We start from the raw sequence: 144,179 nt of genomic DNA, 5'->3' as shown, positions 1-144,179 counted from the left end.
TTCAAAGATTAATCAAAGTTGACACACAAAACTTTCAGACGCAAAAATTACCTTTTGAAAAACATCTTTATCGTCGATATATTTGAAGACAGTGATAAAGCTCGTGAGCTTGTCCTCTACTTCATTCTCTGTCATCCCCTTTGCTGATTTCTTCAGCAAGTTGTCACAGTACTTAGCGAGCTCAAATAGAAATTGACAGTAACTCTTACAAAGGGTCTTTCTCAAAGGAGGCACCATGGCAACAACGCAAAATAAGATCATGGGTTTTTGTCATCCTCGAGCTTATGTTTTGAAATTATGCACTAAAACTTAAAATACATGTCACTGGGTAAATTTTTTTAAAAAACTATAAACAAGTAAAATCTAATCAACACTGAATGATCCAATGGAGCACTGATATAAGTAACTAGGTTTTGATGCAACACCTAGGTGAGTTTTGAGCAGTACTATCATTTCTGACACTAAAAAAATACCTAATAAAAATCTTACAACAACCTTATAAGCAAGTTTCCTTTAAAGGTTTTCATTTGTCATCAAATTCCTCCTTTAGAGTTCAGATAAAATTAAACCTCTATGAAATGCAATGCAAATTATTTTATTTATTTATTTTTTTAATGCAAATTATTTTAAAGCAGTCATACTTTCCAACCCAAACTTTTTAAGATGGAATATTTTCTCCTTCAAATATTTTTTAAGAAAAAGCTACAAAGATGACCTACTGCATCCGTTATACAAATGTCAACATTATATACAATGTTGATCAGTTTTTAATAATTAATTTCATTGATTTTTTTTTTTAAAAATGCTACAAAAACAAATCTGACATTCATCTCAGCGTGCATCCTCTAATGCCAATTTTTCATAAGATTACATTTATGCAACCATCAAACTTACCAATTCAGGTGCTTTGCAAACAGACTTGGGTTCTCTGTAATTTACAACTGATGTAAGGGCCTAAATAGAAGACAGAACAGGAATTAGTCGCCAGCAATAGGGTAAAAGACCTTTTAGAACTAACACCCAAAAAAGATGTCCTTTTCATTATAAGGGACTAGAATGCAAAACTAGGAAGCCAAGAAACACCTGAAGTAACAGGCAAATTTGGCCTTGGGAGTACAGAATGAAGCAGGGCAAAGGCTAATAAGAGTTTTGCTAAGAGAAGGCACTGGTCATAGCAAACACCCTCTTCCAACAACACAAGAGAAGACTCTACACATGGACATCATCAGATGGCCAACACCAAAATCAGACTGATTATATTCTTTGCAGCCAAAGATGGAGAAGCTCTATACAGTCAGCAAAAACAAGACTGGGAGCTCACTGTAGCTAAGATCATGAACTTCTTATTGCCAAATTCAGACTTAAATTGAAGAAAGTGGGGAAAACCGATAGACCATTCAGGTATGACCTAAATCAAATCCCTTATGATTATACAGTGGGGAGTGTGAAAAAGATTTAAGAGACTAGATCTGATAGAGTGCCTGATGAACTATGGACGGAGGTTCGTGACACTGTACTGGAGACAGGGATAAAGATGATCCCCAAGAAAAAGAAATGCAAAAGAGCAAAATGGCTGTCTGAGGAGGCCTTACAAATAGCTGCAAAAAGAAGAGAAGCGAAAAGCAAAGGAGAAAATTAAAGATACACCCATTTGATGCAGAGTTCCAAAGAATAGCAAGGAGATAAGAAAGACTTCCTCAGCAATCAATGCAAAGAAATAGAAGAAAACAATAGAATTCGAAAGACTAGAGATCTCTTCAAGAAAATTAGAGATACCAAGGGAATATTTCATGCAAAGATGGGCTCAATAAAGGACAGAGATGGTATGGACCTAACAGAAGCAGAAGATATTAAGAAGAGGTAGAAAGGACACACAGAAGAACTATACAAAAAAGATCTTCATGACCAGACATGTCAGAGCCAGACATCCGGGAGTATCAACTTAAGTGGGCCTTAGGAAGCATCACTAGAAACAAAGCTAGTGGAGGTGATGGAATTTCAGTTGAGCTATTTCAAATCCTAAAGATGATGCTATGGAAGTGCTGCACTCAATATGCCAGCAAATTTGGAAAACTCAGCAGTGGCCACAGGACTGGAAAAGGTCAGTTTTAATTCCAATCATAAAGAAAGGCAATGCCAAAGAATGCTCAAACTACCGCACAATTACACTCATCTCACACGCTAGTAAAGTAATGCTCAAAATTCTCCAAGCCAGGCTTCAGCAATACATGAACAGCAAACTTCCAGATGTTCAAGCTGGTTTTAGAAAAGGCAGAGGAACCAGAGATCAAATGGCCAACATCCAATGGATCATTGAAAGAGCAAGGGAGTTTCAGAAAATCATCTATTTCTGCTTTATTGACTACGCCAAAGCCTTTGACTGTGTGGATCACAATAAACTGTGGAAAATTCTGAAAGAGATGCGAATACCAGACCACCAGACCTGCCTTTTGAGAAACCTGTATGCAGGTCAGGAAGCAACAGTTAGAACTGGACATGGAACAGACTGGTTCCAAATAGGAAAAGGAGTACGTCGAGGCTATATATTGTCACCCTGCTTATTTGACTTACATGCAGAGTACATCATGAGAAGCACTGGGCTGGATGAAGAACAAGCTGGAATCAAGATTACCGGGAGAAGTATCAATAACCTCAGATATGCAGATGACACCACCCTTATGGCGGAAAGTGATGAAGAATGAAAGAGCCTCCTGATGAAAGTGAAAGAGGAGAGTGAAAAAGTTAGCTTAAAGCTCATATTCAGAAAGCTAAGATCATGGCATCCAGCCCCATCACTTCATGGCAAATAGATGGGGAAACGGTGGAAACAGTGGCTGACTTTACTTTCCTGGGCTCCAAAATCACTGCAGATGGTGATTGCAGCCATGAAATTAAAAGATACTTGCTTCTTGGAAGAAAAGTTATGATCAACCTAGACAGCTTAATAAAAAGCAGAGACATTACGTTGCCAACAAAGGTCTGTCTAGTCAAAGCTATGGTTTTTCCAGTGGTCATGTATGGATGTGAGAGTTGGACTAAAAAGAAAGCTGAGCACCAAAGAATTGATGCTTTTGAACTGTGATGTTGGAGAAGACTCCTCAGAGTCCTTTGGACTACAAGGACATCCAACCAGTCCATCTTAAAGGAGATGAGTCCTTAATGTTTATCGGAAGGACTGATGTTGAAGCTGAAACTCCAATACTTTGGCCACCTGACTCATTTGAAAGGACCCTGATGCTGGGAAATATTGAGGGCAGGAGGAGAGGGGGATGACAGAGGATGAGATGGTTGGATGGCATCACCAACTCAATGGACATGGAATTTGGGTAAACTCTAGGAGTTGGTGATGCTCAGGGAGGCCTGGTGTGCTGCAGTTCATGGGGTCGCAAAAAGTCAGACACGACTAAGTGACTGAACTGAACTGAACTTAACAGGGTAAAAATACAGTTGACTTAATATATGCTATAATCGGTACCTCCAGAAATTACTACCTCAAACAAAACATGGCATTTTGGTGGTACTTTATTAATATTCTTTTCATATATAATACAGAGTAAACTCTTATCCTTGTATCCGTCATGACAATTATATAAAGATTATATATATCCTGTTCCTACTGAAAGATGCTCTTTATAACTCATTTCTAATATCTGAACACAGAATAAAACTATATTGTAAAAAATCTTACAACAAACATGTAAGCAAATTTAAATTCAAGTTTGTAAAATATATTTATTTTTCTTTCAAGTATTATTCAATATAGCCTAAGTATTATATTCAAAGGAAAAAAGAGCACTAAATAATACTAAAATTATACATGTAATTCTCAGAATGTACTAGTGTATTAACAAGTCTCCCTTCACAGCAAAATCAAGGGAAAAAAATTCAATTCCCATATAATCCAAGCATTCAATTTAATAATTCAGTTATTTACTTAAAAGTTATACGTTACATACTTCTGACTTTCACTATGAAGTTGGTTGGTTAAGGTTAATCTTCATGTACAGATTAGAAATCTCATAATTAGTCGCCCTATTTCTGAAACTACTTAAAGAATGATGATTAAATTAGGAGAATTATATATAAAGATACATGTATTGAAAAGTTACCTTATCCAACGCACTCATAAAGTGCTGATCACCATTCAAAACAGTGTTGATAAGTTGAACAAATTTACCATGTACTTCTAAAACTGACTCCACAAATAGTGTTGGCATCTAAAAATAAGAAATATAAAATCATATTTTAAGAAGTTCAGGGATATAACAATTAGGCTTAGTAACGACTACTTAAGAGTAAAGTTTTCCCCCAGCAAGCAATGTTACACACAACACACATCCTCAAAAAATGTTTTTAGCTAAAACAGTCAAAATCTAAAACTTCAATGTTGAAATTAGTTGTCATTCAATACCAGAAATGGAGGACTGTGGTTCCTCTTCCAAAAGAACCCATGGAAAACACACTTCTCTCTGGTGCTGGGATTCTGTATCATAAAGGTAACAAGATACAACCTCAGAACTACCAGGCCTATCAATTTCTTGGGGGATTATGTAAACAAAAATGGTCTTCAAAGCCACTAAAGGCTGAGAGAGGGGAGAGGTTAAAAACATATTATCTGTGAAAACTGAGACTCTCAAGAGTACAGAAGTACAGTTCCCCACATCTCACAGGAAAGAAATACCTACCTAGTAGTGCAAAAGTGAGTTTTCACTATTAATGGAGATAACTATGAAGTTAGACCTAAGACTTCTAAGTCAGCTAAATTTTCTGAGTGTCCTATGAACACATTCTCTTGGACTTACATCTCCCAGGCCGTGACATTAAACTCTATGCCTCTGTGACCAATGTCATTCCACACCCTGAATCTGTAAAACTAACATAAACTAAGAAAACTAGTAAATAATACAGGCTATTATATCTAAACAATATAAACCAACAGTTTAACAAAAATAGAAAAGTTTATACATTTCTGTGACAGGACATGACACCTAAGAATTATCTGCCAAAGACAATTCTATGGCTAAAGAAAACAGCATTTCATAAATGTTCCCAATCAATAAGGTCTATAGGGCTTCCCTAATAGCTGAGTTGGTAAAGAATCCCTCTGCAATGCAAGAGACCCAGGTTCAGTTCCTGGGTCGGGAAGATCTGCTGGAGAAGGGACAGGCTACCCACTCCAGTATTCTTGGACTTCCCTTGTGGCTCAGCTGGCAAAAAAATCCACCTGCAATGCGGGAGTCCTGGGTCTGACCCCTGGGTTGGGAAGACTCCCTGGAGAAGGGAAAGCTACCCCCTTCAGTATTCTGGCCTGGAGAATTCCATGGACTATAGTCTATGGGGTTGCGAAAGAGTCAGACACGACTGAGTGGCATCTCTTTTCTTTTTTTTAAATAAGGTCTATACACAGATCACTCCTCACAAAGGCGCAAACAGCTCTACTTAGGGAAGACAAGTGACATATGATGTCATGTCTACCTTAGTTGTCATCCATTACTAGTAAAACCAAGGAAGGTGGTCCAACAAAATTTGACAACAGGAGCATACTTTGATAAGAAAGAAACCTTGTTGTAAACTGCCATTTAAATGGCAGGAAACTCTTAAGAAAGACAAGAATTGGAGACATGAGGGTCACTGTTGAGTATTTTGGGTAGTAAGCATATATTTAGGGAAGATAGTTTTAATCCAAATTTGCTTCCTTGGCTATCATACCCAGGACATGTAAAAGGAAACCAAATTATAAGTTGTCTATATGATCAGTGATTAACATCATTACCACTACAATTAACTAAACATAGATGCTAGTTAAGTAGAAACAACTATTTTGAAATCGTAAACATACTTTTCTGTGAGAAATTAAGAATTGCTAAATGAACACAGTAGTGTGTAAGAAGTCTTACTCACTGACTTCCTAATTAGTGATAGTTCTAAAACATGTCCAACAAAATCTAGGTTTGAACATTTTAATAAAGACGTCTCATTTATTGGCATGGTAGGACTTTTCCTTCATGCTTTTAAACAGTAAAGTCAAAAGAAAAACTCCATGATGGTCTGATTAAGAGAAGAATCTTCCCGTTCCTTATGTCACTCACATTTTCCTGAGTAAGATTACTGGTTGCTCTAAGGCCCTCATCGTGGATATGATTTTGCAGCTCCTGAATCATATGAGGTAAACCAGTGGACACAGCACGGAGTAAGACATACATATTTGCCATGTCTGAGGGGAGAAAGAAATTTACTATGAAATTTACAAACAGTTTAAAAAATATTTTTAATACAACAGGTAATACACGGTTCAAAATGCAGAATTACAGAAGCATACGCGAACAAGTCCCCCACACCTTTCTCCTAATCCCCCGTACTCCTCTCCTGGGAAAGCAACGCGGTGGCTGTGTAGTATCTTCTCAGAGCTGGTTTCCTACCCATTCAAGCGCTATTCTTCCCTCTGCCACCTTTTTTAATAAACAGTGAAGCGTGTTTCATATACTATTTGCGACTGCAGAACACAACATTTTAACTTGAAGATCTTTTCATGTCAGTACATAAAGCATTTTCTCGTATTTTACAACTGCTTAACACTCCATTTGATAGCTATATGACAATTATTTAACAACTCATGGGAATTTGGCATTTCTAATCTTTTGATATTTACATTGTTAGGATTAATAATCCTGCATATGGGCAAGAGTATCCATAGTATGAATCCCCAGAAGTGGGACTACTATGCAAAAGTTGTCTTACAGAAGGACCTTGCAGACAGAGGCCCAGCAGCTGGGCGCTCTGCCAACAAATGCTTTGATCTTCACACAGAGAGGTGCAAAATGACATCCCAGTGTAGTGGTTTTTATTTTAAACTTTTTATTGAAGTATAACACACATATGGAAGAGTATACAATCCATAAGTGTATAGCTCAATGAATTACCACAAGTGACCCCCCTCCCCAGCCAGGTTCTCACCACCCACAGTAGAAATGGACACCACCTCCTCCCGGAAGCCCCCTGCCTTCACTACTCCTCCTGCTCTTCCACAACGGTAATTACAGTCATGACGACACTATTCAACTGAACCACAGATTAGATCTACCTGATCTAACTATCTATAAGAACAAAATCATCCGATTCTTTCAGGTTTGGTTTCTTTGGTTCAATATAAAAGGTTCATCTGAGTTGTACACAGCTATCAGGTGTTCCTTTCCACTCTTCTTTAATCTTCCATCGTATCACTGTTGGTACTTTATTCATTCTACAGTTACAGGACATCTGTACTGTTTACAGTTTGGGGCTATTAAAAACAACGCTGTTGTGAGCATGTTTGCACACACATTCTTCTGTGCATGTGTGCATGCATTCTGGGTGGGGGAGTTAACACCTAGGAGAGCAACGGCTGATCGTAAGAGATATGGTTATTCAGTGTTAGTGGCTACTCACTGTCAAGCATTTCAAGGTGGGTGCATCAATTTATACTCTATGTCCAATGTATAACAAGTTCCTGCTACTCTATACACTTTCAAACACTTATTATTGTCAGTCTTTTTCGTTTTATATCAAAATGTGATTAATTACTGATACCTTAGTGTGATTTTAATTTGTATTTCCCTGTTTTAGTGAGATTGAGAGACTTTTTTATGTTTATTAGCCATCTAGATATCTTCTATTCTGCAGTGCCTGTTCAAATGTCCTAATTATTTTATATTTTGGACATAAACCTTTTTCAACAATTGCAAATATGTAACCCTATGACTGTCTTTTTTTCAAGTATAACTGACATATATTAGTTTAAAGATTATAGTAATACTGTATTATTAACTAGCCACCAAGCTACATATTATTACATCCCCATGACCTTTTTTTTTTTTTAGTAACTGGAAGTTATTAAGCCTCGTGATTTCCTTCACCCAACCACCTTGACTTCAGCAACCACTCCATCTGTTCTCTGTATTAATGAGCTCACTTGTTTTGCTTTTTATATTCCATATATAAGTGAGATCTTGCAGTATTTGTCTTTGTCTGACATTTCACTTAGCACAATGCCCTGGAGATCCTTCCATGTTGTTTCAAAATAGCAGTACTTCATTTTGTTTACATAGCTGATACTTCTTTGTGTTTGTGTGTTTTTTTTCATCCACTCATCTACTGACAGACACAAGTTGTTTCCTTATTTTGGCTCTTGTAAATAATGCTGCAGTGAACACTGGGATGCCTATATCTTTTTTAGCATTTTTTCTTCTTTATCTTTTTAGATAACTACCCAGAGGTAGAATTGCTAGGTCACATGAAAGTTTTACTTTATAATTTCTGAGAAGCCTCCATACTATTATTCACAGTGGCTGCACCAACTTTCATCCTCACCGACAGTACACGAGCGCCCCCTTTTCTTCATATCCTGGTTATTCCTAGACTTTGGATAACGGCCACGCTGACAGGCGCTAGGGGAGACCTCACTGTGCTTTGGATGTTTCTTTCCCTGATGATTAATGACGGTGAGCACCTTTTCAGGTACCTGTTGGCCATTTGGAGGTCTTCTTTAGAAAAATGCCTATTCAGGTCTTCTGCTCATTTTTCAATTTTTTTTGGCTATTGAGTTGTATGAGTCCTTTATCAGATATGTGATTTTTGTCCATTCAGTAGGTCGCTTTTTCATTTTGTTAATGGTTCCCTTTGCTGGGCAGACGCTTTTTAGTTTAATGAAGAACCACGTGTTTATTTTCACTTCTCTTGTGGCTCAGTTGGTAAAGAATCTGCCTGCAACGTGGGACACCTGGGTCCAATCCCTGGGTTGGGAAGATCCCCTGGAGAAGGTAAACGCTACCCACTCCAGTGTTCTGGCCTGGATAATCCATGGACAGTCCACGGGGTCGCAGAGTAGGACACAACTGAGTGGCTTTCACTTTCACTTTAGTGGCAGATTCAAAACACCATCACCACGACAAGTATCACGAAGTCTATCACCTTTGCTTTCTTCTAGGACTTTTATGGCTTCAGGTCTCAAGTTAAAGTGTTTAATTCATTTTGAGTTAATTTTTGTATATGGTATTAAGTCGGGTCATCCAGTTTCTTCAAAAACATTTATTAAAGAGACTGTCCTTTCCACATTGTATATTTTTGGCTCCTTTGTCCTATGACTGTCATTGTGATGCTCTTTTGATGATCCAAGGGTCTTATGGTTTTTTATTTATTTTAAGCTTTTAATGATAAATTAATAAACTTGATCATCTTTCCCTGTGGTTAGTGCTTTCTGTGTCTCATTTAAAATATCTTTCTCTACCCCCAAGTTCTGAAGTTATTCGCCTATGTTATCTTCTGGAAGTGTTACTGCTTCACACTGATATCAAAGGCCCAAAGTGTTGACTGACTCTGTATACAGTGTTTGAAGTAGTGATCAAATTTCACTTTTTCCCCAACTGATTATCCAATGGACTTGGCACTGTGTGTTCAAAAGGCTGTCTTTCACCCACTGTTCTGCTGGCCGCCATGGTCTTAAATGAAGTATCTTCGTATGCATGAGTTATTTCCTGGCTTTTTATTTTATTCCACTGGTCACTTTGACTACCCTCGTGCCACTTCTTTTCTTAATTACTATAATTTTTAGAAGTCATGCTATCCTGCAAAGATTTCTCACTGTGCTCTTCAAAACTGTCTTGACCGTTCAGGCTAACAGTGTAACTTTCAGAGTTTAAAAAATAATCTTGGCTTTTGCGAAGCTTGCCCTGGATCTATCAGTGCTGCTTTCAATGATGTATAGTTTTCTGCGCGCGTCTGGCACCTATCTTGTTACATTTACTCCCTATTCTTGAAAAATTCTCATTGCTTTTTTCTAAAAAAATTCCATTTTTTCACTGCTTTTTGTTAACATCTCTTATCTTCACTTTGTACTTCTACTTTGACTAAGGCTGAGCATCTTCAGATATATAAAATCTACTTTTATTTCCCTTTCATGTTCCTTGCTTTTTCTCCTTCTAGAAACTCTTAATGTATTAAAGAAATTAGTCCCTGTGATTTTTTAAAATGTGCAAACACACTTTCCCAGTTTTTCTTTTGACTTTAGAAAACAGTTTAAAAATATACTTTTCCAAACAGTCTTTTAAAATAGATACTTAATAATCTGCTAAAAGGCATATTAAAAAATGTATCGACCATCACTTAAATTATGTTTGAAGTCTAAGGTAGTTTGGAAGATGATATATTGATGTTTGGTATCACTTACCATTTTTTTTTTCTTGTCGGATGATATTATGACATTCTGCGTGTAAAAACTGTAAGTGGTCTGCTACCATTCGTTGTTGACATTCGTGAATCACTTTAGTATATGAACTTGGATGTAAGTATTTTCGACACCGAATTTCTTCGTCTTTTAATCTACCTAGAACCTTTAGAAATATATCCTTATAGTCATGAACTACTATGAGAAAACACCTGAAATATCAGTAACTTACATGGCAAATTAACAAATAGAATTATCTATATAATTCTATTCACAATTCAAAGTCACATTCCACAAATCATTTCAAAATCTTATTTAAGCTACACTTGAACAATGCCTTATGAAAAAGAACAAAAGTTAACTGGTCTGCATTTTTTCCCTTATTTATTGACTCCAATTGTCCTATATATACAATTCAATGATTTTTGGTATATTATTGGTGTTTCTGAATTGTGGTCAACTACGTGTAACATAAAATTTGTCATTTTAACCATTTTTAAGTATATAATCTAGTACCATTAACTGCATTTACAATGTTGCACAACTGTCTATTCCCAAAACTTTTTCATTACACCCAACAGAAGCTCAGAAACCATTAAGCTATAACTCCCTGTTCTCCTCTCCCCAAAAATTTTAATCTACTTTCTGCCTCTCTGACTGTCTATTCTAGACATTTTACATAAGTTAAACCATAAGATATTTGTTCTTTTGTGTCTGGCTTCTTTAATTCAGCATAATGTCTTCAAAGTTAATCCCAGCTGCAGCAGGTGTCAGAACTTTATTGTTTTCTAAATCTGAATAATAGTTCATTGTATGTACATACATTTTGCCTGTTTTTTCAATTCTTGAAAGACATTTGGGTTGTTTTCAGTGTTTGCCAACAGCCTGTTTTGAGAGTCAGATATAATGATGCGAGTTTATATATCACTGATACTCTGTGTGTACTTTTCAAGACTGGATCTAGAACCTTTAGCAAGAGTCTAAGATGTAAAAAGGGCTAAAAGCTAAGAACCACTGACTTAGTGTAACCTGGACTTAATGGAGAAAAATGTCCTAGATAACTTACTCAAGGTCCCAGAGCTAATCACTGGCAAAGCAAAAGAGAATTAAGCAACTCCTGGACCTGGGTTTGTGGGACAGACACCAGTGTATCACATCAGTTAGTACTGATATTTCCTGATCTATGTCCTATGGAGGACATAGATGTCCTATGGAGGCTTCACTACAGCTTTTCCACTTCAAATACTTCTTAAAGGTGAACTAACAAAAATCATCTGATAATAAAATGCCTGGGATCCAACACTGTGGAAGAAAAAAACTAGTTAAAATGTCTAACATATCTGATGACTCAATTTATAATCTGATTATTCTTTGACTAAGAAAACATACATAGCCATTTTAAATATGGTTATCAACGGGTTGGTTTAATGATTAAAATTTCTCATGCAAGTTTTTCTCAGTCTCCACAAACTTAACAGACCAAAAGACCAAGTATCTAGAATTATTACATTTTTACTATTTTTTTTCCTTCTATTTTAGAGGAAGAAAGATAAAAACTCCCAATACCTAGCTTTTGTACTTAGCCTATTCTCTTATCTACTAACCATAAAATATAGCTTATTATTTTGTTAAGAATATGAAATATATTAGTTTTAGATTAATCAGGATTATCAGAAGGCACTGATCACAATGAAACTGGGACAGCATTTTTTCTCATGGAAAATGTCAAGCAAGAGCAATGACTGATCAAGAAAAACGGAACCTTTTCTACCAAAAAAAAATATTCACTAAGATAACTAATATTAAGTAAGCCACACCTGATCTCTAACAGATGACAACAGTAACCATCATGCTTTCCTACCTTCTCCATATACTGTGAGCAGTTTGATTCTTGTAGTAAATTTGAAGCTTCTTGTTTGTAATACTCTCCTGTTTCAGTCAGAAAGGGAGACTCAAAGATTTCCTGATAAAACTAAATAAATCAATGAAATCATATTTTAAAAATCAGAATAAGCAACCGAAGAAATTAATAATAATTTGTTTTAAAGGAATAATTTAAGTTTTAAAGGAAGCTTTGTTACCTTTAAAGGGAATTTTTTCTTATACTGTTCAACATGAACAAAGGAGTTAATAACCCCGTGGATTACTTTCTGGTTTGGGTCTTCTCCGCCACGATCACTAAAACAAGGTAAAACAAAAAACATTCTTGAGAATACAAGTTTCCATGGAAATATACCAAAGTATGCCAAAATATGGCTGCTTATTCTATTGGTCTAATCACTTTACTTATGAAGTATTTTAAAGGTCAATGCACGCATGATACTTAAAATGCAATTTTTAATATTGCAGCTGAATTAATATTTATGACAGTTAATGGAATGTGAAGTCAAGTGGGCCTTAGGAAGCATCACTACGAACAAAGCTAGTGGAGATGATGGAATTCCAGTTGAAGTATTTCAAATCTTAAAAGATGACACTGTGAAAGTGCTGCACTCAATATGCCAGCAAATTTGGAAAACTCAGCAGTGGCCATAGGACTGGAAAAGATCAGTTTTCATTCCAATCCCAAAGAAAGGCAATGCCAAAGAAGGCTCAGACTACCGCACAATTGCACTCATCTCACATGCTAGTAAAGTAATGCTCAAAATTCTCCAAGCCAGGCTTCAGCAATATGTGAACTGTGAACTTCCAGATGTTCAAGCTGGTTTTAGAAAAGGCAGAGGAACCAGAGATCAAATGGCCAACATCCGATGGATCATAGAAAAAGCAAGAGAGTTCCAGAAAAACATCTATTTCTGCTTTATTGACTACACCAAAGCCTTTGACTGTGTGGATCACAATAAACTGTGGAAAATTCTGATAGAGATGGGAATACCAAACCACCTGACCTGGCTCCTGAGAAACCTGTATGCAGGTCAGGAAGCAACAGTTAGAACTGGACATCGAACAAAAGACTGGTTCCAAACAGGAAAAGGAGTATGTCAAGGCTATATATTGTCACCCTGCCTATTTAACTTATATGCAGAGTACATCATAAGAAACGCTGGGCTGAAGGAAGCACAAGCTGGAATTAAGACTGCTGGGAGAAATATCAATAACCTCAGATATGCAGATGACACCACCCTTAGGGCAGAAAGTGAAGAAGAGCTAAATAGACTCTTGATGGAAGTGAAAGAGGAGAGTGAAAAAGTTGGCTTAAAGCTCAACATTCAGAAAATGAAGATCATGGCATCCAGCCCCATCACTTCATGGCAAATAGATGGGGAAACAGTGGAAACAATGGCAGACTTTATTTTTCTGGGCTCCAAAATCACTGCAGATGGTGATTGCAGCCATGAAATTAAAAGACGCTTACTCCTTGGAAGGAAAGTTATGATCAACCTAGACAGCTTATTAAAAAGCAAAGACATTACTTTGCCAACAAAGGTCTGTCTAGTCAAAGCTATGGTTTTTCCAGTGGTCATGTATAGTTGTGAGAGTTGGACTATAAAGAAAGCTGAGTGCCGAAGAATTGATGCTTTTGAACTGTGGTGTTGGAGAAGACTCTTGAGAGTCCCTTGGACTGCAAGGAGATCCAACCAGTCCATCCTAAAGGAGATCAGTCCTGGGTGTTCATTGGAAGGACTGATGTTGAAGCTGAAACTCCAATACTTCAGCCACCTGATGCAAAGAGCTGACTCATTTGAAAAGACCCTGATGCTGGGAAAGACTGAGGGCAGGAGGAGAAGGAGATGACAGAGGATGAGATGGTTGGATGGCATCACCGACTTGACGGACGCGGGTTTGGGTAGACTCTGGGAATTGGTGATGGACAGGGAGGCCTTGTGTTCATGGGGTGGCAAAGAGTCGGACACGACTGAGCACCTGAACTCAACTGACTAAATGTACCCATTAGATGTCATTTCAATAAACAACAGAAAAGCGTAACTGTAAAATTAAAGATACTATGTTGATACTAAGATACTTCTTCAATTTTAACAGAGTAGCTATGAGCCCATCAATCAAGACTGCAATACCAGTGGTTAAGAATATTTGAATTTCACTCACCACAAACTCTGTTACTAGAGGATTTGGTCTGAGAATCCAGTTTTTAAACCATCACAACTATGCCTGCAGTAATCTGATGGGACTTATTCCTCAAAAGTACACTCTATACAGTATTTTGCTCATTGAAACAACTAATAACTATTGTTCTCTAAGATATCTGCTAGAGCCACTGAGTTTCTTTCATCTAAGCACAAAGGTAATTCTCTACTTAGAATTTACTGAGATATGCTTTAATATTTCTATATTCTTTTACAGTTACAAAGGGATCTAAAATCATCTCAATTATTCATGTGATTTTTGATAAGCTCCTACTCAGTCAAATGCACTACGGGGATGCAAGTCTTAATCACAGTAAGAATTGTAGGTGAATTTTTTATTTTTCTAATTATAGAAATAGGAAAAAAAAAAAAAAGGTTTGCCTAAAGCCACAGTAAAACAGCCTGGCTCTATGTTGGAAGCCTCTGAATCCAGTAATAATACGTAAATCAAACCATGATACAGTCTAAGGTTTACTTTTCTATTGGTAATCTTCCACCTCACTTTAAAATATTTTCTTTCTTTGAATGAATAACTATTTTACAAAAAAAGCAACAGAAAACTGTAAGTTAGTGTCCTTCCTCGTCTCCACCTCCCTTTAAGCCTCTTTCTTTCTTCCTTTAATTATCTGAATATTCTGGGAAAAGTTTTTTGTGATTGAATTAATACGGCCACAGTCCTTCTGACAGTCATAAAATCTTGGTTACAAAGTCTACATTTTGTTATCACTAATAAGAACAATAAATACATACAAGGTGATACTAGGTGAGCTCATGTCTTCTGCTCATCTTCCCCTTTTTTTTTTCCACCTTCCCTCTTAAGCCCAAATTAAATCTGGTGAAAAAATGATATGACTTAATTTATCAATTTGAAGTGCATAGCTCTTTGCCTTTTAACTCTGTCTGGAACAAAGGGAGAAATATCTGAATCAGGTTACCTAAAGTTATTTTCATGACCAAATCCTATTGTCCCTGCTCAGCATCCAGAAAACACCCACTCCTACTCCTGCCCTTTGTTTCTGACCACAAAAGGCCCAGAGAATCAGGAATCTGGTAAGGTGTTCCCTAGAAAGAATATCAATATTCCTAGTGCTTAATGACTAAGTTGTCTTCTACTGTAAGAATAACATCTGAACTCAGAAATCTTTAAGTATAATTATTCAATCTTTAAGATCACTGCATATTTTTATAACTGCACAAAATGTACAACAAAATCACTGTCATTTATTTCTATTAAGTTGACAGATAATGAAAATAAACTGAAGTGATGCTAAGGTAGTACTATATAAAAGCAATGACTAAGCTGGTTATGTGAATAAGCTCTGGATTTATCTAAGAACAGTGATCCCAAGAGATGAGCCCTGAGAAAAGAATATAAAGAATTTTTATTATGTGGTTCATTACTGGATCTTGACAGAACTAAGTGGAAAATGCCTACAACAACCATAATGAAATCACTCGGCTGGAAGCTTATAGAATTGTTTATTGTAGTTCTTAAGACCCGGATTTTGGAGTCAGACTGCCTAGGCTCAAGTTCTGGTTGCATTAATATGTCACCATGTGCAGGTGCTTAACCTTTAGTACTCAGAGATTTCTCCTTCTGTAAAGTGGGGATAAGAAATGCACCTACTCTCAAGAGGATATGGTAAAGATTAAGCATAATCCAAGAAAGCATGCAGCACAGTGCCTAGTAAAAGAGTGAAGCATCACTAAGCTAGCATTTTAAGTACAGACTGAGCAAAATGGAAGCAGAAGAAAGCTAAGAGACCAAAAAAAAAAAAGCATTGAGTGTGACTTTAAAACCAAGGCATTTAACAGGGCAGACTAGCTTTGTGATGGTCATTAAAAGTTAGGCTGAGGGCCTTCCCTGGTGTAACAGCGGTTAGTAAGAGTCTGCCTGCCAGTGCAGGGGCCATGGGTTAATTCCTGGTTCGGGAAGATCCCATTTGCCCAAGGAGGCAACTAAGCCTGTGCATCGCAACTACTGAGCCTGTGCTCCGCAACAAGAGAAGCCACCTCGATGAGAAGCCCACGCATCACAACTAGAGAGTAGCCCCTGCCAGCCACAACTGCAGAAAGACCTCATGCAGCAATGAAGACCCAGTGCAGCAAAAATTAACAAAAAACAAAGGCTGAAACTCTCATAAATCCTGATTCTGCTACGTGACAATGGGCAAATTAATCTCTTGGTGAAACCTTCATTTGCCCCCTGTGGTTAAGATGAGAAGATTAAATTAAATGCAGTCTCCTGCCTCAAGCCAAACCTGTGAAATGATAGGAAGGATACTTTTTAATATTCCATTGTTGGCAATAGCCCTTGAACCTGTAGAAATTGAAAATAAGATGGAACAAAGACTGGATAGCACAGAAAAACAAAAATGCACAAGAGAAAGGACGGCTATAAGAAGGGGGTGGAAGACGTGAAGGAGGATGGGCAAGGAGTGACACTGCTGAAAGAGGGCCGGCGCTAAACCAGTGAGCTCACAGGCAGACTGGCTGCTCTGCGTCCCTGCAGGAGCAGTGAGCGCAGTCCCAGGAGGAAGGAAACTGCCTGCACCCAGACTCTGCAGTATCCACTCGAGGGCACCTCCAGTGGTACCAGGAAATCAAGGACTAGCAAGACTTGGTAGCATCAAGGCTTGATGAGTGGTAGAGAAATGGGTTCCCATACTCTGCCTTTGGAAGAACAGGTGCTTTATAGAGGGCAAAATTCTAAATGCAAATACTCTGTGGCTCTAAAAAGCTGCACATGTGCATAACAGAACTCGGAGCTGTACTAATTGAAAGACTGGGAACAACCTCATACACATCACTAGGAGAAGAGTTCACTAAAATGAGGTAGAGGCATACCAGATACAGAGTTTAGGAAGAAGGAGGAGGGTGAGATCTCTGTGTACAAACACAGAAAAATTATCACGATAGACAAATCAGTATGCCATAAATGATTTTTAAAAGTTAGGAAAAAATGAAAAAATTATACACTTGGAAAAAGAAAACAAAAAAATATTCTGTATTGTATTTATTTCTGTACATAGATATAAAAATTCATAGGAAAAAGTTTGAAAAGACAGTTAACCAAATAATAAACAGGGATTACCTCCATGGAGAGGAAAAGATCTGGAGCATTAAATGTTTTTCAAGAATGCATTTACATATCATTTGTGTGTTTGGAACTAAGTTTTTCACTGAGCAGCTGGTGCCAGGTCTGAGGAAGAAAATGTACAAGATGAGCCTGGAACATCCTGACATATGAGATAGCAAGAAAGTTATCAAGGATGACAACAGTACTAGCAAAAAGACCCTGGCACCAACTAACCAAACAGAGGCTATCCAAACTTAAATAAAATCGAGACAATAGAAACAAACCAAATATATTTAAGTCTTTAAGTTTCATCACGGTATATTGGGTGGAAAAAGCTAACTGGCCACTTTCTGAAGATGACAGCAAACCAATTCATTATCCTGACAAATGGGTAAAGAAAAGGAAAAAAAGCAGTTATTTCGTCTTTCATATATGATAACCAAATAATAGACAAGAGTAAGTATATTTTTATAAAATTTTTCAAGTTAAAAAATGAAAACCAAGCAACAGGATTAAAGTGGCACCATTTTACAAACCTCAATAAACTAAAAGATGCCAGCATTTAGCCTCAGTGGCTGCTTAAATTTAAAAAAAGAGTAAAAAATCATACATTATGAAAGAACAAAATATCTTGGCTTGCCAGCGAGAACCGACCTGAGTCTGAGTAGGCCACTTAACTGCCAATTTACAGGAAACACACAGGACAAAGGAACACATACAAATGGGCCTCTTGCACTCAACTGGCAAAATTTAGACAGTGGGAAAACGTGAGGATCAAATGGCCAGGATTCATGAACAAATGTATTACAAGTGGAAAAAAAATAAAGGATGGAGGAGAAATCTGTTGATTAAAATGCTTTTTAGAGGATAAACAGGACTAAACTATAACATCTAGGAATGCACACATGGATGAAAAAACCATAAAGAAACAGAGGAAAGTGACTGCACCAAAGTCAGGACAGCTGTTTCTCTGGGAGAAAGGCAGGGGCTGGGGCACACAGGGTTTCAGGGGAGGCTGGCACGGCTCCAGGTCTTAACCTGGGTGGCAGTCAGCAGCACATCTGCCTTTCAACAATTTATTCAGCTATACATTTGTGTTGTATAGTCTCCTCTATCTATAATTTTACACTAAGAAGGTTAAATGATACACACACACACAATAAAATCCCCAAAAATCCAAAGAAACTGTTACAACAATATTAACATGTCACAGAACATGGAAAAGAGCACAAGATAAAGTTAGTACGTAACAGTAAAACCCATGAAGAGAATAATCCTCATATTTATTCAACTAACAGAGGTCCAAAATTCAAAGCAAAAATAGCCACTGCAAGGATGAAAATCAATAAATCTAAAATGAGTTGGGAAATTTAAACCTCTCTTAGAAACTTAGATATGAAAGAATTAAGCCTACTACATTAAATTTTAAGAGACCCTGATGGCTTAGACGGTAAAGAATCTGCCTGCAACGCAGGAGACCTGGGTTTGATCCCTGGGTCAGGAAGATCCCCTGGAGAAAGGAATGGCAACCCACTCCAGAATTCTTGCCTAGAGAATTCCATAGACAGAGGAGTCTGACTGGCTATAATCCATGGAGTTGCAAAGAGTCAGACACAACTGACTAATACACATGCATTAAATTTTATTTTTATCCAAGATTACATTTTTCTTCAATGAAATCTACATTTTTCCTCAATGAAATCTTAACAGTTTAGAAACAGAATAAAGAGCCTATGAACATGTCAGAGAAAACATAAATCAGTCACAGCAACCTATGTTACAAATTGTTCCTAATTCACAGGTGAACAAAGAATTTTATTTAAAGTTTTTATTTTCTCTCAAAGACTATCTGACACTAGAAAGTTAACTGCAGAGCCACTGGGAAAAAGGAAAGCAATTTTGAATCCATTTAACATTAAAAGAGTTTGTGTTTTCAGTAGTATCCTTAAGTATCTAAACAATTCCTTTTATTCCAGTTAAAGGAGTAATTAAATTAATTAAAAGTTAATTCTAGTTAAAAAACTGATCTGCTTTCTTCTCTCCAATTTCACATTCTTACACTGTAACATTTAGATCCATGAAATTACAGCATTTATTAAAATTATCAATATTAGGTTGTTACTACACTGAAAGTCCCAGTTGGCATTCTACTATTTTACTACAAAAGACAAGTTATTATATGAATAGAATTACTTCTATCTTTCCTTAGTAAAGCAGACACTATGAAAATATGCTGACGCATAATCTATGACTCCATCACTTGTTTCTTTCTTCCTTATATAGAAGGAGCAACTTTACTTTTGGATTATCAATTAAATTTTGTGTGTACAGATTTAATGATACCACAAAAAACAAAAATTAAACTAAGAGCTGTTTCATTGACACTCTTAAGCAAACAAAAAAATTCTGTAATCTACATTCTGCTTTTGAAAAAAATCCTCCATTAGCCTGACAGATAACTTTACCTCAAGGCTGAGATTGCCCTCAACATTCTGAAATCTTCAAAGAAGATTAACACATTATAAATGGAAAATCATACCAGTCTCCTAGGGTGGCTAGGATTAAATGGGATTAGCATGCAAAACTTCAATAGCTGCTTGGCACACAGTTTCCATATTTTATTGTTATTATTAAGCCTTAGTACTCCTCACTAGAAAATGTAAAGTAATACTGACTTAATAAAGCAGACATTAAAAAATAAATGAGATATTAGTAAAGCATGTCAAATAATACTGTGAAGGAAACTGATTATAACAACAAAACTAAAATGAGTTGGCCTAATGTCTCTGACCACAGTGTCTACGTCTTCTCCAGAATTAGTATCCTACAGTTGTTACTGTTTTTCTTACACAGTCATGCTTTCCTTAATTTTTCATTAAATTCACTTTTAACAAGCTAATAATCACACTTAAAAATTTACTAACTTAGACCAAAATTGTTATAAAAGAGACACTCATTAAAAGTGCATTAGAAAATTTATAACAGTATTTCCATTATACTTGTAAAATAGCTGAATTTCAAGAATAAAATTGATATTTTTAGCAAAGGAGATTACATTAGCACCTAAAACCCTTGTTGGGAGGGCCCTTTTGGTCATTCACAGTTCAGCAGAGAAAAGAGCTATTTCTTCCTTAAGAAATAGCTCCACTCTGCCACTCCACAGCCTCCTCTCTCTCATCCCCTCTGGAGACAACGGAATTATTAAAGTGTGAGTGACCGTTTTTAAAAACCAAGTTATTAATTCCTACCACATACTTCCTATTTGGTATTAACATTAACTATTAAAATAGTGTCTTATCCTCTTTTGTGAACTTTTTTTCATAACCTCTCATTTCCTATTAGGAGCCCCAGAGTAAGAACAATGCTTTCCTTTTTTCCCTCATATAAAAAAACTCCCTATTTGGAGGTCTTCTTAAAGAAAGCAGTTTCAGAGGGAGTGGCCACTCACACGTGGCAATTCACTCGTCTAGGGAATTCCCTTCACAGCAGTTCCAGTCACCTAAGGTCTAATAAGAATCTTCTAGGCCACACCTGAGCCAAGGACGCCCCGCTCTGGACTCCACAGGAAAACTTACACTGTGCCACAATCCATTCACACAGCAGCTTAGACAAGCCATCCTCTCTGGCCACAAGCAGAATCAACCATTCTAGAGCCTTTTTCTCATAAATTTGCCTCATGGGTTAACTGGTTATAGAGGTAACCAGCTAACTAGAAGAATCTCTTTTCCTGAGCAGGTTATCGTCATCAGGGTTTCAACTGAGAATATGTTCAAACAACTCAGCAGCACTGCCCACGGGATCCAAGAGGTTTCAGGACCACAGAAGTCACTTCCTTCGGGGACTTACTTATTTACTAAGCATATGACGTCACAGTAAAATCTTGCTGGTTTTGCCCCCCAAAACCAAAAGATTATAAAACCACTTTAAAATATTGACTTTATTAAAATGGAAAAAGAGGGTCATTACAGTAAAATGGGGCCTATGTGCAGTGGACAGCCAGGCCAGTGTTCACTATTTTAAACCATTTCAATCAGCAAATCAGAACCAACTCAAGAAGATCAAGGTCAACACTCACTTTTTGATTTCTCGGAGCAACATTCGGATAAGGATGGTCTGAAGTGGTTCAACCATCAATTTCCTCCACATGTCCAATGCTAGCTGCCAGGAAAAATGAAAATCATCAAGGCTGAATTACTCAGTGTTTTCTTAACATGTGTAATAGTAAATACCCATCAGAAGAAGTATTTATAACTTTATTTCAAAACTCAAATAAAAACCGAATATACATAAGGAAAATAAATGTCTTAATTTAAAATGACACTGACTCTCATGTCGGACATTCTGAATAAGGAACAGAATTAAGGTTTTATCATTAACTGAAAATCTTACAGAAATAAATGACTTTTATAAAACCTTAGTTAAAAGAATTTTGCTGCATCCACAGATTTCTATTTCATCTCTTCTGGGTTCTCTTTTAAGTCCATGTCCTTCACATTTTGTTTTTTTAAACTACAAGAGTCTCAACATTTTCTAAATACATTTTATGAGCTTCTTCATACGGCAAACTATTAACCTTCTGGCATTATCCACCATTAACTTAATTATTAAAATAATACTCATCCCATATCTTTTCTGTTCTTCTCATCTATGTGAAAGTCTTAGTAAATCATAACAGTATTTCATTTATTTAACATTTAGGATGTTTCAAATCTTGACAATTTTAAGACAGTCAACTCAGTGTTCTTAAGAAGACAGTGAATCGCATTACCTCAGTATATAAAAACATATTTATATTTTCCAGTCTTTTAAAGAATTTCCTACCTCTCCTATTTCCATAAGTGGTTCATTCATATCTACACCACCATAACCATACTGAAGATCAGCTTCTGTCAGTTTATTCTTTTTAATAAACTGTGTGTTGAGATACCTGAAAAACAAATTAGTATCAAGATGCTATGTCAAAATAAGTAGGAAAGAAATAACTTGGAATTTTAGAACAATAACTTTAGGGTTATAATCAACTACAGAATAGTTCAGTAATACACCCCAAAGAAATTAGAAATACAATTTTTAAAAAAGATAAAAATTATCAGATAAAAATTATCAGCCAAACTCTCTTTGCAAGGCCCTAAGAGACAAAAAGTAAGACCTCTAGGGTAGAAAAAAAAAATCCTATTACCACAGTCCCACTTAAAAAACTCAAGGGTTTTAGGGGGACTTCCCTCGTGGCCCAGTGGCTAAGACTCTGAGCTCCCGATGCAGGGGCTCTGGGTTTGATCCCTGCTCAGGGAACCAGATCCCATGTGCCACAACTAAGACTTCACACTGAAGATCCCGAATGCTGCAGCTAAGACCTGGTACAGCCAAATAAATAAATATTAAAAAAAAAAAAAAAACAAAACTCAAGGGTTTTGCTCCCCAAATTTCCAATACTCTTAGAGCTCAACAGCTGCTATCCAAGAGTCAGACCCTCTACAAGTTAATTTGCTCATTTTCAGATTCTCCTTAAATTAGCCGAGTTCACTCTACAAAGAATTAAACAGAAAATGCTTAAAAAGATCAAATTCAAGTAAGTTCTCTAATTTATATTTTATCACCAGTAAATGTGTAACTTTTCATTTTTGAACTAAAAACAAAATCACAATCACTAGGTAAGAAAATGGAACAGACTGTTACAGACAGGTGGAAGGTCACTGTGTCAACCAGAGGGAAACAGCTTTATAAAGAAAGACCAACTGTGACGAACTCTTAGAATCACTGAGATGAACAGAGTTCTAAGGTTAAAGGAAATGTGTGCAAAGAGTGTGCAATATTCAAGTACCACTTGCCACCATCCCAGATTTCACAAGGCCCTTCATGCTCACCTCCTATAACTATTCGCTGGACAGGTTCTGCCAAGGTGAAAACGGCTATTAACGATACAAGTATTTAGGCAACAACCACGAAATCTCTGTATTAAAACACACATGTTTGCTGCATCGAAATCAAAGGTCTACTCAGTGTTCACAGACAACTGAAACTGAAAGCAAAGACAACAAAAATCTCAACGGCGTAACTCTTCTGCTAATTCTAGGAAACGATGGGAAATAATAAAGCACAAGGCCACAATCGTTTACACACCCTCCCTCCCACCTTCACTCAATTCAAGCTCTGGCCTCCAGGGCTTACACCGTGGAGCTTCATTCAACATTTTAGTCTCCTCTGTCCACTGCTTACAAAGTCATTTCCTTCCAAGGACCAATGAACCTTCCCTTCCATTCTCACTATATTTCCTGCTGGGTTTCCAACCATGCTTCCCGCTGAGGAAAGGGGAACAGGAGAGAGAGAGGAAGCCTCAGCTCGAGAGAAAACGCCTGCTTCACCTGAAACCAGACTCTCGGGTAGGGAGGCACCTCTGGCCTAGGTCACCCTGGCCTTGGCTCACACACCTCTCAGGCCTGACCTGACCCCCAAGCCAAACCAGCCTTCACTCCCCACCCCCAGTGAAGTTAGTATCTGATACAAAACTGTTTCCCTTTCCTCACAGCACGCGCCACTGTGTGAAACAATCCTGTTCTCTCTTTGTCTGCACATACTCTCTAGAACGTGAGGGCTGCCAGACGGTGTCCAGAACTGTGGCAGGCAGACAGGCAGTCCTTGAAAAATACTTCTTCGAATTAATGAAATGAATAAACGGGTAACTTTCCAGCAAGCATGGATGGTAAAAACTACCAGTAGAACACAAGTCTGGAAAAGCAGCCTGGAGCCAGATCATAAAAGTCATGAATGCCAGGAAATAAAAAGTCACTAATATTTATGGAGTGCCTATTATGTATCAGAGGCAGCCCTAAGCATTGCAGCTGGCTGAATAAAAGGAGGTAGGTATTTGTGGTACCATTAGGATCCTCATTTTATGTGTAAGAAAACTGCAGTTTAGAGAGTTTAAAGAATTCGGCAGAGGTCCATCCACTACTAAGTGGCAGAGCTGACTCAGAAAATTCTTGAGGGCCCCCTCTCTCATTCAGCAAGTGCTGACCAAATGCATACTACACGCCAGGTACAACAAGGCAATGGGGACAGAAAAAAAAGAAAAACAAAAATGTAATTTCTGCCTAGTGAGCTTACCCATCTGGCAGGACATAACAGGAAGAAATGTAACATTTCTGAGTAGGGGGAACCTAACTGTCAGATCTGCACCATTACATGTGCCTTTCTGTAAGTGCCTCTGCTCTAAACCACTGATTTTCTGTGCAGTGTACCACGGCCATCAGGAATCCTACGAGAACATTAGCACCACTTACCTCACGCTCCATTTTATCTCCTTTTCATCAGCTGGTCCTCCTGTTCTAAACTATTCATCACCTCCTCCCATTATTTTCTTTTTTCACTTCCAATGCATTTGTTGACTCTTCGTTTGGATCAAGTGCAACATTTTCATGACTGGTCTCTGTTTCCCACTTCTGGCATCTCTCATTCATCTGAAAACTCTATTTTCAGGATACCAACTTCCTATCCAGAAGCCTAGAGCAGCCCCCTTATTCCTATATTAAATGTAAACTTCTTAGCACTGCTGACTTGGAAGAGAAGCTGCGAGATCTCCAGCAGTCTGGATTCACTGATCCCTTCCCAAGGTCTGTGTGTATACTTCAGAGCCAATGCCCTGTGTCAGGGAGCTTCATACACTGTGTTATTTCGGAGGACCAGCCACTATTCTCTTTCCCTCATGGGATAAATTTTAAACTAACTTTTATTATCTAGATCCTTCTCATTCCAGATATTCTACTCTTGACAGCTTAAGCTTGAAAGAGAAGCTTTTAAAATAATTTATAGATATAACTGAAAGAAGTAGGGTAGTTTTTCATTTTGATTCAGACATGATTCTTAATTTCTAAGTCACTGTAGCACTTTACAATAGAATTTATGAACCACACATTTGTTTTTAAACGAACATATATATACTATGAGATCGTAAAACAGCTTCCAATAAATCCTTTAAACAGTCTTCGCTCTTTTGCACAGGTAACACCTCACTGCTCAGGTGCAACTTGTGCAGTAGTACACATTTTTATAATTCATCCTGGCTCAAAATGGTGAATAATTATCCTTTGCTTTTCTGGAGTACTAGAAGTAACCCAATAGCATTAACTAACAAGAACTAAGAGCCTAAAGGTAAATTTGAAGCCTCTAAGAAATCAGGCATTTCAATCTATCTTAGGAGAATTGCATTATGAGAACTGTTCTCATGCTAATACCTACTGGATTTCAGGAGTTGTTAGTTCTCAAGCTACTTGCTCCAGTGCATGAGGTCGCAAAGAGTCGGACACAACTTAGGATTAAACAAATAACCTTATGTCCCAGCAGTTCCATCAAGGGCCAGCAGGGCCTAAACAGGTATGGAGTAGCAGGAAAAGTTGAACATTATTATTTTCCTTTAAGATCAGAATCCTTAAGTCACCTATGCTAAGGCACATCCATCTTATAAATCAACCAGAGTAAAGAAGAGGCTAGAAATTACTTCGAAATAATATTGAAAAATACTTTTGAAACAAAACTGATTTTTTTTCCTTTATGTTTGTTTACACAGATTTCCTTATAGACTGAGATCACTAACAAGATAGCCTGGATAACCTACTATCCAACAGGTATCAAACACTTTTCATCTAATCACTGCCAAATGTACCTCCATGAGATCTCATGATTCAGTCTACCAGTATAATTAACCAATGATGATCATCACATGAAGCCAACCACATGGAGGTCAAACAAAACACTCTAAGTGAATCCCGTGAGCCACTGACTCTAAGCCTTTGCTACAGACAGTGAAAGCTACTAAATGATCAAATCTGCACTTAAGAAATTTACTAAACAGAATAAATTATAAAACAAAAGCTGGGAAACTGGTTACATTATCATTAATATAAAGCTGAGAAATGAGAAAAAGGCTGAACTACCATACTATAATAGCAATGCAAAGGAAATAATAAATTTAAGAGACATTTGGCGGATTTGACCAAGAGGCGTCAGGCAGAAGAGAACCCCAGGTGAAGGACAACCGACTTCTGGCACACACGTCTGGGTGTCAGTACTACCATTAACTGAGATGCGCATTACCGGGGGCAGTATGTGCAAAAAAAGATAACAAACTGTGAACACCTGCAGCAGTAGGAGGTACCCACAGAACACCGTGGAGGTACAGGCTGTCAGGTAAGAATACTCTGAAACTGAGGCTGCCTGCAATAAACGTCTATTTTGGTAGTAATCAACATACAGGTTGTAGTTAAAACCAGGAGTAACTGAGATCATCCTAGAAAGAATAAGGAGTGTGGCTGAGGAATGAGAATAGAACCTACATGACTGCAGTCTCTATCTAGAATGAGACTAGGCAGAATGAAGGCATTGAATGGACTTACTCAGGATGATCTGGGTTTAAATTCTCCCCTTGTCATTTTTCCAGCTCAGGGACCTTGAGCAAAGACATTTAACCTCTCTGACCCATAGTTTTCCTCCACTGTAAAAAAATCACCTCATATGGCTTTATTTGTATGTACATATATATATGTGTGCATCATATATATTATTAAACTTTAATAAGTTTTATAAGTTCTTTAATAGTACTAATTTGAATAACACCAAATTGATTTTGGTCAAGAGAGACGCAGAAGAACCAAGAGAATGCTGTCTCAGAAAACTACGAAAGAACAGAAAAATAACTTGGATCTTTGCTGAAGCATCTCAGCTAATGAGGGGTCCCACTGCCCACACACAGGTGAAGCACTTTTTTTTGTCATCTGTACACCAGCGGCCCCAGCTTCTCAGCAGGTGCAAAGGCACACAGGTGCCCTCACTCTGATCCTTAAACCTCCCTGTGCTCTCCCTCATAGTTTAGCTAAGGAATTCTCACAGTTCTATTTATGACTGGGTCACTTTGGTGGATGAGGTAGGGAAAAAAATCAAATGGTGAGGACGTTTAATGGATGGCAGACACCATTTCATAAAAGGCAAAGCCACAGTAAGCCATGCCTTTGCTAGCCATTGCTGGTTTCTGGTTTGGTTTTATTACATTTTGCTCTTCTAAGAAACAGAGCTACTGGCCACTTAGAATTAAGCTCCAGTTTCTAACATAAGCAACCTACATCTAGTAAAGTCCAACCGATATAAAAGCAAACAAAAAACCCACAAAGCAGGACAAACACAAGGAGGTGACTATACCTTGGCCCCAGTGTGGCTTCCTGCAAAGCACTGTGTAAATGTGCAAGTCAATGCAGAGAGGGCACAGTTCTCACTGCAGCCATCACAGGCCACTGGGGCCAGCATCATTCCTTTATTTATCCACGACCCTTCAATCAACGGGATTCTGCCTGTGTACCCCAGTACCTATTTCCAGCGTTGGCATGAATGAGTCAGAGAGGACCAGGCCAGAGTGCCGCGGAAACACGTAGGAGGGGGCAGTTAAGACAGGAGATCTAAGCAGGAGACCGAGGCAAGAAGTTCAGGGCAGGGAATGGGGATTAGTCACTCAGGGAAAGGAAGAAAAGCAATCCAGACAGATGGACAGAATGGCGTGAGGAAAGGCAGGATGAGATGAGGCTGGGTACCTCCATGAGACATAAGATACTGAATCCTGGAGTCAAACAGGAACATGCTGGAGGAGGGTGCTGGCTTAGATCCACTAGAAGTTTCATCCAAGCGGAAGTTTCCCTTTAGAGCTGTCAAGATTTAATGCGTGCTACCCAGCCCCAGACAACTGAAGAAACAGGGCTATGCCTTCAAATACAGCTGCAGTTTTCACAGACTAAGTTTCCACACATGGCCTGGCTCCCAAGTATCCACATGACCCGCACTACAGAACTTTCCCCTTAGCAGAGAAAAGTCCATACATCAAGAAACGCTTCAGTTCTGTGTATTTTAATAGGTCATAAAAGCAAAAACTCCTTCAACTACCGAATACCGGCGTCTGTCAGGGGAGTGAAAGTGCACTTACCTGTACAAGCAGTCCATGTAGTCTGCACCCTTGCTATATTCCTCCCAATACCTATGATACATAACAAGCACTTGCTCTTCAGACTCCAGAACCCTCTAGATAAAGAAGAAAAACACTTTTTACTCACAAAGCAGTGATCATTTTCATTTGTAAGCAATGAAATTTATCAAAAATTAATGTTCTTACGTAAGTGACATAATTTGAGAATAATATATTATATTTACAGATTACATTCTAACTTAACTACCTTCAGTAACAATGAAAGAGCTAGGAAAAAAAAACGTGAATCTTAGAGATGAAAATGAAACATCCACATTACGGAGTAAATGCTTCATTTCCTAAGATAAAAAAATAAAATGTAATGGTTTGATGCTGTTCCTTGTCAGATTAAAACAGAATGTAATTCTATTGCCATGTATCTCTTTTTCCTCATGTCCATCAATTTTGATCAGACTGCTAGTTGTACATCATCACCTCACATTATTCACTTCTGTGAATAAGACTATGAAAATTGACAATTTTTCCACATTCTCCAAATAAGTTATTGTATATTTACTTAATAAAATAAAAATAAAAGCCTACTATCTTTTGAAAAATGAAAATCAAGCTGAAATCTGAGGCCTGGTATTTAAAAAGCTAATTTTAATGGAAATTCAGTATAACAACAAAAATTCACTCACTAGGACAGACATTCCCAAAGTCACCGCTTCTTGTACCTCAACTGTCCTTCCATCAACTGTCTGTGTGACCTTGGGCAAGTCCTGAGCTCAATGCTCATCTAATAACTCTGATGAAATGCTATGCTTTTAAACTTGGGATTTTAACAATTAAAGCTCACAATGATAGGAACAGCTGATAAATAGTACTTTTTTTGCCTACCATGTGGTAAATAAAAACACCAACCACTATTAATAATGCAACACTTCCCAGGTGGCATAGTGTGGTACAGAACCCACCTGCCAACGCAGGAGACACAGGTTCAATCTCTGGGTCGGGAAGACCCCCTAGAGTAGGAAAGGGCAACCCAACTCCAGAATTCTTGTCTGGGAAATTCCACGGACAGAGGAGCCTGGCAGGCTATGGTCCATGGCACCGCAGAGACGGACACGGCTGAGAGACTGACATGGCATGGCATTAACAATGCCAGGGAACAGGGCCCCCTTAGGGACTTCTGCGGCTGGGGGGTAAAATGTAAATCCAGAAACAATTTCTTACTGCAGTCATTCCTGAGTATCAGCAGGGACTGTTTGTAGGATGCCCCATGGATACCAAATCCCCCAGAGTCTCAACTTCCCTACAGTCAGGCCTCCACATCCACCAATATGGAAGACATAGACATGGAAGACCAACTGCATTAAGTCAAAAAAATTAAAAATGTTCATGACTTAAGACCTAGTAATTCTAAGTCTAGGGACTTACCCTATTTAGAAATAATAATAAACAAATAGATAAAACATGCTCTGAAAAATGAGCTTTTCTTCAAAGGTTATAAGGGAAATATCACAGGATCAATTGTGCTCTACTTATAGGTTATTACCCTTTGAAAAAGGCCTCATCCTAGCCATGTGCAGGGTTAGACACACTACACAGTTTATGTTACTTTATCTCTATTTTATAGATAAAAGAACTTAAAGTTCAATCCACGAGGTAGGTTAAGTGAGTTGCCCAGGGTCACAGGGCTAATAAAAGATGGTCAAGTTTCTAGTTCAAATAATAAATGATCTCATCCAGTTCCTGATAAGATCACTAATCTTAGCCAAATACTGCAAATTTGTTCACTGTGTATACGCAGATCATCAAGTCTGTGATGTTTCCCTCATGTGCACGGCACACTGACCGAAATAACTGGTCACGGGAAGTTCCTGTAGTACTTCTTCATTTACCATTCTCCTTTTTAATCCTAGGATTTTCAAGATAGGATATTAAGAGGCAGCTAAAAGGCTGACTACAAAGACAGAGATTCACCAAGAGGTGGGGAAGGGACAGTAAAAACAAAAAAACAAACACCATCCGAAGAACATGTGAGGACTTGATTTCAAGTTGAACAAATCTTGATTTGAAACTCTCCTCACTTACTAGTAGCATGACCTTGAGCAACTAAACTGATTTCCCTTGGAGAACCTAACCACACAGTGCTTGACTCATAGCTCTTAAATGCATTTTAGAAAAATGCTATTTAGGAAACAAATAACCTTAACTTGATACAAGTTCTGCACTGGAAAACAGCGAACTAGTCAAATAACTATGTAGCCATAAACACACTTATATCATGCATACAGCTGACCTTACCTTGTGCAAATGCCGTACATGATTTTCCAAAAAAATCTTAGTTTCTGTATAAAGTCTTTCTCCAAGGGGTTCAGGATAGGCCACACATAAAGCATAGATATCTCTAGTTAAATTGTTAAGGTTTTCATATTCACTGGAGACATTACTTTAAAACAAATGAGATTTAACTTAAGTTTGAACTCAAGTTAAAAAATGAAAAACCTTTATTTCACTCTTAAAGTTTAGGATTATATAGATACATACAGAATGAAGACACCGACCCAACACATGAGAGGACAGGATCACATAAGGTAAGTCACACACCCCAAAAAATGCTTTGCAAAAAATTAAGTGCTAACATATGATGGTGTACAATTTTCAGAGGAGGGGGGCGGGCTGTTTTTTTTTTTTCAGTTTCAAAATATGCAAGATTTACCACCACTAAAATTTCTACCTAAAATATCTGAGTATCAGAAGTCAACCTTATGTTCTTGGGCAAAATAACAGGAAAAGGAGAGAAACTGGCTGTAGAACAATTAGGAACACAGTTCTTTATTTTTTTTTTCAAAATAAAATTTTAAAACTGAGATTCCAAGTTTGCTGTTTGCGCAGACATTTTTTTATTTCAGGGGAGGGGCAGAAAACTCATGATCAAGTGAAGAGTAATTGGACCATCTTAGATGGATCAGACAATAAACATCGTAGAAATACCAATAACTAAAGGCACTTCTCAAGGAAGCTAGCTATCTCGAATCCATTTACAAACCAACAAGTAACTATATATTCTATAGAATAAGAACACATTTAATTATTCCATTTTCTTTAACTTTTGCTCATTTTCTTGTCATCTTCTATGACCAACTCCTTCTCTTCTCTTTTTACTCATTATTTTAGTTAAAATAGCCTTAAAAGTACCTAAGTACTTGCCTAGCCCAACCTCATTCATACACAAGTAACTTTTAACACTTTTTAAAGTTTTTACTAAGATTCCGATCAGAAACAGTTCATGATGTTCCACACACATACCACACACACCAAAAAAACTTAAGAGACTAGTTCAATAATAAGCTCTTCAAAGGCAAAATCCATTATCAATTATCATCTAAATACAATGGAAAGTACAAGAAATCAGGTGTTAGATTTGCAAGATCTTGCAAAGTCTGTGCTCCATCAACGACTGCCAGCAGAGCCCGGGTGAGTCCCTTCACCCCGAGTACCAGTTTCCACATCTATTATATCTGCCCCACTGATCTGATAGGTGTGTTTGGGACACCAAATAACACTAAAAATGTAAAAGATCTCGGCAAACTGTGAAGCCTTCTAGAAAAGTTACCATCACTTTCTGTATCTGCAGTGACTAGAACACAGACAGCCTATCAAATGTTTCTTACTGACAACTGCAACAGAATTCAAAGAACTTCACTGTTCCTGCACCAATATTAGGTTTAATATTAACAACTGGGTTAGGCATCGACAAGTTGAATGACTCTTATGAAATCCCAGCCTTTCTAGAGAACACACTCCTTGTTCAGTGAGGCAGCCATCCTTCAGCACCAGGGCACCGCTGGAGAGGGCAGCAAGCAGGAGACGACAGGAACCTACACCCACAGCCTGGGGATAACACCTTCACGTCTCATCTTCCCTTCAGATGGAAAGAGTCTCTGGTTCCTGCAGGGACTACTCAGTCCGTAAAGCCTCCTACAGGGCCCTTCAAACCAGAGACCAGGCCTCAGCCCTACTCCCTTCCTTCATGCGGAATGTCCCTGTGGTAGAAGGTGAAGGCAGGTCAGCAGCCTGCCAGGGCTGCCCCCAGGCCCTACCAGCCACGGCGCCTGGCAGACACTGGGCAGAGCTGGCGAGACAACCACCCACCCCTCTCCCCAGCTACCTGCGGCTGAGGGTTCCTAGAGACTGCTTTAACCTCCTCAAGTACGGGAATGCTGTGGGGTTTTCCCAGAGTATATATCCTGGGTGCTGGAGGTCACACTATGTTTTTACCTATAAAATGATATTATTAATGTTATAATATACATATAATATACATGTCTGCCCTCTTAGCACAGGAGGCAGCATGTCAGTCTCATAATCTGAAGGTCCTGAGTTTGAACCTCAGAAAAGGCAGATCACTCTTTTAGGGCTTCCATGACAGCTCAATTGGTAAAGAATCCACCTGCAATGCAGGAGACCCCAGCTCAATTCCTGGGTTGGAAAGATCTGCTGGAGAAGCTACCCACTTCAGTATTCCTGGGCTTCCCTTGTGGGTAAAGACTCCATCTGCAATGTGGGAGACCTGGGTTCAATCCCTGGGTTGGGAAGATCCCCTGGAGAAGGGAAAGGCTAGCCACTCCAGTATTCTGGCCTGGAGAATTCCATGGACTGCACAGGCCAAGGGGTCGCAAGGAGTCGCACATGACTGAGCGACTTTCACTTTCATAAACACACATTATATTCAGTTCAGTTCAGCTGCTCAGTTGTGTCCGACTCTTTGCAACTCCATGGACTGCAACACGCCAGGCCTCCACGTCCATCACCAACTCCCGAAGCTTACTCAAACTCGTGTCCATCACATTGGTGATGCCATCCAACCATCTCATCCTCTGTCGTCCCCTTCTCCTCCCACCTTCAATCTTTCCCAGCATCAGGGTCTTTTCCAATGAGTCAGTTCTTCAAATCAGATGGCCAGAGTACTGGAGTTTCAGCTTCAGCAGCAGTCCTTCCAATGAACACCCAGGACTGATCTCCTTTAGGATGGACTGGTTGGATATCCTTGCAGTCCAAGGGACTCTCAAGAGTCTTCTCCAACACCACAGTTCAAAAGTGTCAATTCTTCAGCCCCCAGCATTCTTTATAGTCCAACTCTCACATTTATATATGACTACTGGAAAAACCATAGCTCTGACTAGACGGACTTTGTTGGCAAAGTAATGTCTCCGCTATTTAATATGCTATCTAGGTTGGTCATAGCTTTTCCTCTAAGGAGCAAGCATATTTTAATCTCATGGCTGCAGTCACTAACTGCAGTTATTTTAGAGCCCCCAAAAATAAAGTCTGTCACTGTTCCCATTGTTTGCCCATCTATTTACCATGAAGTGACGGGACTAGATGTCATGATCTTAGTTTTCTGAATGTTGAGTTTTAAGTCAACTTTTTCACTCTCCTCTTTCACTTGCATCAAGAGGCTCTTTAGTTCTTTCTCACTTTCTGCCATAAGCGTGGTGTCATCTGCATGTCTGAGGTTATTGATATTTCTCCCAGCAGTCTTGATTCCAACTTGTGCTTCATCTAGCCCAGCGTTTCTCATGAAGTACTCTGCATATAAGTTAAATAAGCAGGGTGACAATATACAGCCTTGACGTACTCCTTTCCCAATTTGGAACCAGTCTGTTGTTCCATGTCCAGTTCTAACTGTTGCTTCCTGACCTGCATATAGATTTCTCAGGAGGCAGGTCAGGTGGTCTGGTATTCCCATTTTTAGGAATTTTCCACAGTTTATTTTGATCCACACAGTCAAAGGCTTTGGCATAGTCAATAAAGCAGAAATAGATGTTTTTTTGGAACTCTCTTGCTTTTTCAATGATCTAACGAATGTTGGCAATTTGATCTCTGGTTCCTCTGCCTTTTCTAAATCCAGCTTGAACGTCTGGAAGGTCACAGTTCACGTACTGTTGAAGCCTGGCTTGGAGAATTTTGAGCATTACTTTACTAGCATGTGAGATGAGCGCAATTGTGTGGTAGTTTGAGCATTCTTTGGCACTGCCTTTCTCTGGGATTGGAATGAAAATTGACCTTTTCCAGTCCTGTGGCCACTGCTGAGTTTTCCAAATTTGCTGGCATATTGAGTGCAGCACTTTAACAGCATCGTCTTTCAGGATTTGAAATAGCTCAACTGGAATTCCATCACCTCCACTACTTTGTTTGTAGTGACGCTTCCTAAGGCCCACTTGACTTCGCATTCCAGGATGCCTGGTTCTAGGTGAGTGATCACACCATCATGGTTATCTGGGCCTTGAAGATCTTTTTTGTATAGTTCTTCTGTGTATTCTTGCCAACTCTTCTTAATATCTTCTGCTTCTGTGAGGTCCATACCATTTCTGTCCTTTATTGAGCCCATCTTTGCATGAAATGTTTCCTTGGTATCTCTAAATTTCTTGAAGAGATCTCTAGTCTTTCGCCTTCTATTGTTTTCCTCTATTTCTCTGCAATGATCACTGAGGAAGGCTTTTTTATCTCTCCTTGCTATTCTGCTATTCTTCGGAACTCTGCATTCAAATGGGTATATCTTTTCTTTTCCCCTTTGCCTTTCGCGTCTCTTCTTTTCATAGCTATTTGCAAGGCCTCCTCAGACAACCACTTTGCCTTTTTGCATTTTTTTCTTGGGGATGGTCTTGATCACTGCCTCCTGTACAATGTCACGAACCTCCGTCCATAGTTCATCAGGCACTCTATCAGATCTCATCCCTTGAACCCAATCCCTTGAATCTATCTGTCACTACCACTGTATAATCACAAGGGATATGATTTAGGTCATACATGAATGGTCTAGTTGTTTTCTCTGCCTTCTTCAATTTAAATCTGAGTTTGGCAATAAGGAGTTCATGATCTGAGCCAGTCAGTTCCTGGTCTTGTTTTTGCTGACTGTATAGAGCTTCTCCGTATTAGGTATAGTATATATTATGTATGTTATACAAATTTTTTAAAATAAGATTGCTGTCATGTAGGAATGCAGAGCAGCAGGTTTTAGACCACAGGGAAACCACCAATCTGTTTTCATATACAACCCCTAACTCACAAATGTAGACAACCCAGTTAAAACTGCTTCAGCCTCACAGCCGCTGAATGTGCTATGCGCCCTCTGCCTGGCACGCTGCCCCTAGGTCTGTGTGTGACCTGCTCCCTCCCTTTGTCCTAGTCTTTGCTCAAGTTTTATCACCATTCGCAGAGAGACCTTCCCTGACCACTATCTGCAGAGTCACACACACACTCCAGCCACACTCAGACCCTTGACCTTCTTCAGACCTCCCCAGCCCACCGCCCCAATATTTAACCTGTTATGATGAATAGAAGCACCGGCATTAGGTTTGCTTTACATCTACTTAATGCCTATCCCTTCAGTAGAATGAAGGGAAAGTGGCTTGTTTTGTTCACAGCTGTACTCCCAAAGCCTGAAGCGGTGTCTGACATACGCTAAATCTCAGTAAAGTATTTGTTGAACAAAAGGTTATGGAAGATTGTTGACTGCCACATACGGGCAATAAACTTGGAACTGTGAACAATAATACATTTGAAAACAGTCATACTGGAAAGTTCTTCCACTTAGGAAAGCTTAAACCTGTTTTCAACAAGCTTATGAACCCAGCACGCTGACAGGCGCAGGCGTAGGTGCCATCAAAGGATACGAGAAGCGGTCGTTCCACGTTGCTCTCTCCACATACTCCAACATCACCACAGCTTTGATTGTCGTGAGGAGTTTGTTCCAGGTTTCATCAAAATCCACTACTCTTGGTTTCAAAGACATTGTGCAAGTTTAGTGTTGAAATCTGTTAATTAAAGACAGTGCTAACATTAGCATGAATTCCACGGGGTCAGTCACTTGTCTCTATAACAATCGCATCATTAGACAGCAGGATGCAGGAAGGGGTGAGAACAGAGCCTGGCACTTGGTGAGAACAATCAACACTGGCTGCCATCTTTTCATGAGTGTCCCGACAAGGAATTCCTCAGAATGTTTGTATTCACTACAAACTCTAAGAAATAGAGAGCTTTTAACACAGATTATTTATAATTCAGGGTGGTCCAAAGAATAAGAAGCTTCACATGCTGAGAGAAAGAAGCTGGGGCTCAATGAGCCAAAAAAGTTATGAGAAATGCATAGCAGATACTCGGTCAAGACAAAAAGGCTTCAGCCCCCAATCCTCGTGGTTTGCACTCCTTAAACTGGAGACCAAGCCCATATATGAGGAAACGCAAAACCATTAAAGGGTTTCTTTTCTTAAAGCATCAGTTTAGCTGGATTCCAAATCCTTCTCCATAACACACCAGAAGAACAGAATCAAAAGAAAAACCTCTTAAAGCCACATTTAATTGCACAAGGGAGCATTTTTCCAGCACAAGCCTTCACATCCTCCCTGAAGTTTTCCCTCATTACCGGGACTGTGAAGCACCAAGTTAGTCAGCAGCCAGGGTCAAACAAGGAGGAAACGTTCTTCCTCTTTGTGTCCCACTGTGGGGAAAAGGAGGTAAAGAGACAGCAGGGGAAGGCAGGATGCACAGAGAGAAAGGAAATGAGACAAGAGACCAGCTGCATGGTCCACGAACTGGAGGCGGCCCTGGGCCCTTCCTATGTGGTGAAGAAAAGAATTCCAGAGGAGTCCAGGGAACAGACTTCAATGAAGGGAAGAAAAGGAATCAGAGAGGTCAAACAAAAGCCCAAAGAGGCTGTGCCACACCAAATCAACTCTCTCTCTGATCAACAGACCAGAGACTACCTCCAGGCCTTAAACTTCCTCTAACTAGCGGTAATCCATGTGTGTGTATGTGTGTATTAGGGGAAGAGGGTAACCTAAAGCTCCAGTTTTAAATCAGAAAATTAACCTTAAATCAACCTTAACTCCTCACGCTTTTCACACATTCTATCTGTGTGGGATTTTCTTAAATCCTCCCATTCTCGTGCAACCCTATGAAAGCTCTGGGGTCAGGCCCTCAATAGTTCCAGTTTGCATTAATCTTTTATTTATCAAAGAAGTACTAATAACTGTTAATATTTATACAGTACTTACTATGAAACTGAAAGTCGCTCAGTCATGTCTGACTCTTTGCGACCCCATGGACTATACGGTCCGTGGAATTTATTCTCCATGGCCAGAATACTGGAGTGGGTAGCCTTTCCCTTCTCCAGGGGATCTTCCCAACCCAGGGATTAAACCCAGGTATCCCACATTGCATATGGATTCTTTACCAGCTGAGCCACAAGGGAAGCCCAAGAATACTGGAGTGGGTAGCCTATCTCTTTTCCAGCAGATCTTCTTGACCCAGGGATCGAACCAGGGTCTCCTGCATTGCAGGCAGATTCTTTACCAACCGAGCTATCGGGGAAGCCCATACTTATTATGAGCCAAACACAAATCTAAGTGCTTTATATAAAGTCACTTAATCCTCCCAACAATCTGATGAAGTAGGGCCCACTGTTCCCTCCATTTTCTGGATAAGAAAACTAATTACATGGTGATTAACAAACTTGCTTAAGGTCACAGAGCTATTTATTGATGGCATCAGGAGGATTCAGACCTGCACTGGAACCCCTGCCCTCAATTGCCATATACAACTATATGCTGTGTGCTCAGTGATGGCCGACTCCTTGAGACCCCATGAACTGTAGCCCACCAGGTTTCTCTGTCCATGGGATTGCCCAGGCAAGAATAGTGGGAGTGGGTCACCATGTCCTACTCCAGCAGACTTAGTAACATCCTTAGTGAGTACTTAGATACATGCCAGGCATAGTATTGGTGAGGGTCACAGTGGTCAACAAACAGAGTTCTTGACTTGTAAGAAAGTTAGACTCTGGATCTGGCATTCAACAACAAAAATAACATACCTAAACCACAGAGCTGACCGTGTCACTCTGGTACTTAAAGCAGCTTGAGATTTTCCACTATGGATAGCATCTGGTTTAAGCTCACTGGCAACATGGCTCATCAAGCGTCCATGATGTGACCTTGGACTGAAGCCCCTCCTCACCTTGCTCTTCTCATGGAACTCCCTTCCTTGGCATCATAATCTGAAAACTTCTTTGCTTAGAGGTCACTGAACACAACAGGCTGATTCACACACACTGAGTGTTACCCTGATTGATTTCTGTACCTAAAATTCTTCTCTTCTCCATGCCTCTTCCTTTCAATCCATTCACCTAACTCCTACTGATATTTTAGCCTTGGCCCAGAATATTAGCTTTTAAGAAATGTTCTGGGCCCATTTAAGCTAGGTAAGGTGTCCTCTTCTGTATGACTTCAGAACTCTCTTTAACCACTATTAGAGGATTAAACTACCCTCAGCCAATTCGATGGACATGAATTCCAAAGAAGGCCAATGCCAAGCAATGCTCAAATTACCATACAATTGTACTCATTCCACTTGCCAACAAGGCAATTCTCAAAATCCTTCAAGCTAGGCTTCAACAGTATATGAACTGAAAATGTCCAGATGTACAAGCTGGATTTAGAAAAGGCAGAGGAACCAGAGATCAAGTTGCCAATCTATTGGATCATTGAAAAACAAGAGAATTCCAGAAAAACATCCACTTCTGCTTCATTGACTAATTCCTTTGACTAATTCCTTCATTGACTAAAGCCTTTGACTGTGCGGATCACAACAAACTGTGGAAAATTTTTAGAGATGAGAATACCAGACCACCTTACCTGCCTCCTGAGAAAGAGCAAGCTCCAGGAGTTGGTGATAGACAGGGAAGCCTGGCATATTGTAGTCCACGGAGTCACAAAGAGTCAGACATGAGCAACTGAACTGAACTGAGCCATGATTATCTGAGTGTTTCCTCAGGGTAGGGAGACTACTGTGTAACTGTGTACCAAAAAGCTATCACTGTTTGCTTCACATTCCATTCCTCCCCCTGTAAGAATGGGATTATACCACACGCCCTGCTGATACATTATTTTAATGGTTGCATTACCTTTTAGCTTTATTCAAGTTTTAGCAGAATCAGACTGGCATTGATTTCTCTGTTGAGATCAACAGAGAGAATGGGTTTATATACAGTGATAATCCACTCCTGGATGGAAAATGTGAACACCACGGTGGGAGAAGCATCAGCCCAGGGAAATACACGAAAAACTAACAAACCAGTAACAGGAAGTATGCTAAAACAGTCGGTTGGCTTCTATGCCTGCCCAGTAGAAAGCTCCTTCATTTAAACTCCTTAAATAAAATGTATGCTCCTTCATCTTATTTAAATTGTTTAAAGGATCGTTTACTCATGGAGAATTTATATAAGGACGTAAAAGAGAGAGGGCAAAGAAAGAAATGTTATGACAATAACATTTATGAAATTTCCATTACATTTGAAAATGATTCATAGATTAGATTTTCTCACTGAGAGCACCATTTCTAAGTACCGTATGGCTGTTAATAATAATTACAAAAGTGATTTATATAAACATAGAGCTACCACATGACTCAGTAGTTCACTCCTATGCAAGAGAAAACATGTCCACACAAAAACTTGGACATGCGGCTTTCCTGGTGGCTCAAGGGTAAAGAACCCACCTGGCAAAGCAAGAGACTCTGGTTCGATCCCTGATCCAGGAAGACCCCACATGCCATGGAGCAACTAAAGCCCAGGAGCCACAACTACTGACCCCACTTGCCACAACTACTGAAGCTCAAGTGCCTGAGAGCCTCGCTCTGCAACACAAAGAAGCCACTGCAGTGAGAAGCCCAAGCACCACAACTAGAGAAAAGCCCACACGGCAACAAGGACCTGGCCCAGCCAAAAATAAATAAAATAAAATAAAAATTGGAAAAACTTGGACACAAATGTTCACAGCAGCATTTATTCATAAAAGCCAAAAAAGAGGCAATCATTCAAATGTCTATCAAGGAAAAAATGGATAAATAAAATGTAGTACATCCATACAATGATTATTCTGTAACACAAAGGAATGGAGTACTGACAGATGCTATAAAATAGATAAACCTCAAAAATATACTCTGTGAATAAAGTTGGTCATAAAAGACCGCCTATTACAGGGTTCCATTTACATGAAGTATCCAGAAAAGACAGATCAGTAGACACAGGAAGTGTTTCAGTATTTGCACAGGGTTAGAGGACCTGGAGAAAAATGGAAAGTGACTGCTAATTAGGTGACGAAAATGTTTTAAAACTGATTGCCATGATGTTTGCACAACCCTCAAATGTGCTAAAAACCACTGAACTGTATAGTTCAAATGAGTACACTGAATGGTATGTGAAGGAGAACTCAATAAAGCTGTTAAGACACTTAAGGTGAAATAACTGTACCAAAAATTTTGGAGCAATTTAATGTGAAGGGAAATGTAGGGGAGAACAGGTACATTTATATGATTGCAAATTCTGAAATCTCAGTCTCCCTCTCACTCCCATGCTAGAGTCACCAGGTCCCATCACTAGAGGAATCTATTATATGTGTCTGGGAGTATTTTATGCATAAATGTCATTATTCCCCCTTTTTATATAATTGAATATAGAGATGGTTTTTCTTCATCTGTTTTATATAAATGGCATCACACCACTTACTTAACAATATATTCACTTAACAGTACATTTGGAAAAGCATTCTATATTAATACAGAAGGATTTCTTTAATCCTAATAGCATTTCTTGGAGAAGGAAATGGCAACCCACTCCAGCATTCTTGCCTGGAGAATCCCATGGACTGAGCTACAGTCTATGACACGGGCTACAGTCCATGGGGTTGCAAAGAGTTGGACACGACCGAGTGACTAGGCAAATAGCATTTCACTGCTTGGCTGTACTTGGATTCATTCTATTATGTTTGATATGATATGTGATGAGTCCTCCAAAATTAAAGTACCTAGTTTAATATCAGTATTTTTGAGTTAAAATAGTTTTTTAAATGGATTAGTAAGTTCTTTTCACATTGACAGCAACAAAGTTTTCTTCTAAAGATACTGTTAACACAAGTTACAATTGCTACAAAGTTATTAATAAGAAAATTACAATTTATCATTATCCTTACTGTTCATTAAATACCTTCTGAATTCCTCTTGTGTGATACATATTATACATACAAACATTACTAACCATCAACCTGCAAGTCAGCAAAATCCAGACTACAGGAAACTACTGGATAATCAGATTTCTCCAATAAATTATGCACTCACATAAGATAGATAAAAGAAAACGAGAGTGAGAGACATTTATGGATGAGAAATTAAACTAAAATAGACTGAAAAGGCATATTACTCTACCATAGTATGATTGTTCCTATTTGGATCTAGATTTACACTCTTTTTTTAAAATTTATATTTATGATAACCCTGGAAATCTGAAAACACTGAGACCTTATGACCTCATGACCTTAAAAATATTTTTTATAATAATGAGAGCTTTAAAAATGAGAGTTCTTATCTGTCAAAGACACATCCCAAAATATTTATGAATGTAATAAATGCTGTCTGAGACCTACCTCAAAATTAAATGGCTTCTTTATGAACTGATTGATAATTGTTGAGAATGAGTGATAAGTAGTGTAGGCATTATTAAACTATTCATTCTCTGTATATGTTTGCAATTTGTCAAAGTAAAAGGGTTTAAAAAAATCTTTACCATCATCATCATTAACAGTTCCATAAATAAGAGGAAGAGTGGGGAACACATAAAAGAAATCAGAATCAGAAAGTTTTTTTTTTAAAGTATTATAAATCCAAAATATCTAACAATCAATTAATATGCATTCTAGAAAATCAGAATGAGAGGTAATTATCAAAGAAAAAATACTGCAGAACTAATGAACATTAGTTTTCCAACTTAGAAGGGCATATTGAGTACCCAGAATATTTGATTTTAAAAACAAGGCACCACTTCCTGGAAGACTAAACCACTGAGGATAAAGAAAGGAGTTCATAGTTTTTCAGAAAAGAAAAAAGTCACAATAGACTATAAATTGTATCTAGATTTACAATGGCAACACTGGATGCTGGAAGGTAATATAAAGCAACGCCTTCAAAATGCTCAGGGGAAAATGACTAATCACCTAGAATTCTCTATCCAGAGTGGTATCAAATAATTTACATGAAATCATTTTACTCAGGAATCTATTGCAAGATATCCTCTATCAGGAGGAAATTAATGAACCAAGAAAGACTTGGGATCCCAGAAACAGAGGAATCTAACACAGGAGAGGAACAGAAATTTTTCAGGACAGAAGCTTGACAGATTTTAAAAACAACCCGTCTATACAGACACAGAACAAAGGGCTCCAGGAGGGTTCTTTCCAAGAAAAAAAAGAAGGAAGGATACTTCCAAACTCATGTTACAAGGCCAGCATTACCATGATTACCAAAGGACACCACAAAAAAAGAAAATCTAGATACATATGAAGGACTGAGTCCCTTCGATGTTCATCTGAAACTTTTATATTTGTTATCAGCTATACCACATTACAAAATAAAAAGTTTTAAATAAATAAATAAACAAAATGGGCATCAACATAAAAAAAATACACACACACCAAAAAGAAAAGAAAGCTACAGACCAATATTCCTGATGAATATATATGCAAAAATCTGCAAAAAAAATTTAGCAAGCCAAATTCAACAACACATTAAAAGGATTGATACATCATGATCAACTGTGATATATTCCAGGGATACAAGGTTCAACATCCACAGATCAATCAACGACATTAATAAAATGAAGAATGAAAATCACATGATGATCTCCACAGATGCAGGAAAAGCATCTGACAAAATTCAACATTCATTTATGACAAAAACTCTCAACAAAGTGGGCATAGAGGGGATGTACCTCAACATAATAAAGGTCATATAAGACAAGACCACAGCTAACATACTAAAGAGTGACAAGCTGCCTAATAACCACTTAGGCAGTTTCTAGTAAAGTTAAGCATATACTTTCCATGGGATGCAGCAATTCCATTTCTGGGTATTTACACAGGAGAAATGAAGACATACATTTACAGGAAAACCTAAACAAATTTTTAGAGCACCTTTATTAATTTAACTACCAAAAGGCACAAACCCAAATACCCCATCAACTAGTGGATGGAAAACAAAATATGGTGAATTCACACAACAGTATACTATTCAGTATTAAAGTGGGACAAATCACTGATATGTGGACAACAACAGATGATTCTCAAAAGCATTATGCCACGTGAAAGCAGACATACTCATTAGGCTACGTATTATATGGTTGCTGAAAAAGTCAAACATACAAAAACATACATCAAATCACTGACTGTCCGCGACTCAGGACAGATTGACTAGCATTCTGACAACAAACATTTTATAATCAATTACTAGTACTAGAATAGCTAGATAACCTAAGGTAAAGACAAAAATCAAATTGATAAGTTATCTAGATTTCTGATAGCAATGTTCTAAAATCTCTTTTCCTTTTAAGTTTTTCTCTTCACTCACCTACCTCACTCCCCAGACCACTAGAGATCCCCTGGAGGAGGAAATAGCAACCCACTCCAGTAATCTTGCCTGGAGAATTCCATGGACAGAGAAGCCTGGTCGGTCCACGGACTCAAAGAAGAGTTGGACATAACTGAGCAACTGATTATGCACAAACGCACTAAACTTTCCTTTCTCCCAAGAATCTTAACTTTGAAGTACAGATGTTGAAAGAGCTCCGAAACAACATGGTACTGTCCCAAAGTGTTAACACAGCCTGACAATGTGTTACGATGTGTTAACACAGCCTGACAAAATTCCCACCCCAAAAATGTTTTAAAGAAAACAAAGTTGCCAGCAATAGCAGAAATAGGAAAGATATAATTTTGCCAATATCAGGTGGATTTTAATTTGGAGTGATACTGTTTTACACTTAGACATTTTTCATACAAAGAAGTGACCTGGATAATTACACTTCAGCAGGTAAAGCAGTAACAGCATCTCAAAACATTTCATTTTAAGTCCACAACTGATGCTGATACATAATTAAATATTTTATTTGAAGCACAAACTATTTTAGCAAAATGTATAACCATGTTCAACATACTAATCAGTATGACTACAGCTTAATTACTGATAAACATTTCAGCTGCCTTCCAAAAGTATAATTATCAACAATGTAAATGGCTAAACACTTAATGTCCTCTTTTTTTAGTAAAAAAAAAATTAAAAATAAATAAAACAAAAAACCTATCAAATTTAACTTTTTATTTCAGTACTGATCATTCCCAGCAATAAAACTCTGGCATTCCAAAAATTACCAAAAGAATACTGGGGCCTAAATAAAGTTCAGGTAAGTCAATATACCCTATTAAGTTTTTAAAATGATATCCAGGGGGCTTATAGTCTAAATACACAAAATAAGGAAAATATTTAATACCTAATCAAAGAGCGTTATTAATTCTGCAGTATTTTCCATTTCTAAGACTGTCTCTGGTATACACTGACCAAAAGTTATCATGATTTCACATGAAAATAAGCTCCAAGTATGCACTAAACACTTTCATCTTACTGCACTGAATGTGTGACCCATGAGCTATAGCCAAGAGGCATCTTTGTTAGCTGCATGCTCAGGGTATAATGCTTACTGTTGCAATAAGGCTTGACACACACAGCTCCACACAACAAATGTCATTTCCAACATGTGACTTGCTTACTTAAGAATTTCTAGGGGACCTCCCTGGTAGTCCAGTGGCTAAGAGTCCACGCTCCCAATGCAGGGGGTCCAGGCTCAATTCCTGGCCAGGGAACTAGATCCCATATGCTGCAACTAACAGTTCACAGGCAACAACTAGAGATTACACATGCCGCAACTAAGATCTGGTGCAGCCAAATAAATAAATAAAAATGCTATTTAATTAAAAATAAGTAAAAAGAATTTCTAGTAATGTGTTTTTTTAAAAAGGAGGACACGGGTGAAAAAAACCGTCAAGAGAAACACAGTGGTCTGTAACTCCAATTGGCAAAATGTACAGTGCAGGAAGAAAACCTTAGCAACGGGGGACAGTAGGAAGTACGGAATATATTTATAATACAACAAAGAAATTATGGAAGAATCTGCTTCCAAACTAAAGTCAACTTAACCAGAATTAAAGACCCTTCTCCTCAATGACTTGAAACTCTCCCACATGTCTACAGACAGTATTTCTTTCCATGGCTCCTATCTGAATGAAGTGTTATGTCTTTTTCACTTACTTTCTTTTTTCCAATTTTAATAAACCAGGCAGGAATTTAAGACTCCAACTAGCCTCAAAAAAATTCTTACCTAAGTTTCAAGGATGAGTTAGAGAACTTGAATTAATCTGAGTTTCTCATGAGTAGGCAAGCCCACCCACTTTGGTGCACAGGTTAGACAAAGCTGTGACCAATAAGCCTTTTCACAAATAAACATTAAGACTGAATTTTCTTTCTAGTCCTGATCTTCTATCCAAATATTAAAAAGGATTACTCAAATTTACTCTAGTTATCCTTTTTAACAACCCAATGACTTGCAATATGTGTTATCCTATTCTGAGAGCTAAATTAAGTCACATATATCTAAAAACCTTGGACTCATTTTGGTAACTTCAAACCATTATTATGACTATTGGAAAAGTATGCTCTATTTCTATGAGAAAACAGCAGTTATAAATAAAAGGGGACAGCTAGTGTAAACACTATAGTGTTTGAATGGAATGAGAGTTATCAGTATGGTTTTTAACACATACACAGAGGTGAAAAGATATAGAAATAAACAGATGTTGTGTATGCATGGATTACTATTCATACATATATTTCTAGCTCCAATCACTGAGAGGGCCTAGGAGCAAAGACACCCAGTGGCAATCAGCACACACAGCATCTATATCTTGGTTTCTAAAAACTATTCTCCAAGAGAAAGAAGCAGAGCTCACTGGAGAAGTGATTGGTTCCAGGGCTGCAGCAGGGACAATATGAGTCTGGACATGTTAAGATATCAGAAAACAAAGTGCTTTCCTAAAGAGGTTGGAGGATGTTAAAAAGACAAAGAGTCAACTTGAAAGACATAGCAGAACAATCTGAGTGATTAAATAAAGATAAAATTAAATTATAAACCACAGAGTAAAACAAATATCTCTGACTCAACATGGATACAAATATGGAGCAGGGACAGTTCTCCCTTATAGAAGAATTCCAATTAATAAGTGTAGAAGGAAATGAGAAAAACATAAAATTGCCATCAGGTGAACACTGCTGTAATTACCGTTACAAGCAAGCCCTACCAAAGAACGCTGCAATGGAAGGACAAAAATTTGAGAACTGGATTTCTACATAGTTTCAAAGAATCTCCCCCAAGATACCCAGTAATTACAAAGAAAAAAATAGTAACTTTTACAAGCAGAGAAATTTAACAGACATGACCTCTAATACAACATGCTGACATCCTGTATCCTGCAATGTGACATGCTGTAGACTCAGCATCACTTCTTTAGTATGCCTGCCAAAAATGTACCACCTCAATCTAACTAAGAGAAACCCAAATTGAGTCATTCTACAAAATAAACTGACCATTCACTGCAAGCACGAAGATGAGAAAAGATAATCACAGATTAGAAGAGACTAGGGAGCAGATGCTAAATGCTGTGTCTGACACTGAACTGAATCTCGGAAAGGTAAAGGACATTATAGGAGAAACTGGTGGGATTCACACAAAGGCCTGTAGTTTAACTAACAGCATGGTACCGATGTTAATTTTCCTCGTTTTGATCATTGTGCCCCAGTTATGCAAGCTGTTAGCATCAGGGAAATCTGGGGGAAAGGTGTACCCGAGCTTTCTGTACCATTTGTGCAACTTCTCTGTGGAGTCTAAAATTATTTCAACAATTAAATTTAGGGGACTTCCCTGGCAGTCCAATGCTTGCCTGAGACTCAGCGCTTCCACTGCAGGGGCCATGCGTTTGATCCCTGGTTGGAGAATTAAAATCCCACTTGCTACGTGGTACAGCCAAATCAACAAAAAAGAAACAAAAATAAAAATTTTTTTAAATGTAAGTATCCTGTACTTTCTGTCAACTGAAGTAAAGCAAAACTGAGAAATTCAAGAAATATTTACACACAGTAAATCTGACATTTCATTATTTGAAAAGCAACCAACATTAGAACAAGACTTAAGTCATTGAGTTAATAGATATTTATTAAGTATTCACAATACTCAAACCTCTACCAGGTATTAAAGATGTTGCTTTCAAGAAGCTTACAGCTGATAAGAGAAACAAAGATGGTAAACTACTAACCTGACTGTATATGTGTCAGAATTTTTCATCAGTCAGGCTATAATTCAATGATTAAATAACAACAGTAACATTTACACTGTTAAAGTATACAAGTGAAAATTCTCTGGATAACTAAAATCTTCAAATAGAACATTAATATCTACATTTACAGAGTTTAAGTAAGCTTAATACACTAAACACATATATTTCATAGTATTAATAATTACTAATGCTTTAAAAAAGAAAAACTAAGTATTTTTAAGATATTTCTCCAACCTAGAAACTAAATGCTTACTTATCTCAGATGAAAAAGAAAAAAGGGAGGTAACAATAGCATAAATAAAATCAAACTGAACAAAACAGTTGATAAATCCAGAACAATCTCAAAAAAGAAAAAAAAAAGAGGTAGATCAATTTACATAGAAAGTGTCTAGCTAAAAACAGCTGAGTGAAAATCAAAATGTCAACCAATATAAAAAATAGTATTAAATTCATCAGGGAACACAATGAGTCTGAGTTTTTTAATTCTTCAAAAATACAAAGCTTAAAGCGACTTACAGAAAATATTCCATCCCCCCTCCTATGGGTCAATCAACAGGGGGAACTAACATTAACTGCACCCCAAAAGTTGTAGCAGATGCTAATATCATGACCTTAACTCTAGTCATTGTCTCAAAACTTTTAAGACTTAAAGGAACTTCACTGTTCCAGTATCTCCAACAGGCCTTCCCAAATACAAAGTGGGAACATAACCTGAATCTTATATAGATCTTCTTCAACTTAAGATCAGGTTGCTGCTGCTGCTAAGTCACTTCAGTCGTGTCCGACTCTGTGCGAGCCTGTGGACGGCAGCCCACCAGACTCCGCCGCGCCTGGGATTCTCCAGGCAAGAACACTGGAGTGGGCTGCCATTTCCTTCCCCAATGCATGAAAGTGAAGTCGCTCAGTCGTGTCCCGACTCTTTGCGACCCCATGGACTGCAGCCTACCAGGCTCCACTGCTCATGGGATTTTCCAGGCAAGAGTACTGGAGTTGGTTGCCATTGCCTTCTCCGTAAGATCAGGTTATGTCTCCCCAAATCCATCGAAAGTTACAAATATCGTCAAGTTGAGATGCATTTAATACACCTCACCTACCGAACATCATAGCTTAGCCTAGCCTACCTTAAAAGTACTCAGGACGCTTACAAGAGCCCACTGTTGGGCAAATTATCTAACAGAAAGCCTACTTAGATAGAAATAACATGTTGACTATCTCATGTACTTTTGTGACTACTACATTGATAAGAAACAAAATGGTTGTTCATGCGCAGGATGATTGTTAAGTATACTGGTTGCTCCCTCTCATGACCGCTTGGCTCTCTGGGAGCTGAGGCTTGCTGCCACTGCCCAGCATCACAAGACTGTCATACTCCATACTGCTAGACCAAGAAAAGATCAAAATTCAAAATAGGGTTCTACTGAATGCATATTGCTTTTGTACCACCACAAAGCTGAAAAATTGTTAAGGCAAATCATCGTAAATTGGGGACGTTCTGAATTCCTAAAGATGGTAACATAAGAATTATGCTAACATCTGCAACACAACAGAAACTTGACTGTTAAGATTCAAGCCCAGGCAAAGGGCCAGACGACTCTGAACAGATAGTCGGATTATTAACTGATTACTGAGAGAGAATTCAGTCTTACATCTCAAGTAGCAATAACTTTTGTCTCATGAAAACATTCCAAACTTATGCTTGTTTTTCCAAGATTTAACATTAGCTAAACTCCCTCAAAACATTAAGATTCAACGCTGGTCTTTTTATCAACTTACTTAAATTTAACTGACAGTACATTCACAGAAATGCTGCTTTTGATCATAATCAAATATTTTTCTAGCACATAAACAGGCAGATAAGAAAGGTAAAACACAAGAAACAGTACAAACTTGTGTTAAAAAAAAAAAAAAAGCCTCACCAAAACAGCTCTTTCAACTCAATTCCATATGTGCAGGTCCTAAACTCACAGAAGATAGGGACCAAATCAGAAAATGCTGCGGTGCCCCAGGACTGTCTCCTCTTCTTTCGTACATTCTTACTTCAGACGGTCTCATACTGTTTCATAACCTTATAAATACTATTTACTACTCTAAAAAATACAAGGTGTCAAATCAAAGCAAGTATGCTACCATTTTTGCCAAGTGGGGAGAAGAAACCTACACACATTTGTCTACATGTGCACAAAGTATATCTTTGGAAAGATGTGTTGAGAGACCGCCAAAATATTTGGCCTCAAATATGTTGGGACAAGAAATAGAGACTCTCATTCTATACTCCATCAAACATTCCAAATTCTAAATCATGTGAATATAGTTTGTATCTAAAGATAGTTATAACAAGAAGCAAAACAGAGGAGTTTTTTAAATTCTTTAAAAAATTAACAAATTATAATAACCAACAGATAAAATCAGATGACTCCCCATATCCTTCTCTGACTAGAAGTTAAATCCTTTGAAGGCAGAGATTTTTGTCTGTTTTTTCACTATGATGTATCCCCACTGCCTAGTCCATAGCTGGTGCTTAAAAAATACTTGTTGAATGAATGAATGCTTCCCTAATCTCTCCACTGAATTCCAGGCTTGCATATCCAACTGCCTGCTTCTCATTTCTACATGAATACTGAATAGGTCCTACTTCAAATGTCCCATCCAACCCTACACGCATACAACAACCTGCTTCCCTCACTTCCCCATCTAATTCACAGCATCACCATGTTCCAGGTGAAGCCTCAAACCTGGGAGTCACCCCCATCCCAGCCAACTGCGTTCCCATCCGAACCAAGCCAGATCACTACTTTCAACTCCACAACATATCTCAGCATCTTTTTTCCTGGACTCTGGTCACTACTCAGATCTGCCCCAGCCTTCTCACCAGTAGCCCTGCTTCTACCCTCTTATCCAATCTCCTTCACAGTCAGATTGTAAACCAGACCATATCACTCCCAGCTTCACAAAAAGGGAACAGCTTTCCAATGTTCCTTAAGAATAAAAGCCAAACAAACTCCTCTGGATAAGAGACCTCACGTGACCTGACTTGTGGCTACCACCTAACCTCTTCTTTCTCACGAGGGTCTCAGCACAACTTCAGTGAGTTGCTTTCAGTTTGCTGAATCTAAGCTTGAAACTACCTTTGGGCATATTCATTTTCTGTTCCCTCAGCCTTCCAGAGGCCATATCCTGCCCACTTTTCAGGTATCAGGTCAAAAGTCTCCTCAGACAGGTCTTTCCTGACCACAGCGTCTGAAGCAGGCTCTCCTAGTCACTACCACGGCTCCCTGTTTTACCTCTTTTATAGCACTTACGATTGGCTGAAACTTTCTCTATTTCTCACTTTCTGACTTTCCCTTACCTCCCAGAACTGAAGCTCCAGAAAAGCAGAAATTTCACATGTCCTGTTTATGGCTGTATCCCTTAGGCCTCAGGTAATGCTTGTCATACAAACCAGGTGCTTAATGAATAGTGAACTGATAGACAAGGCAAAACGGACTTTGAAGAAGGCCTACAACATTCCATTTAGTGACACACTGGTGAAAATGAAAAAACATGAATAAACCATCTTCCCACAGAAAACACTTAAAAATCACCAGAGGGTGGACAGTGAAGTAAAAGTATTTCAGATGCATGTGAGCATTCAGACACAGAAAGGGTATTTTTCACATACTATGTACAGATGTCCTTCCAACTTGTAAACAGTATCTGGGGTAGGGAAGAGTAGCTGAGAACACCGTGTACATCTGCTATTTCATCTCTGACTCTTTCGGAAGGGTCTTCCAATACCGTATTTGGGCAAAAGAGGCAAAATATAAACAATCTGTTCGATTGTCTGTCTCGGAAAGAACCGTGAGGTAGTAAAGAGGAGGGAGCAGTCTTTTGAGTGTTCTTAAATGCCTATTATGTAGTCGGTGGTAAGTCAGAACTAAGTGATTATTTCCCCTGTCTTACTATGTACAGATCTGGGACTGGTCTAGTTCAAAGATGCTTACACTGTGAAGCCAAAGTCTGACGTGAATGTTAATTGTCTTTAATCTTATTATCAAAATGTAAACTTCCAAGGTTCTCCCTTACAACTAGGTATTAGTACTCCCTGGGGAAAGGAGAGGATTTAACGACAAAACAGTCTGCAACTCACAAATGTTTTCTGTACATGCACGTATTTGAAGGGTGGTAGGGAATGGTCCAGACTCCCTGGTGTGTAACTAAGTGCTCTTAAGAGTCTAAGGATCTTATTTCACCAGACCCCAAGGGTTGAGACAGGTCTAGCATGCACGCAGGGCACTCCTCCCCAGAGCTATCAATCTTCGCTGTCTGCGGAAACAAAAGTGAAGACACTCGTGGTAAGGATGTAAGAGATTGATGCCCCCCGCCCCGCCGCCCTCACACTGCAAACACAGAGAGCTGTGTAACCGCGTGAGCGCGTAAATAAAAGAACACGCACTCGCACCTTCCCTCCCTGAGAGCAAAATGGGGCCGAGGGAGGGGCGACCAAGGCCGGCTGGAGGCCCGGGATACAGTCCGGGGGCGGCCAGGCTCCGGGGTCGGCGCTCCTGGAGCCGGGGTCACCCTCAGGACACCCGGTCCCCGGCATCCCCCCATGCCTCCCCTCCCCCTCCGCGCCCCCAACTCCTCTCCCCGCCCCAGCCCCGCCACCCACTAACCGGGAGAGGAAGTTTCCCGGAGCCCGCAGCTGGCTCCGGGCCTTCAGTGGGTTACCTGATGCAAAGGCGGGACGCGGGGCAGGGAGCAGGGGAGGGAGACAGTCCGAGGGCGCGCAGGACGGTGCCCGGCGAGGAGGGTGGGCGGCGGCGGCTGTCAGCTCCGTCCCTGCTCACCGCGCTGCCATTACTGCGCGCAGGCGCCTCCCCGCCGGCCGCCACCACCGCCGATGAACGGGGGGGGCCGGCCCGGGGCCGGGGGCCGGGGCGCTCACCTGTCGTCGCGGGAACACGGGAGAGCTCCCGGATGGAACGGCGCGGTGGGGAGCGTGCAGGGGAGAAGGGCGGGCGAGCCACGCGAGCCGCGAGACAGCCGTCCTCCGAAGCCCTGCTTTCCCGGCACACCCTCGGGGTTCCTCTTCCGCGACCACCAACACCCCCCCTGCGCCGGCGTTGGTAGAGTCCGACTACGGCGAGGGCCGAGGGCCACTCTTGTGCGGTCGCGGAAGGCCGAGGGAACCTTGCTCCAAGCCACTGCGAGCGGCCCCAGCTGCCCACGAGCGCTCGCGGTTCGCTGAGCTGGCAACTGAGGACCCCTAAGTCTGGGGGCCGCTCCTAACAACGTGTTAGAAAAGTTGTTTCAACACAGGATTTTCCCCTAAAGTTCTTTTAGAACTACGTGAATATTCTGATACACCACCATCTCCTTGCCACCTACTTCTATGGGCTTTTCAAAGGATTGATAGGTATTAGCAAAATTAGTTTCCTCGGACGTACTCCTTTTCTAGTGGGTTTTTATCTGTAGACATTCTGAGACATAAATATGTATTTTCAGTAGAGGCCGTCCCTTCACAGCCTGTGACCCCAACTCCCCGCCTCCCTGCACCTGTCAATCCAAGGGTGTCCTTCGCCTACAATTGCTCAGGGTGATGTTGACAAAAGTTCAGACAATACCCATCTCCTCCCTAGTACGCAGCAGAAGTCAGTCTTGTCTTCTCTGTGCGTTTTGAGTCTTTCCCATCCAACAACCTTTCTTAAAACTCTGTACCATTCGGCTTAAGTCGTATCCGACTCTTTGGGACTCCATGGACTGTAGCCCGCCAGGCTCTACTGTCCATGGGATTTTTCCAGGCAAGAATACTGGAGTGGGTTCCATTCCTTCAAGGTCCATGTAAAATCTCCCGACCTGGTAAATCCCACCGATCTTTCTCCTCACTAGAAGTCTGCAGAACTTCTTTTAAGAAAGCTATCATATGTTAAAATCAATCCCACTATATGACCTGTTTTCTCACATGGTCTCTTTCTTTTTTTTTTTTTTTAATATTTATTCATTTATTTGGCTGCACCAGGTCTTGGTTGCAGCATGTGGGATCTAGTTCCCTGACCAGGGATCAAACCTGGGCCCCCTGCATTGGGAGCTCAGAGTCTTAACCACTGGGCCAGCAGGGAAGTCCCGGTCTCTTCCTTTTAATCCAGCAATTCTCAAAGTATGGCCCTCAGACCTTTGGAAATCTGAGATCTTTTCAGGGGTCCCAATGTTAAAAATAATCTTCTTTGTAAATGACACGTTCTTTGTTATTTTTTTTCTGGGTTCACAAAACCTGGCTGACATCTCAGGCAGATTCAAGAGGGTGGCAAGAGACATTCCCTAGCCAACCAGTGGTTAGGCCTATACACTTTTACTGCCAGGGCCTAGGTTCTATTCCTGGTGGTGAAACTAAGATGCCACAAGCTGCCTGGCAAGGCTGAAAAAAAAGAGGGTGGCACAAATCTGCCCTATTGGTCATTGCACTGATGCCACACACTCCCAGTTTGGCACTTTGTTCTTGTTTTGTATTGGGAATATCCTGATGAAGTAGTAAAAAGTACTAATTTTATAAATTTCAACCCTGAGTACAGATCTTCTAACATTATTCGGGAAGAAACGGGAAGCACATGCCTACTCTTGCTGAATACCACAAGTAGGACTGTGGTCTTAAAGAAAAACACTTGAGTGGCTGAGTTGCCAGCTGAACTATTTCTCCATGGAGTGCCATTTTCCCTTGAAAGAACAGTTGATAGAAATGTTAACATTACTCTGTCTTGGACATTTCTACAAAATGAGTAACATGAGCCTAACACTTCAAGCAAAACAACTGACAGTATTTGTTGCCAATGATAAAATTTCGCTTGCAAGTGAAATTTGAAAATGTGGGAAATTTGTATCAATACTGTCAACTGAGATAATCAATAAACAATCTATAATAGGAATAGAAAAGAGTTTTATTCCAGCCTAACTGAGAATGATAGCCCAAGAGACACAGATTCAGGCTCAAAAATGAGGGAGGCTTATACAGGCAAAAACCACAAAGTTAACCTAAGTTGTCAGGACTTAGGATTAGAAATAGCAAAAAGTAAGGATGCTTGTTAGGTAAGGATTGGTTGGCCATCATGATAAAATCAAATCCCATACCTACTGGGTGGGCGACCCACAAGCTGGAGAACAGTAACACCAGAGAAGTTCTCCCACTGTTGGGAAGATTCTAAGCCCCACATCAGGCTTCCCAGCCTGGGGATCCGGCAGAGGGACAGGGAATCCCCGGGGAATCTGACTTTGAAGGCCAGTGGGATTTGATTGCAGGACTTCCACAGGTCTGGGGGAAACCAAGACTCCACTCTTGGAGAGCACGGACAAATACCAAGACCCAGGGCAAAGGAGCAGTGACTCCGCAGAAGACTGAACCAGACCTACCTGCTAGTGTTGGAGGGTCTCTTGCAGAGGCGAGGGTCGACAGTAGCTCTCTGTGCGGACACGGACTCTGGCAGTAGCAGTGCCCTACACCAAGAGCCCTCTTATAGGTCATCATTAACCCTATCATAGGGTTTTTAGACTCCTGGGCTGGATCACCTCAGGCCAAACAACTAACTGGGAGGGATTGAAGCCACACCCATCAGCAGACAATCTGATTAAAGTTTTATGGAGATTTTCTGCCGACCAGAGAAAATACATGACTTTTCATAGCGACATTTTGACATTTCGTTAAAATGTGTTTGTTTCTTAAAATAACTGTTTTAAAAATCTTCTCTTAAAAAAAAACTTCTTTTTAATTCTAATATGGTAACTAGTGCTAGATATAACCCACATAAACACAGTTCTTTGAGTTACACAATAATATTTGAGACTATAAAGTGGTCCAGGGACTAAAAAGTTTGATAACAGTTGCCCTGAACTCAGGAAACACCTCTGCTCGCGCCACTTTCCTTGCAAACTCCAGCTGAAGGTGTGGATTAGCACAGAGAGTGTCAATCCTGAATCACTGTAACACTCATGTTTCTTTTCTATTTTTAAGATTTCTTTATTTCTTTCTTTATTTTTTTTTGGCTGTGTTGGGTCTTGCAGTGCATAGGCTTTCTCTAGTGGGTGAGCTGGACCTACTCTTGTTCCCTGCACGGGCTTCTCATTGGGGTTGCTTCTCTTGTTGCAGAGCACAGGCTCCAGAGAATCTGAACCCAGTAGTTGTGGTACTCGAGGTTAGTTGCTCCGTGGCATAAGGGATCTTCCTAGACTGAGGATCAAACTTGTGTCCCCCTGCAATGGCAGACAAATTCTTAACCACTGGACCACCAGGGAAGCCCATCACTCTTCTATTTCCAAATTCTAGAGACCTTTCTGGAATGGATACCTTCCCCAAACTGTATAATAGGGAAATTACATTTCGAAAAGTTATCACCTTCATATTAAATTGAGATTACTTCTTCCTTCCAGAAAAACAAAGTTATCCTTTCTAACCAACCCTTCAAGCCACTGCTTTAAGCAATATTTGGTCTTTACCTTCAAACCAAACCTTAAACTCTAGTTCATCTCTGAGTCCTCTTCTTGTTTTACTTCTTAGCAAAAGCTACAAATATTACTTTAAAATGTGTTTTGGCTTTGTGTGATGTTTTTTGAATTCCTTTGTTTTTTTCCAATTTCAAAAGTAATAAATTTTTTTTGTTAAAAAAAAGCAAATTTTTTTAAAAAGACCAATATTACAGAAATAGATAACCATGTTTAGGTTGATAAATATTCCTCAAGATTTTTCTATGAATATGATTAAATATGTTTACCCAACTCTGAACATATTATAGATTTGCCATTTTGTAGCCAGCTCTTTTTACTTCTGAATCTTTCTGATTTTGGTCTTTATGAGAACATTTAAGTAATTCTCAGACAGGCATAGTAATTTATGAATTCATATTTAAAGTAAATTAATGAAAACATTTTAAATAGGATATCTTAAAATGTCGTTACATAACTCAGTAAATATTCATTTTCCACTTGTGAGTATACGTAGTTTTCTCTTTTCATTTCATAATCTACAAATAATACCCACCATTCAAGGATCCCAACCAGAATCGTTTTCTGTGCTTCTAAGCATCCTTTATAGACATGAAACCCAAGGAGCCCTGATTTTTCTGGGACTTACGATTTCAAATAATTTTATCTCCTTTTTATAATCTATATGCTAAAATTGAATCACATTTTCTTAAACTTTTACTGGAAATTTGCATTTCATAGTTACATCATTTATTAAAACACTTTTCCATCTTTTGTTTCTGGTAAACTAAAAAAGAAAAACAGAGATTGAAGAACTGTTTTCATATTTGGAGTAGCTGATTAAGGAGCTGTTTCATGCTTATAAAAGTGCAAGGCTCCTCTTTGGAGAAACATCTAACTGCAGGGCCAGGGCAGGAAATATACAAGATGAGTCTGGAACATCTTGTAGTGTGAGAAAGTAAGGAAGTGCTCAAAAATAAAAACATCCACGTTGATAGGAGTAGGTGAAAGGACACAGAAGCCAACTGGAAAAGCTCCCGAGTCAGAACTAGAACAATGTAAGCAAGAAAATAACAAGTCAAAGACGATAACCCAAAGTAGAAAGTAAATATCCATGAAAGTGAAAGTGAAAGTCGTTTAGTCATGTCTGACTCTTTGCGATCCCACGGACTATATAGTCCATGGAATTCTCAAGGCCAGAATACTGGAGTGGGTAGCCTTTCCCTTCTCCAGGGGATCTGCCCAACTCAGGGATAAAACCCATGTCTCCCGCATTGCAGGCAGATACTTTACCAGCTGAGTCACAAGGGAAGCGTGAAGTATCCATGGGTCCATACTAATATAAAGGAATGACTGAATAAGCCTTATTTGAGGGAAAAAAAAATAATCTCAGGCAGGAGAATGCCATATAAATTATGTAGGTATTCCACCTAAAGGAAAAGGACCATAAGTCCCTGCTTCTTAAGTATAGGCCAGGAAAAGTAATTTCCTTCCAAAGAATACAGTACAAAAAGGGAATTTAAAACAGAAACTCTATAGTGGAGAAACATGACAAATGTCACGTTACCCAGATGATGGTCAACATTGATAATGACAACTCATTGCTGATCCTATATCCCCTTGGTGTGATGGGATGGGACTGGACCTTTTACTGTGATCATCCTACCCCAAACTCCAAATTTCAGTCTAACCACGAGAAAAATTCTAATACAGGGAGGAGCATTCTACAAAATACTTGCCCAGTACACCTCAAAACTGTCAAGGTCATCAAAAACAAGATAAGTTGTATCTCAATAAATCTGCACAGAAACCAAAAACAGAAACAAGATAAGTGTGAGAAACTGTCACAGGCAAGTGACATTACTGCTGAATGTAACACGGGGTTTCTGGAGAGGATCCTGGGTCAGGAAAAAGACATTAAGTAAAAACTAAGGAAAATTTCAAATATATACTACTAATTATATATCAAAATACATTCACTAACTGTAACAAATGTGCCATCTCGATATAAGGTGTTAAAGGGGAAAACCGGGGATGGGGGAAGAGAGGAGGTGGGAACTATTATCTGCTCAGCTTCTGTGTAAATCTAAAGCTATTCTAAAAAATAAAGTCTATTAATTAAAAATAAAAATAAAAACCTCATCTAAATGTACACTTAAATTAAGAAAAAGTCTAGGGTCTCTCATCAGAAAAGCTAAGAGCACTTAAGATTTTTCCATATGGGGAAGTGGAACCAGATGCCAAGTTTACATGTAGATAATTCTGGTTGAAAGTTATTTAAAAAGAAAAGGAAAAGTATCCTCTTTTAAATTAGAAAAAAAATTGCTTTAATTAAAAAAAAAATTACCTCTGAATCCTTTATATTTCTTTGCAGTCACATTCAGACAGGTAATTTAACAAAATCAAAGCTGTGTCAAACGAGAGTTTATTTCAAAGAAATATACTCACAGCATTGTAAATCAACTATTCAATAAAAAATTTTGTAAACAAGAAAGAGAAATGAAATATCTATAAAGTTCACTGTCTGAGATAATGCACTTAGAAGGTGATTTCCCAGAATTGGGAACCAAGAGTGACTCTGAGTAATGGATGACAATAAATAATATGTGATATATGAAAGAAAGAGAGATGACATTTTTCTCAACTGTTATATCATATTAAAGATATGTGTGTCACTAGAGTGGAAATGAATCATGATCCACCCAGAGAAGTGTGATGAGAGAAGATGGGAAAACTTGTAACTTAATGAAAATAAGAAATGTGGTCCATCCCATTGTAGGAGAAAGGGATCAAAGAAGCAGAGCAAATCAAATGTGGCAGTCTGGAAGGAAGGAAGCAAGCTAAATTTTGTGAAAGAGTAAATGGCAAAGCATCACCAACTCAATGGGCATGCGTTTGAGCAAACTCCAGGAGATAGTGGGGGACAGAGAAGCATGGCACGCTGCAGTTCATGGGGTCGCAAAGAGTTGGACACGACTTAGTGACTGAACAACAGCCACAACAGATGGCAAAGACACAACCTCTGAGCAAAAGAAGGAGGTCAATTCATAAAGTCAAATTGTGCAGAGTGGGTCCTAAGTGCTTCATCTGCTCAACACCAACGTTGAAGATAAGAACTGTGCACCATTATGCAACTGGATTTCTAAAGCAGCATATTTATTAATAGGTAGGGCAAGGTCATGTCCACTCTTTGTGACTCCATGGACTGTAGCCCACCAGATCTCCTGTCTATGGAATTCTCCAGGCAATACCCAGGCTGGAGTGGGTAGCCATTCCCTTCTCTAGGGGATCCTCCCAATCCTCCCAGGATCGAACTCTGGTCTCCCACATTGCAGGCAGATTCTTTACAGTCTGAGTCACCAGGGAACCCCATGGCAAGGATAAGAGCCAGTAAATAGAGTGCAAGTCAAATAAGAAAACAAAAAAAAGAATTTGACCCTTTTAACCTTAAAGTTTGCTTGTCTAGATCTCTATGGATGAACAAATAAGACCAATATACTAAGAACTACATGATGGTTTAATGTTTAATAAAAATATTCATGTATCACAACAACTTATATAAAAAAAGTCAGCAACCGCTTGCTTCCCAAAAGATGTATTATGCTAGTAAAAAAAAAAAAAGAGAGAGAGAGAGAGAAAGTGGCATTCACATAGTCATACAATGTGTAAGTAGTCTTAGAAATTAGCATGTGTAGCCTCTACTATTCTTAACAAATAGCCACTTTGTAACCTGGATCCTCATCACATTTCCCTTATGACTGTCTAGGAAGATAGGAAAGATGAGAAGCCTGACTCTTTGCACTGTTTTACACTTTGTTTTCATTTAATTTTAAATTATCATGCAGTAACATTGATTAGGGGAGAGATATACATTTTTTTTTTTTACCAATTTGAACACTGTTTAAAGACTTTTTGATGTGGAGCATTTTTAAAGTCTTTATTGAATTTGTTACTATATTGCATCTGTTGTCTATGTTTTGTTTTTTGTTATGTTTTGATTTTCCCAAGGCATGTGAAATTTAGCTCCCCAACCAGGAATTGAGCCCGCACTCGCCTTCACTGGAAGCCAGTCTTAACCACTGAACCGCCAGGGAAGTCCCTAACAACACTGTTTAGATCTGTGGCGCCGCCACCACCACGGGATTCAAATGAGCTCCATCACCCTGACAAGCTCTCTCTCACTACTCGTTTATATCACTCTACTTTCCATGTCATCCTGGGTTCTCATCCAAGTTCTTTCTCATGTACGTTTTCCTCCAATTTACCTAGTCTTTTCTGACCAATTGATCCCATAAAAGAACAGGGGAGCAGGACAATGCCCATATGCGTAAATGGGTACCTGGAGGACCCAGGAGAAGGAGGAGGAGGAGAAAATGAGAGGGAGAGGTCTCCTGGGTGGAAGGGAAGCAGAGAGTGTATTTACAACACAGTGTTCAGTCTTCCATCTGAGCTCTCATAACCTCTCATAACCTTCAAGGAAGTCTCAGGTTTCTCATCCACGAAAACCAGGAGTTGGAGAAGTTAAACTTGTTTGAGAGATACAATACCTGGAACTCAAGATAAGTAACCTTATGTGACATATAACCTTATGTGAGTTTAAAGTGTACAACCTGTCAGTTTGATACACTTACATGTTGTGAAATGGTTATCACCATAGCTTGGCTAACACCTCCATCAACTCATAAAGTTACCATTTCCTTTTTGTAGTGAGAATATTTAAGATCTACTGTCTTAGCAACTTTTGATATATAGGACAGTAGTGTTAACTATAATCACCATGCTGTGCATTAGATCCCCAGAACATATTCATCTTATAACTGGAAGTATGATCCTTTGATCAATAGCTCTCCATTTCCCCACCCCATAGCCCCTGGGAACTACCACTTGACTATCAGATTTTTTAAATTCCAAATGTTAAGTGAGAATACACAATATTTCTTTCTCTGTTATTTTATTTGTTTCATCCAAGTTGTCATGAATGGCAGGATTTCCTTCTTTCTCATGGGAATGTTACCAAAAGCTCAGCATCTCTGTATAACGGTGCTGAATCAAATCCCAGGGACAGAATTTTGGGTGAAGAAGAAAAGGACAACTTCATAGCTTTGCCAGGCAAAGGAAGACACACTGGTCTTCGGCCTCAAAAAACTGCATATCCACCCTAAAGAATTTGATGAGGGTTTTTAAAACAGTGGGCCAAAGGTGGGGTCTGACAAGATCAGGATGTGACCAGACCTCTGTTATTGTTGGTTGTTCAGTCATGTCAGTTTTTGCAACCCCATGGACTGCAGCATGCCAGGCTTCCCTGTCCTTTACCATCTCCCAGAGTTTGCTCAAACTCATGTCCATTGAATCACTGATGCCATCCAACCATTTCATCCTCTGTCATCCCCTTCTCTTCCTGCCTTCAATCTTTCCCAGCATCAGGGTCTTTTCCAACGAGTCGGCTCTTCACATCAGGTAGTCAAAGTATTGGAGTTTCAGCTTCAGCATCTGTCCTCCCAGTGAATATTCAGGGTTTATTTCTTTTAGGATTGACTAGTGTGATCTCCTTGCAGTCCAAGGGACTCTCAAGAGTCTTCAGCACCACAGTTCCAAAGTGTCTCCTTGCACTCCCTTAATCTCGTCTCAGGTGGTCCCTCTCCTAATCCTAAGCTTCTCTGGTCCCTTTAAGCATGCCTCAGGTGATTTCATGGCTGCTCTTCCTTGATTAACAACTGTTCCAATCCATCCTTTGGAAGTCAGGGGAGGAGTCTTGCCTACAAGAAACGGGAGACAGAAAGGCCCCAATCCTTGGGAACTCCACAGGGTCCTGCTTGGTTTCAGAGACTTGGCAATATTCTCATCTACTCCAGGAAGTCTCCCCTTATAGGTCTATTGAAGCTCCTCACCTTTGAGCTTTCATAGCTTTAATAATTGTGATGTGCAACACAACACAAACGTTTGTATTGGTCAGTCTTCTGAATCTGAATGATGAGCACGCTCGGGAGAATGATGGTGAATAGTCACAGACTCGCCATAGTGCCAGGACAATTCTGAGGTCATTATGAAAGTGAAAGTCGCTCAGTTGTGTCCAACTCTTTGTGACTCTGTGGACTGTATAGTCCATGGAATTCTCCAGGCCAGAATACTGAAGTGGGTAGCCTTTTCCTTCTCCAGGGGATCTTCCCGACCCAGGAATTGAACTCAGGTCTCCCCCATTGCAGGTGGATTCTTTACCAACTGAGCTATCAGGGAAGCCCCATTATGGAAGTTTATAAATACTTATGGGTTAACTGCTAAGTATAATCACTTTTTTATTGACTGAACTGTGGGGCTTGAGAGATCTTAGTTCCCCAACCAGGATAGAAGCTACACCCCCTGCAGTGGAAGCACCTCGGGCTGATGGAAAGTCACCTCCAGGCAGCATCTTTTTTATTTACAAATATGTTGTTTATTCATTAATTTAACTAAACAAGTATCAAGAGAGTCTATTTTTTCTTAGATCTTATTCTAGATTCTGAGATACCAGAGAAAATCATACAGTTACTGCACCTAGGAACGTACTATTGACTTTGTTGTTTAGTCTCAAAGTCTTGTCTCTTTTGTGACCCAATGGACTGTAGCCCGCCAGGCTCCTTCATCCATGGGATTCCCCAGGCAAGAATACTGGAGGTATCTTCCCAACTCAGGGATTGAAACCGTATCTCCTGCATTGGCAGGAGAGTTCTTCACCACTGAGCCACCAGGGAAGCAAAGCAATTGACTTAAGAAATACAAATATTTCTCACTATCCAACCTCATGATAGATGGGAGAAGGATGAGAGAGACATCCAAGAAGGGGATATAGGTACACATATAGCTGATTCACTTCATGTATAGCAGAAACCAACACAAAAGCAACCTGGACTTCCCTGTTAGCACAGTGGATAGGAATCCACCTACCAATGCATATTTGTTCCCCGGTCCAGGAAGATTCCACATGCTGTGGAGCAAAGACCCATGCTAAGTCGCTTCAGTCATGTCCAACGCTTTGCCACCCTATAGACTGTAGCCCGCCAGGCTGCTCTGTCCATGGGATTCTCCAGGCAAGGATATTGGAGTGAGTAAATAAATAAATATAGCTATGTGCACATGTAAAAAAAAAATTTTTTGAGAAATATATTCAGTCCTGTGGGACCGCAGTGTAAACCCTGCTGGCCTCCAGACAAGCTGATCTTGAGGTGTCCCCATGGTAAATTTGCAAAATTTGGGGCTCCAGAGGAATGTATGTACTTTTTTCTGGGAGATATTGGTGAGCTGCAGGGAGGCCAAGGGAGCACACACAGATGACCTCTGTCCCCTGAGAGCACCGCTGGAGTCTCTAGACGTGTAGTAAACCTGAAGCCTGCCCCTCAGGCTGAAGCAAATAATAAAAGATAGGACCAGTAAATAGGCCTTTTTCATGAGAAGACTGTGGGCACTTTTCAGCCTGCTGCCTGCACCATACCCTGGGAGTGGCAGCATGACCGCCATGAGAGTCCCCCCAACAGGCCTTTGCCCCACTGGTAGATGATTTATGATAAGCAAATGAATCTCCTTCTCATGGGGTCTAGGTACTTTTCACATTGCTGCTTTTGCACTGGGTCCTGAGGAGAATAAGTTTGCACTTGAGCCATTTAAGAGCGGGGCTCTCAGTTCCCTCCAGCCTTTTGGGTCTCCTGGAGGTAAGCCCCATTGGTTTGCAAAGCCAGATGTTCTGGGGGCTCATCTCTTTGGTACTGGTCCCAATGGCTGTGGTGACTGCTGTGGGGTGTGAATCCCTTGCTTCTTAGGGAAATGCTCCTTATTTGTGATTGTGGGTCACCACGCTGTGGCTGGAGTATTTGTCGAGAACTTTTCTCTTCCCCATCTCAGTGTGGCCCTTTTATCCTTTGTTGTGCAGAAACTGCTCAGCTAGTTTCCAGGCCTTTTTCAGAGGGAATGGTTCCACAAGCAGCTGGGGGTTTGGTGTGTCTGTGGGAGGAGGCGAGTTCAGGATCTTCCTACACCACCATGTTGAACTGCCTCTTCAATTCTATTTTTAAAAATTGAAAGCACAAATTGTTTAAAAATTTGTGGGAAGAGAAAGAGAAAATTGAAATACTAGGTCTCCAAGCCTAATGCCTTTTACTAATTAAGATAATTATTTTTCACCTTTAGTGGTGTGTGTGTGGTGTCAGTCACTAAGTCACTTCCAGCTCTTTGTGACCCCAGAGACTATAGCCCACCAGGTTTCTCTGTCCTTGGGGTTCCCAGGCAAGAATACTGGAGTGAGTTACTATTTCATTCTCCAGGGGATCTTCCCAACTCAGGTATTGAAACTGCATCTCCTGCATTGCAGGTGGATTTTTAACCACTGAGCTAGTGGTGAAGTGAAAGTCGCTCAGTCGTGTCCAACTCTTTGTGATCCCATGGACTATACAGTCCATGGAATTCTCCAGGCCAGAATACTGGAGTGGGTAGCCTTTCCCTTCTCCAGGGGATCTTCCCAACCCAGGGATTGAACCCAGGTCTCCCACATTGCAGGCAGATTCTTAAATCCAGCATACAAAGACTAGACTAGAATACACTAGACTAGAAGAATCCTAAGTCTACTTCCATGTTCCACATTTTACAATTCTATGTATAGGCTTTACCTATCAGTGCTAGGAAAGAATATAGAAATTATAAAGGTGATGATTGATAGCTGGAAAGAAAGACAACTTAAACTATAGCACTTGTTCTTAAAATAGACATTTTTCAAGCAGTTTTAAATGTGTTTGAAATATATATATATACATATACATTAAAAGATGGGAATACCAGATCACCTTACCTGCCTCCTGAGAAACCTGTATGCAGGTCAAGAAACAACAGTTAGAACAGGACATGGAGCAATGGACTGGTTCAAAACTGGGAAGGGAGTAGGACAAGGCTATATGTTGTCATCCTGCTTATTTAACTTATGCGCAGAGTACATCATGTGGAATGCCAGGCTGGATAAATCACATGCTGGAATCAAGATTGCGAGGAGAAATACCAACAGCCTCAGATATGCAGATGACACCACTCTGACAGCAGAAAGTGAAGAGGAATTACAGAGCCTCTTGATGAAGGTGGAAGAGGAGAGTGAAAAAGCTGGCTTAAAACTCAACATTCAAAAAACTAAGATTATGGAAAAAAAAAAAAAAAAACTAAGATTATGGCATCCAGTTCTACCACTTCATGGCAAATAGAAAAGGAAAAAGTGGAAAGTGCCAGATTTTATTTTCTTGGACTCCAAAATCACTGTGGATGGTGACTGCAGCCATGAAGCTAAAAGACACTTGCTGTGCTGAATAAAAGTGGCCAGAGTGGGCATCCTTATCTTGTTCTTGATCTTACAGGAAAGGCTTTCAGCTTTTCAACATTAAGTATAATGTTAGCTGTGGGTTTGTCATATATGGCCTTTACTATGTTGACATATGTTCCCTCTGTGCCCACTCTCTGCAGAATTTCTATCATAAATGGATGTTGAGCAGCTGCTTTTGACACTGGTAGTAGCAGAGCTAGTGTTCAGTTTATTGCTCTAATTCTAGCACACCAAACAGAATGGTCTCTAACTAGAGGGAGTAGACATAATAGAGCGCACGAAACAGGACATCTGTTTTGTAGCTGTAACATCGCATTTAAAGTCATTAAGTGTCTGTACCTCAGGACTTCCCTGGTAGTCCAGTGGTTGAGCATCCGCTTGCCAATGCAGGGGACACAGGTTCAATCCCTGGTTGGGGAACGATGATCCCACATGCTGTGGGGCAGCTAAGCCCATGTGCCACAACTACCGAACCTTGTGCCCCCTAGAGCCTGTGCTCCACAAGAGAAGCCACGGCAACGGTAAGCCAGTGCACCACAAGGAAGAGAAGCCCCTGCTCGCTGCACCCAGAGAAAAGCCTGCACAGCAGTGAAGACCCAGCACAGCCAAAAGTAAATAAATAAAAGAATAAAATTTAAAAAAATAAATATCTGTGCCTCCGTGATAAAATAAGAAACTTGAACTAGGTGACCGTCAACGTTATTTCCATTTCAAATTGTTGAAATTCCATAAATGCTACCTTTTAAGGGAAAGAGCTAGTTATAAAATCAGTAGGGAAAGCTCTATAACTTGATATTTTCTTCATTTGAAGCCTAATCAGTTGGATTTTTGCAAATCCTCTAAGCCAAAGACCAATGAGCCTTCCAGGTAGTCCCATCCAAAATCTACTTAACTCAAAATGTGTTCATTTAGCTTCTTGGATCTAATATTGACCTCATATTCTATCCTCCATTCATCCTTCCCTCTCTATACTTAATCTAAATTTTCACAATAAAATGTAACCTCACCAGATCCAGGATTTGAGAGGTTGTCCTTAAGAAAAAGAATATAAAATTACAAATAAATATATTAGGACTCCACAGAGTGCCTTGGAAAGGAAATTAAAGCTGCATTAACTTTATGGTGAATCATTTCTGTCTCTGACATCTGGAAGAGTTCAAATACAGCTTATTAGTTGTACAAAAACAATGTTACTATGAGACACATACACACTTAACAACACACACACACACACACATATACAGAAGATGGTGCAAGACATTATTTTTTACACTGAGCTTAGCATCTTGACTTTTGGTCTCTCTTTTCTCTTTTCTCTCCTGCCCTCTGCCTTCTCAGTTTTTTTGACTTCTCATTTTTCTTGATTGCTTAGAAACTTGGTGTGGTGGGGAAAAGGGACTGCTGGCCCTCTTTTCTAGTTCTTAGTTGTGTTAAAGATAGATGAAATTTTAGGAAAGCATAGTAATGTGCAAATACTAGGTGCTCAATTAATGTCAAGTTAATTCAATTTATGGGCTTTCCCAGCTAGCTCAGTGGTAAATAATCTGCCTGCTGATGCAAGGGACATGGGTTTGATCCCTGGGTCAGGAAGATCCCCTGCAGAAGGAAATAGCAACCCATTCCAATACCCTTGCCTGGGAAATCCCATGGACAGAGGAGCCTTGTGGACTACAGTCCACGGGATCCCAGAAGAGCTGGACGTGATTTAGCGGTTAAATAACAACACTTCAATTTATAGGTCAAGGCAAAAACTGCTACAATATTGTAAAGTAAAAAATTAGCCTCCATTCAAAATAAATAAATTTAAAAAAAAAAAAAAAAAGGACCTCACAACGGACAGAAGAAAGACATCAGAATTGTATCACCTGAGAGCCTAGATTCTTGCTAACAACCCTGTCTACTTTGTTGATCATGCAGTGGTTCAATTTTAGCTAGAATCACTTAGGGAACCTTTTAAAAGATTCCTCCCAGATTGCAACTCAGATTAAATAAATAAAAATCTCTGAAAAAAAAGTTAGAGGTCAATGCAGAATAAAGATACTTAAAGACATATTCAAGGTCCAGAAATGAAACAAATAGCATGACATTCAACAAGGGTTAAATATGATGGCCTGGATTTGGGTTCCCCCCCAAATTAAATAATTATATACAATAAAGGAGTACAGTTAATGTTAGTTACACGTTAATGAAAAGCAATGAATGTGGCTCCTGAAAGAAGCAGCCTTCTTAACTTAAAAAAAAAAAAAATCAATAAACACTATAAGAAAAAAAAAATTTCACACACAAAATATGTGACAATGTATATGTAAAATACAAAGACAGAGTTATGAAATATAAAGTTATAAAAATTAAAAATAACATTTTAGCTTATAAAATATAAAGAGTTATGAAAGATGAGAAAAAATATATATCCTCAACAATTACTGAAACAAAGAATTAATGAGAAGACTGGAGGCTAAATCAAAAAATGTGTGGGTAGGACCCTGTATACTATGATGAGAAGTCTAGAGTTCATTCTAACCATGTGGGAAATCTTTGGAGGTTTTTAAGCATGGGTTTTTAACCACGGGTTTTTTAACCACGAGGTTTTTAACCACGGGCTTCCCAGGTGGCGCTAGTGGAAGAGAATCTGCCTGCCAGTGCAGGATACTTAAGAGATGTAGGTTTGATCCCTGAGTCAGGAAGATTCCCTGGAGGGCATGGTAACCAACTCCAGTATTCTTGCCTGGAAAATCCCATGAACAGAGGAGCTGGGAGTCTGTGGTACATAGAGTCTCAAAGAGAGGGACACAATGAAGTGACTTAGCACACACGCATAGGTAACAATAAGCAAATGAAAATTCGCTGGGCTATAGGAGGATGTATTGGTTTTCTAGCGCCTCCACAACAAAAACACAATGCGCTGGGTTCCATTAAACAACAGAAGTTTATTTCCTCACAGTTTCAGAGGCCAGAAGTCCAAGATCAAGGAGCCAGGGGGTTGGTTTCCTTGGAGGGCCATAAGAGGAGGAACGGTCCCAGGCCCCTCTCCTTGACTTGCGCATGGCTTCCTTTCTCCACATGTCCACCGCTCTGTGCACACTGCTGGGATCTCTTTCTCTTCTTACGAGAAAACCGGTCATATGGGAATAGGTCCCCACGCTAATGGCCTCATTTTAACTTAATCACCTCTTTGAAGACCTTAGCTCCAAATAGGATTACATCCAGATGTTATGGGGACGTACAAATTTGAGTAGGGTGACCCAATTCAGTCTGTGTAACTTGGTGAAGAATGGAAATAGAGAGACCAGTTAGGATATTACTGCAGCGTTTCAGCAAAAGATACTAGTGTTTTGGATTAGGGTTTTGAGCATAGAAGATAGAAGTGGATGGATTAGGTAATTATTTTAGAGGTAGCATGAATGGATTTGCCACTTTTTTGGGGGGACCACATTCATGCTGCTTGCAGGGTCTTAGTTCCCAAACTAAGATTAAACCCAGGCACCCTCCCCCACCCATAGTAGAAGTGCAGAGTCTTATCCACTGTTGCTGCTAAGTCGCTTCAGTCGTGTCCGACTCTGTGCGACCCCATAGACAGCAGCCCACCAGGTTCCGCCATCCCTGGGATTCTCCAGGCAAGAACACTGGAGTGGGTTGCCATTTCCTTCTCCAATGCATGAAAGTGAAAAGTAAAAGTGAAGTTGCTCAGTCGTGTCCGACTCTTAGGGACCCTGTGGACTGCAGCCCACCAGGCTCCTCTGTCCATGGGATTTTCCAGGCAAGAGTACTGGAGTGGGGTGCCATTGCCTTCTCCTCTTGTCCACTGGATACCAGGAAATTCCCAAGTTCGCCATTTCTAAGTGAAAGAAAAGTCTCAGGGATTATTATCAGATTTTTGGTCTAAGCAATGAGGCTGTGTGTGCTGAGATAAAGAAGTTTCTTTCCCTTAGACTATATTGCTCTCCTGAGCCAGGTTGAGGTGATTCTGTTTACATTAAAAAGGGTGGATTGTAACCCACCAGGCTCCTCTGTCCATGGAATTTTCCAGGCAAGAATACCTAGAATATGGCAAAAAAAGACTTTGGAACTTGATTTCTTTTTCACAGTCTCCTAACCATAAATAAAGGAAATTTTAACAGCCTGGTCGGTAAATTCTGAAATTATTATTCTTCTGGAAGAAAACCCACAAGAAAAATCTTTGTTCTCCAGGCAAAGATTTCCTAGGTATGACACTGAAGGCTTGATTCACAAAATAGCAAATTAATTGATTGGATTTCTTCATTAAAGTTTAAAACTTCTCTTCAAAGTCCATTATTAGGAAAATAAAGAGACAAGCTGAGACAGGGAGGAAATACTTGCACAAGCACGTACATAATAAGGACTTCTATTGGAAAGTGTAAATAATTCTCAGAGACCAATGTTATAAAAAAAAATTAAAATAAACAAAGGCCCTTTACTATATGATACAGAGAAGCAAAATGAGCACATGAAAAGTTACTCAACTTAACATCCTTAGTCATTAGAGAAGTTGCAAATTAAAATGATGAGATACCTCTGCACAACTGCAGAATGGCTGATTGTGACATAATAAGAAATGTGTATTTAGGGGCTTCCTTGGCAATCCAGTGGTTAAGACTCCATGCTTCCATTGGAGGGGGCATGGGTTCCATCCCTAATTGGGAAACTTAAGATACTTCATGCTGCATGGCACAGTCAAAAAAGAAAAAAATAAACGTTTGGTCACTGCCCCTGATTCCTGACACAAAGTTCCATGGGTCCCTTGGAATTTCCTGAGTGACAGATGCATCTTCGGTGGCCTCTGGATAGCTTCAGGATGGAGGCTGGTCTCCAGGAAGACAAAGCCAGGATTTGAAGCTTGGAACTTCAAGTTTACAGTGAGGGAAGGGAGCTGACGTTCACCTGCACAATGCAGTCTCCATAAAAATCTTTAAACTGTGAGATTCTGAGAGTTTCCAGGTTGGTAAACACATCCTTGTGTTGGGCCTGGTGGGTGGTACAGTTCAGCCACTCAGTCATGTTCGAATCTTAGCAACCCCATGAACTGCAGCGCACCAGGCCTTCCTGTCCATCACCAACTCCCAGAGTTCACCCAAACTCATGTCCATTGAGTCAGTGATGCCATCCAAACACCTCATCCTCTGTCGTCCCCTTCTTCTCCTGCCTTCAATCTTTCCCAGCCTTGGAGTCTTTTCAAATGAGCCAGCTCTTCACATGAGGTGGCCAAAGTAATGGAGTTTCAGCTTCAACATCAGTCCTTCCAATGAACACCCAGGACTGATTTCCTTTAGGATGGACTGGTTGAATCTCCTTGCAGTCCAAAAGACTCTCAAGAGTCTTCTCCAACACCACAGTTCAAAAGCATCAATTCTTTGGCACTCAGCTTTCTTTATAGTCCAACGCTCACATCCATACATGACTACTGGAAAAACCATAGCCTTGACTAGATGGACCTTTACTGACAAAGTAATGCCTCTGCTTTTTAATATGCTATCTAGGTTGGTCATAACTTTCCTTCCAAAGAGTAAGTGTCTTTTAATTTCATGGTTGCAATCACCACCTGCAGTGATTTTGGAGCTCAGAAAATAAAGCGAGCCACTGTTTCCCCATCTATTTGCCATCTTAGTTTTCTGAATGTTGAGCTTTAAGCCAACTTTTTCACTCTCCTCCTTCATTTTCATCAAGAGGCTCTTTAGTTCCTCTTCACTTTCTGCCAGAAGGGTGGTGTCATCTGCATATCTGAGGTTATTGATATTTCTCCCGGCAATCTTGATTCCAGCTTGTGCTTCTTCCAGCCCAGCGTTTCTCATTATGTACTCTGCATATAAGTTAAATAAACGGTGACAACATACAGCCTATCAAGGCTTTTCCCATATGGAACCTTTTCCCATATGGAACCAGTCTGTTGTTCCATGTTCAGTTCTAACGATTACTTCCTGACCTGCATACAGATTTCTCAAGAGGCAGGTCAGGTGGTCTGGTATTCCCATCTCTTTCAGAATTTTCCACAGTTTATTGTGCTCTACACAGTCAAAGGCTTTGGCATAGTCAATAAAGTAGAAATAGATGTTTTTCTGGAACTCTCTTGCTCTTTCAATGATCCAGCGGATGTTGGCAATTTGATCTCTGGTTCCTCTGCCTTTTCTAAAACCAGCTTGAACATCTGGAAGTTCATGGTTCATGTATTGCTGAAGCCTGGCTTGGAGAATTTTGAGCATTGCTTTACTAGCGTGTGAGATGAGTGCAATTGTGCAGTAGTTTGAGCATTCTTTGGCACTGCCTTTCTCTGGGATTGGAATTAAAACTGACCTTTTCCAGTCCTGTGGTCACTGCTGAGTTTTCCAAATTTGCTGATATATTGAGTACAGCACTTTCACAGCATCATCTTTCAGGATTTGAAATAACTCAACAGGAATTCCATCACCTCCACTAGCTTTGTTTGTAGTGATGCTTCCTAAGGCCCACTTGACTTTGCATTCCAGGATGTCTGGTTCTAGGTGAGTGAGCACACCATTGTGATTATCTGGGTCATGAAGATCTTTTATGTACAGTTCTTCTGTGTATTCTTTCCACATCTTCTTAATATCTTCGGAGTCTGTTAGGTCCATACCATTTCTGTCCTTTATTGAGCCCATCTTTGCATGAAATATTCCCTTAGTATCTCTAGTTTTCTTGAAGAGATTTCTAGTCTTTCTCATTCTATTGTTTTCCTCTATTTCTTTGCATTGATTGCTGAGGAAGGCTTTCTTTTTTTTTTTTTTTTTTGTTTAAATATTATTTTATTAGTTGGAGGCCAATCACTTTACAACATTTCCGTGGGTTTTGTCATACATTGACATGAATCAGCCATACAGTTACACGTATTCCCCATCCCGATCCCCCCTCCCACCTCCCTCCCCACCCGACTCCTCAGGGTCCTCCCAGTGCACCAGGCCCGAGCACCTGACTCATGTATCCCACCTGGGCTGGTGGTCCGTTTCACCATAGATAATATACATGCTGTTCTTTCAAAACATCCCACCCTCACGTTCTCCCCCAGAGTTCAAAAGTCTGTTCTGTACTTCTGTGTCACTTTTTCTGTTTTCATATAGGGTTATCGCCACCATCTATCTAAATTCCGTATATATGTGTTAGTATACTGTAATGTTCTTTATCTTTCTGGCTTACTTCACTCTGTATAATGGGCTCCAGTTTCATCCATCTCATTAGAACTGATTCAAATGAATTCTTTTTAACGGCTGAGTAATATTCCATGGTGTATATGTACCACAGCTTCCTTATCCATTCATCTGCTGATGGGCATCTGGGTTGCTTCCATGTCCTGGCTATTATAAACAGTGCTGCAATGAACATTGGGGTGCACGTGTCTCTTTCAGATCTGGATTTGAGGAAGGCTTTCTTATCTCTCCTTGCTATTCTTTGGAACTCTGAACTCAAATGGGTATGTCTTTCCTTTTCTCCTTTGCCTTTCACTTCTCTTTGTTTCACAGCTATTTGTAAGGCCTCCTCAGACCGCCATTTTGCTTTTTTGCATTTCTTTTTCTTGGGGATGGTCTTGATTCCTGTCTCCTGTACAATGTCACGAACCTCTGCCCATAGTTCTTCAGGCACTCTATCAGATCTAGTCCCTTAAATCTATTTCTCACTTCCACTGTATAATCATAAGGGATTTGATTTAGGTCATACCTGAATGGTCTATTGGTTTTCCCCACTTTCTTCAATTTAAGTCTGAATTTGGCAATAAGAAGTTCACGATCTGAACCACAGCCAGCTCCGGGTCTTGTTTTTGCTGACTGTATAGAGCTTCTCCATCTCTGGCTGCAAAGAATATAATCAACCTGATTTCTGTGTCGACCATCTGGTGATGTCCATGTGTAGAGTCTTCTCTTGTGTTGTTGGAAGAGGGTGTTTGCTATGACCAGTGCGTTCTCTTGGCAAAACTCTATAGCCTTTGACCTGCTTCATTCTGGCATACCCCAGCTCCAAGGGACAGAAGAAGCTCCTGCACTGGGACCCTTCCAGACCTATGTGTCTCTTCATCTAGCTAATCTGTGTATGCTTTATTATTTTTTTAATTTTTAAAATTTATTTAGTTATGGCTGTGCTATGTCTTCACTGCTGTAAGGGCTCTTCTCTAGTTTCGACGAGTGGGGGCTACTCGCTAGTTGAGGTGTGCTGGCTTCTCATTACAGTGGCTTCACTTGCCGTGGAGCACAGGGTCTAGGGTGTGTAGGCTTCTGTAGTTGCAGCTCCTGGACTCTAGATCACAGGTTCAGTAGTTGTGGTGCCCGGGCTCAGTTGCTCTGAGGCACGTGGGATCCTCCCGGATCAGAGATTGAACTCATGTTTCCGGCATTGGCAGGTGGATTCTTACTCACACAAAAAAACCTGATGATCATTGGGATTGCAGGCATCTTCAAGCTATTGCATTTTGTAAGGTTTCTTTTATCATTTAAATGAATGTTTCCAAATTCTGCATGCTTACAACAAAGTTTCAGAAGTCCCCAAGTGAACCTTCACTCAGCCAGACTTGGTAACTAGTATTGAATTATAAGTAGTGCCTCCGTGTGGGATGGCTGGGTTTCTAGTCATAGTGTTTTAGTCTCTATTACAAAAATGTTAGATTTTATTTTAGGAAAATCAAGTATCCACATGATGGCACTATAACCTACAAAATAAGAGGCTGTCAGTTTATGAAGATCAAGGGCTTCCCAGGTGGCATTAGTGGTAAAGAATCTGCCTGCCAATGCAGCAGACCAAGAGACCTGGGTTTGATTCCTGGGTCAGGAAGATCTCCTGGAGAAGGAAATGGCAACCCACTCCAGTATGCTTGCCTGGAAAAATTCCATGGACAGAGGAGCTTGGCGAGCTGTAGTCCATGGGGTGCCAAAGAGTCAGACACAACTTAGTACTTGTCAGTAGCAGCAAGGACCTGGTAAATTCTAGTTGTTGTTGTTTACTTGCTAAGTCGTGTCCTACTTTTGTGACCCCATGGACTGCAACACACCAGGCTTCCCTATCCCTCACTATCTCCTGAGTTTGCTCAAATTTATGTCCACTGAATCAGTGATGCCACCCAACCATCTCATCCTCTGTCCTCCCCTTCTCTTTCTGCCCTCAATCTTTCCCAGCATCGGGGTCTTTTCTAATGAGCTGGCTCTTCTCATCAGGTGGCCAAAGTATTGGCGCTTCAGCTTCAGCATCAGTCCTTCCAATAAATATTCAGGACTGATTTCCTTTAGGATTGACTGGTTTGATCTCCTTGCAGTCCAAGGGACTCTCAAGAGTCTTCTCCATTATCACAATTCAAAAACATCAATTCTCCAGTGCTCAGCCTTCTTTATGGTCCAACTTTCACATTCATACATAATTACCAGAAAAACCATAGCTTTGACTATATGGACATTTGTCAGCAAAGTAATGTCTCTGTATTTTAGTAAACTGTCTAGGTTTGTCATAGCCTTAAGTTTTTTAATTTTAAACTCTAGTTAAAATACTTTTTATTGATGGAGCATACATATATATAAGGCATTTTAGAGACTTCTCTGATGGTTAAGGATATGCCTCCGAATGCAGGGGACATGAGTTCCATCCCTGGTTGGGGAACTGAGATCCCACATGCCTCAGGGCAACTAAACCTGCGTGCCATAACTACTGAGCCAGAGAGCCCTGAGGGAAACCAAAATTTCCCCATTCCGCGATCCAGAGCCAATTCAGTCAATTAAATAGATCTTTTTAAAAAAAAATAAGGCATTTTATATACAAAATAATATGGATATCATTTCCCTTGTGTTCTACAGAGAGGCACTGGCTAATCTTTCATTTCAAGCGCATTTTTCACATGGTTCATTTGATAACAGGATCTTATTCTATTCCTCATCTTTTTAGAAAACAGTTATTAATCATCTTTAGCACATGGCCCTGATCTGGATAAGAAGAACAAAAGCAGGTGAACAGCTATGTAAGAGCCTAATATGAAGATGCAACTGTATTGGGAGCTACTTAATGTGTTACCCATAATATCATTTCTCCCTATTATTGAATTAAGGAATAACTCAGAAGTTATCAGGGAAGCTGCATTGGATAAGACAGATGTCGTCATGGAATTTACATTCTGGCAAGGGAGATGGGCTTTAAATACATGATGATATAATTACTTAGTTAAACTTATGGTAAGTGCTACAAAAGATAAATCTAATAGAATGAGAATACATAAATGGTTAAAGGTGCTGAATTCAATCTGCCAAGTAAAGGGAAGCTTCATTGAACAAGACACAATGAGCTAAGCTCTGAAGGATGAATAGACATTAACTAGGAACAAAGAAAAGGGAAAAGCATAACAGTCAGAGGGAATGGGCATGTGCAAAGGGCCTGCAGTGGCCTGTTCTAGAAAGTAACAGCATGAAAAAAATCCATCCTATCTTGATTATCATCAGTCAAGAGTTAGTTAAGGACATTTTATCACCAATTCATTAATCTCTGAAATTGAACATAACATCAAATTTATAGATTACCTTATATTCTAAAAGTTTGATGAGAAATTAATTGTTTAGAGGGAAAAATACTTTCCCATGACAAAAACGGTAGAAATAATAGTACCATGAAGCCTATTTAGCCCATAAGGTAATTTCTATTGACTGTTTTCCTTGAAGTTTGTTCTCCATAAATAATTTTTTTAAATTGCCCTTTTACAAAATAACTGGGCTAATCTATTTAAAATATCAAGGTTAAGAAAGAAAAGGTTGAAGAATAGTTCCAGAATAAAGAGATATAAACAGATAAGTGCAATGCATGACTCCATATGGGATCATGGATGGGCTGCTGCTGCTAAGTCACTTCAGTTGTGTCCGACTTTGTGCAACCCCATAGACGGCAGCCCACCAGACTCTGCCATCCCTGGGATTCTCCAGGCAAGAACACTGGAGTGGGTTGCCATTGCCTTCTCCGATCATGGATGGGAGAAGACAGTTACTGAGAATAATGTTGGGAATATAGATAAAACCTGAATATAAGTCACAGATCAAGCCTGGGATACCATGATAGGAGAGAGCCACCTATCTTGGGCACAGAATTTATGATGGCACAAGAACTCAGTAATCAAAATAAATGACATTTGAATGTAATATTTAAAAAGAATATTTAATGCAAAAATTCATAATGAACATGATTAGACTGCAATATCCTTGACTGCAAGGATATTGGATATTTAATGATTTAATGGCTTCCTGTGACTTGTCAGATAAACAAAGCTAACACTAGTGAAAGTGGTTTTAATCACCTATCTACTATGCACCTGCGTGCTAAGTTGCTTCAGTTGTGTCCAATGCATTGTGACTCTATCGACTGTAGCCTGACAGGCTCCTGTGTCCATGGGATTCTCCAGGCAAGAATACTGGAGTGGGTTGCCATGTCCTCCTTCAGGGGATCTTCCTGACTCAGGGATTGAACCTGTGTCTCTTAAGTCTCCAACATTGGCAGGCAGATTCTTTACCACTCAGCCACCAGGGAAGCCCCCTACCTACTATAGCAATAGAGAAAAAGAGTCTAGCATGAACTGAATTCAACATCAATTTCAGAGAGGCAATTGAGTATTTTAAAGGAGAATGGAAGAATAGGGAGGGGCTCAATGGGGCTAAAAAGAGTCAGGAAAGTGATCAATTACAAAAAGCCAAAAGGCAGGATTGGGTCACTTGGATCTATCTGGGCATATTAAGTGGGTGGTGCTTATGGAAGCTCCTAAGGATACAAGAATAGATGCTTTCAAACTGTGGTGCTGGAGGAGACTCTTGAGAGTGCCCTGGACTGAAAGGAGACCAAACCAGTCAATCCCAAAGGAAATCAACCCTGAATATTCACTGGAAGGACTGAGGCTGAAGAAGCTGAAGCTCCCATACTTTGGCCACTTGATTCAAAGAGCCAACTCACTGGAAAAGATCCTGATGCTGGGAAAGACTGAAGGCAAAAGGAGAAGGGGGCAGCAGAGGATGATATGGCTGGATAGCATTACCTACTCAATGGACATGAACTTGAGCAAATTCTAGGAGATAGTGGAAGACAAAAGAGCCTGAAGCGTCACAGTTGCAGAGTCCACAGGATCCCAAAGAGTTGGTTACTACTTAGCAACTGAACAACAACAGGGATACAGGCTCTGTCTTGAGTTGTCACTGGAACAGGCTGCAAATTCTTTTCAGCCCCTCTGACTCATATTTGCATTTGAAGCCCTCTGTCTGATGGATTCTATCTACAAAGAATGTATAGTTTGTTTTAAAAAATATAGTGATAAACAAGTAGGTGGAGAACAACGCTCTGGGAAGGAGAGTGATCACAATTCCCCATACATCACTGGAAGCTAAAGATCTATTCTTCCAGGACATGGTCAACCTTGACCAAAACAAAGGTTATGACTTTTCAGGTTTAGCATTCTGGTCTTTTTTTCTTCTCATTTCTTCTAATGGCTCTCTCTCTCTCTCTTTTTTTCTGAACTAAAATGAGCTTCATTGATTACTTAAGAATAAGTACCCTGTGCCAGCCTTACCTCAGCACACACAGAAAAAGGACTTGGTTAACTTTTCTATTAACTTTGTAATGTCCCTCAATTTTAACAGGAGGAGGAGACAGGCATCGACTATTGTCCTGGAAGAATTTCAAAGCTCAGCCAATGTGGAAAGGAGGACGTGAACTGACCAGGTTATTACCTTCTCATTTCTGCTAGCAGGCATTTACTGCTGACAGTAGGCCGAAATGGCCATAATCTAACACTGAACAGTTCAGGATTCTCCCCTTCTGGGATAACCGCACTGGGATCCTGCTGCTGCTGCTGCTGCTGCTGCTAACTCACTTCAGTCGTGTCCGACTCTGTGCGACCCCATAGACGGCAGCCCACCAGGCTCCTCCGTCCCTGGGATTCTCCAAGCAAGAGTACTGGAGTGGGTTGCCATTGCCTTCTCCACACTGGGATCCTACTATTTCTCAAAGCTGCCCTTCTCCACCTGCACTATGTGGCTCATGCTCTTATTTCCTTTGCTCAGCAACTTTTCAAATAGTGTCCTTGACGGCAGTTCTCGGTGTGACCCACTCCTGAGAACCTAAGGTCGGGCTTTGGGTCACCGTTACAACAGGGTTCCTGGTATACAACAGGTGACTGTTTCATCGGCCGGGACCGCCCCTATTACTAGAAAACCCCGGGTTTCCAGCTAGACGAAAACGAAACTCTGTCCTCTTCCAGGAGGGGGTTTCGCTTGTTACCAAAAAGCCTTCCTGTCCTCCGTCAAATCACCAAATAGGGACCCCGGCACCCTGACAAGGTCGCCGAGGATGGGCGGCGGGCTGGGCCTCCGGGGCTCGTGACCGGCGGCGGCGGGGTGGTGTGCGTAGGATGCGCTCCCGGGCCTCGCCTGGCAGCTGGGGACAATCCAAAGGGAAGCCACTTCGGCACACACAACGGCACCACCTGGGTTAGCAGCTTCCAATGGATTGATTCCCGGGAGCAGGTGCCACCAGGCAACTTCCGGTTTCTTCTTCACCTCCTCGGAACCCGCCTACAACGCGGCCCTCTTCCCCGCCCAGCCTACTTCCTTCTCCCGGCCCCGCCCCTGGCCCCTCCTCCCCACTTCAGACCCCTCCTCCCCACCTCAGGCCCCTCCCCCTAGTCCGCCCTCAGGCCCCGCCCCTCATCCCCCTCCCCCCCTCCCCGTTCCATTCAATTGTTGGATTGTCGGCTCTGCACTCCCACCGGCGGCCGGCAGGGGGCGGGGTTCGAGCGTGGATTTCCCCGGCGTCCCCTGGGCAGGGACAGGCGCGGAGCGGAGCGGTCGGGTGGACGCGCGGACTCCAGGTCGCGAGCGGGCGGGCGGCTGCGACGCGGCGTTGGGTCGCGCTCGGCGGGGAGGCCGCGGCCGCATCAGCGCTGACGTGGGGCGACGTGGGCCGGCGGCTGTCCCGGTGGGGCTCGTCGTCCCACCTCCTCGCGTCCGTAAGCAGTGACGAGGTTCGCTACGTAAATCGCTTTGCTGCGGGTAAGTGGCGCGCCGGCCGGCGGGACCCGCGGGGCCTGAGGCGGCGGCGCCGGAGCGGGGGCGGGGCGGGGCGGAGCGGAGCGGGTAGCCTGGGGCCGTTTGCCCCGCGCACCTCAAGGGCTTTTTCCGAGGGGCCGCCGCTCCGGCTCCTGAGAGGGGAGGGCAGGCGGGCGACGCGGATCGGTCGGCTTCGCTCGCTCGCTGGAGCCGCCGCCCCCGATCCTCGCGACCCGAGACAGACCGAGCGGTGCTTTTGGAAGGCACGCCACCTTCCTTCCCCGTGCCCCGCTGGCGCCGGGACCAGCCAGCCCGGCGACCGCGGTCCCGACCGCGGACTCAGAGGGACGAGCGTCCTCGGACATCTTCACCGCTCTCCCCGCCGGACCCGGATCCCTAGTGTGAGCCGCTTCCCTCCCTGCGCGGCTCGGGCAGCGGCGGTCGGCCGGCCAGTGGATGAGCGATGCCGCCGGGCGGAACCAGCTCGGCCCACACCGCTGGCCCCGTAACCGAGCGGCTCACCCAAGCGGCTTCCGAACACCTCTGGCTTCCCCGCCGCATTCGCCGGGCTCCTGGGAGTGCAGCCACCCTCCCTGGAAGTAAACACAAACCGAGATGCGCAGGGCTGAGGTCCAAGGTGAAGACTGTTAGAAGACAGGAAGGTCGTGTTCTCTGGTTGTTCCCCTGTGGGTACCACATCTTTGGCCTAGTCTCCATGCTGCTTTTGAATAACAAGCTGCTTTCTCCTCGTAAGTCACAGTCTTTGAATCTTTGAACTTAAAAGGAACTTTTTCCCACTCAGTTCAGTTCAGTCGCTCAGTTGTGTCCGACTCTTTGCAACCCCGTGGACTGCAGCACGCCAGGCTTCCCTGTCTATCACCAACTCCCGGAGCCTACTCAAACTTATGTCCATCGTGTCGGTGATGCCATCCAGCCTTCTCATCCTCTATCGTCTCCTTGTCCTCCCGCCTTCAATCTTTCCCAGCATCAGGGTCTTTTCCAGCGAGTCAGTTCTCGCATCAGGTGGTCAAAGTATTGTAGTTTCAGTTTCAGCGTCATTCCTTCCAATGAATATTCAGGACTGATTTTCTTTTAGGATTGACTGCTTGGCTCTCCTTGCAGTCCAAGGGACTCTCTAGAGTCTTCTCCAACACCACAGTTCAAAAGCATCAGTTCTTCGGTGCTCAGCTTTCCACTACAGAAAGGCAATCTGCAAACAATGTGTTTTGGCCTTTTTATAAGAAGTAGTAAAAATACTGATGTCTAAAGAGCTACTTGGTGATCCAGACATAGTTTTTGAGAAGATATTTCAATGGGTTTGATCCTGGATAAGTAAACATTGAGAGCATTGTCATGTTAAGTGATGGTAATGACAGACATTTTTGGTGCATCTGTAAAATAGTTAAGAGTAAGCTAATGCTTGCGCAATTACTTGCTCTTCAATCTGAAGTTGCTTCGGTGAGTGTGAAGTTGTAATTACACGGATGTTTTGTGTACACATTTTGTAAGAGTGTATGAATAAATTTTTATTGAATGTGTAAACAAAGAGGAGCACTTTAGTCTTTCTGTTTCCCTGTTGCCCCAGAAGCTTTCCTGAAATCTGGTGAATTTAACAAATTCCAGATTCCATAGACTAGTTTCCTACTGACATAAATCATTGTATGATTAAAATATGAAATCATGTTTAGAATTATGGACATTTTATGAATAGTAGGAAAGAGTTTCAGGTTAACATACAAAAGGAGTCCTGAGTGAATCTTTTATCAGTATAAACATATATTCCTGATCCTGTTTTCTCCACCATTGTGTTCTCTACAAGTTAATATTGGGCCAGTTCAACTGGGGAATGTGCTCAAATATCTTGGCCTATTTAGATAAACTTTGAAAAATAAAACTCAACAATGCAAACACTTAACAACTGCACCTTTGATGTTTTGACATGCAATCAGTATTGGTCATTAAGTAAATAAACCTGAAATGTCATTGAATCCTGTTAACTGTTTCTACTTAATGGGACTGCTCTTGACCCATATAAAAGTCAACTTTGAGAAGAGTTAGGATCCTACCTTGAATCCAGTTTCAATATTATCAGTACAGGTATATACATTGTAAAAATATAGATTTCAGGGGAGGTGTTTCTCATCCATTGTACATTTGTAGATAACTTTGAAGAAACTGAGTTATACATTTTAAATAATTTTGTTAATTCCCTTTTAAAGCACACAAAGTATGTAAAATACTTTTTACCATGAGAATTGTACAATAAACAGTGCCCTGTTTTTAAATCTTTCATTCATGGGTTTTCTTTTAATGTTGCCATAGGATATCCAGTAGAAAATAAGAATGAAGAGAATAACCTAAGGATGACATTACTGGGGATTTATCTTAATATAACTCATGAAGACAAGTTGAGTCTTACGATGTAATTCAGTTATAGTAAATTTTAAAAATATCTATTTTGCAAATCTCTTGACTGACCATCCCAGGAGCATTACAGGAAATTACTGGCAAGATGCATGCAAAACAGTTTTGAAAAGAAGCATGGGCTGGTAAGGTTATTTGGAACTGTTTAAAATAACTGTCTCACTGGTGAGGAAGGATGCTTGCCTCCAAGAAAACCTTACTAGCAACTTGTGAGGCTCTCCTGAAGTCTCTCTCCCCAAATGAGAAGCAGCTTCACGCACACTTTCTGAACAGTGAACAGGCCAGTGAAATGTCAAAATGAAATCCTGCTAAATTTTAACAGCGAGGTTCATGTGATTCTAATATTTTTACTTTTGAGGATTCCTGAAAATAAACTCAGTTTCTTAAAAGTTATCTTAGTGAACGTTTTTGTTTTTGTTTAAACTCAGCAGACTTAAAATTAGAACATCCTAACTCAGAATGTCAAATGTCATAGAGTTTTGTTCACATTATCAAACAGCTTCAATTTTTTTCCCACTGGTAGCACAAAAATTATTTTTTCCACCTAGAAATGCTTAATAATTTATAGCATAGCATTGATTATCATGAAAGTTTCCAGCTCTGGCATTGGGACAGCTATGTATCATGCATAAAGACACTTGGGATGCTTTTTCATTTGTTAAAATTATCAGAGGAGTGAAGTTTAACTTATTTAGACATGTGTCTGCACTTGGACACTAATTTTGTTCATATATGCAAGATAGGACCAAGCTGAGTGTCACAACATTGAAATTCATTTCTATAAACTGTAGCTAATTCCAGTGTCTTACCTACTCTTGCCCTGATTTACTAGTTAGTGGTCAATGCAGTTGTACTTTATATGTAGGTAGGTGTTTTGAAATATACCTAAGGTGCGGCAATGGAGCATGCTGTTGAAAAACCCTACAGTGATTATTAGTCAAGCAATAACTTCCCCCAAAGATTGAAAGTTTTGTTTTGTTTCATGAACTGGGGCTATGGCAGGGAAGGGAGCCATGATTACTTGTATTTCATTTTTCATTTCCTCCTTAGCAGCAGATTCTGCTGTTCATTGACTGAAATAGACAAAAGCAGGCACCGGGGGGGGGGAATGAATTGACAATGAGATGCTTGAGTAATTTTTAATCCTCTGGTGATTTTAGTAAAGAGTTAATATTTCTTAAATAATAATAGGTATCTGAGGTGGCTCTATGGTAAAGAATCTGCCTGCCGATGCAGGAGACATGGGTTCAGTCCCTGGGTTGAGAAGATCCCCTGGAGGAGGAAATGGCAACCCACTCCAGTATCCTTGCCTGGGAAATTCCATGGAAAGGGGGAGCCTGGCGACCTGCAGTCCATGAATCACAGAGTCTGACACAACTGAGTGAGCATGCATACACATGTATAATAGGTATCTGGAGGAATTAAACTGGGTGGTCTTGAATCTGTATTAGAATCCTGCTTGATCTTCTGGGTGATTCATGTTCAAAATAGTGAAGACAGTATTTACAAGTGTTTCAAATAATTATTTACAAAAACTATTCCTGATCACTTGTATTTTTACAGAGAAATGTAAAAATTGTTATTTGAAACTTATTCTAATTTTGCTCACAAAGATTACAAAAAGTTAAAAGTGGCATGATTTCCTGTTACTACTGTATTTTTTGTTTTTCCTGTACTCATCTTCACCTAAAAATATGTAATAATCATAGGCTCATCCCTGACAACTTCACATATATGGCTTTTGGTAATTGAAGTTGACTCTTGAACAACATGGGGGTTAGAGGCGCCAACCCCTGAATATCCCCATATACTTTTTGACTCCCCTAAAACTTAACTGCTAATAGTCTGTTATTGACCAGGAGCCTCACCAATAACATAAACAGTCAATTGAAATGTATTTTGTATGTTATATGTATTATATACTATATTCTTAAAATAAAGAAAAGAAAATGTTATTAAGAAAACCATAAGGAAGAGAAACATTTATAGGACTGTACTGTATTTATCAGTACTATAAATTGACAAGAGGAATCATTTGTTAGTACATCAATACTATCTTAGATGATACAAATCACTGTAGCTATTATATGTATTCCTAACACTAGACATCAAAAATGAAAAGATAGTATGAAAAGAAATTTTGTTTCATTTATAGATATAATGATTCATGCAATGACAGTGGCACAGTAGCCTAGGCTATACACTAATGAATGAATGAATCCTTATAGAAATTTATGGCGTATAACATTACAGTCATTTATAATACAGTATTGGAAGCATTGTTACATTAAAAAACAAAACACTCACCTGTCATGACAGTTTTTCCAATTATGAGAGTGAGGCATACTGTATGGTCATGTAACCCTCTGAAAGTTATGAAACAGTAAGAAAACTAATACATTGTATTAAGTGCCTACCGCTCACCTTATGCCTATGTTCAGCTAGATTAGAATCTCCGTATATTTTATGCATTCATGACATACCTTTTTAAAAAAATATATTTTCAGTATTTGTAGGCTATGAGTTTCACCTGAGAGTTTTTTCAAATTGTTGCCTCTTTCCCCCAGATTTCCAATATATCTTTTGAAAAGAATCCGCATATAGGTGGACCCACGCTCTTTCAATCCTGTATTGTTTAAAGGTCAACCATACTTCTCTTTTCTAGCTAGCCTGCCCTTCCCCAACTTTTTAATTGACTTGGTTGAGAAGAACCAGCTTTACGTTATGAACTTCATAGTCTTCTCCAGTCTTCTTCCAAACCTTACTGTTGCTACTTAAATCATAGTTAACCTGTGAGGGTCTCCTACTTTCCCGAAGAGATAAAATCTTTCTTCAACCACAACCCAAGAAACAGATTGTACATTCCTGTGTTCTCTCTTTGCCTGCTTCCGTTAGAGGTGCACCACCCTTTATTCCACATTCTTTTCATCTTGACCATGCTCATTGTAGTGGAGCTTCAGTTTTGTCTCTCTTGCAAAAACCATAGTCCAATGAGGGCTAGAACTCAAGTTGATGCCCAGTCAGCCTGCAGTGCTGTGCTGTTTAGATCGCACACTGTGCTGCCATGTATGACCATTAGTCCACACTGCCTCCTCAGGAGCTGGGGACAGACAAAGGAAGCGGGAGTGAAGGCAGAGGATGCCCAGATACAGTGCCTGGGGCCATGGTGACGTCAGCCTCCAACTGAGATAAAAAATATAGCAGGAAGGGAGATGTAGAGCAAAGGAGTTGAGGTTAGTTTTAAATATTTCAGGCTTGAGAATCTGTGAACAAACCGTTGAGAGATGTCAAATAGGCAGATACATACAGGCCCAGATGGCACTGGTGGTACTGCCAATAAAAGAGACAGAAGTTCAATCCCTGGGTCAGAACGAGTCCCCTGGAGGAGGAAATGGCTACCCTCTCCAGTATTCTTGCCTGGGAAATTCCATGCACAGAGGAGCTTCCATGGCGTTGCAAAAGAGTCAGATACTCCTGAGCATTCAACCAGAGAGGGGTCAGGCTGGAGGTGAGATGTGAGACTCATCTAGCAGAGATGAAGCAGTCTTGAGGGAGAGTGTGGGTGTTTTTGGACTGGGAGCATGGAAACACCAACCCTTAGAGAGTGGGCCAAAGGAGACTGGGGCAAAGCACTGGATAACTTGGCAGGGAAGCTTGAATTTGGTGCCCTGAAGAGTTCAAGGAGGACAAAATTTGACGAGTAGGAGATGCTGTTAGGTGTATTCAGGAAGATAGAGACTAAAAACCATTGCTTTAGATGTGGCAAGCAGGTAGTCAGTGATGACTTCTTAGAGAGTATTGGGAATGAAATAATTCTTTGATGAGCCTTAGTCAGGATCAGGTTTACCTGATGGTCACTGTTCTGTTGTGAGGTTAACCATTTTCTCTCTTGATGTCTGGTGGTAGGGGTGGCAGGAAGCTGGGAAGAGGAAATGGGTGGCTGGTCCTGGGACTTGATCAAATGCCTTTTTCTACTCGAGTTCCAAATGATAATGTATTGCTTACTCAGAAATTAAACTCAAGAAAATGGTATTTCCAAGAGAAATTGGGAGTGACTTCTCCCCTCTTAGATGGCGTCATGTTATCGTTTTTCAGACGCTCAGTCGTCACGCTTTGCAATGTCCTGGACTGCAGCGTGCCAGACTTCCCTGTCCTTCACCATCTCCCAGAGTTTGCTCAAACTCATGTCCATTGAGTCAGTGATGCCATCCAACCATCTTATCCTCTGTCGTCCCCTTCTCCTCCAGTCCTCAATCTTTCCCCACATCAGGGTCTTTTCCAATGAGTCGGCTCTTCACATCTGGTGGCCAAAGTACTACTGGATGGTGTCATGCCCATCATCATTATTCAGATAATATTATTATTCCTTGCTTAAATGTCTGTCTTCCTCATTAGAATCTAAGCTCCTGGAGATCAGAGACATTTTATTATCTGTGTCTGGGTGCCTAGCACAAGGGCTGGCGTACCTTGGGTGCCAATTTATTTATTGTGCTAAGTCGGTTCAGTCGTGTCTGACTCTGCAACCCTATGGACTGGAGCCCACCAGGCTTCTTCTGTCCATGGGATTTTCCAGGCAAGAGTGCTGGAAAGGGGAGAGGAGAGGAGAGGGTGAGATGTAGGGAAAGAGTAACATGGAAACTTACATTACCATATGTAAGATAGATAACTGAAGGGAATTTGCTGCGTGGCTGAGGAAACTCACACAAGGGCTCTATGTCAACCTTGAGGGGTGGAATGGGGAGGGAGAGGGGAGGGAGCTTCAAAAGGGAGGGGAGATTCGTATACCTATGGCTGGTTCATGCTGAGGTTTGACAGAAAACGACAAAATTCTGTAAACAATTATCCTTCGATTAAAAATTAATTAAAAAAAAAAAAAAGGGCTGGGGTGGGTTGCCATTTCCTTCTCCAGGAGGATCTTCCTGGCCCAGGGACCAAACCTTGGTTTCCTGTATTGCGGGCAGCCTCCTGCACTGCAGGTGGGTTTTTTACCAACTGAGCCACCGGGGAAGCCTGGTTGGGGAGCGGGTGGGGTTTGGTTCCAATGCCCTACCATTTCTCATCCCTGTTGTAGAGTGGGGGCAGGTGGTAACAATAATCATTGTCCTGGTGCCCCTAGCGCGGGGTGGCACACCTGCCTCCCAACTCGGTTTCCAAATTGGGTGGGATGGTGTAACATCATTATAAAGGGACCATTATGAGGGAGCCCTGAAAAATAGCCTGTTTGTGGCAGAGCACCCGCTGCTGGCATAGACGCCCAGGAGGAACTTAGGAATGCCAGTGTCTGCCTTTTCAAATCTAAAATAGAGAGCTCACTGCTCTCCTTCGGTCTTTTTCTTTGTCGATTTTATTTCATTCAGTATGTCGAGGGCTTCCCTGGTGGCGCAGTGGTAGAGAATCCACCTGCCAGTGCAGGAGACACAGAAGATGCAGGTTCGATCCCTGAGGGAGGAGGAAATGGCAACCCACTCCAGTGCTTTTGCCTGGATCATTCCGCGGGCAGAGGGGCCTGGCAGGCTGCAGTCCGTGGGGTCGCGAGGAGTCAGACACGCCGGAGCACCGCGCAGCAGCAGCGCGTCAGATGTGCATTTAAAGAGGTCTTAGTTAAAAATGGAGTCTAATTTCCACAGTGTCTAAAACAGCTTTTTAAAATAGATTGAAAGCTGTCAGAGGAGATTCTAAAGGAAAAATTACTATTTTGTTTGGAGTTAAAATTTCTTAACAAGACCCAGTTTTGAAGTTAAGGTATATGAAAAACAGTTGACAAATTTGTTTTCAGTGAAATGAAATTTGAGAAAATAATAATTCATTCAGTTTATTAAGTGTTTATTATCATTGTAAAATAGAGCTGATAGAAGCATGTTGCAGTGTGTATTACATGATTCAAACAGCACCGCTCTGTTCAATAGAAAATCATCTGATAAATAGCACACAATTTAATTTTTCTGAAATTATTTTTCCTCCAAAGATAAGAAAGTTGGGTAGAAGTAAGTTTGAAAAAGAAAATACAAACATTTTCAGCTTTCTATGCTTTTTTTTTTTTTTAATTTTATGGAACTAGGGTATTTTGCTGTAGTCGTGAGAGATTTTAATTTTTTTTAAATAAAATCTTATGATCCCCCAATTCAACATTATAATTTTACTGCAGGATAAATACAGAAGAAAACAGGAAGGAGCAAAGCATTGATTATAAATGTCTTAATAATGAGCAGATGTGGCAGGAAAAAATATATAAAGACAAATCTAAGGTAGGTGGATATGTTATTTTTTTATTCTTTTGAAAGTTTTTAGCTTAAAGTTAAAATGGATAAATTAATGGTGTGTGTATATATGTATATGTGTTTGTGTATGTATATGGGTGTGTGTGTGTGTGTGTGTGTGTGTGTGTATGTATATTTACAATAAAACTATAATTGTATGTACCCAAATTGCTCAGCTCTTCAATTAGGGAGTTTGTCTTCTACTATGAGTTGTGCTAGGCAACATAGGAGTTGAGTGGTCACTCCTGGTCAGCTCGTTCTAAGTGCTGGCCTTTTCAGTTACAAACGAGATGGTATATATGGAAGTGGACAGAGTTTTCATTTTCATTCTTGCCTTTAGTCAACACCTGTACCTAAAGTTGTAAAACAGCACATCTCTACCAATGTTTTCTGGAAATCCAAATATTATTTTTCAGATTTTGTTTTAGTTATTTTCAGAGACATTCTGGTTCATCAGTTCTTTTCTAGCAGCCAAAAGAAAATGAATTTTTCATAACAGTTTTTGTAAAACTGTTTAAAAAGAAATAATAAAAACAACTTTAATCATTTTTCCTTTTGTTGCTGAACTCTGTTTTTTAAGCAGGTGAAAAAGTTTTGCATGGAAAAATATAGTTGCTCTGCAGTATAATTTGTCTTTGCAAATTGGATACAGCTAAGATTTTCAAAGTTATTAATTGTACACTTTAATTATAACTAGGAAGCTACTTTTATTTTTCATTTAGATATTTTTGGCTTGTATGTCTTTTCTTTGTTTCTTTGTTTTTTTTTCTTCCTTTCTTTAAAGAATATCTTCCTGGGTACCTAGAATAGAATTTTTCAAAAGTATTTTTCCTTTTTCTTCTCATTTTTTCTTCTTTTTAAATATCTTGTGTGTGCTTGGTACATAGATATGCCAAAATAACTTTGGTCATTAATTATCTCAATATTTCTATAATTATAAAAACAATTTTTACAAATATACTCCTTTGTATTCATTTCTTCAAAGTGTGTTATATAAATCATATATAAACAGTACTGTACTGTTTGCTGTAGTTCAGTATTTTGGGGAGTTTTTGAAATATGACATAGATGTTCTACTAAAAACCTAGAAAATAACAGAGTAACCCACAAATACAATTCTACCCACACTAAAGGTAGTTCACCCTAGAAGACTTTGAAAACCGTGCGACTGAATGGATCCCGTTCTTTTAAAACAATGATTATATTAACATTTGTTAAAATAAATCCCAACTTTTCAAAACATGTTGGGATAACATTTACTTTTCTACTGAAGAAGAGAATGGTTTGTTAATAAATAAAGATTTCAGAAGAAATATTTAACTTTCATAAGAAAAGAACATTGCTACTACCATTAATCATTTATAAGTTTAAATATGCCCATGTTAGCAAATCCTTATCTGTTCTTTAGAATTGTAGACCAAATGTTTGCCAGTATTTTGCTTATTTGTAGATTATAGTGCTTAATAGACTTTTAACTTTGTTTTCGTTTTTATCATTTTGTATGTGTTTATTTTTAAATATTCCATAATTTCTATTTCCTAATTGGTCTTTTTCTCATTTGTATTTAAGATTGAAATATTATATAATTAATTAATATACAGATTATTAATACTAGTACAACTGTGTTTAAAATTTGGTATAGAAAGTGAGATTTGGGGGAAAATATTGTATGATTCACCTCTTTAATTTTTGCTATAAAGTAGGTAAGTGAACAGTGCAAGATTAAAATGGGTCTTTCTCTTACACTTGGTAAACAAATTCCATTGAAACTAGTTGAGACTGATTTACAGATATTAGTGTTGATATGTGTCATTTCCATCTGAGGTCTGGGCCCTTTATTTCCTGCTGGATTAGTGTCTGAAAATGCCCAGTACAGTGCCTGACCCATGTTGAGCACTTCAATGTTAGTTGAATCTTCTGCCCTGAGTCTTGGTCTGGGGTTGGCTTTTAGTGGGTTTAGGAGGTTGTACTGGAGAGGAGTTGGGTGTAGATCAGCAGAATGAACTTCTTTGAAGATGACAGGCTGTGTAAATTGGTAGTGCTGACCTTGCTCTTCTGTAGATTTTTACTTTCAAATAAATTGATTTAGTAACGAACTTGGACTGAATGACATGTACTCGGCCCTGTACAAGGCACTGCAAGAGAATAAAATCGGATAAAATTAGAGTGTGTACATCCTGCTGTGAAAGACAAGGCCCATCTGAGTGAAGCCTGTGACAGCAGTGGCAGCATACTGAGAAGCACACCATTTTTGTAAGACGTGTCTACACGGGAATACTGCTCAGGGTACCAGCTGTGGAAGGAACCCTGGAGTCATAAACACCGGGCCTCCTGTTCACCCTGTGTCATGCAGTCTTCTGTGAGCCCTGGAGAAAGACACCAAATCTCTCTGAACCTCCTTGTTATTATTTTAACACCTGACAGTCATATAGTCTCCTGGAATAGTTGATTAATTAATCCCCTTAATGATTATGGTAGATTCTATTCTAGGCACTGGGAATACATTGAAATCTAAGATGTTGTGTCTGTTCCTCACACTGTTGCTAGAACTTTGTGGACAGATGAATATGCTAGACAAGTGCTGAAATGGAGAGATTGCACAAGATGCTTTGGGAACTCAGGACAGAATAATTCTGCCCAAGGCTATCAGAATAGACTTTTTAAAGATGGTGTCCTTGATCCAGACTTTGAAGAATGAGTAGAAATGTGTCCATTGGACAAAGAAAGACTGAAGGGCATCCGAGGAAGAGAGAAGTACAGATATAGAAAATTAGAATTGAGGAAATAAGATGTGTATTCGACCAAAGACCTGGTTCGTAAGGAGGCTGGAATGCAGAATGTGGGAAGGAATGGAGTGACTGGAGATGAGGCTGTAAAGGTAAAGTGAGCTTATGTTGTGAGAGAGATTGCATGGCAGTTTGGTTTGGTCATTGAGAATATGCTTTGGGAAAAGACCTCGGTTCAAAACCTGGCTTTGCCACTCAATCCCTTTGTCAAAAATCAGATTCTAAACCTCTTTATGTCTCCTTTTCCTCACCTCTATAAGAAGAACTAACTATATTGCCCTTTAGAAGTTGTTAAGGATGAAAACCAGCAGGCTCCTGCATGCCTCACCAGGTTGTCTACTGTAGTCAGCTACTCTGTTTTCCAAACATGCTCTGTATTTTCCTTCCTCTCTTGGTTGTCCTGTTCTTTTCTACCCTCTCCTTCTTCAGCGTACAACTCATATGGCCCCATCCTCAGGTCTATTTCAGTTTTCCTGTGTTTCGCAAAGCATTTCATACATAGCATCCTTCACACAATTTGTGTTCATTACGGGTCTAACCAATAGCATTTACGAATAAGCTAAGTTTTTCTCAAATTTTAATAGCTATCAGAATCTCTTAGATATAAAAACTAGACCCCTTAGAAAGTTTGAGGTAAAGCATCTGCCTGTAGTGCGGGAGACCAAGGTTTGATCCCTGGGTTGGGAAGATCCCCTGGAGAGGGAAATGGCAACCCACTCCAGTACTCTGTCCTGGAAAATTCCATGGACTGAGAAGCCTGGTAGGCTACAGTCCATGGGGTCGCGAAGAGTAGGACACGACTGAGCGACTTCACAGGCCAGAAAGTTTGAATCAGTAGGTTTGGGGTCAAGCCTGGGAATCTGCTTTTTTTCCTCTTTACAGGTGTGTTTGTCAATTCCAAGACAGGTTGTCCGAGGACTCTTGGAGAAACTAAGGCCCAAGTGGAGAATAGTGTCTTTGAGAGCAAGGACTGTGACGTACCCACTTTTGTCCTCTCAGGGTCTGTCATGTAAATGGTGCTAAAGGAATGTTTCTGAAAGGGAAAGGCCTTTCAGAGGGTAATGTTTGAGTGGAGACTCAAGTTCTTGACAACCTGAAGAGCTTTTAATAAAGGTGTAAGAAGAAGCAGAAGACAACATTTCTCACACTCTTCCCAAACCACTTCTGCTAGGACTCGCTTTGTGGGAAAAGGGTTTGGGATAGTTCTTTTGGAAAATGCTGTTGACTGGATCTGCATCATCCTTCCCAAGTCAAACTGGAATAGTCAAGCTTCAGAGAAAGTTCTGCGGCCAAGAAACCCTTTTAATCCCAGATATTTTAAACTCTGACCAAGCGTTTTTCCTGTTACACTCTTTCCCAGATAATACCTTTTCATATCCTGCAGAATCAAATGTTCTAGATGTTCTCCTTGGAAACTGCTCACAAGCAAAAGTGGAACCTCAGGAATTGGCAGTTTTTGCAGGGGGATGGCCTCTGCTTACCTAGAATTAGAAGGTCCATGCTGGGAAATAATAAGAGATAAAAGAATTGGGGAATGTTGAGGGAAAGACATCTTTTCATTGTAGACTCTAGATTTTTATAATTGCTCTAAACTGTCATGGTCAGTTGTAAGTATTAAACTGTCTGAATAGAGAGAAGTAATTCTAGGTGTAGTGCAGACTATAGCAGACAGCCTTGAGAACAGAAGACTTGGATTCAGGTGATACCTCTTGAAATGCAAAAGAGTTCAGTCTGGAAAAAATATCTGGACATTTCAATTTAAAGTTCTAAGTTGCCTGCATACTTTTGGGATATATATTTAGGCTACTGAGGTAAAAAAAACACACACTATATTATTAATGATTGAAAAATAGTAGTTCCTGTAAGTTTAAAAAACAATTTTTTTGTTGATTTTATTTGCATTTTATGTGTTCTCGTAGTAGGGTAACATTATAACATGGCTTACCTTCTGTCTAGAGTGAGCCTGTATAGAAATCATTAACTTAAGTTGAAATTATAAGCAAAAAATGTACAAGTTTTTCCTGGAAAAATTAGATTCTCCTCTTTAAGTGAAGGGGGAGCTGCAGGACAAGTGGTCTGCTCTGAGTGATTCAATTTGACATGTTTTTTTAAATCAGAAACTATTTAGTGCTGACAAAGTCAGACACATCTTTATATAATAACACATTTAATGTAGGTAATGTGGAAATTCTTTCATACTAAATCATAGTATAAAGCAGGTTTATTAGACCATGAGAGTTGTAGGATATGTAAACTTCAGGTAAAATATAAAATCTAACTTTATCACTAATTTATGCTAGAGAGCTTAAAATAATTATCAAGGAGACTTTATTGTAAGATTAAAAATTTTTCAAATAAACTAATTCCCATGGGACACTGTGCAGCGCTCCCTTGGTATAGTGTTCATATCCAGTGAGCAGAGAAGGTACCTTTACGTTTGGAGAGTTAGAGCTTTGCCACTGAATCTATTTCTTGAAAAACAAGGTAGAACAATTGGATGATAGAAATGAATATCAACCAGAAAGCCAGGTGAAAACAGATATTTCAGATAGGGCCTTAATTCTTCTTCCTTTTTATTGTCTTTTCAGACAAATGACCATGGAAACAATTGACTCTCAGCAGGATGGAAGTTTACCAGATTCTGTGGCAGAGAGCGGATCTGCTCACATGCAGACGCAGACTGGTCAAAATTCAATCCCCACTTTAGCTCAGGTAAACTCAACGTAGTCATCAGGCAGGCACATGAAAGTCAGCCTGTGTGGAAATGAGAATTGCTCGCAGATTCTGTTTTCTGGCCATTAATTTTTAAGTTTCCCCTGTTCCCTGGGTATCAGCCATTCTTACTGATTTGCCTTCCAAGAGAAGATACGTTTGAATTACTTTTGCATTGTAACATACACCATGTAAAAGAGAAACAAAACCCCCTGCGTTGTGTGTAGTCCTCAAATTACTATTTGGTAAGGTTGGTAGTTCCAAATTGATGTAGTTTTGTATTCTCGCCTCTAAAGATGACAGAAATCTTGCCATTTGCCCAGTATATACTTGGTTTAATCTTTACTTTCTTTTTAGTTAGGCCTTAAACTTTGAATTGGTTTCATTTAGAGAGCACCAATATGAGTTAGCTGTTTTTCAGCTCTTAAACCTCATTTCTGAGATATCTATAAAAATATACAGTAAAAAGAGATACGTTTATTTAGTTCATCAACTACTTACTGAGCCCCTTCCATATCTAGGCAGTGTTTTGGATGCATGAGGCTCTGGATTTCCTGGACTTGATGTCTCTCGATTTAGTGTGTTTAAGGAATAAGTCTCACCATGTAAGAAGTGCTGCAAAATGTTACATAGAAATGACTGAGTTGTCAGAGGGGAAGCAGCTGGGTGACCGGGAGTGCTCTGTTGTCATTCAGTCACTCAGTCATGTCCAACTCTTTGTGACGCCATGGACTGCAACACGCCAGGCTTCCCTGTCCTTCACCATCTCCCGAAGCTTGTTCAAACTCATGTCCATTGAGTCAGTGATGCTATCCAACTGTCTCATCTTCTGTTGTCCCCTTCTCCTCCTACCTTCTATCTTTCCCAACATCAAGGTCTTTTCCAGTGAGTCAGTTCTTTGCTATCAAGGACCAAAGTATTGGAGCTTCAGCTTGAGCATCAGTCCTTCCAGTGAATATTCAGGGTTGATTTCCTGAATATTCAGAGTGCTCTGTAGAGGGTTTTATTACGAAGGGTGAGTGGAGGTCACTGGGTATATAAGGAGAGGGAAGCATATTCTCTAGGCCAGGGAAGAGTATACAGAAGGCAGAGGATGGTGGCAGGAACTGCTGGCGTTGAGACCAAGTGGAGCTGTGTCTGGGCTGGGAAGTGGAGCTGGTCAGGGTTAAGTGGAGGGTGGTATGCATCTGAGAGAGTGGACTATCCCATGTTCTAAGTGTTCACCAGAGCAGGATACCTGTGGCCTGTGGTGGTGTTGGGTGGGACATCAGCAAGCTGGGAGCGGGGACCCCATTTGGGTGGCATCACAGTGACGTGAGTTCGAGCAGTAGAGAGACTTTGCAGTATCTGGAAGAGAGACTAGGAAGGACCGATGGCTGCCTGGAAGGCCCGCGGCAGTGCCAGGCAACTCCTGGGTTGTCTCCGGCCAGCCTGGTTCCTGCATGGCCTGGACTTTTCCAAAACGCCCTGCACCCAGCCTGCCCTTCTTTCCTCTTTCAGGCTCCCAACACCCACTCGCTCCCTGGGGTTTCCTCCTCACTAGTGCTCTGTGGAGCTGGATCTCCCTGGCAACACTCTTCTTTGTCACCCTGGAAAACAGACATGCAGACCATGCTATTTTTCAAGAAAGCAGCCTTTTTCTCATTAAAAAAAAAAAAAGTTCATTGTAGAAAATTGGCAAAATGTGTATTATTAAATGAAGAAGAAAATTAAAGCCACCTGTAGTCTTTACAGGCAGAAATTTAATTGTTGTTAGCATCTTGATGTTTATCCTATTGTCTTTTTTTCTGCCAAAAGAGTATTAATAGAATATACATATATCTTTGATTAATCTGGGGTCTTCTAAGAAGAGTTTTCTTTTAAGGTTTTTAAAATTACATTTATTTCTTAAAAGTTAACCTGTGCATAATAGGAAACCAAAACAAAAACCAAAGTCATCCAGAATCATAAGCACTTTACCATCTGATGTGTCCTTTTAGATCTCATTTGTGTATTTACACAACCAAGCATCCATTTTTATGTAATTAAGATCATACAGTTATGTATCATGCTTTTTCACACATCACAATTATTTACCATTTCAAAGTCCCAAGTGTGTTAGTCACCCAGTCATGTCTGACTCTTTGTGACCCCATGGACGGGAGCCCGCCAGGCTCTTCTGTCTATGGGATTCTCTGGGCAAGAACACTGGAGTGGGTTGCCATTTCCTTCTCCAGAGGATCTTCCCAACCTAGGGATTGAATCTGGGTCTCCTGCATTGCAGGCAGATTCTTCACTGTCTGAGCCACCAGGGAAGTCCAATCCTGCCTGCCTTGGTGACAAATATTTCAGAAAAGACAAAAATGGCAACTAGAGTTTTTATAACTGTGATTCCAGATCTTTAGTTCACCTTTTGCTGAAGTGCTAGTTGAGAGCAACTCGTCCTCCTGCGCCCATTTCTCTCCCTGTAGGTATTGCTTTCCTATCCTTTACACGCGTTTTCCTCCAGCCTTCAGCCTGGGTGACACCCAGCTCTGTAGCCTTGGTCAGAAGTTGCTGAAGATGTCAACCAATGTAAAGTCTGAAAAATAACCTCGGATTAATGAGGTTTTTGAAATTTCATAGGAGTCTAGTTAACAGAAACCAGGCTTTAGTAGGTTACAAAATAATTAAGAGAGAGAGAAGGTAGAAATTGGAAGAATAGATTCTTCAAGAGTTTTCCTGTGAAAGAGAAAGATGGCTCTGGGAGACAAAAGAGTGTGAGCTGGGGTGTGGGGAAGTTTGAAGAGTTAAATAAAATAGAAGGGCTCAGAGATAGAGAGTTGTGAGAAGGCTGAACCACAGAGCAAGGAAAAGGCTATGGTTTACATTCATAATGTTTACTTCCTTAAAAATCTCAAGTATATCACATGTTGATAGTCATTACATCTGGATAGCAAGTTCATAGACCTGCTATCTTATTCTATTTTCCATATATTTAAAACACTTGACCAAAAATTATATCATGGTGTTTATCTTTCACATACTAGGAATGTTAAGAGATTAAGAAGAAATCTGTATGCTGATTCATTGATTCTTTTGATTAAATAAGAGTTATCCTCCATGGATGTGAGGCCATAAATCCTTTATGGATCATGATGTTTTGCAGAATTAAGACACAGTTCTTAGCAGTCAAAATTTTCTAAACGTTATTATCAATTTGGATTCTTGTAATGCCTGAAGCAGTTCATTTGTGAGTATTCATTATTATGCAGTGTTATATGATAGAAGGATTAGGAAATCAAGCTGAAATCTTCATTCATTAAGCCTATAATGTATGCTAAAAGTGACTGACTCTTCTGAATAATTCCTGATATTTTGTATATTCTTGCCACTTATTTTAAACTAGAGGATTATGAATTCCCAGATGTTTTAGACTTAAATTCAGTCTTGTATAAAGCGGAATTTGTGACACTTACTTTCCTTTTCACATGGTCTATTAATCATTAAACAGTGTGAGAACAAAAAATATAACCCAAAGTTTCAGTGGGTCTGATCCTTTGCCTCTGGTCATTCGATAGTAGTAGTTTTGCCTATCCAGGCCTTTCCAGGGCTTCTGCTAATCAAGTTAACGCTGCAAATCATCCCAGTTATAAAGATGTGAAAACTTAAGCTTGCTCTTGGCCCTCACACCTCTGCTCTGCTGACTGAGGGAGGGAGGCTAGAGTCCTCAGTTTGCAGTTTTTCTGTTTTATAACTTCCCAGGTATCAGTGGAGCCTGCCCCTTCTGTCTGTATCCAAAAGCAAATAGAGATCAAGTAGTAACAGTATCCAAGGGCTGCAGGCTGGCTTGTAAGATTGTCGAGGTTTAAGTACTGTGACTTGTGTATTTTCTTGCTTTGAATTATTTTTTATGTTGATTGTTTTTTTAAAAAATTGAAGTTGTAGTCTTGTCTAAGTGTATATGTTGATACGTATATAAGACTATAGTCTACTCCTCTCCCCCTGGAAAAACTGTTGGTGATAAGTTAAGAGAGTCTATTTTATATCACCAAGCCAGGAGAAAACCCTTTCCCAAAGCCAAAATAGTGACAAGCAAAATTACTGTATATACAGGTAGTCTTAAAAGTTACACAGAGAGCCTTTGGAAGTAATATAATCCTTAAATGGGTAATGGGAATGTATCATTTCTTTTGTGATGAAAGATTTCAGACATATGTAAGAGTAGAATAAGACTTCGACATTTATAAAAACCTAAAATTAAGATTTGTAGATTTTTAAATTAGATTTTAAAATTAAGATTTTGTAGCACTTGCTACAAAATTTATATTTTTTTAATTTTTCTTTTTCCCTTTTTGTGAAAGAATTTTAAGCAGCTCTACAGATCTCAGACATCATGTCATCTCATTCCTCCTTTCTTCTGGGTATGCAGTGCTTATGCATATTATCTAAAATAACCAAATGTCATGATCATACCTAATAAAACTGAGCATAATTCCTTGGCATAATAGGCTCACCATACTCATGTTTTCTCATTTATCTCACAATGTGTAATCTGCTCTGAAAGCAGCAGTGATGGCCCCCTGCCCTTTCTTTGTCCCATATCTCTTGGGAATTGATAATGCTGCCATGAAGCTCTTGTCTGAGTGAGGGAACCCGGATGGAGCCCTGGGAGAGGGTGTGCTGTCTGGGGTTTCATGCCTTACAGCTCCTGATGCAGCCCAAGGCCTGACTCGGAAGGCTCAATAACTCTGCTGTGTAGATGACCAATTCTCAAAGTTTCAGCCAAGATAGGAAGGAAAGATGCAAGGAGCAGAAACTCGCGAGCATCAAGGTCAGCACAGTGCCTTGAGAGACTTAGTTCTAATACAAAATTCCACCTTTCTGACACCCTCTGCAGTTTTAGGAACAAGGGGACTGTGTGGAGCAGAGGAGGCCACTGGGGAGTATTGTTCAGGGACTGCAGTCTGCTCACTCCTTCCTTACCCTGTCTGCTGTAGATGCCAACGGTGCGTTAGGGAAGCACCTTCGAGGAAAACAGGCCTGGCTTGCGGTGAGGGATTGGAGTAGGAACGATTGATTTAACAAGGGATAGGTTTCAGTGTATACCTTGGATGTTTGCTGTTTCAAACTGGTGGAAAATTGGGATGGCATTTCTCATTGTTCTGCCAGGTGTGCCAAAAGTCTACCTCCTCTGTCCTAAGTAGGACCAGGAATAATATGAATAGCTGTCAGAAAACAAAACAAGCAACGTTTGTTATTGCTAATTGGCCAGCAACATCATATTTGTATATGATGGTCTGCATCGTGTTAGGTTGATTTGTTATATTTATTATTGGCTGAGTACATCTAGCTCAAGCTCAGTGTTTAATTGAATCTTGTTTTTTAAACCTCAGTATGCTGATTCCGTGACTTGAGCGGCTCTTACTGAAGGAGGAAATATTCCTTTTAAGATTGTAAAATAAAAAGTTTCATTTTATTTTTGACTTTCTTTCTGTTGCTCTTTAATTTTATGTATTCTTTCTCCTGGTTATTTTTAAGTGCCATAATTTAATTTTTTTTGATCATAATATTTGTATTCACTTAGCTCTAAAAAGTAACATAAATTAGGAGGAGAAAATAGAACACTGATTTTTTTTTTCAGTAAATGCTAAATCTTTGTTGTTCCTTAGGTAATTCAAGAAAATATACTACTTTGACATGTAACTCATTCTTCAAGGTAATTCAGGGTTTAAGGGACATAAGTAAAAGTAATTTGTGAACTATTAATATTAGTGACCATTTTGTTTGATTTGAATAATAATTTTTTATATAATCTGTACTTACATTTTGATAACTTTGTATATAATAGCTAGTTGTGTTGTTCTGTCTCTAAGTCATGTCTGACTCTTTGCAACCCCAGGGACTGTGGCATGCCAGGCTTCCCTGTCCTCCACTATCTCCCAGACTTTGCTCAAATTCTTGTCCTTTGAGTTGATAATGCCATCCAACCATCTTATCCTCTGTCGTCCCCTTCTTTCCTAATAATACTAGCTAGTTTATTTTGCTAGTATATTTCTTTCGGTTCAGTTCAGTTGCTTAGTCATGTCCTACTCTTTGCAACCCCATGAACTGCAGCACACCAGGCCTTCCTGTCCGTCACCAACTCCCGGAGTTCAACCAAACCCATGTCCATTGAGTCCGTGATGCCATCCAACCATCTCATCCTGTGTCGTCCCCTTCTCCTCCTGCCCTCACTCTTTCCCAGCATCAGGGTCTTTCCAGATGAGTCAGTTCTTCACATCAGGTGGCCAAAGTATTGGAGTTTCAGCTTCAACATCAGTCCTTCCAATGAACACCCAGGACTGATCTCCTTTAGGATGGACTGGTTGGATCTCCTTGCAGTCCAAGGGACTCTCAAGAGTCTTCTCCAACACCATAGTTCAAAAGCATCAATTCTTTGGCACTCGTAGTCCAACTCACGTCCATACATGACTACTAGAAAAACCATAGCCTTGACTAGACGGACTTTTGTTGGCCAAGTAATGTCTCTGCTTTTTAATATGCTGTCTGCTTCTGCTGCTGCTAAATCACTTCAGTCGTGTCCGACTCTGTGCGGCCCCATAGACGGCAGCCCACCATGCTCCGCCGTCCCTGGGATTCTCCAGGCAAGAACACTGGAGTGAGTTGCCATTTCCTTCTCCAATGCATGAAAGTGATATGTGAAAGTGAAGTCGCTCAGTTATGTCCGACTCTTCACAACCCCATGGACTGCAGCCAACCAGGCTCCTCCTCCATGGGATTTTCCAGGCAAGGGTACTGGAATGGGTTGCCATTGCCTTCTCCAAATATGCTGTCTAGGTTGGTCATAACTTTCCTTCCAAGGAGTAAGTGTTTTTTAATTTCATGGCTGCAATCATCATCTGTAGTGACTTTGGAGCCCAAAAAAATAAAGTCAGCCACTGTTTCCCCATCTATTTGCCATGAAGTGATGAGACTGGATGCCATGATCTTAATTTTATGAATGTTGAGCTTTAAGCCAACTTTTTCACTCTCCTCTTTCACTTTCCTCAAGAGGCTCTTTAGTTCTTCTTCACCTTCTGTTTCTTTAAAGGTCAATTTTTGGCTTTAAAACACACTCTGTATTTTCATCCCAGTGTATTAAATGTGATAATACTTTGCTTTTTTTTTTCCATTTATTTGTATTAGTTGAAGGCTAATTACTTTACAATATTGTAGTGGTTTTTGCCATACATTGACATGAATCAGCCATGAATTTACTTTGCTTTGAATGAAAATTGACGTTTCAGGAACTTCCCTTGTGCCCCAATGATTAAGAATCCACTTTCTAATTTAGGGGACACAGATTTGATCCCTGGTCAGGGAACTAAGTAAGATCCCACAGACTGAGGAGCAACTTAGCTCATGTGCCACAACTAAGACCTGATGCAGCCAAATAAATATATATGTTTTTTTACATTTTATTTATTTTTTTTTTTTTTTTATTTTATTTTTCAGTGGGTTTTGTCATACATTGATATGAATCAGCCATAGAGTTACACGTATTCCCCATCCCGATCCCCCCTCCCACCTCCCTCTCCACCCGATTCCTCTGGGTCTTCCCAGCCCACCAGGCCCGAGTACTTGACTCATGCATCCCACCTGGGCTGGTGCTCTGTTTCACCATAGATAATATACATGCTGTTCTTTCGAAACATCCCACCCTCACCTTCTCCCACAGAGTTCAAAAGTCTGTTCTGTACTTCTGTGTCTCTTTTTCTATTTTGCATATAAGAAAATTGATGTTTCAAAGATAATTTCAGCAGGTATAAAGCAAAGTCAAATTTCAGAAAAAGATTTTGTTTTTTCACTTCTTATAATCAGAAAAAAAAAACTGCATACAAATCTGTTTTAGTGTTTAAGAGATTGTTAGAGATTTTCTCTCATTTGCAATGATTTTAGGTACTTTTTATTTGATGCTCAAGTCTTAGTTTTAGTAGCAGGTAGTTTGTCACTAACAGTAATGGAAAAATAACTGAGTATAAACAGTTACTTTTTTACCCTTTCTCTGATTCTTCCTAGTTAAAGAGTAGGTTGTGGGGAGGGAATACAGGAGATGCTGTTGATTAAGGGTTGTAGTTTCCGATTTGCAGGATAAAAATGTTCTGAAGATCTTTTACAAAAGTGTGAATATGATGAATAGTACACTTACAAGTCGTTAAGATGATGAATTTTATATTATGTACTTTTTTACCACAATAAAAAAAGAACAGCAAAAACAAAAATAGTAGACTAGACACTGAAATTTTTTAATATTAGAAATGTTAATTTTTATCGTCTCTTCCTTGAGTAAGATTCAGTTTGTTTACTTTGCCTCACTTCAATTTTTGCTGCTACAACCTCTGTAAACCCCAAACTATTAAAGGAATTACATTTGGGAAGCACAGAGGCTTTGGGAAACTTTCACTCATTGATTAATTGTGATGACAGCATCTTAGTAATGATCTTCAGAAATGTGAGCTTTCCGAGCCCTCCCCCACCCCAGAGGTACGACCTGTGGTTCTCCAAAAAGGCATAGGAGAGAAAAGCCTGCTTGGGAGGTCGAAAATATGGGGTTGGCCAAAAAAGTTTGTTCAGGATTTACAACAAAACCCAATGCTAAGTAAAGACAATATCAGGTGAAAATAGTGCAAGCAGAAATAGTTCAGGAAAAGTACTTGCCTTTAAGTAGGTAAGTTCTATACAGCAGTAGACCTCTTTTTAAATACCTTTTGAAAACTAATGGCTATTTATTTGACATCAGATATGTTAATATACCATGATAGATACTGCCAGTATAAGTTGGCCTGCCAGTTCCTCAGAACTTTCTAGTTTTACCTTTTCTAAGGGTTTGTTTCCTGCTTTGTACTTGGTATAAGGAAAAAGAACCCTAACTTACACCAATACTCACTTTGAATTAAATGTTTTACATATAGCTCAGTTCTCACAATAACTCTGTAGAAAGGTACTGTTTTCATTATCTTTTGCAGTTGAGGAAAATTTGGCACAGAGAGGCTGAGTAACTTGTCACAGGTCACACAGCTAGTAAAAGGCAGAGCCCAGGAAACCTGGCTTTAGATTGCATTAAACATTTCTGTTACTTCTCTGATAATACATAGGTCTCAGTGTTGAACCAGGTTATTTCAGAGGACATTTCTTGGGAACATGCATGATCAACAAAGAGTAATCATAATTATATGCTACGTATAGTTACTGTGGGGCTTCCCTGGTGGCTTAGCTGGTAAAGAACCTGCCTGCAATTCAGGAGACCCTGCTTTGATTCCTGGGTTGGGAAGTTCCACTGGAGAAAGGATAGGCTACCCACTCCAGTGTTTTGGGGGTTCCCTGGTCGCTCAGATGGTAAAGAATCTGCCTGCCGTGCAGGAGACCCAAGTTCAATTCCTGAGTCAGGAAGATCCCCTGGAGAAGGGAATGGCTACCCACTCCAGTATTCTTGCCTGGAGAATTCTATGGACAGAGGAGCCCGGCAGGCTACAGTCCATGGGGTCAAAGAGTTGGACAACAGACTGAGTAACTAACACTTTTCACTTTCAAGATAGTTTCATGTTTAGGTCCCAGTTCAGCTTCTGATCTTGGATATATGAAGAGCATAGAAGATTTAAACTTTATCCATGTTGATGTGTTAGTAACTGGTTCTTATAAATCCTGGCACCAATAGCCAGTCTAAGTACTGAGCAGTAACTCTGGGGCCAGGAGCACGAGAGCACTCAGATCTTTAGAATTATGTTTTATAAAATGTTGGGGAAGTCAGTCTCATTGCCTTTAGTAAAATCAATTGATTGATTATCTTCTTGGCAGTGAGCCAGCTAATTATCATATGCAGCAAATGTGGGGCAATAAGTTATTGTTATTTTTGTGTATGGTTAAAGAAAAGACATAAAATCTGCAATCTTAACAAGTTCAAGTGTATAGTTCAGTAGTGTTTGCTGTAATGTACTTGCATGTTGTGACACAGATCTCTAGATCTTTTTCATCTTGCAGACCTAACGCTCTGTACCTATTAAACAACAATTCCTTTTTACACACACCCCCAACCTCCTGTAACTACCATTCTGTGTTTGGTTTCTATGAATTTGCCTACTTTTGGATACCTCACATAAGAGGAAGCATCAATATTTGTCTCTTCAGTCATGTCCAACTCTTTGCGACCTTGTGGACTGCAGCATGCCAGGCCTGTCTGTCCATCACCAACTCCCGGAGTTCAACCAAACTCATGTCCATTGAGTCCGTGATGCCATCGAACCATCTCATCCTCTGTCGTCCCCTTCTCTTCCTGGCCTCACTCATTCCCAGCATCAGGGTCTTTTCAACTAAGTCAGCTCTTCACATCAGGAGGCCAAAGTAATGGAGTTTCAGCTTCAACATCAGTCCTTCCAATGAACACCCAGGACTGATCTCCTTTAGGATGGACTGGTTTGGATCTCCTTGCAGTTCAAGGGACTCTCAAGAGTCTTCTCCAACACCACAATTCAAAAGCATCAATTCTTTGGCACTCAGCTTTCCTTATAGTCCGACTCTAACATCCATATGTGACTACTGGAAAAACCATAGCTTTGACTAGACAGACCTTTGCTGACAAAGTAATGTCTCTGCTTTTTAATATGCTGTCTATGTTGGTCATAACTTTTCTTCCAAGGAGTAAGTGTTTTTTAATTTCATGGCTGCAGTCACCATCTGCAGTGATTCTGGAGCCCCTCCCAAAATAAAGTCTGTCACTGCTTCCACTATTTCCCTATCTATTTCCCATGAAGTGATGGGACCGGATACCACGATCCTAGTTTTCTGAATGTTGAGATTTAAGCCAACTTTTTCACTCTCCTGTTTCACTTTTATCAAGAGGCTCTTTAGTTCCTCTTCACTTTCTGCCATAAGGGTGGTGTCATCTGCATATCTGAGGTTATTGATATTTCTCCCGGCAATCTTGATTCCAGCTTGTGCTTCCTCCAGCCCAGCGTTTCTCATGATGTACTCTGCGTATAAATTAAATAAGCAGGGTGACAATATACAGCTGTAACATACTCCATCTCCTATTTAAAACCAGTCTGTTGTTCCATGTCCAGTTCTAATGGTTGCTTCCTGACCTGCATACAGATTTCTCAAGAGGCAGGTCAGGTAGTCTGGTATTCCTATCTCTTTAAGAATTTTCCAGAGTTCATTGTGGTCCACACAGTCAGAGACTTTGGCATAGTCAATAAAGCAGAAATAGATGTTTTTCTGGAACTCTCTTGCTTTTTCAATGATCCAGCGGATGTTGGCAATTTGATCTCTAGTTCCTCTGCCTTTTCTAAATCCAGCTTGAACGTCTGGAAGTTCATGATTCACATACTGTTGAAGCCTGGGTTGGAGAATTTTAAGCATTGCTTTACTAGCGTGTGAGGTAAGTGCAATTGTGTGGTAGTTTGAGCATTCTTTGGCATTGCCTTTCTTTGGGATTGGAATGAAAACTGATCTTTTCCAGTCCTGTGGCCACTGCTGAGTTTTCCAAATTTGCTGGCATATTGAGTGCAACACTTTCACAGCATCATCTTTTAGGATTTGAAGTAGCTCAACTGGAATTCCATCACGTCCACTAGCTTTGTCCATAGTGATGCTTCCTAAGGCCCACTTGACTTCACATTCTAGGATGTCTGGCTCTAGGTTGGTGATCACTATCGTGATTATCTGGGTCATGAAGATCTTTTTTGTATAGTTCTTCTGTGTATTCTTTCCACCTCTTCTTAATATCTTCTGAGTCTGTTAGGTCCATACCATTTCTGTCCTTTATTGAGCCCATCTTTGCATGTTCCCTTGGTATCTCTAATTTTCTTGAAGAGATCTCTAGACTTTCCCATTCTATTGTTTTCCTCTATTTCTTTGCACTGATCACTGAGGAAGGCTTTCTTATCTCTCCATGCTATTCTTTGGAACTCTACATTCAAATGGGTATATCTTTCTTTTTCTCCTTTGCCTTTTGCTTCTCTTCTATTCACAGCTATTTGTAAGGCCTCCTCAGACAGCCATTTTGTCTTTTGCATTTCTTTTCCTTGTCTTTTTGTGATTGGCTTATTTCACGTCACATAATGTCCTGAAGGTTTATCTGTATTGTATGTGATAGGAATTCCTTCCTCTTTGTATGTACAGACCACATTTTGTTTATTATTACTGTTTTTATAAGGTTGTTTTTGTTAAGTCAGTAATCTTTAAGGCTTATATACCAAGTGATTGGTAGAAAAATTAATGTAGAATAATTCAAGTGAATTGAAGTTTCCTTCATAGGCATTCCTATGAGTTGATATTGTGGTGGTGCTTTGGTTGCTAAGTCGTTTCTGACTCTTGCACCCTCATGGACTGTAGCCTGCCAGGCTTCTCTGTCCATGGAAGTCTCCAGGCAAGAATTCTGGAGTGGATTGCCATTTCCTTCTCCAAGGAATCTTCCTGATCCAGGAATCGAACCCAGGTCTCCTGCCTTTCAGGCAGATTCTTTACCCACTAAGCTATGAGACAAGAGCCCAATAAGTTGATACTGGTCAGAAATAAAGGTAAGTGGTTTTAGGCATTCATTCTGTAGCTTCAGACTTTTTGCGTGTTCATTTCTTCCTCAGTATTAGAAATGAATCTAATCTATATCATTGTTAAGAGTAGTTTTAATATCAACTGTTTGCCCATATAAGCCATCTGTTGGGTAAATGTCATTTTGGGCTAAGGATCTCATAGCAACCTACTTCACTACGTGCATTTATTTCTTTGTAATGGAGTTGGCTAGAAAATTATGATCAATTTTAATTTCAGTCTTTTGAAATCAATATATAAGACTGATTTTTAAAAGTTTAGAGTTTAAAGAATTTTGACTTCCCTAAAGATCATGTTCACAGTCAGTCTTTGTAAATAAAAGTAAAATACATATCATATTAGAATATAAAATGGTGCTCCAAGTACTATTAATAGGAAATGATAAGGATCAGTTAGGGAAAAAAATTCGCTAGAGCGTTGTTTTTCAAAGCATAAAGAAACCCTAATTTTGTCATCACCAGTTGCCACAGTGATCACCACCACTTATTGGAGGTATTATCAGAATAGACGATATAATTAAGAATGACTTGATTCTGATATTTGCTTTGCTTTCAAAGGGGGAATTTTTTAAAAGAGACATATTTGGCCATTTATAATTACAGAAACAGAATTACTTCCTTTAAATTCAGATTATAGATTTTAGATAGTTTTTGTTTATTCCCTATACAAAGAAAGGATTCAAAGATCATATTGTAGTTCTCCTTACAATTTTAACATAGATGTAAAAATATCAGTCTTATGTGTCCAACTCTGTTATCAGTGCTTTCATTTGATATTTACAAGGTAAAATTTAACTCCATTGATTTTTGCCATTTGTTAGTTACACTGTTTGAAAAAACCAGAACCTCAATATGGGAAAGAAAAACACTAAAGACACTACAGTGATACCAATTCTATATTTTTCATGTTGTGTTTGTCTTCATTTAATGCAATTACAACTTTTTTAAGAGTTTTTCTTTATTTGTTTATTTGGCTGCACCAGGTCTTAGTAGTGGCATGTGAGATTTAGTTCCCTGACCAGATATCAAACCTGGGCCCCCTGCATTGGGAGCATGGAGTCTCAGCCACCGGACCACCAAGGAAGTCCCTAACTACAACTTAAAAAAAAAAATGAATTGAAATATTTTGCGTCATTTTTAAAGTGTACACATTTATAATATTCTTTTCCTGTTTTCAGCTTTATTCTTTAAATACTTCTTTTTTCCCCATAGAAGAAACAGACTCTTTTTGAGAATCCTGTCCTAATACACAAAAATCAAGATATTTTTCCAGCTTCTCCTATAGGGTGTTACTGGGTTTTCATTGAAGTCCTTGGAATTAAAGTAAATAATGTATAGATTTGATTTTTCAGGCAGCAGAGTTGATAGTGAAGTCTGCTAGGCCGTGCATTCACATCTTCTCATCCTTTATTAACTGTCTGGAAGGCGGGCTCAGTGGCTGTGTGACACGCTCAGCTGCACTGTGACATCATAAACCCCATCATAAGCGAACCTAGCTACGGATTGGCGCCAGTCCACTAGGTGCTAATCAAATGCTGTGTTACAACATTGTGAGGTTTTACCAGTTATAGGTGTCACTATTAGGAGATTTTTTTTTTTTTATAATTGCAAAGCCAAGTGAGGCTGTCAACTGCATCATCTTCATTTATTTCATCACATTAACTCCTGTCTCTAGTGGGGTTTTTAGTGAATGTGGTGGCATCAGCATAATCTATGTTTCAGGCATCCTATAGAAGAAGATTGTTCTTCAGAGGATCTGGAAAAAAAGGTAAACTGTCCAGCACGAGTTAATTTTTACACTTTTCAGAGCCTCATAAATAGAGGTGTAAAGTTACAAAATATAAAATACACCCATTTTATGTTTGTTTTTTCAGCAGTTGCTTGCTTGATTGTTGGAATGTGATGAGTATATTGATAGATCTTCCCATGGCTTTCTTTCCTACTTTTCTTTTAGACTGTTTTTTTGCACAGAAGTTCCCTCCTCTGAGAAGCTTTCCACAGTAGGTATACCTTAACGTAGCTTCCTTCCACCCTCCCTCTACCTCATTAGCTGTTGTTGATTAGTCTCTTAAGTTCAGTCAGTTCAGTCGCTGAGTCGTGTCCAACTCTTTGTGACCTCATGAATCGCAGCACGCCAGGCCTCCCTGTCCATCACCAACTCCCGGAGTTTACTCAAACTCATGTCCATCGAGTCGGTGATTAGCCTCTTAGTTGTGTCCAATTTTTTGTGACCCCATGGACTGTAGTCCACCAGTTTCCTCTGTCCATGGGATTTTCCCGGGCAAGAATATTGGAGTAGGTTGCCATTTCCTTCTCCCGGGGATCTTCCCGACCCAGGGATCAAACTCGTGTTTCCTGCATTGGCAGGTGGATTCTTTATCCCTGAGACACCAGGGAGGCCCACCTCACTAGTTACCCTTCTTAATTTTCTTTTAAGAATTTGGCACATCTCCCAAATTATGTTTTTGTCTCTTCATCTGTTTTCTGTCTCCTTCTGATTTAGCACTCCTTGTTTACTACTTTATCTCTGCTGTCTAGACTGATCCACAAGGTAGGCTTCCAACATTTGTTGAGGGAACTAAAGAATGAGTTAATTTGTAAGTATGACTTGTTTATGTGAGAGTGACTTATTAAAAATTCTTGGAATGAATATATGATGTTTATAAGAAAAATGAGACTTCCCAGGTGCTTCAGTGGGCAAAGACTCCACCTGCAATGCAGGAGACACAGGAGACTTGGTTCGAACCCTGGTTTGGGAAGATCCCCTGGAGGAGGAAATGGCAACCCACTCCAGTATTCTTGCCTGGACAATTCCATGGACAGAGGAGTCTGGTGGATTACAGCCTATGAGGTCACAGAGAGTCGGATACAACTGAGCACATGCACACATGAGCGTCTTCACTGCCCAGAGTCTGGACATTGAGTTTTCACTGCAAATACAGATTCATATAACTCATCTCCAGAATTCTGGGAATTCAGTTTTGTTCTAGTGGGTATAGCTCTCTTTTCTACAGCAGAGTTTCTTCTCACTAAGCCATTTTGATGGAACATTGTTTAATAATGTAAAGTCCTGAAAATTACACTTGAAAGACAATTAGAGCGACTTTAAGCATGATTTATACTTATCAAAACCCCCATGAATCTTTCTTGAGTTGTTCTTCAGAATATCTAATTTTTCTGCAGCAGGGTCATTTCCTTGAAAGTGTGTGGAGCACTAACTGCATCTCAAGCCACAGGTCTCATCTGTAGGAGTCCTGGTGATGCCCTTGGGTATAATGTACCTTCTGTTTTGCTCAGTCTCTGACACAGGAATGTTCTATCAAGATTACTGTGGGTGGTGATTTTGGCCATGCTGCTGTGGTGGAGCTAAACTCACAGCCCATTTCATCACTGCTTGGAGCTATGAGCAGGGCCCAGAGGCTGCATGAAGACAGAGCAGCAGTTTTCAAAGTGCGATCCAGGGAACCCTGGAGGAGACTCCAAGGACCCAGTGTTTTCCAAATAACTACTACATGATGTTACATAATCATGCCTGGAGGTTTTGGAGGATAACCCTGTTTTCATAATAATACCAAGATTTTTTTTTCCCTCTGTATTGGCGTTTGTCTTGATGGTGCAAAAACAGTGGGGGTTAAAACTGTTGGTGCATCATCCCAGTCACGTAAGTGGCACCAAACTTTTGTTAGTGGTCATTACAGTCTTCTTTGCATTCACTTGTAGTTGTTTTTTTTAAAATGTCTGTTCCACTTAAGACTGTCCCTGATGAAGCACACATGAGCTTCATGTAAACATTACCAATTATATTAAATATTGACCCTCAAGTACATGTTGTTTTAATATTCTGTGTTCTGGAAGTGGAACATTCATTGAAAGCATTTCTGCCACTTACTGGTATCTTGAGAAAAAACACAAGTTATTGTCAGAGGGACAAGATGAACTAGCTGCACACACACACACAGACACACACACACACAGACACACACACAGACACACACACACACACACACACACACACAGACACAGACACACACACAGACACACACACACACACACACACACACACACACACACCTGCCCCTGCCACAGGATATAATTTTTCTCAAAGGAGTGGCACCTGCAGTGGGAGTGTGTTGTGTTAGCCACTGGTCCCCCAGGGAAGTCCCAGATCAATCGATTTTAACGTAACTAAGTTTTCAGATTCCACATGGCCACTAAAAACAACCACTTGCTGAGTTTTGGGGTAGTATCCAAGAAGAATACCCACATTTTTCTGAAAAAGCTATTGATAACACTCCACCTTTTCTAATCACATCTGTATAAGGCATATTCATATACCAATTAAGAAACTTATTGCAACAGATTCAGTGCGGAAATAAGTATGAAAATCCAGCTTGTTTTAAGTTAAACCAGACATTAAAATAATTTGTTAAAATGTAAAACATTGACATTCTTGGCACTAATTATTATGTCTTTGAAAATAGTCTTCAGAAAATGCTATTTATGTTAGCATATGATGGTGTCATTGTTATTTTTAAATTAATTACTAAGTATTTTTAAAATTTCTCAGTTTTAATTTCTATTTAGTAAATATCAATATTATATATATATATATGTATATATATATATATATACACACACATATAATATAACAGCTTAGATTATATATCTAGAGCTGAGCTGCTTGTCATAGCCAGTTGCGCACATCTTTTTCCAGCTTTGTGTTCTGTGTCACCCATTGGCAGCTTAAAATCTGCATAGTAGGAGTATTTTCATTACAGAAATCTGCAATTTACCCATAGCATTTTCCCTTCCCAGGAGCTGGCTACACATTTACAGGATCCTGCTGGATGTAACATAAAAGTTGTTTGAAGTCATCAGTCACCAAAGAGTATAAAGATGTCCTGAGACTTAAAAGTTTGAGCCTTAGTCATTTGGCAGAGGAATACCCTTTTTTTTTTTTTTTTCCTGGCAACTGGTTCTCAAAGAGAAGAATATAGTTCAAGAATATAGTTCATGCAGGGAACATTTGTAGAATAAATCTAGTGGCTTTTAAACTTCTGGATGTTAAATCTGAGGGCTCCATTATGGGATGCCCTTTTTCTTTCCCCTGAAATCTAAAGTTGGCACTAATACTCCAGGGGCAGGTGGGCTGAATTTGCCCATGGGGCTCCATGTTGGGTGCTCTCTGCCCCGGGTTCTCACTTTTCTGTTCAGCTGTTATCCAGACCATAGGAAGGCCCGGCTCAAGGGGCAGCTTCCACACAACACCTCCACTTGTTCAGACTCCTGCTGATCTTTCTGTTCTGTACTCCTGTGGTTTTCATGACCTGGACAATGGAGCAATTAGTTCTCTATGTTTGCGTGCTATTGTTCTTTAGGTGTTGGTTTTAGCAATTCTGCTTTCCACCCTGGTGCACCTAGTTCAGTGCTCTCCATGGAGGTTCTCTTGCATGGATAGAAGGCTTTACTTCTAGATTGCCAAAGAAGTTTGCCTTCCAAGGGAATGCTGTAAATACATCTGATTATTTGTTATCAACCCAGTTTTTAGTAATTTTTTTAAAGTATTTGTGTAAGTTGATTGGAAATGATTGGTTTTCCTTCAAGTGAGGGCCCACAGAGGCTTTCTTCAAAATTTGTTTTAGATTCTGTAGTCTGCCACCACTCATAATAGAAACTAGTAGGTTCTTTCATGTCCAAAGTCTCTGTCTGTTCCGAGGAAGTCATAATGAATAGTGAAACTTAGTAAAATGAGGCAGAGTTTGTCAGATTACGCAGGCTTTTAGGACTGAGTTGTTTACCAGTTAGAAACTTGGCAGGTTTTGAGTCCAGAGAAGTGAACAAAACAAAACATGTTTTAATGTGTTTTGCTGGCAGGGCTCTTTGTTGCAAGCACCCAAGGTGGTGGGAAACAGCTGTATCTCCTCTGTGCAAACCAAGTGATGGTTCTGCATGCTGAAACTGTGGGGAGGGGAGTGTGCAAGGACCAGACAGTCTCCAGGGCATGAGCTTTCTCTGGTTTGGAGATGCTAAGAGCCTGAGAGGTCCTGGGACTTCTTTTACCTATGCATTTTTTGTGACTATTGGGGCATAAAAATAACTGCAATTTTCATCAGTATAGAGACAAGGCATTGGCTTATATCTGGAGTAATATTCTAATATCACATGTCAGAAGTTGCACTTATTAAAAAAATAATTTACCATATTTAAGTTCTGTCTCTGATTGCTCTTAAGAAGTTAGAGAGAGTAGTTTATACTCTGGCCTAAAGAAGGCTTCACTCTTAGTAATCTTGAGGTAGTAATGAGGTAGTTTAACTGCTTTAGAACTTTGTGCTTGGAACATTCTTAGCCACTGAAGCATGGGAACCGAAAGTGAGACGCATGGGTTCTTTAATATCTGTCACATCAGAGAATGACTGTTCCAGCACTGTAACCATCTCCTAATGGTGAGTATCCTGGCTTGCTGGTCATTTCTTAGAAGCAGGGGAAATAGGCAGATTGTAACAGTGGAGGGAAAAAAAAGTGTTCAGCCTTAATCTTCAATGATGCTGGTTTTTGCAGGTTTCTGTAGCTGGACCCAGCACCGGAAGAGGCTCCCCAGCTGTAACTCTAGTACAGTTACCTTCCGGCCAGACCGTCCATGTCCAGGGAGTAATTCAGACACCACAGCCATCCGTTATTCAGTCACCACAAATACAAACTGTTCAGGTTAGTGTCCTGCCTATATGACTTCTCTTTGGCTTTCTTGAGCTTTTATTTTTTCTTTTACTAATTCATTTATCCTTTTTTTTTCCTGTAGATTTGATGCTTTTTTTTTTGATGCTTTTTTTTAACCATATAAGGAACAATCTATTAGTATGATGGTAATTTCTTATTGTTTTGTCAACACTGGCTTCTTTATCTATTTTGAAATTGCACATTTGCCTATGTTCTTGAGAGAAAAATTATAAAATACAGAAAAGAAGAAAGTAAAAATAATCTCAACACTCAGATATAAGTACTATTCACATTTGGTTGAAAGTCTTCCATATATGTTTTCTGTGTGCATACATAAACATGTTTTAATGGCATGCTAGTATTCTATTATTTATATGTACTATATTATTACTAAATTATAATGTAGTAATGTTACCAATTATATGTAGTGTCTTTTTTTAGTCATAGATGAACTAATATAAATTATTTTAATGCAATTCAACATAATGTAACAATTTCCATATTTTAAAGTATTTTTTAAGTTTTTAACACCTTGAGAAATGTTATTTATACACATCCCTGTGTTTATCTAAATATATGTACATAAGCTATATTTGTATATTTGCCTAAAAATTTCTTTAGGATAAATTCTAAGTGGTTGAACTGGTGGGCATGGAAAAGAGTGATGATCAACTCCTATTAAACATTTGGAAGAATTACCTTTCTATTTCTGTAGAAGTTTCTTTTTTTTTGAAAGTCCCTGAGTCATGTCCAACTCTTAGGTACCCCATGGACTGTAGCACACCAGGCTCCTCTATCCTGAATTCAGGCCAGAATACTGGAGTGGGTGGCTGTTCCCTTCTCTAGGCGATCTTCCCACCCCAGGCTTTGAACCCAGGTCGCCAACGTTGCAGGCAGGTCCCTTTTTCTTTGTGAAGTGCTTGGTGTCCTGTCGGATACAGAGATTGACTCGAACTGCAGTTTTGTTGTCAGCTCCTGATTTGCAGGTCCAGTCCTTCTCCTTTAAATTGTTGCTCTTTGCTCAAACTCAGATTCATTTAGCAAAGCTCTCCAAAAATGCTTAAAAGTACTTTGAGGCTTCTTTGGAGATGTCTGATAAACATGGTAATGTAAATATTGTAGTACTGCCACTGTTTTCACCAATACTCACAGTAAAGTGTAGAAATTTAGGTTTATTGTTCATTCAGTATGTGTGCATGATATAATTGTTAATTGCTGTTGCATTTATACATCAGATTAAACCTTGGTTTTTTTAAATGTGGTTAGTGTTGCAGTTGTGATCCAGAGATGTGTCTTGTTATTTATTGTCACCAAAGTTGGTCATAAATTCTTAACATTTCTTAAGCAAAAACATTCTTTTTTGCATCAACAGATATAAATTATTAAGTATGCATTTTTAAAGCATACTTTTTCTCTTTTACTAAATTTATTTCTGTTCCTTTTTAAGGTCAGTTTGTCTTTATCCTTTAAATATTGAAATTATTTGAACCTATCTCGTGACAAAAAGATCTGTGAAGAAAACATAGTTGCTTATACTTAATTGGTCTTGTCCTTTTCCTATGTATTTGAATCCAGTTTGTTGCAGAATAAGGATAAGAGTTGCACCACGATACTGGAAGTACTAAACCCATGTGCAGTATAAGTCTGTTTATCTTTGTGGCACAGATGTCTCTTCCGAGTTGTTCAAAAGTTTGAGTGATTCTCAGTAGTGTCTCTCTTTTTTTTTCCTTTCTTGTGAGGACCTTGATTCTAGGAGCTTCTGACTCTGATTATAAAACAAGACTGTCCACTCTCCTTTTTGTGATGTTTATTAGGATGCAGATATTTCTACTTAGCTTTAACCTCTCTGGCACTGGAAGAGAGAGTATTATCTCATTTTCAATAGGCTATTTTAGATATTGTTAAATGGGTGACTTAATTATCTTTACAGAGGTAGGAGCCTTTGGATCTTGTCTTAGAATTCTGACCTGGTGAGTGATGAACTTCAGTTTTCACTTTCTACAGTAATAGCCTACCTTGCACAAAGGGGTGGTTATGATTATGCAAGAGATGTGTGAAAGCCCAAATGAAAGTGATAAATAGTTGGCGATGATGTATGGTTGTCTGACTGCAACAATAGTTTCTCTAATAAGTTCTCTTCATGCCTGAGTGTGCTTATGTATAGGGTATCCATGACCAAAGATGCATGGTTATACGTGTGGGCAAACATACATGCACATCCATATGCCTTGGGAAGTATATGTTCCTGCTTACATTGTTGGTATTTTAATATGATTTTTTTATTATACTCAAATCAAATCCCATGTCCTCATAATATTCATTGGAGGAGTTTTGTAAGCTCAGAACTAGATGATAGATGATATTAATAGGTAGTTTTGTAAACTCAGAACCTATGATAGATGGCTGAATATATTGAGAACAGTCAATACAATGAAATTGTATTTAAAACTGATCTTTCTTTTAAGGAGTAATTCCTTGTTTTGACAAGACCTACTGACATCAAGCCCAACCTACTTCTTGTAATATAAATCATAACTTTAACCAGGCTTGTTAGCACAAATATTTACCTACTTAATATCCTTTCTTCTTTGGATCTATCTAATGTCTAATTTGAAGACCCAGCCTAAGTCAGCAGTGGTATTGTTTTCTCCTCCGTCACGTACTCGCTCACCCTCTTCTGGATTTGTGAGACGTTTTCAGGGTTGGGGCTTAGGCCTAGTGTGTCTTACATTCAGTGTTTTCCTGAAGCCTGTCTGGCGCGTGTGCATTTCTGTAGCGTTTGTCATCTGTGTCGTCTTTGGTACACGGGCTGGTTTACAGCGAAGCGTCAGCGTCTGCGCTTCCTCTCCTGAGCCAGGTTGTGAGCGCGGTTAGCCCGGCTCTGAGTTCTGTGGGCCGTGCCCGGCTTTGGGCTGCACACACAGCCCCTTCAGACACTGGGTTGTGAATGAAGGAGATACCATGGGTTTTATGATGCATCTCAGGAACTCTTGTGTTATAGGTAGCAACCATTGCAGAAACAGATGAGTCTGCAGAATCAGAAGGTGTAATTGATTCTCATAAACGTAGAGAAATCCTTTCACGAAGACCCTCTTACAGGTAAGTTAAGTTTCCTACAGTCATGAAAAGTTTTTCCAAAAAGGGAGAAATAAAGATAACCTCAGATTCTCCCCTGATAGCTTTTCTGTTTTAAATCTCATTCATGTATCTTAATTCTTTGTATTGTTGAATTATGTTTTAGAAAAATCCTGAATGAACTTTCCTCTGATGTGCCTGGTGTACCCAAGATTGAAGAAGAAAAATCAGAGGAAGAGGGAACACCGCCTACCATCGCTGCTATGGCAGTGCCGACTAGCATATATCAGACTAGCACGGGGCAATACAGTATGTATGCGGTGATTCCATGTGTCGTAGTGCTAGCTTTAAGTCTCTCGTTTCCCTGAAGCAGCTTGGGTTTTGGCACTAAACTGTTCCATTTAAAAAATGCATCATAATACCTAAATTGTGTATCACAGTGTGAAAAGTACATGTTAAAGAAGTGAGAGATTTGTACTGACAGTTGTCGTATACTTTTGAAAAATAACAAAAAAAATTTTGTTTACTAAATATAGAAGAAAACTTTGGGGTCAAAATAATTTTCTTATTTATATGTTTGTATTCACATCTAGTAAACATTTAAAGCTTACTGTTTTTGTCTCTATGATGCATGTGAACACAGTAAGATATAAAATGTCTGTATCTCGTTCTTGTTGACTTTTGTCACCAACAATTACATCCTACTAATCTAAAAGAGGTGCTTGTGTTTTCTAAACTATGTTTTAAATGTAATTCTGTTTTCACTACTCTCTACTATGTTAATTTGTGCTGCAGCTTTTTCTAGAAGAGAATGGAAAAATGACTTATTTTTTTAAACTGATGCAATTGGACAGGTCATTTTATCTGAAGTTTTAAGCACCAAAAGCTGTAAATAAACAGATGCATCCACGTTTAGTCTTGTGCATTTTAATGGACCGCTAGTTCTATGCTTTGTGCTCCAGTTAAGGCACTAGTCTCTCCCCAAATCAAGAACATTTGATATAAAAAATACTTTAGTAAAAAAAGAAAAAAAAATAATAATAATAATAAAAAAAAGAAAGAAAAGTGGGGAGGGAAAGACAGAAAAGGCAGGAAAAAAGGTTTTTTTTTTTAAAAAAAAGCTAGTTAGGTACAGAAATATGTGTGATGTTAATGACTGTGTTGATCCAAGTACAGTGTTATTATTTTATTTATTTTTTTTTAAATTTTTTTAGTGTTAATATTTTAGATATATTTTCTGTTTTCCCTTTAAAAAGTAATAATACCTACAAAACATCTCAAGTTTTAACTAATGACCTGGCTGCTGTAAATCTGTGGGAAAGCCTTATACAGTCACTAGTTTTTTCTTTTAGTTGTGGTAGATTTGCAGTATTAAGCAAATTCTGCTTTGGTGATTCTGGTTCTTTGGGTAGCTCCTACCCTGATACTAGGCAGAACTGGGCTATAATAGAATTTGTCCACATCCTGTACAGAGCGCTCACTGGACATGTCCAAATTCAATGTTGGGAAAAGAGAACTCTCCACGGTCTGTAAGAGTTAGACCTTGAGGTTTTCCCCTTCATTTCTCTTTCATCACTTCTCTGATTTATATGCCTTTTTTGGTCTGACCCATGGGAGTAGATGGTGGAAGTTTTAGAACCAGTAATTCTAAAACTGGGCGGGACTTGGAGATGCTGGAACCTCCTGGCTAGTCAGTTCTGGCCTTAAGTAGTGGGCTGTTACCATCTTATCATTGTCTCTCTTGTGTCATGACAGGGCAAATGTTGGAAATTACTGCTGAAATTATGCTAAGATATCTTAAAGTTTGGAGGGTGATTAAGATGTTGTCACCTTACACATCTCTCTGGCATATCCTGAAGCTGCTTAGCAATTGATCTGTTTCTGAGTGACATGGGCGAGGACACTGGGTGAATTTGCCTAGATTATTAGCTGAGAATTTGGAGTCGTGAGAACATGTTGGGTTGAGAGGATGTTGAAGCTGGCGATGATACGGGGAAGGCGGTGGTACATGGTCCTACCTGTCACTGCCTGGTGTTATTTCACATCTCAGGTTTTTAGTCTTTGAAGTATGACTAAAGCTAAATTGCCAAGCTCAGGGTTAATGTGAGAACAAAAAGAGACAACAGATTTTACCTGTGGGGTAAAATCTTTTGACTCTTCATGTCAAAAGAGACATACTGCTTTTGACGTGAAACAGAGAAATGTAAGCCAGCTGCGGCAGTGTCTCGCTCAGTGTCGTTAAACTGTCCTCTCCGCAGCATTGCTTGAGCTCTTAGCGTGCACTTAGAGCTGGGGGTTCAATATTGTCGTCACTACCTTGGGTGTGGAGTATGTGGGTGTGGGGGAGTGGAGTCAGGGGTTCTGGTTGAGAACTAGAAAATCAAATGTTTAGAAATTAGGGTATATATTTATTTGCCACATTAAAAGTCATGGGCAATTTTTTTTTTCCTTAGCATAGAAGTTCAGGCACATTTATTTACCGTTTACCATACAGTTTCTCCATAAGATGTCATGGACAGTTTGTTACTTAGTTTTCTTAATTTGGACCCATACAGTAGGTTCCTGGCAGTTATTTTAATAAAAAGTTGTGTTTGTCCAATATGTGTTGTCTGCAGGTTAAAAACTGCCATTTTATTGGTTCTCAAAAAAGGAATATTGCCTATGTTAAAAACAGATTTCTTAGATACTTAGTGACACTTGTTTATGTTGATAATTATTTCATTTGACAAGTAAATACTAATATTTAAGTTTTTCTTTAGAAGAAAGACCTTGCTTTAAGTGTGTATTTATACAAGATCCATTTTCATCAACCATTTCTTACTAGCAATAGCTTAACAGAAATTAAGGATTAAATGTTCTTAAATATCTAGAAATAGAAAGAGTTACTGGTGTCCTTTGGTTTTTAGATTAGAGGTTATTTTACTAGAATTTCTGGAGATTTTTCTGTGTATTTCTATGTACCTAGTTTTGAGATCGTTCTATGAACTTTTATTATAAAAAGATTTTAATTCTTTCTTCAACTTTTATCCATGGATTAAAAAACTTCAAAAATTATTATATATAAATTATAATTATTATTTACTTATTTTACTAATTATTATTTATTCTAATTTAATACAGTGAGTTTGTTGGTGTTAAAAACAAAGGAACTGTAAAAGTTGAAGAAATAAAATAAAAAATTTAAAAATGAAGTGTGCTTAAGTTTTTTCATATACAAGTAGTTGTATTTTTAGTAGTTGAAAGTGAGATATTTATGGAAGTTGGCTTTATTATTTCAACTTATTTTTTTAATGACAAAAGCAAGAAGTGAAAGTTAGAATAGGCTATTTCCAGGAGTAGGGAAAATAACTTAAAATAGGCAGGGATTCATTATTGCAACACCAAGAAAGTGAGCTACACTTGCGAAACTTTACTGGAAGTACTGATCTTAGTGACAGGGTTGCTGTATGCCAATTAAGTCATTCTGGTCAAGGAAAATCTGATTTGTCTCAAGAGACTATTTCTGAACTATGGTGGTTCAGACTGTCTCAGAATTAGCAAAGAATGTTACTTACTGCATGACATGCTTTGAGTGGGAATGAATTCATGAACAGAGGTTGTGGTTATTCTACTTGTGCTGTTGCAGGTAAAGAAATTTAAATGTTTGAAGTTTCTTCATTAAATTTTCTCTAAAGACAGGTTTTTTTTTAATCCATTGTCGAGCTAATCCTACTTCTTCCCTTACCAGTTAAGAGCTATCATCCAAGAGTTCAAATTATTTTTTCCTAAATATCCCTCTTTCTTTTCTTGCTCCTACTTTGCTCTCCTAGGAATCTTGTTAGAGTGAGTCTCTATTAACTCATCTGTATGCTAACGGTAAGTAAGTTCATCCTAAATCCAGCATTATGCAGAAAGGTTTTCTGTGACCTTTGTGGACTGCTTGAAGAATTCAGAGTTCTCAGGAAGCTCGAATGAATAAGCACCCATTCCATTTCCTCATAAGAGGAATTGGCATGATCGGCTTGTGCATTCCAAAGTAAATGCAGTTGCATTTATTGCTGTCAGGAGTGACTTTGCTCCTGTGCTCCCAGGAAACCTGTCACAGCAAACTTGGGATGGTGTCTGCGTGGTGTAAGCCTGGTTCTTTAACGTTGGTGTTGCTCTCCTTGTTGTAGCACCGGCCTGTCTTAGTCGTTCAGGCACTCACAGTTTGCTGTGTTGTGCTCACTTCTTGAATTTCAGTCTGAAAATTCACTGGAATAAGGTCTGTCCTCTCTTTTTTTTTTTTGGCTGTTCCTTTTTAAAGTTCATTCAATGAGGTTTTATTTATGAATCCTTTCATTGCAGTTGGAATAAAGATGGTTTTAAACTGTAAATTGTAAGTAATTAAACATTTACGTGTCTATGTGTTTGAGTTAGCTCATACATAGTAGTAGTGGTAGTGGTAGTCGCTCAGTCGGGTCCGACTCTTTGCGACCCCATGGACTGTGGCCCGCCAGGCTCCTCTGCCCATGGGATTCTCCAGGCAAGAGTACTGAAGTGGATTGCCATTCCCTTCTCCAGGGGATCTTTCTGACCCAGGGATCGAACCTGGGTCTTCTTCATTGCAGGCAGATTCTTTACCGTCTGAGCTACAGAGAAGATCCTGTAGTTTGAATTAGCTCATATATACAGATTTAGATTTAAAAAGATGTATCATGTGAAAAGACGTCAGATGAAATCTTAAATTTTGCTTCTTCCTCATTTGGTCATGAATTTTTTCTTTTTCAGTTTCCATCCTTATTTTTCTCTTCCTCCTTTATTGATTATATATGCCTTTAAATATTATTTTTTAATTAAAATTTTTTTTTACCAAAGTTCTTGAATTTTCATCCTATAAGTAGTGTTTTCCTTGCTTCAGTGATACTACTTCCTCTAACAAGAGAAGTGTGCCATGGCAGTGAATAGTAGAAGTAGCAGATTTTTTAAAACAGTTTTTTATGCCAAGAATTTTTAAAGAATTCATTGCCTAGACTAGTTGGTATGGTATCATCCTGGCTAACATGGGATATGGTAACTTAGGGATAGGGAAATCATACTTGTTAATTCTAATTTGGAAACTAAATATCATGGCTATGTCAGAATGTATAAGAAGACATCTGTGTAACCACTAAAACTGACTTAGTGGAAAAATAACTTCTTAACTAATGAATTAAACTCTCTCTAGACAAACTTTTTTTTTTTTTAAATGTAAGGTCAGTGTGTTCAACATTCAGTCTGTGGGTACAGAGTGACCTACTAAATCATGGGGTGCAGTTCACCTGAGACTTTAGGGGACAGAAAGTTAGGCATCTCCCAGACCAACTGCAACACCAGAGCTTAACCTCTGCCCACCACTACTCTGAGCAGATAGTATACCATCAGGCTTGAGTCAACTCATAATGGGCAGTGAAGTAGAATTTAACTGATCGTGTAATCTAACCATTCAGTTTTCCTTGAGTTGAGATTATTTCACCAAATCGTAATGTTATTAAGGCTTACTGAGAAGAGGAAAATAAGTGTGCATGTGTTAAGTGACCTAAAATAATACACTACTTTGCCTCTGCTTGCATCCTAATCACTATACACAGGCCCGTGTAGGCTCTCCATTACGAACAATAAAGTGGCCATAAGTATAAGTTTTTATGCCTCAGTTGCATGCCCACCAGGCTGCTCTGTTCATGGAATTCTCCAGGCAAGAATACTGGATGGGTAGCCATTCCCTTCTCCAGGGGATCTTCCTGACCCAGGGATCAAACCTAAGTCTCCTGCATTGCAAGTGGATTCTTTACTATCTGAGCCTCCAGGGCAGCCCTTTCAGTCCAAGAGAGCATTAGTAAAACCTAGGTCTCTAAGGACCTAGGAATCAGTAGGAAATACAAAGCTATTTTATTTTCATTGGTTCCTAATGGCCTTGATAAGGGCCAGTGATTTTATTTTAAAATGATTTGCCAGACCTGATGTCTGATATTGGTTTTAAAATACTTCAGACCGCCCCCCCCCAAAAAAAAAAGGTTTGGAATAAGTGGGTAGGGCAAATAATTGACACAAAATTCTTTTACCTTTTATGTTCACTAGAAAATTTCCATAAGCTTGTAAAGCTAATAGTTAGCTAAGATATGACTAAACTCATTCAGTTAATTTCATTTCTGTTTTTCCTACTACTTAATTTATACTGATGTGTTTATTGAAAACATATTATGCTATCCTTGAAAATTTTTGTAACCTAAAAAGTTTTCTCCTCACATCTTTTGAATATATACACACATGCTCACAAAGCCTATTTCCTGTATCCTGAAGCACTGAGAAATCTTTCAGCATTGGGGATATTGTCAGTTGAGAGATAATATTTTTAAATGGGAGAGCCCTCTGTCATTTGCTTATGCCAAAATCAAGAGTGCCTTTGATATAAAAAAAATAAAATTTAGGCTAAAAGACAAGACTCACCAGTAGAAACATTTTCTCTCGAGAGCCAGCTTCTGTGTGCCCGTGTCTTTTGTTTTCCATTTCTAATTATATAATGATCAGAAAAATAAATGATAAGAACAGATTCAGTTTTTCACAGTGTGAAAGCAAAGAAATTTGACTAGATCTATTGGGAAAACATTGAAAACTAAAAGAGTAAAAAAAAAATGAAGTATGAAAAGAAGAAAGAAAGGATCTTTATCTACCTATTTCATGGTTCTTATCCTTGGAAGCAACTACTGAGATCTGTTACTAGTTGAAAAGCTTGATAATATTGTCAATATGGAAAATTAAGTTCCATAATTACAATTTGAAACCATACTTCATTTAACTCTTCTACACTTACATGTGGCTTAAGTTTTTATCTGTCCTGTCTTGAGGAAGTGATAGCCATTCACTCATCAGTCATATTTATTGAGTGCCTGCTGTGTGCTAGGCTTTGTGCTTCTTAACATGGTGGGTACACTGCCCGTGCCTGTTCTTTATAAAGCACTGTTTCTTTGACATCAAACTATCAACTGAAAATATGCATTCAAATATATAACAACATATGACATTGATTCATGTCCAGCCATGAAGATCCAAGGAGGCGATCTCTTCTTTTTTAGATTTCTCTCAAACCCTTTTTTTTTTCCTCTCAAACCCTTTTATTATTAAGAGTGAGTCCTGAGATCCTTGAAATCTTTGGACAGTCATGGTGAAATCTTGTTTTGAAAATGTGTACGAGATATAATGCTCTAGATGAACCAGACAAATAAAGTGAGATTACTTCAGAGTTTCTCAACTATTGACATTTTGGTAACTGATTCTTCAGTTTCTATCAATCTTGTGGTAGCCTGCCAATGAACTAAAACCAGATAGTGCCTCTGTGTTGAAATCCTTTTTTAAAATGTTAACTTATCTTTCTGTGTTGGGCCTAGAACTTTAGGTCAAAGAACTGAAGATTTGGTGATGGTGGTGGTTATTGTTACTAATAGTTCTGACAGGTTTATCTGATCAGATTGTCACCTTTGCTTAGATGCCATAACAAAGTTAGAAAATGACTCTGAAATATTCAGAATATACCTTAGACACTACCACAGCATTCCAGTAAGGCACTTACATTAAATTACAGGTGTCATGTTACTCTGATTATGTGTTAACTTCTATACTCGTTGTAAAGTCTAGTTAGCTGGTTTATATGTGATTTTTTTTTTTTAAAGACTAGCCCTTGTTCCACTTAACCTCTAGTGTGTAAACTAAAACATGGAGTCATCTTTATGTTAAAGTATATAGAGCTCTCAGATATTTTCAATAGTACTTATTTGTCTATTAGAGTGAAATTTTAAAACATAACATTTGATCAGTTATTCTTTTGAAACTTTCTGTTAATATGTCAACTTTTAAACATGGTTGGTAAGTCTCGGTGTTTAAGGGAAGTCTACCTCATATCTGTTGCCATAGCTACAGTTATTTAAGATACTTTGTAGAGGTAAATACTGTAGCACAAATTCTTTCTGTACAGATACCTTTTAAGGTTCTTTCCAACTTAGCATTTTATATTTCAGGATTCTCCTGACATAGTCAAAATGGTAAAGGTTACAGTCTTATAGACTTGCACTTTAAAACCTCATCTCTAAAAATAAATAAATAAAACCTCATGTCTAAATATATATATATGTATACATACATATTTTTATTAAATATATAAGTATACATATTTTAATACATATATATAGGCTTTTAAGCTATATATTAAATATATATTCCATTAAAAGTTACTTTCTTTTGATGATAAATTAGACAAGTAGTTAAGGTACAAATTTATTGTAATTATAATGCTCGATGGAATTTGACTGACCATTTCTTAAGTCTTAGAAGAATGTTGTTTATAACTAATAATATATGAGAAAGAAAGGAGAAAGTCAAAACCTGGACTTTATCCCTGCCTGCATCTCCATTCTTCCTCTTAGATACTATATATATATATATGGATGCCAGGGAGGAGGAAGAACTCCCTGAGTTCTTTGTATTTCAAGCAGTTCTGAATATAAGAATTTTCAAGTGTCTTGAGCTTTTTCAGTGTGTTGTCCCATGAAGGAGGGTCCCTTGATCAATCAATCTAGCATAGAGAATTAAGGGTAACTTGAGAACGAGAAGCTTTGGTCATATATAGGTCCAGAGTATATATTCTTCCAATATGGGGTTGTTAAGAACAAATCTTGAAATTCTCTAATACTTCTTTTCTTTTTCTGTTAAGTTGCTATAGCCCAAGGTGGAACAATCCAGATTTCTAACCCAGGATCTGATGGTGTTCAGGGACTGCAGGCATTAACAATGACAAATTCAGGAGCTCCTCCGCCAGGTGCTACAATTGTGCAGTACGCAGCACAGTCAGCAGATGGCACACAGCAGTTCTTTGTCCCAGGCAGCCAGGTGGTGGTTCAAGGTATATGTCATTCATCTAATGCATTTAGAATACCTGTGGGTTACTAGAGCACGCCATTTAGTGGTGATTTCATAGTTCTCTGAAACGTACAGGATGTAGATTTGGGGAGGGAGGGAGGGGGTAGGGAGGACTTTAAAAAGGCTTGGAGAAGTATTTTAGCATACTGTACCAAAAGTTAAATAAACTATACAGTTTTTTATTTTTAGCAGATTTTATTGCCTCTAAAGAAAAGTTAAATTCAGAGTAACATAATGGAAAAAAAGGAGTTGGAAACATGAAGTTCTTAAGTAAATATTCTTCCTCTGGGGATTAGAAATGTACCAAATATGTTTTTAGTACCTAGTCTTAGGAAGACTTTAAGTATCCAGTCCACAATGCACTGAATTTGGGTTTTTCCCCTGTTGTTACGCTCAAGCCTACTTTCTAGAATCTTATTTCAAAACAAATGCTTTAAAAAAAATGCTTATTTTGTGCTTTCTTTAGAGCATTTTTAGTACATTTGAATTTGGAGGTACCTATTCTATCTCATGTGAAAGCTAAGAGTAGTGAAATGAAGCAGTTGTGATATAGCCTTAAGTTTTTAGGGTAACCTAAGATTTCAATGAAAATTGAAGTATACAGAATTTTTTATTTCATTCAGTTGTGCTCAAATAACTCTAATGTGTTCAATGCAACTTTCAAAAATCTTGTGTTTTAGTTTCATTCTATTCCCCTTGGTCTATTTGCACTAATTTTAAGGGCAGGGGGTAACATCAGTTCTTTTAGTTTGAAAGTTTTGCAAGTATAGAAAACAGCAGATTACAATTGATGGGTCTCTTGATAATTTAGATTTACTCTGAAGAATTTGGGGCACTATATGGAGTATAATAAAAGTGTATGAAAAGCTAAACTGGTGACATTTATGGAGTTTAAAAAAATCAATAATATTTACCCAGTGCTTTAATGTTTTCTTTTAAATATAAAATTAAAGCACCCATTCTATTTATCTGATACTCATAAATCCTTTATACTTAAATGAAAAATCATAAAGAATGCTCTCGTTTCTTCTCATTTTATCTTTTTTTAAAATGGAAAATCTACTGAAAACTTGCTACTTTAAGAAGGAGAGTTTTTTTTTAATGTTTTGTATTGTGCATCAATAATACACACGTAAGTCTTATATTTGGGGGAGTTTAACAAGTATTTTTCTTCTATAAGTCACAAAGGATATTTTTCTGCATTGATTCTGTCAGCTTTATGGTTTTACCTTTCACATTACATTGCTAACCTACCTGTGATCCACCTCTGTGTATAGTGTTGGGTGAAAACCTGTTTTTATTTTTTCTCTCCACATATGCAGCCAGTTATGCACCATCTTAACTGTGCAGTAAGTAGGCCTTGTGCAGTCATGAAATGTCTCAGCATTCTCTCTGCTGCATGCCAGCACTACACTGCTTTTGTTGTCACAGAACAAGCACCCCTTTTTTGTCTTTTTAACTTTTTGTTTTTAGTGCTGTTTTCGCTTTTGTGAGCTATTGTTCTCTCATATCCGTTGGGAATAAGGTTGAATTTCTAAAAACTAATGGTATAATGCAGTAAGAAAACCAATGTGAGATTACACTCAATTTTATCAATTGACTTAGGGAAAACTGAAGTCTTTTTTCTTATTGAGGTATACCTTACACATAACATTTTTGTTAATTTCAGGTGTACAACATAATGATCCTACATTTGTATAGTCACAGTTAGTGATCGCCATGATAAGGCTATTTATTGTAACATACTTAACCGTGTATAGTTGCAGACTCTTTTTGTGTGTGCTGAGGACTTTTAAAGACTTATTCTTAGTACCTTTCAAATATACAACACAATATTAGTAACTCTAGTCACCAATGTACTTTACATTCCTGGAACTTACTTTATAACTAGAATTTGTACCTTTTGACATCCCCTTCACCCTTTTTTGCTCTCCCCCATTCCCCATCTTCGGCATCCACCAGTCTGTTCTCTTTGTCTGTGAGTTTGAGTTTTGTTTGTTTAAATTTCACATATAAGTGACATCATACAGCGTTTGTCTTTCTCTGTCTGACTGATTTTACTTAGCATAATGCTCTTCTCAGGGTCCATCTATGCTGTCACAAATGGCAGAATTTCCTTCTTTTTTCATAGTTGATTAAAATTACATTTTATATATACATATACCACATCTTCTTTAATTATTTATCTGTTGATAGACACTTAGATTGTTTCCATGTTTTGGCTATTGTAAATATTGCTGCAGTGAACATGAGGGTGTAGATGTCTTTTTGAGTTAGTATTTTTATTTTCTTCAGATAAATATGCAGAAGTAGGATTACTGGATCATAGGGTAGTTTGATTTTTGATTTTTTGAGGACCCTCCATAGTGTTTTCCATAGTGGCTGCACCACTTTATATTCCTGCCAAACAGAGCATAAGTTATTCAGATCTTAACTTCTTTTAGTAGTTTAAAATTTTCCCCATGGGGGGGGGGTCCTCTTATACTCTAAACAGTGTTCAATTCTTAAATACTTGATGGGGTTGGGTTTTTGTTTTTGCTATTGGGAGTGGTAGCTCTTTGTTACATTTTCTGGTTGCTGGTATAGAGACATAACTGGTTTTTTTTAAGTTTATCTTTTATCTATGAATCTTGCTAAAACTCTAATTACTTCTACTGCTAATAATATTCTGACTCTTGGTGAATCTCCCTGCGATCCTACATGAATGTTTATATCAAACACAAATAAGATGTAAATAAATATTCCTCTTGTTCTTTCCCCTTGTCTTTACTTTTATCTTCTCCTTCTCCATCTGAAAAATAATGGTGGCCAGGGGTTCTACTTCTTCCTTAAACACAGCAGGGTCCGTGGGCATTCTTGTCTTACTCTCTATCCACCTTCCACCCTGTCAGCCCCTTGAAAGGTCACAGCAGTTTCTCTGTGAGTCTCTGTCCTCATTTTTTTTTCCCCACACTATGCCACATAATGCTTTTGAATGCAAAGTGTTCCTGTACAACAGAATTTTATAAATGACTACTTCTTAAACAGCTTTCTAAACCCCAGGGGTCTGGCAGTGTTGCATACTTTTATTTCTAAACAGTTTGGATCAAAATTTAATAATAATACAAATGCATTCTGGATCATCATAGGAACTACACCTGTGCTCCTGTAATTAAGCTGATTACCTGTACGTTTTTTATTTTGCTTGTGTTAGACAGAACGAGTACTAGTTGTATTGTCTCTGGCGTCATCTTGATGGCCCCTCCCTCTGCAGTATTTAGCACTGCTGACCCCTGCTTCCTTCACTTCCTGGGTAACCCCGCCCCTCTTCTGGTCCCCTCGGCCCAGCTCCCTGGTGGTTGTGATGGTGCTCAGGCTGCATCCTGGGCCCTCTTCCGCCTGGCCTGAGTGCTTTCTCTGGATGACCTCATCCCTGCTCCCGTCTCACATCTGTTGACGCCTGAAGTCCAAAACCCCACGTTAATTTTTCCCACCCCACTTCCCCTTCTGTCACCCTATTTCATTCAGTAACTGTCCATCCGATTACTTCATGCAGAATCCTGGGTGTCACCTGTCACTCTCCCGCTCCGTCTTCATCCCTCCTTCTTGCTAAAGAGCCCATCTCTTCATTCCTCCCCACCTCCACTCCACAGTCCTCTTTCCCGACCTCTGTGATCCCCGGCCACTGCCCGGTGGCTGCCCTGAAGCTGGCAGCTATGGAGCAGTACCCTGAGTTTCTTCCTCATGCCAGAAGCAGCAGCTCCTTTGTTGGCCTGGTGTTTTGGGAATTGCTCCTGAAAGTTTAGCTAGGCTCCCTTTATTCATCCTTCCCAGTGATTCTGGTAGCTACTAATATTTCTTAGAAACAAAAGTCTCTGTCTCCAGCATTTCCTATTTCCCATTCTGCTCTCCCTTCTGCAGTTCAGAGTGGTGTTTGTAAAATTTTCAAGTGTGTAATCACGTCAGCCTCTTCTGCTCCAAACCCTTCTGTGAATGCCTGTTACTTGTTAGACAGAATCAGAATCCCTAACAAAGCTTGATCCAGGCTTTCCTTCCTTACTGGACTTCTCCCTGCACTTCCTCTTTTGTGCAGTTCCTTTCATTTCCTGTTCTGTGCCATGCGCCCTCTCCCCTCTAGGGCCCTCACCTAGAGCCATGCCCCCTGGCAGGAGCACTTCCCCCGTCACTTCATGCTGGGAAACAGTCTCCTAGGCAGCCTTTCCCAACCTTCCACATCTGGCTGCTGGGACCCCTGACACCCCTGACGTGCGATAAATGTTCAATAACCATTTACTGTACAAAAGCAAAATAGTCTCCCTCTGCAAAAATGTGACTAACTAGTTCCATGTGCTGATTAACCAAGTTTATCTAGTCCAGGAGATTTATTAAAACTGTACCAATAGCAGTAGTCAGCCAAGCAACCAACCCTCCTTCCTTTCCTTCCTCTACTCTTTTTTAAAAATATATTTATATTTATTTACTCGCCTCCTCTGAGTCTTAGCTGTGGCATCCAGGATCTAGTTAGTTCCCTGACCAGGGATCGAACCTAGGCCCCCTGTACTGGGAGTCTTAGCCACTGGACCACCAAGGAAGTACCCTCTTTTTTTTACACGAATAGGTTTGAGCACCCAAGTGCCAATTTAAAGAAATATTGATATTAAAATCAATGTGAACTTTCTCAAATTTGAAATAAAATTGGTCAGCAGTCTTGAACCTAAGCCCTCAGGCGTGGCTGGGATGGAAGAGTCCCTCATGGACTTTCCATTGGTCTCCAGACTTTCTTCCTTAGTCAGGATGTCTTTAGTTTATGTACTTCAGAGAATTACTAGAAACATGGATCCTTCATCATGTTTTGCCTCCCAAGTGTCTGAATGTGAAGTCTCTGCCTTACTAGAAGTACTTCATTGAATAAAGCAAGAAGGAGGTAGTGGAATGAATACCCTTCCACTGATGTAACATTGAATTGAATCCTAGTCCAGTCCTAGAGGGAATGGACTTTGTAAGCCCACTGATAAGGATACAAGATCAGCGACAGATCATTTATGTTTGTGCAGTAGAGATGTATATAATTTTCTTCCCCAAGGCTGTAGTCTGTTTTTCTGTTGAACATGTGCCTGTCTTTTGTCTAACTTTGTAATAGTTAAATTTCCAGCAGTGATCCAACTCTTCATGTACTGAACCTTTAAGTGATCCAAATAAAACTGGATGTATTTTTTAAATGTATGAATAGTAATTGTGATTTATTTATGAGTTTTTTAAACCACAAAATTCTTTTCAAGGGATTTTAATTGAGTAAAATAGCATATTAGATAGAGCCACATGAAATTGCTATTTTTATGGGCCAAAAAGGTTAACTATCAGCCAATTCATATGTTTCAATCTAATTTTTCTGGAAGAATGTTATATAATACTTGCTACTTTTGGCAGAGTGAATTTTTAAAATTTCAGTATGTATTTCCTTCAAGTGAAATTAGCAAATTCTGTGTCATCCTAGGAACAGCTGGATTTTACCATATTGTAGCAAATAAAAATTTATTAAGTCAACTAAGGTGGCTGGGTATTCCTTACCTGGTGAGTTTAGAAGCGTCAGTAAAATACACAGCATTTTTCTGGGCTGATTGTCAATTTTTTTTTAATCAGTAAGTGCTTTTTATCTTTTTATGAGTTATGAAAAATATTTAAGGTTTATGCCTACTTTGCTTGCTTAGAGACATTGGACATAACAATAATTAAAAGTAGCCCCATAAAAAACAACCAGGTAACTTTTAATGCTAATGAGATGGGGTTTTTTGTTTGTTTGTTTTGCCAGAGCCCAACTCGATTTTTATGTAAAAATGAGGAACTAGAACACTGAGATGATTTATTACAGGAAGGGTTTTAATAGGGTTTGGTTTCAGTGAGCTCGTGTGTGACAAAGCAAATTGATGGCAGTGATAGGCTAGTGATGTCATTGTGATGTCAGTACCCCTACTCACCCCGCACGGGCTTGCTGGTTTGGAACACTTTTTGTGAACCCGCGGCAGGGGAAGCTAGGCGGTGCTGTATGCAGAAGCCCATCATGGCTGTAACTGGGGATGAAACAGGTAAGAATTTTAAAGAGGGGTTTACATTCTGCAGAATTTTTTTTAAGTTTAGAACAATTATTTAGGGACCTCTTGAGTGTTTCCCAAAGTATCAACTTTCTAGTAGCTGAGAAAAAATCGTTTCTTCTAATCTGTAACCATATCTGCTCGGCACCCTGTGAAGGCATCTGAGTGTAGTTGCTTCTTCGCTCAGTACTGAGCTGCTTCCTTAGCCAAAGCGGTAATCCGCCGCCCGCCCCCACCCCACGCCCCTCTCTTTTTCTCTCTCCCCATTTGCTCTACTGAAATACGCTGTTGATTCATCTGCAACCTGTTGCAGATCCAGTGCAGCTGCGAGTGAAACACACATTCTGTTCGAGTTGTAAAAAAAAAAAAAAAAAGTCAAAGTCAGCTTCCGATTTTTTTCACGCTGTGTTCAAATGTAGCTGCAAAACAGAATAAGGAACCCAGCGCGTCAAGGGTGTTGGTAAGCCTGCCGTTCCTTCCGTCCTGTGGAAAACGGTCTGCTGCTCCGCTCACCGGGTTCAGAGGGCCGACGTCATTACATTTCCTGGAATCGGTGCAGCGGGGAGTGGAAAGTTAAACTGCAGGCGAGCTGCACGCTGACGTCAGTCCGAGTCACGCCGTAATTGACTCAGTTCTTTCCGCTCGGCCGCGCGCAGGTGGGGGCGGCCACCCTCCCCGACGGCGCCCTTAGCTCCCCGCAGGTCCCGTAAGCCTTGCTTTCACCTTGCGCCCCAGGTAAGTGTGTGCCCGGCGGGGCCAAGCGGCCTGCGCAGGTGCCTGGGGACCGAGCGCCCGCTCGCGCTCGGCCCAGGGAGTGCACGTCTTTGATTGGCCGCCCCCCACCTACCCCACCCCCACCTTCACTTCTTCCCGGGGGTTGATGCTCTTAGTTACTGGTAATGCTTGTGATTTAGTGACTTGCAGTTGAGTGCCAGGCCCGTACTAAACTTGCAGTCGAATTTCTTAAGAAAGGATGACTGTAAACACCTTTTAGCTGTTCACTTGGTGGATCTCGCTCTCTCCCCGAAGGGAACATTCCATTGTCTTGAGCAAGTAAAGCCTGTGTTAAATTGTTTTTCCCAAAGAAGTTTTTGTGAGATTTTGGAGGTGCTACATATTACAGAAGCCCTCGGATGACAGACTTACTGTAAGAGATAGATAGACTTAATCTCAAACAGTCCATGTCATATGATTTTAGGACCAAAAGCATTTTTGTGCATGCATTTATTTTCTAAAAATCATTAGTTGGTGCGTATCTTTCTTTACTAAGCCTTTAATTCCAATGTTAATGTCCAAACATGAGAAACAAATTATAGCAAAAAATAAAATTAAATCATTGGAAAATACCTAGAATATATTTAAATGCTAAATTTTAAAGTAAAATGTGCATACATTTTTAACCATTGCTTGTAAATAAGAGAACATTTATGTTTACAGAGTGAACATACTACTATCCTGTGAGAAAAGATTTTTTTCTCACAGTTTTGTCCACAGTGCTTATACCTGATTTACCCATTCCAATTTAAAATTTTCAGAATGCTGAAATTTTTAAAATATCAAATGTTTTTCACAAGACCTCACTGTGTCTTCAGAAATCATTATTTTTGGAAATCTGGTCAGTTCTCACAGAATCAGTTCTATTTAAAATGCTATTTGAGAATGAAAAGCGTATTTTATTTGCTTTTTTGAGGAGCTCCCAAAACACAGGATTTAAGGGTTCTTTTGAAGGCAGTAGTACAGGTTTGGGCTCCACCTTTGGACTTCCAGTTTCATCCCCTCTCCATCCGGATTTCGAAGGGAGTAGATGGAGCTGGATCTTTGACTTGCCAACTTTTTGACCATGTGTGCTAAGTCTCTTCAGTCGTGTCCGACTCTTTGTGACCCCGTGGACTGTGGCCCACCAAGCTCCTCCATCCGTGGGATTCTCCAGGCAAGAAGACTGGAGTGGGCTGCTACTCCTTTCTCCAGGGGATCGTCCCCACCCAATTTTGACCATGATGCACATTTTACATCATGCTGCAGTAGACTTTATGTCTGTGTGTGTTTATATAAAACAGGTACATTTATATAAAACCAGTTTCAAAAATAGTGCTTATGCTCTGTGATATACTGTGTATTCTATTCTTTTTTTAATGTTGTTCTTGACCCATGAATCTAATGAATTACTTATGGTCTACAACTTATAGTTTGAAAAGCTTATCTAGACCAAAATCAGGCTCCAGAATAATGACTGGCCTGGGAAAGGTTTTAGGAGGATTTGCTTATAGGATCATGGAATTGAATGTGAGAGTGAATATCCATGTAGTTTATAGAATTATATTATTGTTTCTGTTGGTTATACTTTTTTTTTGTTGTTGTTGGTTATACTTTAAATTTTTATCAGAAATAGTTTTTGTCATGGTATTCAGCCTGAATTTCTGAACTGTTAAAAAGTTACAACTTATTCAAATTTGGAAAATAGTATCTTAATATTTGATGCATGAGAATAAGGATACATTTCACCTTTGTGAAAAGGGGCTGCTGGAAAAGGTTTTTGTTTGGAGATTTTCACATGAAAAATGTCTTGGATCCAAATGATCCAAAAATGTTTTGGATCAGGTTGTAATTGCGTGGAAGGTATACAGAAACTGCCATTGTGTTATTTCCCCACTATTTTTGAAAAAATATTTTAATGAAATACAATTTTGGATGCTTGTTTCACTTTGGTCAGTTGTATGTGCCTATATGAATATGTTGCCTAATAAAATAATTATGATGATACTTTGCATTTATGTAAACTTAAAAAAAATCACTGTTACAAACAAACAAATACAAATGTGGCGAGTGCTATAAGAAAGCTGGCAGATCATGAGAGACCACGAGAAGCAGGTAACAAGGTTAAGGGGTCAGGAAAGTCCCCACTGAGGAAACCACGTTTAAATAGGTGAGAGGAGAAGCACTTCCACGCCTTATCGCGCTAGACTGCTGCTGCTGTTACTCTTACTCGCATCTAGCTGAACAGGGATCAGAGTGGGTGAAGCTCTTCTTGCTCACAGAGTTAGCAAGCGATGAACCTGTTTGGATTTTCAGACTCCTTGTTGGGTCTTGTTCATACCATATCACATTGCTTTTTTCTAGAATATTTACTATTACTCTCCTAGGATGATATAGTATATATATGCTATTGTATAGAACTTTAAATTTTGACATTCATAATTTCATCTTTTACATACACTTTTTTTTTTGTCACTTGAAGAATTTTACTTAATAAACAATTCAGAAAGGTCCCTTATGGGTAACTTAAAATAAAAAATAGTACTGGCTCAATTTACGGGGTCTGTGTGTTACAGTAATTATGAAAAATTTGAAAGTGTTCAGTATTTAGTTACATTTACATAGGATTTCATTTACCTGGGAAAAGTGGGGGGCAGTGGAGGAGGGGATGTTTTGGATGGTGTCAGACACCAGGCGAGGACAAGCCTGGTCTGGACATTTTGAGTCCTGGTGTGGTGGCAGGGAGGAAGAGGGCCACAACGGAAAAATGAGGATGTTGTTGGTTTGCTGGAGCCAGGGCAAGCAACCCGTGCTAACCAGTATGAATGCTAAGTCACCTCCATTGCTTGCATTTCTCCAGTGTGTGTAGGATTAGCCACATAGAACAACATGACACATGAAGGTAGGAGCTGTGTGTAGGAAAAAAGATCTTTATTCAGTTAATGTGCTCAGAGAACTCAATAAACAAATGAGCAAATTATATCACCATCATTAGGGGTGTTGATAAATCGTTTCACTTTGGAAGTTATCAAGCTAGCCATTTGGCTGGGTTTCCTCTTTTCTTTGTTAGGAAGAAACAAGCACCTTTGACTTCTGGGATTTTCAGTTTTCTTAATAGCAGGCTGATGAGATTGTACCATTAGTTTATTTGTGATTCTCCACCTTTGAGGTTCTCTTTTAAATGATTATACACCTTAAGAAGGATGTTTTCTATTATTGTTTAATAATTTATTCTCTAAGGGGATAGAATATATAGTATAAATTTTTATAGTAGAAATTTTAAAAGTTTTTAAGAGGCATATTTTTAAAAAAGCACAATAAGGAATAAGAGCCACACATTTCAACCATTTCTATTACCCAAGTTTGTTAGAAGGGAAACTCTAGGGGGAAATATATTTATGGTTGTATATGCCTTTGAACTAATATACAGTATAAGCATAATCTGGAATATTGTCTTTCAGAACTTAAGGAAGGGAAGAGGAAGGGAACTAACATTTGCTGAAAACCTACCATGTGCCAGGCACTGTGCTAGACACTTTGACATACATTACAGGGTTTATTGTGAGTATTAAATGAGACCATGTATCCCCATTTTACAGATGAGGAAACTGAACTTGCCCCAAGTCACATGGCTGGTAAGTGGCAGAGCTGACTAGAACCCAAACTCCAAGCCCCATGCTTTTTCTGCTGTTCCGTGTTTAAAGCTTGCGAAGAGAGGTATGAAGTTACTGACCAGAAGTGAGAGTTCTAGGAATTTTCTTTCTCATGAAATATTGATACTAAACCTAAACATTTCTTTTTTTTTCATGTCAGGAGTTAGATGGTTGGAATGACACTATAAGTAGAACTTCTCTCCTTCTAAAATGCCATGTTAGATGACTACTATCTAAGGGAAGACTGAAGAAATAATGCCTTTTATCAAGAAGTCTGAAAAAACACATGGCGCCTTATCGGGCTTTCCATGGCTTAGTGTTAAAGACTTAGCTATAATAACAATAGCTAATTATGGTCTTATAATCATAATATTGCTTACTTTAGACATTCTAAATGACAGTGGACTTTTGCAAAACCCCAGGAAGTTCAAATTTTACTCCATGTGGTGCACATGTAAACTCACCAGGCACTCATAATATCAAAGACTGAGCTAGATTCTAGGGGATACCAAGGTAAAAAAAGATGTCCCTGACCTGTCTTTAAAGTTTGCAGCCTTAGAATAAAATTAGTATATCAATATCTTGTTCTTGTTTTTCTTTGATCATGAGTTTAAAGCCCCCACAGATGGTCTACTTATTTTCAGAAATAATGTGTACAGTGAAATTCTGGAATAAAAAATAATTTGGGCACTTTTAGTAGTTAGAAGGAACAGGAATTGACTTTTGTAAGAATCCATGGATCAGAGTGTGACACCGAAGAGTGTAATAGGTTTCTTTGAACTGTGATCCTCAGCATCTAACCTGCTTTAAATTACCACTGAATCACTTCATTGAAAACTAAAGCTAAGACAAAAACTTTTTGATAACTTGTTTCAAAAACAGAACTTTTTGAGGTTTGGATTTCCTTAAAACAAAAGATTCTCTTTGCCCATATCTTATTAACATGCTTAGTAACAAGATCATGTTTCAATATGTGGAATTCATCCTTTGATCCTTATTCAGTAACCATTAGACATTAGAATAGCACCATCATATAGATTATTAGGGATATTATGGGAATTGATGCTAATTCCTACTAATTTATGTTGATTCCTATTTCTGGCTTGAACTAATGCACTGCAGGGTGATTTTTTGTTGAAGGAGATAGAATGAATATATTCTAGGTCTGAAAAATTGTAATGAAACCTAGTTTTGTTAGCGAATAATCTAGAAATAATACATCCAAATACAAAATTCCTTTCCAAGATATCATTTTAAAGCTGTATGTATTCCTGAGCTGTTGCTCAAAATGTTTTAAGAATACTTCTTTAAAAAGTGCCACTCTTCTTCATGGTGCCAAGTTTGGCCCTTGGAGGGTAGTTTCAGCTTTTGGAAACAGGCACAAGTTTAGAACCATTTCTGGCTTTAAGACCAGTGAATGAACTTTATTTTTTCACCTGCAAAATATTCCTCCCCCTACCCCTTTTCCTTTAAAAAAAAAATGGATACTCTTTAACTTTTGTATATCACATAACCAGTCTGCTCTAACTTACAGTACCAAGAATAGCAGATATACACAAAACCAGAGCAAGCATCCTGAACCCCTCTGTACCTTGCTGTTAATTTTTATTGCACTCTTTGTGAGCAGTGTTTGGCCAGAACAACCCTAGACCAAGGTCTGCATCCTTGCCGCCTGCAAATGTCAGCACAGCGACGACACATGAACTTCTCATTCGTCACAGGCCATTGTTCCAATTTTAGAAAGCCTCTGTCGCCTCCAGCTGTTCCATTGTTTAACCTTTATTAACCCATAACCACCTTCCCCTGATGTGAGTGCGGAGAAAGGAGACAACTGTGTTCTGTGCACCATTCTAGTTGCCCTGGCAATATGGTTTGAAGTTTTTCTAAAAAATCTTTAGGAAGTGAACAGTTTACAACTGATTTTTTAAAATAATCTTCTTAAATAATTTCAAAATATTTCAAAATTTTCTGCGACATAATACATCTGTGTATACAGTGTTTTAAATAGTCACAAAAGTAAATTTAGGATTTTTCCCAAGTTTACTAATATTAAATTTTGCTAGTGATTGTTATATCTATCGCAGTTACTGTTTATCATGATTGTTTATTAAATTATATACAGAAGGGAGAAATTTTTTTTTTATACAGAAGGGAGAAATATACAAGTGGTGGTTTTGTTAATCTTACAAAGTCCTTGTTATCTTCGCTTAAAGTCATATTTTTATTCTTTCACCTAATTCTCAAGCCCTAGAGGGAAAAAAATCCTGGTATATATCCAAAAGAAGCACATAGATCATTTTTGATGAACCTTTTAAACTGGCTGGCTATTTTCAGTGATAATATTCCACTTTAGTGAAAAAGTCTGTCTCCTTTTGGGGTAAAATTTTGTTTCTTACTCAATGGGTATAGTACATTTCAATGACATAGTGATGATGCCTTTCATATTTTGATTGGCACTAGGTTCAGACCAATTTTTATAGAACTTGATAACTTTTTAAACCTTTCTTGCATTTAGCTTTGAAAGACCATGCATTTTGCAATATTTCATCAAAATGTCAAATTAACTATGGACCATTCATTCTCAAAGTTGAAAAAAATGTTTCATGACTTAAATCCATTTGTCCTTTCTAGGAAGCTGTGTTTATAGCAGTGGATAGACAAATTTTGAAATCAGGACACTTTGAGGACTTTTAGTATTCAGTCTGAATACTAAATATTTAAATTTATCATTTAGCTATGATTATACTATAATTGGAAAATGTGTTTTAAAAAATGATTGTTTAGAAATGTGTTATTCTCCCAAGGAACCTAGGAAAGACAAAAATTGTTATTCCGAAGAGAAACCAGTTTTAAGTAGAGCCTTTCTGTTTCTTATTTTGTTCTTGTTTTTAAACTGAAAGTACAGTAAGCTAGTATTTTCCTTCCAGCAGCCCAGTCAGTCATCATCTGTTAATAACACTTGCAGTTAAAGATTTTCAGGAACTGTTTCAGGTATGATGTAGGCTATGGGAAAATCTCTTCACTGGGCTATTCAGAGGATACAGATGTTCTGCTTAAGTAAAATTCTTGCAGTGGTGTGCTAGGGCCAGCTCCCACTGGTTTGCTGGTACCAATGATTACATTTTCAGGATTTTTATGAACTGATTGCAAAAACAGCCATCAGTAAAAATTAGATGTATTGATAATATACATATGCTTAACAAATAAATTACATTAAAACACACTTAAAACTCATCCTTTCTAATGATTATATCCATGATCTTGAGGTTATTTACATCTGTTTTGTCTTCATGGTGTGCCCCTTACTATAATATGTCTTTCCACCTCTACATCTTGTGAAGTCACACTGGTAGCTTGAAACTGGCCATGGTGAGAGTGTTCACATCCTGGGATTTGATAAACACTACAGACCAGGGCTTTTTTTTCCCTCCTGGAGAGCTTGCGATTAAATATGTATTAGCACACCACTGATTTTAGGCTAAATGAACTATTAATTCAAAAGTCTCCCTACTTTAGCCTTTGATTTAAAAAAAAAAAAAAACTTTCTAAAAAGTATTAGACCATCCTGAGTATCATTGTTCCAAATGCTCATGGGATCTTTCATACCTAAGATTTCTATAATGCCCTGAACAGTCATCTTAAACGTTAGCAAGATCACCTCTCACAACATGTAAAAAGAATGTTGTTATTTCCAGGTCAACTTTATATAAAATATATCAAGCGGGAAATTATTTATATGACTTGTGCCATTTTGTTTCATTGCAGCCGCCACTGGCGACATGCCGACTTACCAGATCCGAGCTCCAACTACTGCTTTGCCACAGGGAGTGGTGATGGCTGCCTCCCCCGGAAGCCTGCACAGTCCCCAGCAGCTAGCAGAGGAAGCAACACGCAAACGGGAGCTGAGGCTGATGAAAAACAGGTAAGGCGTTTTCACTAGAAACTGCGGCCACCTAGGGGACATAACATTCACTACTTGTCCTCAGCTTTTTCTCCCAAGTTACGTGTTCTGTGGCATTTTGTGTAGACTCCTGCTCTGCTTGTGCTCATAGGTAAGTTTTCTAATCAGAGTTCCAGCCATGAAACTTTCATCAACTGAGGTACATCCCCCTGTGTTGTAGGGTAATATCTAAATGATACATTAAATTTTTTTAATGATAGCAGAAGGACTTTATTACAAATAAAGATTCACTTTATACTTGGTATTTACTTTGTGAAATAGGTGATAAGTAATTTTTAGCTTCTTAGCAACTATACTCAATAAAAATTAATTTAATCATTATTTTTAAAAATTATCATTATTTAATTTGTCAGTTAGTACGGTCAATATAATTATCATTATTATGAAATAAGACATTCAGATACAATGAAAACCTTAGAAAATGGTTCAATGATGACAATGAAGTACTTCTATACTTTATACAAAAAGGCTGAAATAAAATAATTGCCTGACTTGTTTGTTTTTATCTATTTATTTTTAATTGGAGAATAATTGTTTTACAATATTGTGTTGGTTTCTGCCATACATCTGCATGAATCAGCCATACGCATACATGTGTCCCCTTCCTCTTGAACCTTCTTCCCACCTCCCATCCCATCCTACCCCATCCCACCCCTCTGACTTGTTAAATAAAGATCCTGTTAAAAAAAAAACAACTTCTTTGGAAGTGCAGTGTCTTATCCACTGGGCCACCAGGGGAGTCACTGTAAAACAACTTCTTTATGAACAAAATAAATTTGAGTGTGAGTTCAGAATTTTCTAAGTCTTTTACATGTAGTTTTCTACCAATTTTGTAACTTTGTTTTTTTCTCTATTATACCAAACTACAGTCTATTCTGAAAAATTCTAGCTGAGTGCAGGGATAAAGCAAGAGGAAGAATTAAAATTACTCACAGCCCCACCATGTAGAGACACCTCCTGTAGTACATATACTTCTAGCTCCCTCTCTTATTTTCTCACATGTTCTTGCATATTTCCTGGGCTAGAAATAACTGAGACAGTCCCTAGGTGCGAGGAATTCTGAGAAGGGTCTATTTTAGCTTCCATATTTCAGTTTCAGAGCAGAACAAGAGAAAAGCAGATGACAAATGACTGTTCGGTTGCTCAGTGTCTGTTGAGCAAGTTTTCAATGCTTGTTTCTACCATTTCTTTAACTTGCAGGCACATAGCTTTCACATGAGAATAGTCTAGTTATTCTCCTTACTTTTCATGGGCTTCCCTGGTGACTCAGACCATAAAGAATCTGCCTGAAATGCAGACCTGGGTTTGATCCCTGGGTCAGGAAGATACTCTGGAGAAGGGAATAGTTACCCACTCCAGTATTCATGCCTGAGAAACCCCATGGACAGAGGAGCCTTGTGGGCTATAGTCCCATGGGGTTGCAGAGTCAGACATGACTGAGCGCGCGCGCGCGCGCACACACACACACACACACACACACACACACACACACACACACACACACACACACACACACACACACACACACACACACACACACACACACACACACACTTTCTCCTTACTTTACAGATGAGCAGCTGAGGTTCAGAGAGGTCAGGTAACAAGCTGGCTAAGATCACACAGCCCAAACTGCATGGAACCTGGAACTGCATTCAGGTTGTCTTTATCCAGAGCCCACACAGCACTAACAGTGAGGTCACCTGCAAGAGACCTCTGCACATGTAGTTGTGTGGCCTTACAGAAAGAATTAAAACTACTCATAGCCCCTCCACGGAGAGACGTATAGGACTGACTTATTCATGTAAAAGACCTGTTACACGTTCTCTCTTTAAAAAGACTAAATTCTTTGGCTGGCATTCATAATAGATACTTAATTGTATTTCTACCAATCCCACGATGGTTTTTATTTTTTTAACAAGCTTATCAGCTTTTCCTCTTTGCTGTGTATTTCTTCTCCATGCCAAGGATATCTTCAGACAAATGCAAGACCTGAAAGCTGAGCTAACTATTAATAGAAGAAACAGGTGTTTTCCGTAGCTGAGACAACTTAGGAATGTACCACCTACTGGTATGACCATCCAGAGTGTTGTGCCTAGAACATTTTGACTCTGGTAACACGCAGGCAGACACATGAAACACGAAGTATGGATATTTCACTAGAAATAGTTCACCTTGGTAAATAAAACTTGAAAAATTAGACATCCTACAACACTGCTCTTCAATATTTAAAATTTAACTTCATGGTAACTTGTTTCATAAAATGACTATCTTCCTTCAAGATCTAGAATTTCATGATTTAATCATGAAAAGCTTGGTGTTCAGAAATGTATTTTCATTTCTTTGTGAAAGAGTTGAATTATGTTCTCAAACTGCCAGGTGTGATTGGAGTTATTCTTGACTTTGCCATGTGAATCATTTAGATTAACTTAATCTGTGTTTATCAGATTGGGCTCACTTTTACACTGTTAATTTTTCTGTTAATCAGTTGAGAAGTCTGAGAACATCTTAAATTCACAGGGCGACGGCATTGTTCTCAGCTAGGCAGTAAGGCTTGATCTCCTCCTGCAGTTCATTGGGATTTCCAGGTCTCTCTTCTGCTGACCCTGCTGACCCTTACTTCCCACAGAAAAAACACAGATAACCAGTTGTTAGTGAGCGTCAACTACCCCCAAACATAAAACAGAATCGGCCAAGTGTGTTGCACATGTCAGTCCTAGTTCAGCATTGTAGCAAAGGTAACTGGCATTACAGTAGCTGGTAATTAGACATTCAAAGCAACTTTTGTTTATATATTTGAATTATCTGTTTCAACGTAGGCTTTTTGATACGATGTGTACCTGAAAGGCAGTTCTTCTCAAAGGAATGCTCCAAAATAAAGCTGTGATCAAAGGGTATCTTCTGCAGAGGAGTTAAATGATGTGGTTGCCACCTCCTCCCTCTCTGAAAAAAAAAAAGGAGAGAAAATGTTGGCTGTGTCCATTGTTTTTTGGTGGGGTTATGCATGAAAGTGACTAACTCGGCTCATGGGTTCATTTGTGTGTGTTGCTTTGGCTGCTGGTCTGGTCTTCTTTGGGTGTGTCTGCACTGCTTTCAGTCCTGGTTTGCAGATGAATGTCTCATGTCCTTTCCATGATTTCTGTCATGGCATTCTCATATTTCCAGGTTTAAGTTGTCTGAATTACTGAGGGTTGTATTCTGTACCCTCTCTCCTCTCCCTTAATTTTCAAAAGCCGAGTCCCTTTAATTTTGGTTTATGAAAATGTGCATGACCAGTTATTCTTATCCGTGTTGTTTTTCCAGCCAATAAATTATTGCTTGCCATCCCAATTGATCTTGTCTTAACTGAGATTTAGTCTTGAAGAATGAAAACCTCCCATACTGAGGTTTAAGGTTGCTGAGGATTAATTTTTCTAATCATTTTTGATCAAAGTTAACTTGTGATGGAACATGTGGCTTTTGGTGGACAAAGATAGTTAAGAGAATTGAACAGATCTGTAATTTTTTTTTTTTTTTTTGGTAGAAAGTCATGTGGAGATGTGTTCCTATCGTTTTGGTTACTGAGAACCTTTCTGGCCCCTGTGACCATGGGCCGTGTGCCCTAAGGAAACACCTGTACCACAGATGCTGGGCCAGTTGTCGCTCTGCCATCGCTCGTGCTGGCCGAGGGTGACCACGCGCCCAGGCACGTGCTTGGTCACAACTGTCGTGCGGCTCTGTCCAGACCTGACCGAGGACCGCCTAGCGGTTGAGCCCGGGGGGCCGCTCTGGACTGCGCTGAGAGGTTGTTCCCCTTGTCACTTGCCTTGTGTTGGTTCCAGGGAAGCTGCCCGGGAGTGTCGCAGGAAGAAGAAAGAATATGTCAAGTGTCTTGAAAACCGCGTGGCTGTGCTTGAAAACCAAAACAAGACCCTCATTGAGGAACTCAAGGCCCTCAAAGATCTTTATTGCCATAAAGCAGAGTAACTGTCTTTGGCTCGGACCTTGTTTGCTCTGAACTCTAATCAAGGCAGGAGGTGCAGCCATGCTACTAATTGCCATGCGGAATGACTTGTGGAAGGGACCCCAGTGACCCTTGAGAACCCAGTTTGGCTTTAGTGTTTGAAATTGAATGAGACCTCTTGGCCCAGGATGGGGAACGCAACCATGATCACACTTCCCAAGCCTCCTTCAGCCTCCTTGTCAGTAGCGTGCATGCAAAAAAATGTTTTGTTTGCCCTTTTGCTTTCTATTTTCTTTCAGGGAAGCTGCTAAAGAATGTCGACGTCGAAAGAAAGAATATGTCAAGTGTCTGGAGAGTCGAGTCGCGGTGCTGGAAGTTCAAAACAAGAAGCTTATAGAGGAACTGGAAACCTTGAAAGACATTTGCTCTCCCAAAACAGATTAGTAGTAATATTTAACTATGAACTGATTACAACCTGTACAGTTGCTTTTGAAGGCAATACAATATATAGCCGGCAAGAATTATGGCTGTTTTTTTCTCCTTTGTATCATTCAGCGTATTTTCTAATCTCTAACATTCCCAAACTGCTTCACTGTATGTAGTTAACTCTTAGCTGTAACTTCAATTTTTTTTAAAAGAGACAAACTGTAAAAAAAAGTCTGTAACAGATTCTTAAAATGCAATATTTGTAAGACTTTTTCCAATGCCACATATTTGCAGTTCCCAATCTCTGTGTCATGAATAGTGTCCTATGCAATAAAAATTTTTTGCAGATCTTTAAAAATCATTTTAGGAAAGGGTGATCAAAGATAAATGCATCCAGCAGTACAATAAAAATAAACCACAAAAAAATACCTCAGGAGAGAATGGAAAGAAAGAAGGAATGGAAAGAATCTAGTGACATGCCTATGTGAAAATAATACCCTATAAATGAATTTATGGCATTTGCAGATTTTTATATTGGTTGCTTTGTAAAGAAAATACTGTATTGCTGTCCTTGAATGCCAGAGTTGACAACAGTTTTTAA

The 144,179-nt window shown here is 39.4% G+C and overlaps 2 protein-coding genes across 15 annotated transcripts in view; one reads left to right on the top strand and one right to left on the bottom strand.

Moving 5' to 3' along the window:
• Positions 1-52,613, bottom strand: part of CUL2 (cullin 2) — a 70,866-nt gene extending 18,253 nt beyond the window's left edge. Inside the window, exons 1-14 of one of the 4 annotated variants that reach the window (XM_065921043.1) lie at positions 52,280-52,418; positions 51,699-51,874; positions 35,987-36,127; positions 30,612-30,714; positions 28,323-28,417; positions 22,184-22,289; positions 21,438-21,520; positions 12,280-12,376; positions 12,060-12,170; positions 10,202-10,364; positions 6,090-6,214; positions 4,110-4,217; positions 895-954; positions 52-180 (exon numbers count right to left, since the gene is read on the bottom strand). In XM_065921043.1, the coding sequence (XP_065777115.1) occupies positions 52-180; positions 895-954; positions 4,110-4,217; positions 6,090-6,214; positions 10,202-10,364; positions 12,060-12,170; positions 12,280-12,376; positions 21,438-21,520; positions 22,184-22,289; positions 28,323-28,417; positions 30,612-30,714; positions 35,987-36,105 (1,299 nt within the window). In that variant the 5' untranslated portion in view covers positions 36,106-36,127; positions 51,699-51,874; positions 52,280-52,418. Of the gene's footprint in view, positions 1-51; positions 181-894; positions 955-4,109; positions 4,218-6,089; positions 6,215-10,201; positions 10,365-12,059; positions 12,171-12,279; positions 12,377-21,437; positions 21,521-22,183; positions 22,290-28,322; positions 28,418-30,611; positions 30,715-35,986; positions 36,128-49,488; positions 49,584-51,698; positions 51,875-52,279; positions 52,425-52,496 lie in introns of those variants that run through there. The other 3 variants (XM_065921045.1, XM_065921042.1, XM_065921046.1) reach the window with 3 other exon arrangements.
• A 26,606-nt stretch (positions 52,614-79,219) lies between these two features.
• CREM (cAMP responsive element modulator) lies at positions 79,220-143,936 on the top strand. 11 transcript variants are annotated; one of them, XM_065921041.1, is made up of 10 exons: positions 79,220-79,357; positions 87,924-88,023; positions 93,410-93,533; positions 112,637-112,783; positions 115,794-115,891; positions 116,034-116,176; positions 124,569-124,757; positions 135,195-135,230; positions 139,014-139,170; positions 143,031-143,593. In XM_065921041.1, exons 2-10 carry the CDS (start codon positions 87,980-87,982, stop codon positions 143,173-143,175), a joined length of 1,083 nt encoding a protein of 360 aa, XP_065777113.1. In that variant the 5' UTR covers positions 79,220-79,357; positions 87,924-87,979; the 3' UTR covers positions 143,176-143,593. The 11 variants fall into 11 exon arrangements, with proteins under 11 accessions (XP_065777113.1, XP_065777104.1, XP_065777103.1 ...); XM_065921032.1 differs by lacking the exons at positions 124,569-124,757; positions 135,195-135,230 and having other exon boundaries at positions 143,452-143,936; XM_065921031.1 differs by lacking the exons at positions 124,569-124,757; positions 135,195-135,230.
• Positions 143,937-144,179: the final 243 nt, after the last annotated feature.

This window comes from Muntiacus reevesi, chromosome 2 (genome assembly GCF_963930625.1).
Source record: "Muntiacus reevesi chromosome 2, mMunRee1.1, whole genome shotgun sequence".
NCBI classification, from domain to species: domain Eukaryota; kingdom Metazoa; phylum Chordata; class Mammalia; order Artiodactyla; family Cervidae; genus Muntiacus; species Muntiacus reevesi.
The sequence above is the reverse complement of the archived record's forward strand: the minus strand, read 5'-3'. Positions and strand labels throughout refer to the sequence as shown.

What these genes read in the sequence shown, in the direction of transcription:
- CREM (XM_065921041.1), top strand. Translation starts at nt 87,980, where the DNA reads ATGAGCAGATGTGGCAGGAAAAAATATATAAAGACAAATCTAAG. An exon ending in CAATCCCCACTTTAGCTCAG is followed by an intron (nt 93,534 to 112,636) that starts GTAAACTCAACG and finishes TGGTTTTTGCAG; the next exon opens with GTTTCTGTAGCTGGACCCAG. An exon ending in TCACGAAGACCCTCTTACAG is followed by an intron (nt 115,892 to 116,033) that starts GTAAGTTAAGTT and finishes ATTATGTTTTAG; the next exon opens with AAAAATCCTGAATGAACTTT.